Consider the following 144,179-nt stretch of genomic DNA (forward strand, 5'->3'; position numbering starts at 1 on the left):
ATTCCAGAGAACACTCACTGTCCTAAATAATGTTACATCTTGTATATGGTGGCAAAAGGATTATTTCATCAAGTATGTTGCAGGAGGCCAAGAATTGGCAACGTGGGCATGAGTACAGCTTCCAGGGCATCTCAGTGTCTTTTTGGAGGGGAGGATCTTGCTGGCCCCAACCATACTCAGCACAGTCCAGTGGCTCTGAACCAATAAGTGAAGGCTTACTTTTGATGTTTTTCTCCTGCCCTATTGCACTCCAACACTTCAATGGCTAAGAGAATGCTCCATCACTTCAAAGAAGGTATGTGGTGGTCTTTGAGAGCCTCCCAAATGGTTCACAAAGTGCAGACCCCCTGTCTAAACAAAGGTACAGATTAAGACTTTATAAATTCTAATGCAAAACAAATAAAACACCCATGATATCCAGAGGGGTCAATCTTTGCAGTAATGAAGTTTATATTTGGTGTGATGGGCCATCCCTAGTAGGTGTTCTTTCTGGTTAATAATAGTCTTTGTTTAGTAGTCACTCTCCTAGGAGGCAATGCTAATGTAATACTCACTGAGTTTTCTGCTGCTGGCTGGGAATTATCAATAGGTCATAAATAAACTACCACCACATAGAAAAGACAATAAGATTATATATACTCCTACTACCTCCAATTACAGTAAGAGCAACAATTATAAGGTTGTACTCCTACAGCCTCCCTAGGGAGAAAATGAAAGGAAAATGTCCATAGCTTAATGAAGAGAGCATGGCAGAGTCACAGTCAAATTTTCTCACTATTAGCACCTATGGAGTGCCCCAGCACACGAGGGAAGCTTGAGTTGCAGGGTAACAATTAAACTTTGTGACAATTAGCCCCTACAATGTTCGGTCCCTGTACTCAAAGGAGACATTTCAAAGAATCACATTTACATTTTTCTCACCTCTTGCCTATGAAATTTGAGTGAGTCATTTGCTTGTGGAAATGGAGGAAGTAGGGGTGAAAAGTTTATTTTACGGATGACTGCAAAGCATCACCTTGGCAGGCTTGCAGAGAGCACAGGTCACTGAATGCCCTGTAAAAAGAAGGGTGAAGAAAGAGGAAAGATCTGCAGAGAAATGTTCACACAACCTAATTAGGGAAAAGATGGACTTGGATAAATGTCAGTAATTTAGCTTCAGTGTTATCTGTGCTAGGAAGAGACCACTGAAAGAGACAAGAGAGATGTGAGGCTTCATTTTGCAAAGGGCAAGGAGAATCAGGTTTGTCTCGTGGAAGGTGTTGTATTGGAAAGAGAAGAAAGAAGTCTTCTGAGACAGGCTGCCCTGAGCTCAGATTCTAGCTCTACCATTTAATCTCTGCAAGTCCCAATTTTTCTCCTTTGCAAAATGGTGGTGCTAATAAAGCAAACTTTCATGGCTTATTGGGAGGATTAGAGAGAAAATGCATAGGAAGAGTGTTTAACAAATGTTAATTATTATTTTTGTTCATAATCAGTCTAGAACATTGTGCATTTGTATAACATAAGTAAAATTTTATGTGAAATTGATCACTATCAATTTTTCCTTCTGGATACCATGATTCAAACTTTATGTAGGTGGTTGTGAATAAATAGTTTACTTGGTTTCCCCTCAATTGAAAAGGAAGGATATTTATGCAATTTGGAGATGTAATGCATCTGAACTGCTCTACAAATTGTCCATATTTAAATGGACAAATATGGGCAACTAACGGATCGTCCTCTCCACTCACGCACACTCCATTATTGAAAGCACAAGGGACTTCTGTGTGGTCCAACTTTTCCACCCAATCAAGTGGAATCCTGAGGTCACCATGCCTGTGCACTACTGCTGTTGCTTCTGATGCCGCCATGGAGTCGCTGTTGAAAAGTGGATGTTCTCCTGTCCCCCGCTGGCAGGACAAAGCTGTTCTTAGAAGCCCTACCCCTCTTCCTTGGAGATGACTTTGACCAAAGGCGTAGTTCTCATGTATATCCTTTTCTGTATTGTACCCCATCCTAGTTCAGAATCAGGACTGGTTCAAATTTCAGACACTTCACAACCCAGAACTCTCTTCGCCCTTCCCTTACAACACTCTCAAAGGGTTCCTGGATTACATTTCTAACTTCCAGCTTCCAGTTAGAGTTCCTGGAACTAAATTAACTAAGGGCCAGTCGCTCCTCTGTTAGGCAGAAAGAGGTAGACAGATCCAACTCTCCTTGTGGGCTGCTTCTTTTCGAATCTGTATTTCGGCTTTTGGTGGTTGTTTTTTGTTTGTTTTTTCCTGTGAAATGGATTGTCAATTCTTTGGCAGGGTTGGATCTGGGTTTTTACTGAGGTGACGTAAGAGTATCTGGCTTTCGTAGATGTACTAACTGTGGATTGCCTTGTTCCGTGTTGTCGTTTTCTCCTTTGTATCTGAGAAACACTTCTCAGATTTGATTTGATAATGAGTTCAGATGAGTGTGGAGTGTGTGACTAATTTTCTGTATATGTTTGTTCAGTTAGTATATCAGAGCCTTTTTTTTTTTTATGTTAAAAATGGTCTCTCCTGAACGTCTCTGGTCATTTTCGTGTACTTCAGGGGGTTGAAAAACCTATACTAGGCAAAGAAGTTGCATCAAGAGCCAGACTGAAATACATTAATTGGGTAATTTAGCTGGAGAAGTTGATCATCAGATATCATGGAGTCTGTTAAGATGGTTTCCCCAGAGACATCTGAAAGATGCACAGATGATGGCACAAATCCTGAAGGATATGGGATTACGAATATGAGCCAAGAATTATAAATCAGATGTTGTAATTTGCTTCCAATAGAGTGACCACAATTCTAGATTGATGCTAAAATTATTCTAGCCATTCTAAGAAAGCTACTGTTGATGTGTTGACGCAGAAGATGTGCAAATTGGAATCCAGTGTCGAGCTGACCAGTCTTTTACCTTTCCTCTCCAGAGAGATTTCTTTATTAAATATTGCAAGGCAAAGAAATCAAACTCCTTTGCCATTGATCAAGCCATATGCAGGTTAGAATGCCTCCTGATAGATATGCTTAACCAGCTCCAAGCTATATGATCAAGTCTTTAAAAAAACCCATCTACTACTTCTGCAGGAAGAGTAACAGTTCCATGGTTAAGTGTTAGTTCAGTTACTAGCAGACTAAGTAGTCCCACACTAGGCACACCAACTCCCACAAACCATGTTGGTTTCAACTAAAGTAGGGACTCCAAGGTCTCTAACAGGGCAAAGGTTTACAGTAGATGCCTGCTTCACAGTCCCCTGCTGTAAAAGCCTCAATTCCCACAACATCAGCAGTTCAGAATGTTCTAATTAATCCATCATTATTAGGTCCAAAAACATTCTTATTACCACTAATAAGATATCATCACAAAATACGGCCAATGAATCATCAAATGCATTGAAAAGAAAACATGAAGATGATGATGATGACGACGACGATAATGACTGTGATAATTTGTAATCTGGCTTTGATACATGTAACCTGTATACTTGATCTTGAATCCACTATACTGAAATTAAAAAAGCATGCTGGATGTTTTTCAACTTGTGTGTTAGAAAACTTAAATAGTATTTAACGAGTAAATAATAGTTACTATTCTTCTCAATTGAAATGTTGGATTTTCTTTAACAGGACCAGTAATGGTTTTTCATCAGCCTTTATGTATAAAAAATAAAGTTGTTCATTGATTTGAAAAATAATTAATTAATTAATAGAAATCTGAAAATAAATAAAAGCAAGTCAAATCGCATATTTTGTCTTATGGAGAAATAGTATTATCTAGAATATAATATTTCAATAGATATTATCCTTCCTGTCTGTGGATTTTATTGGTATTTCAGAAAGAAGTTTGCAATGACAATTAGAATTTGGGTGGTTTGTGAAAGTACAGTAGTTAAGATCTTTTAATTTGAATCAAGATTTTGGTTTAAGAAATGGAAGTACTTCTTAATTATACCTTTACCTGTCCTATGATGACTGCGGTCCTCCGATGATCAAGCATTGGGTCACCTCTCCTGAAAGATGTGCATGGATACCTTTTACAGCACTCGCTCCTTTCCTGATTACAAATGGTTCATTATGCCTTCTCTCCCCCAATTTCTGTGACCATTATGCATTATGTTGTAAAACTGCACCCCACTTCCATTCCCAGAGCTCTTTGTTCCTCTTCCCTTCGTTAATTCCAAAGAATTTATCACCACCTCACATACTACATATTTTACTTATTCATGTTTTTATTTCCTGCCCTCTCTTAACTATAGTTAAGAGCTCCATGAGAACAGAGGATTTTTGTTTTATTCATTGCCTCATCCCCAGGACTCAGAGCAATGCCTAGCACTTAATAATGTCTCAATAGTTATCTGTTGGTAGAATTTATTTTAAACACAAATGGTGACCCAACTTAATATGTATTAAAGGATAAATTATCAAAATTATAGATGGCAAAGATTTTATAACTCTACAAACTTTCCTAACAATAAGCTCTTTCATCATCACTACCAATACTTTTTTATTGACTCTCCCAAAATTATGTGGCTACAAGTGATAAAATTTGTTATCTACACCCAATAAAAGAGACCTGACCTTTTAAAAAAGAGACTGAAAAAGAGCCGATCTAGTTATTTTGACCTGCTCCCAAGTTTTTTTCAGATGTGGAAAGTGACAGCAGATGATATAGTTGTGATTGTACAGCTCCCTACACTGTCTGAATCTGAAGGGTTTTAAGATAGAAAAAGGCCCTGTGACTTTATAAAAAGATTTAATAACCTATCCTCATCAGTATAGAAGTGCCCCAAAGCTCACAAGTCCTATTTTCCTGTTTGCAATCACAACCAATGATTTTGGCTATGTCACTGTATCAGGGTGGACCATGTGAGTAGGATGGTGACGTACTTACTGTGTTTTGAGAGGTAATATGGAGACCCTATAACCCACAATATAGAATACTCCCAATATAAAAAACCACACACCATTGGCTTTTGTGCTAAGCTTTACTCACTCTGCAATCCTATTTGAAAAGCAAATCCTTTGAATGTTGGAACACAAAAGGTTCCTAATACTTTAGTGGGGACACAGAGACTTTGAAGGGATCCCAGAAATCCAGGAGCACAGCACAGAGCGTCTGGGACTGAGGAAATGGCAAAGGGGATTCTAGGAGTGTTCTTAAGAGGAGCAAAAGTGCTGAGGATCAATTGAACACTTAAGGCCAGCTCTGAGTTTCCTCCACAGTTAAATAAGCTAAAAAAGCCTTTATAGTGTTAATAGTGGGATACGATGCAGAACTAATCATGTATGAAGGCACTGGGAAGCATATGGTTGACATGCAGTTATTCAACAAGTATTAATTTACTAATAGCACTCTTGGATCCCCTGTATTTATGAACATATAAGGTTTCAGAATGGTGCAGCACTTCTCTGAATATTTTGTGTAGTTGGCTGTTCCTGGTACATGTTGAAAACAACATGGTACAAAGCATGTTTTATGGGTAAGATGAAATGAGCATATTCAGTAATGTGTTGATAGAAGGAGAGTCCCCCTTCCTGATGGAGGGGACACACTATAGAACAGTTAGACACAACAACAATACTAACCAAATTTGGATGCTTTTTATTATCACCATGTGCCAACAATTCTAAACAATGCTAGTGATAAAATAATCCTTCCCCTAAACCATGTCTGGTTGATCTAAATTCTAAACAATTGCTCTGATTATTATTGAGCTGAAATAAAATACATGGAAGTTTTAGTTAGCACGATTTAACAATTTGTCCTTTAATAGACATTAAATTTGGAGAATTCCCAATTGTACAGTTAATCCTCCACATATAAAGTCATTGGCACCCACTCTTTTCAGAAAAAACTAACAATTGAGAAACACTGAAACTTGCTTTGAAAGCATTCTTACCTTCAAACTTGTGGTATTACATAATTCGGTTTTAAACAGTATAGTAAAAATTTAGCACAGTGATTTTAAGTTACTTCAATAAGGTCATTCTATGCAGTTTTTGTTACAAAGATGAGACAGCACGCCAAGTCTAAGGAGCTTTGTTTTGTTTGAGAGGTGCAGATTTTATTTCAAACATCAAGTCTTAATATACTTCTTTTTTATTTTTAACCATTTGCTTTAAACTAAAAGATAACTCAAGAAAACAATGGTACATCAGTGGTATAATTTATTTGTCTAAATCATATCTACATTCTGCAAGATTTTGGCTTATTAAAATACACAGCTGGGCATGGTGGTGCACATCTTTAATCCCAGCTACTTGACAGACTGAGACAGGAGGATTCCAAGTTTGAGACAGCTTGGGCAACTTAGTGAGACCCTGTCTCAAAATTAAAATTAAAAAAGAAAAAAACAGGCTAGGGATGCAGTTTAATGGTAGTGCACTTGCCTAGCATGTGCTAGGCCTGGGTTTGAGCCCCAGTACTAGGGGAAAAATAACCTCACTTACTGGTTAATGTAATATTTATTGTGCATTATTACAACAGACCAATATTTAGGTATAAACACCCACTGAAGATACATTTATATAATTTAAAAAATTGTCAGTTTATTCTGTAATACATTCCTTTTAATTTTTATACTAGCACTATTATTATGAATATACACATATATATTCAGTAAAAAGCAATGTTCACTATCTATACATCTTTTTCTGGTCATCACTCTTGTTCTTTACATTACTACTAAAAATAATTTTGTCATGTAGAGCTGACAGGTGTCAAATATTCTAGGTATGGTACCAGTACCCTGATAGTACACTGAGATCTGCTAGGATTTCTGTTAACTACTTGCAGCTTTGCAAATATTTTGCACCTTGACTGGTTGATTTTTCTAGTGATTACTAAGTCAATGAGCTACATAAGACCAATTGAGTGCCATTTTTAACTCCATTAAAAGATAATAATTCTTATTATTATAATTACTTTGTCTTCACTGGTTAAATTAACATTCAGTTATTGGGGTTGCTGTGCAATATACAATATTATTTTACCTACTGTGTGTTCAAAGTAGTCTTGTCACAGAAACAGCATGCTAGCATGAGAAGCATTATAACAAATAGGTAAATACATGTCTTTTGTGAATTAAAAGGGGGGTAATTATGTCAGCTGTACTGCATTTGTGGGTGAATAGCTAAAAATAATTGAAGTAAAAATGTCAGGAAATATTTAACATTAAGTACAAATAATCACAAGATTGTCATAAGAGTGACAATGACCTATAAAATATAATTTTTAGTTTTCTTTGATAGAGTAGTCAAATTAGAATTATAAAACACATGTACAAACACTCTTTTATTCTCTCTTCACTTTAAGCAGTCTGTTCTAGAATATGCACTACAGGTACAATTGCTGTAATTTTCCTGTCAAAATAGATATTTGCTATAAAAGACCCTCAAATTATTATTTTTATTTTTACAATTTATCTTTATGCTTTGTACAAACAGAAACCAAATAAATCCTAATATTGAAAATATTTTGGCTTCCTAGAACCATGTAGGATTTTGGTGTATGGGGTGTGACTATTGTTAAGATTCATTTAAAAATAAACATACCAGAATTTGCAACTGATCCGCAAAGTAGTCTCTTTGGTTAACTACATGGTTTGCCAATGATTCTGACATTGTGCCAAATCTTTTCTGGGTATTCCTTTCTTTGTTAATGGCTTTCAAGCCTTGAGGCATTATTCTTCCAAATATTTTATTTTATTTTAGTTTTTGCAGTGCTGGGGATTGAACCCAGGACCTCACACTGAGCTACATCCTCAGCCTCAAACATTTGATTTCTTTAGCCTCATGAATGTAAGTGATTGATTAAGATAGATAAAATAGTTTTATTTAAAGAGAGGAAATTATAAAGTTCATTTTTCTTCTGCAGCTTCACAATTAGCTTTGCTGGCTTTTGCATAAAGAAGTCCCCTATATACTTTCCTGATAGTTTCACTGGAATCATCTCTAGAGAAGACACATTTGAAAGACAACATGTATTTGAAAACATGAACTGGTAGGGTTGTTAATTATGTCCCTCACCCATTTAATAGTCAAACATTCTAATGGTTTTTGATGTAAAGCAATGTTTGGTGGCAGAACATAGCTGTTTGGGGACAAGAATGAAATGCTTAAAGTTATAATTCACCAGGGAACTGGTCGACATAATCAGTTTTAGGATCATACTATATTTCCTCCAATCTTTTTCTCTTAAATTTTGTTTAGAACATTACTCAGCAATGTGATGACTTTGTTTTGCAAAAATAATTATCTTCGGTCTTATTCAAAAAATATAAGGAGACTAAAAATAAAGGATATAGTATTACAACATCAATAAACTGCATAATAGGACACAATAGGATAAAATAGATTGAGGCAAGAGACAAAATAAGAAGAGTAAAATGAAAGCAATGAGAAATTATTAAACAAACAAGTACATAAAAAAATTCTGCAACACCTTTAATAAAAGAATTTCAGCTTTCGGTTTCTATTAAACCAGAAAGGAAAATGATGTTATAAGGATGTATATGTATGAGAATTCTGCATGCTGACTAACTTACATAGATGAAAATCTATTCCTGACATTGCTATTGATACAAACTTTTAATATCTTTGTGCAGCAGTAAACTTAGGTATTTAACCACTGGTTTTCCCCTAGTTTAAGAGAACATTATCAACATGGGGTGTACAAACCTATGACCTCATAAGGCATTAAGAAAACAGAAACAGCTGATACTGATAGTCAAGGGGAGTCAAACAGAATGAACTAGCACTAACTTTGTACCATTCACTTGATATGCTAGCTTATTTAATTCAGACACCAATCTCATTCCTGTTTTACAAATGAGGACTCCAGGTACAAGGTCTCCTTAAAGAAAAATGGCATTTGGACTGTGGTATGCTTAACCATAGAGTCATAGTATAGCCTCCAGTGATAACACTACTTCCTAACTTCTCCTAGGGTTTCCCAAAAACTATCTTAAGTAGCATACTGAAGAGTTACCTCTTTTAAATTCTCTAAACATCAAACTTTTGATTTTCATGAAGGCCCAAGATTACTTTTGTGCACTCTGAATTTCAAACTTTCTATTAGCCATTTACCACATGAATTATTACTTACTCAATATTTTTCTTTATATGAAATCATCTTAACTTAAAATTTAGATTCCATATTATTATTAAAAATACAAAGTCAGTGTGTCTGCCAGAGAGAAAAAAGAAAATATGAAGAGAAATAATTATCTAAAAATGTGGGTACACAGCTCCTAGGAAGCTCTCACACACCAACTGTGCATTCCAGGGTAGCAGGGGAGAGGACAGGGGGAGCTTTCTATGACAGACCTGAAAGTCAGGAAGCTCCTTGGGTTGAAGGGAATGGTTTTCAATAGCAGTTCCTGAGGGTCACAGTTAGCCACAATCATATCATTCACTTTTCCACATTCAGACAACAGAGAAACTTGGCATTGTGGCAGAGATACAGCTACAAAGAAGATGAAGGAATATGTTCACTGCCTTAAGACATCTGTAGCTGCAGCCAGGAGTACCTTATTCAATAGTGTTAATTTGGGCAAAAGTGCTTATAGAATAAAATAAAATGTCCCTTTACTCTTGACAATGATTTTCCACTCTTTTTGGTACTAGTAAGCTATAAATGCCCTTGTTCTGAAACTTCAGATTTCTAGAAGCTAAATTTGACAATTCAAATAATGTTCCATTCAATTGATAAATCAAGCAATCTGACATTTTGAAAAACTGTCAAATAATTTAAAAATTATTTTTTATAAAGAAGCAAAAAAAAAAAAAAAACAAAAACAAAAAAAAAAACACCCAAAATGTAATAGCTGGTACTTTAAAGCATTTCTATATCTTTCAGATTGTAAATTCTGGGAAAGTAAGCACTTAGCCTATCTAATCTTTACATTTTTTCCCCTACATTTTCTGCATTTATTCATCTCACCTCTTTACCAGATATCCAACTCAGGTTTAATTGGTGATTCATCTTAAGAACAAATGACTTTCATACTACCAACAAACACAGACCTTATCTTGAACAATGTAAAGACCTCCAGAGGATATTTGAGCTCTGATAGTTTGTAAGTTTATTACCAAATTGTATCATTATTCCTGTTGACAAATTTTCACTCAACCCTACTTTTGGTAGAATATGACTATTTTCTTTTATGTGAATTTTGAGTCACTGCCTTCCATGAATAATGAAATGTTGAACTTCAGTAAACTTTATAACATCTATACCCACTCTATTCTACATTTTATTAACTCCAAGGACCCATGGAAGAAACTGAGTAGGTAGGTGTTTCTGTAATATTATAGTTGAATATTTAAAACCAAGGGTAAATGGGCAATTAATGTAATTTTGAAATCTAAAGGCATAGCCATCTAATTATAGTCAGTTCTATGAAAAGGCCATTATAAACCATCAATATAGAAAGGAATGGACACTGAATATCTATAAACTTAGAACTTGGTATCTTTCTTTCTTTTTTTTTTTAGAATGTAGTCATAAATTTTTTTTATTGTAAACAAATGGGATACATGTTGTTTCTCTGTTTGTACATGGCGTAAAGGCATACCATTTGTGTAATCATAAATTTACATAATGTTGTTTGATTCATTCTGTTATTTTTTCCCTTCCCCCCACCCCTCCCACCCCTCTTTACCCTCTATACAGTACTTCCTTCCTCCATACTTGCCCCCCTCCCTAACCCTAACTCTATCCCTAACACTAACCCTTCCCTCCCCCCCATTATGTGTCTTCCTCCACTTATTAGCGATATCATTCGTCCTTTGGCTTTTTGAGATTGGCTTATCTCACTTAGCATGATATTCTCCAATTTCATCCATTTGCCTGCAAATGCCATAATTTTATCATTCTTTATGGCTGAGTAATATTCCATTGTATATATATACCACAGTTTCTTTATCCACTCATCAATTGAAGGGCATCTAGGTTGGTTCCACAGTCTGGCTATTGTGAATTGAGCAGCTATGAACATTGATGTGGCTGTATCTCTGTAGTATGCTGATTTTAAGTCCTTTGGGTATAGGCCAAGGAGTGGGATAGCTGGGTCAAATGGAGGGTCCATTCCAAGTTTTCTAAGGAATCTCCACACTGCTTTCCAGAGTGGCTGCACTAATTTGTAGCCCCACCAGCAATGTATGAGTGTACCTTTCTCCCCACATCCTCGCCAACACCTGTTGTTGCTCGTATTCTTGATAATCGCCATTCTAATTGGGGTGAGATGGAATCTTAGGGTGGTTTTGATTTGCATTTCTCTTATTACTAGAGATGTTGAACATTCTTCCATATGTTTGTTGATTGCTTGTAGATATTTTTCTGTGAAGTGTCTATTCATTTCCTTAGCCCATTTGTGGACTGGGTTATTTGTATTCTTGGTGTAGAGTTTTTTGAGTTCTTTATAGATTCTGGAGATTAGTGCTCTATCTGAAGTATGATTGGCAAAGATATTCTCCCACTCTGTAGGCTCTTTCTTCGCATTGCTGATAGTTTCCTTTGCTGAGAGAAAGCTTTTTAGTTTGAATCTATCCCAGTGGTTGATTCTAGCTTTTATTTCTTGTGCTATGGGAGTCCTGTTAAGGAAGTCTGATCCTAGACCAACAAGGTGAAGATTTGGACCTACTTTTTCTTCTATAATCTGCAGGGTCTCTGGTCTGATTCCGAGGTCCTTAATCCATTTTGAGTTTAGTTTCGTGCATGGTGAGAGATATGGGTTTAGTTTCATTCTGTTGCATATGGATTTCCAATTCTCCCAGCACCATTTGTTGAAGAGGCTATCTTTTCTCCATTGCATATTTTTGGCACCTTTGTCTTAGTATGAGAAAATTGTATTTATTTGGGTTTGTGTCTGTGTCCTCTATTCTGTACCATTGATCTACCTTTCTATTTTGGTACCAATACCATGCCGTTTTTGTTACTATTGCTTTGTAGTAGAGTTGAAGATCTGGTATTGCAATACCCCCTGTTTCACTCTTCCTGCTAAGGATTGCTTTAGCTATTCTGGGTTTCTTATTCTTCCAGATGAATTTCATAATTGCTTGCTCTATTTCTGTAAGGTACGTCATTGGGATTTTAATTGGAATTGCATTGAATTTGTATAGCACTTTAGGTAGTATGGCCATTTTGACAATATTAATTCTTCCTATCCAAGAACATGGAAGATCTTTCCATCTTCTAAGGTAGAACTTGGTATCTTTCAATACTCATAGTAACCCCAAGGAACTAGGAGGAAACCAAAGACCACAGACAGAGCTTAAGTAACTTCTCTAAGACCACCCAGCTTGTAAATAGTGAGCTGGGATTTGAAACCAGGTCTGTGTGAACTTCGAAGACTAATTTTCTCTTTACCACTCTGCTTCTTTGGCTAATGGCAAAGTTCAAAATAAACACTTGGAGGTTGGGAATATAGTTCAATGGCAGAATGCTTGTCTAGCATATCTGAGGCCCTGGGTTCCATCCCCAGTCCTCAGCCCTGTAACAAACAAATGAGCAAATAACCTATCACTTGGACTTCTTAGACTGACAAATGCAATCCATTTCATCAGTACATGGAGATCAAGGAAAGTTGTGCTTTATTAGACGAGGGGAATCATAGTCATACAATACCAACCTCAAACAAGTTTTACTCTTAAATAATGGGAAACCTACAAAGCTATTGTACAGTGAGTCCCACAAGGGAACTCTGGAGTGTCAAATGTTTTAAGGTTCGCTGAAGCATGATTGGAAGCAATGTGTCCTGGGATGGGAGCCCCGGCAGCTACAGTCTAACAGGTTGGGCCAAGGCTGTCTATTATGTCTGAAGAGCAATCACAATGGCAAGAAATTCTCTGAATAGGACCAGAGATGGCAATTGCAGGGCAGATTTCACTGATGTAGAATACAGATTGAACCACTATTTGAGCAATGGAATTTTTATACATACATGCAAAAACCAAAATCATGTAAAAATCATTGATTTGTTTTAAGTGGGAGGACAATCTGCTTTGTTATGTACCTAACATTTTACTACTTCATTAAATCAACACTAAGCTTCCTTTGTGTTTCTGGTGGCACTGGGAATAAAAAATGTGAAGATAAGTGTGACAGCCAAAGTTCAAAATTTTGGGTGGGAAATAGAGGTAAGATTTGCACACTCATATAAATCAATGTGAAGCTGGAACTCTACAACTTGCATTTTTCTTGTTTTCTTACACACACGGGTATGTCTAAGTGTGTCTATCTATAGTCAAAAGAAACAGGCAAAGAATATGTTCTAAGGAAGATGTTCCAGTGGATGTGAACACCCTAAAGAAAAATTTAGCTTGTCAATTAGCATATCAATGAATTATATTAACATTTCCTCTTATGTATTTCCTTATAACCCTAAATATATACCATTATATTTTCTTCACTGATAATGCAGAGGTAAATATACCAACACATGTGAACACTCAAAATTCACTCAGAATTATCAGGGGAGGTAAATAGTGGAGATAGTAGGGGAATGCATATTCAGCATGTAGGAATATTTTGTATTTGTGTCACTAAGTTAAATATATAATTGTTTTCCTTGTAAATATATATTCATCTTATATACCCAAATCCCAAATATTTGGAGGCAAAAGGTTTTGTATAAATATAACCTCTTTTGTTCTTCTGTTACATCAGATGTTCAGCTGAGATTCTATTTGTCAGTGTTAGATCTACAGAGATACGAAGCCCCTGAGATGTCCTTCCTTTGTCTACTTGGTAAGCTTTAATCCTCACCTCTTTGGACAGTTTGTGTATTAATGTAGAGAAGTAGTCATTCATGTTACAATGCCAATACACTACAGAAGTTAAAATGTATGGTTCAAAATCTGGGACCATTTTTTGTCTTTGTGTTTGCTTCTGGAGTGCCATATAATAGTAGCACGACAAAAGTTTAATGTTATGAATTTTTAATGACCAAATTAAGATTTCCATTTCAACTAGATCAGCAGTTTTAATTCTAAGTCATAACTTAAGTTTGTGTTTAGATCTTCAATACATACAAGTGGCATGTGCTCTTTAAATATGTATAAGGGAACAATGTATTAAGGGCATAAGACTAGTGATAAGTTAATCAAAAAATTCTCTGGGCTGGGAGTATAGCTCAGTAGTAGAGCACATACTTACCTAGCATGTGCAAGGCTCTGGGTTTGATTCTCAGCACTCTCCTGCCCCCCAAAAGAACCCAAAACTGATTCACATCAGTTAACAAGGTACAAACATTACTGACTAACTGGTTATTGCCTTCGCAAAAGTAGAGTTAGAGGACTGGCATGTACTTTTAAATTCAAAAGACTTTTCTGAGATGATTATGGACAAAGAAATAATTTTTAATGATTATGGACAACAAAATAATAAATATAAAGTGCCCTGAAACTATATTATAGAAATGGCAAATAATTAAATATCTGACTAGGAAGTTCTCAAGAACTTATAGTATGGGCTAATCTTTGGTAACTATGATAGTTGAAATAAAGGAGAAGACTGACAACTTGTCCTGTTGGTGAATATAAGAAAATAGTTTTTCAAAATTTAGTTCATAAGGGATTGCAGAACACTTAACTTAGGTATTCTATAATAACTAAGAAATCAATTTCTTTTTTTTTTGGTACTGGGGGTTGCTAGTCAACAAAAATAAAGCACTTTAATCCCTTTTAAGTACTATGCTTCTACTATTTCTAAAATATAAAAATGATTTAAATTGATCATTTTAGAAAGATAAAAACTAAAATTCTTTCTAGATTTTTAATTACTAACTTTCCTAAGTTCCCAGTACAAATAACAAAGATCTATTAATCTTTTAAATGTCAGATGGGCATGCTTGTTGGTCAGTAACTACCTTTTCCATTCTCAATTTAATTTTTTGGGGGTAGATCAAAATAATTGTAGCTCTCAAAAGTTATCACCCTAATCAGATATCTTTTCAATGCACATATTATAATACTCAACTGGTCACCTGTCAGTACATTCACACCTGCTTTTAGTTTTAGTGATTTTTAGCATATTAAGAAATAAGATTATTTCTTATGCATTGTAGATCCTGGGAGGAAAGTTACACAAAGGATGTAGAAGTAACTGGAAGGTATATGCAAGTAAAATTCAAGGAAATGAATTTTTTAAAAAAATTGGATAATTTTCTAGAGAAAAAAATCTTTAAAAGAGAAAGGACTATTTAGTTTGAAACAAATTATTTTGGAGATAGTGGAAAAAAACAAGTTTAAGACACTTATTTATCTAAAACGTACAAGTGACTCATTTTTATTATGACTTATGCACTGAAATAGTCTGGAGAGCAGCAGGTTGCTTGAAGATGCAACAAATATTCTTTGAACACTTCAATAAACACAATGTAAACATTCACTTTAATAATGTTTCCTTTGTCAACCAAAACTGAGTGCATTTTTCCCCTGCCCCAGGCTGAGCCATGACTAGCTGAGTAGCAACAGCAGAGTGCTGAAAGAATTTTCAACAGTAATTTGCTTGTTCTAATTTACTTTTCAAGGTTGATGATCAGAATCATTACACTGCTTGCAAAAAGATCTATTTCTATTAATTTGATCCAGTCATTCCTCTTGTTCTCATCATATTTAGTTTCCTTGGCAGCTTCACCAAGTAAGTTAATTGAATCAGAAGTGCCAACAGCACCAGTTCTAGTTTCATATACAAATGAATTTCTATATCCTTTAGAAACAAATCTGATACTCCCATTGAGAAAGCATGGGTTTCAATGACATGAATGACTCACGTATTTCCACACTATGGTGATGGAAATGTTGACTTTTGCTCTTCAAAGAGAAATATTCTTTCTAGTTGGTGGAGATTAATACCAACAATAATACCAAAGTGCTATCTGTTCAATCCTTTTTAAAAAAATACAACATCTTAAGAAACTTGTTTTTTAAAGTTTGAACACAATCATCACTCGTAAACCAGATCAAGAAACAGAAGCCTCACATAATTAAAAATTTTTATCCTATTATGTAATTTGTACATGACACGCATGGACAAAGCAAGGCTTATTTCCATGTATACTATTCCAATGCAACAGGAAATAAACTATTCTCAAAATTAAAATCATTTCAAAGTACCTAAATGTTTTTTCAATCTCCTTTCTGTGAGGGAACATGTTACTATAGCTTCAAAATTTAAAGGGCCCTAGGTAAGTGGTATGGAAAGCTCACCAGTATCACAATTATACTAAACACAATAAAACACGTACAGAAAAGAAGCTCCTACTCCAACCACTGGCAAATTAATAGTTAATAATATAAATTGAATCATGCTTTCTTTGAGATTAGACATAAATGGGCTATGCAATTTTAAAAGGGAAAAATCACAGGCTCAAAAACAGATATAGTCATTAATTATCTCTTTATAACCTGCAGAGGGCACTCAAGTCCCTTGGAGAAAAAGGTAAAAATTTTAAGAGGGATAATAATTTAAAAATTTTCATCATTACGTATTCACTAAACAATTTTTTAGAGAAACTATTATTTAAAAGAGGTATAAAGGAAGCGCAGTTTGACTTTAAATGTTTAATGCATTATTCGACATGCAGATTTTCACTTCCTTCTGGAAAAAACAGCAGTAGATAGTTTCTATTTGTGCACATTCATCAATCTGTAAATTCTTGTGCATATACTCTGTCACCACACTGAAGTCAATTACATAGATTAGCCAGGTCCTTAGAGAAATCAACCTGGACCCCACAGTAACCTGCTTACAAGGCAGGACACCAATGAGATACTTATGCCGCTGTGTTGCTCCAGGCAATATATGGGCAATAATGTTAAATCTATAAAAGTTAGTGAGGAAAATTAGAAGCTAGTTGAAAAGCCTTTAGCTCTTAAGAGTTTTAAACATTTTGTAAGACTAATCTCATGAGATCCTTGACAATTTTCATTTTAATGAATCCCTTCATTAATTAACCAACACTGTGTTTGAAGGGAAAATATTTGGATATTTTACTTTAAAATATTCTTCTTCCTCTGACATGATACTGAAATGTTTCACAGGGAAACCTACCAACTCTGACACACTAGAATTGTATGCATTACATAAATATATATATTCATATATACATGTTGTACATAAATATGTTCTATGATGGCATATTTTAAAATAAGTTGCAACATTTTATTAACTAGATATTTACTGCATGGAATAGTTATTAAAAACACTTGTTTCTCAGAAACAAAGCCATGGAATCCTGTACTCCTAATACAATCTTATTTTTTTTTCTGATCCCCAATTTTGTTGTGATTCAATGACTTGCTACCAAAGGGTATTTAGAAACTGATTATTAAATTGAAGTTAGAGGAGGCTGATTGGGCATAAACTTAGATATACAGTTTTTTTGTATCATTTTAATTTATAAATTAGACCACAACGTGTAAGAAATATTTGAATGTAACTTGTATTGCAAATTACTACTAGGATGATGAGCAATTATAAAGCATTTCCAAAATTGCTTTGTCTATAAATAGTAAAAATGTAATCTTTAAAAATAAATATCATGAAATACATACATACATACATACATACATACATATATTTTAAAGGTCCTGGAATATACTTGAATAAATCTTCTAACTTAACATCTTACAAAATAAATACTAACATTAATAATGAAAATAGTTTTTAAAAGCGAATTTTTTGAGAAACACAGCATGAAACAGCTGCCATCTTTTTCTCAAATTTCAGATATTTCAAAACTTACATTTATGAGAGAAGAGATATCCAGAAAAATGAGAAAAAGGAAGAAAACATTTAAAATAATTAATATGTAGTATTTTGGTAATATTATTTTTCTTTAAAAAAAAAAATCATTCTGAAAATAAATGCAAACTCCCTGAAAGGAAGGAAAAGTTAACAAGGATAGCTTTGAAATCAGCCATCTTAAGATACATCTGTGTATTACAACATGATTTTCCCAATTGGATTTCTTCACCACATACCATGACATTTTCTAGTGGTGGTAGAGGTGGTGGGAGGGGTGAGAAACTATGTAGTTTAAGGGAAAAGAAGCATTTTCTCAACTGCAGTTGTAGCCATTCCTTTGAATTTTAAGTTATCTCAGGGCCAGTAAATACACACTCTAGTACATGAAACAAAACAAGAAGCTATACTTGGAATGTAGTCTTTGTTTCTTCTTTCTTCAAAGCCTACGTTTCCTAATATCATTGTTAGGTAAAGCAAAAAGAAATGTTTGTTCTATTACGTAAGAAATAAACTTCATTTGGTATTCAATTGACTTTCTAACTTAGCAGACAGGACTTTACATCTTCAAATACTGAAAATAAATTGCATTCTTGGCCCTTGCTTTAAAAGGTTATAGAGAATAAACGCACACCCTGGTAGTGTTCTAGTGATCTCCCTAATCTCAGTTGCACTTTGTCAGAACGAGGTAACTGGTAGTTAAGTGAAATACCCTAGATCAAAGGGGGATTAATCACCAACTGAATCCTTGCTGAATAAACCTGTCATTCAAGAAAATTATTTCCACTGAACTTAGCAGAGGATTGAAGGTATTTGCATAACAGGGACCAACGTACTTCAGCCAGGTTAAAAGGTTCAGAATTCATCCCATGTTTAGCTTTTTGCCTCCTTTTCCTTTCAGCAGCCTGGTACAATGGTTTCTAATCTGATAATACAGCTAACTATCTAAATGATGTCAGAACAGGAAAGTATTGCAAAGTTTGGATGAGGGATGGATCAATTTCACTTTCAGTAACTCCTAAATCTGATTTGTTGGAATTTAAGATGTAATCCTAAAAAAGTCCCTTAAACCTGAGGACTGTTTATTAACATCCCTTTTTTGACCTTTGTCTTAGGAACAACTATTCTGCTGTGGCAGCAGTCCCTGAAGGTTTTAGGTGATAATTCCACCTACCTACCTCCCAGGGGTACTGTAGAAATCTATGAATGTATATGAAGGACTTAAAAACACTATAACAAAAATGAGAAGACAAATATTAGCACTTGCTACTATGCACAAAATGTCTGCTGTTGAAAACCTTAAATCACAAAATGTATACAAGCATAATAATTTAAACACAATAAAAGTATTGAATTGGCATGAAAAATTTAAAACATTTTATTAGACAGAATGTTTAATAAAAAAAAGTAATTCTCATAAGAATTCCTGATGACGCTCTTTACCTCAAACTTGATACTAAGTCGATTATTTTAAAGATATAAATTACCACCAAGATATTGCCTAACTACAATATTGCTGACTTTAAAAAGTTTTAAAATACTGTTTAGTAAGAAAGGTTTTACCAAAATCATGAACCACCTTTTCTGGAGTTCATTTTCAGAAATTTAGCTATTTTTCCTTTTGCCTTTGGGATTTAGGGAATAATAATTACTCATATGATAGACATCAGATTTCATAATCATATTTTGGCACCAAAAGGGAATTTAGAAATTTTGCATCTAGAGCAGGTCTGACACCATCCAAATCTTTTACTAGAAGTAGTTGCTCATATTCACTGCAAATGCAAAGCATCTTTCGAGTTAAAAAATGCAAAGAATAGTTATCAAAGAAAATGAATAAAATCCGTAGTGAGATAATTTTTTAGAAAATGATTGAAGTTTTAACCCAAGAAAGGACTCTTAGAGTGTCTTATAGCTTAGAATAAGAACATGTCAATCACGATTAAGCTTCTGGAATCGGAATCCCTTTGAAATGCAGCTGTTTCTTCTTTAATTGTGGCAGCGGACTCTGAAGAAAAGAAAGGTCCAGCCTTAAAGATGAGTAAGGAATACAAAATAGCTCAGGATTAGTTGCGGAGTTCAAAGGTCGCTAATTACACTAAGGAGTTCCCAGACACAGGGAAAACATTAAACAGGTCACCTACCAAACGGGAAACAGACTTTGTCTTCAGAAATTATCCTGAAGTGACAGGTTCCTAGACAAAATCAAAAGCATCATAGTGTGCCCAGCTGATCTTGACGGGATGAAAACATGAGTTGGTTTAGTTCTGCAGTATTGCAGGACTGGAATGGCAACAGATGGCATGAGGTTCTCTATCATTTCTATACTTTTCCAGTACTCCTCAGATTTTACTCAGTTTTCTAGAAATGTCAAATCAAAGTCCACTGGTTTTTCTAATTTGTTTATGAAGAAAATTTTGCTTAAGGAATTATTATACTGAATCTCTGCCTACTAACTAGATAAATGTCTCTTGCCTACCTTAGTGTACTTTGCTAATAAGCATTTGTATAGTTGAAATTTCCAAATGGTTCTATTAACACAAGTACAACATTAAGCTTTGAGTTGAAGAGATATAAATAACTTATGGGGAATGTTCTTTCAAAAGGAAAATTTTTACTACTGATTATCTATGATTAAGCTACAATAATAAGTTAAAGTCCTGGTCAGACAGTTATTCTTCTTTGTTACTTGGGATAATTTAGAACTTTATGCTATGATAATGCTTTGCAGAAAATGAAGGTTTATAATGAGTGGGATTGACTTTAATTAAAAAATCATATTTCCCAAATCCTAAGTTCATACGCACTATTCCTTCAAATTATTATGGCTCTCTTTTGAGGAGTTAGCAGCTTTTTCTAAGCTTTTTCTGGGAAGACTCATTAAAAAACAGAAACCAGAATATAGCTGAATTGAATATTAATCTGTAATGCATATTTTTTATAATGCTTTTAATAAATTCTGCTCTGTAAAAAGAACTTTGACATGAATTAAGTTCTGAGGATCATGAGATTACTTTTTTCTTGGTCACTTGAAGTCCAACTTGACAATGAATTGCTCTGAAAACAGAACATGACATCTAATTGTAGAAACAGGTAGAGAGTAAAAAATATGACTAATGGTTTCTGAAGAAATCAAGAAAATTTAAATAAGAAAATGAGGCAAATTTAAAGAAAATATGCTATCATATAAGACTAAGAGTAAATGATACTCTACCCACAGAAAGGTTTTTCAGTTTTTACATAAATTTATTCATTAATAGATTTTAATTCAGTAAAACAAGGAAAGAACAATATTATATCTACATTTATCTTCAGAAATTGGCTGAAGACATTAAACAACTGCAAAACACTGTGTTCATCTTCTAAAGGTATCCCACCCATCTTTTTTTTTTTTTTTAATATGCCTATAGACTCCTAAGCAAAATGTTTTTGTGGCGATTAACAAACTTACTTAAAAATTAACTCTAGAACAGGGATTAATAGAATTATGCAGATTCTTCATTAGTCAATGGGATAGTTCTGATTAAGAACAGGTTACTATTTAAGCAATTTTCCTGTATCTCCACTGGCTGATTTTTCAGGAGATTTATAGTTGTTTCTAACTTGATCACTGATATTCTGTACCAGCACAATATACTGGGAGATTAGTACTTAGGTTTTTTTTTTTTTTTTTTTTTTTGTACTGGGGATTGAACCCAAGGACATTCTACCACTGAGCTATATCACCATTCCTTTTCATTTTGAAACAGGGTCTCTTCAGATTGCCAAGAGGCCTCAAACTCATGATCTTCCTGCCTTAGTCCTCCAAGTTGTTGGGATTACAGGTGAGCCCCACCAACCCTGGCTTAGTACTTAGGTTTGAAAGAGCAAATAGTTATCTTGCATGCCAGCTACAAACCATTGGAATGGCTGCTTATAAAACTCTGCACTAAGAAGTCTGAGCTCTTACCCAGAAAAGCTCACAGTAGAAATAGGGCTGTATTGATTAGCAATGTCTGCTACAGGGGCAGGAGGGAACATATATGGCATACTAACCCAGGATGAGTCTAAAATAAGTCAGAGTGAATTACGAATTCTCTGTATTCTGAATCACAGTGACAGAAAATGAAAGGGTAACAAATACAGGAGGTCTTAGACTGTATAATATTACATAACAATAATACACACTATACATACAATATATAATTATATATTAATGCTACAATAAAGAACTTATGGAATATATAATAATGTTATATATGACATAACATTATTATGTTATGATATTCTTTCAAACTAATCAGATTAAAAACATTAAATATGAATATTTTATAATTAAAATCATTCAGAGATTTTTTTTTCACTCACAGGTTATATGAATACACAATGAAAATAAAAACCTACGATTTCATTTATGCTATGTTACTATTGTATGAATTCCATTTAAATATGAAAAGAAAATCATGGTAATAATGATCCATATGTTACTGGAGCAGGGGCTTTAGAATTCCAGATGTAATAATCAGAAGATACTAGTTTCCGGTCTAAAAAAGAAAAAAAAAAAAAGGTAAAACTATTTTATCTTAGCAAAAAATCAACAGAACAAAGTCATGATTTTTTGAAATTGTACAGTGCAGTCATTTAATGGCAATCCTTTGAAATATTCATTTTACTTTTACTTTATCAAGGCTTTATTATAAAACTTTTGCCACTTAAAAAAACTGAGCTCTTTAAATCTTTGAACAATTCATTTTTGAGCTTATATGAAATCTCTTTTATTGATGCCAAGTCTGTAAATTTTTTCCTCACATTTCTCCTAAATACAATTTCTTGTGAATCATTACTTTAACTGTAAAAATACTTAATTTTTTTTTTCTTTTGTTGGTTTCCCTTCTGTAATTTCTTTACCATTGTCCTGATTCTGGTCACATTATTCTTTATTTATTCAAAATGTCAAAGATGTAAATCAACATTCAACTTTCTAGCTACATGATAAAGAAGTGGCTTTGCTGAGTTTTCATTATAGTTCTGATCAAATGTAAATGTTTTGTTTTAATAGCTTTGCAACTTTAGTCAAATGACAATCTCTTTGAACTACACTTTTCTGATATGTAGAATTGAGATGGTAATGCTTCTTTGGATTTAGACTCAGGTAAATTATTATTGTGTATATGTATAAATATACAATTCAGCCCTTTCTACCTTTCTTCTTCATGTCCTTCTTCATAACGCAAAGAATATTAAATATATTAACTTGTCCTTTACTTGTTTCATTTACTTTAAATGTTTGAGAACCTAGCAACACTGAGAGGCAACAGAGCATCTGTTAAGTGAATAGGCTCCAGAGACAGAATGACTACCTGAGTTTGATCCTCAGTTCTGCATTATAACTAACTACCTGACCCTCTGTTCTATCAGTGTCCTTATCTGTAAAATGGAGCTAACTCTTATATAGGATGCTATGAGGAGTAATGAGTTAGTACACATAAAATAGAAACTATGCTGAGTACCTAGTAAACAATAAACAGCTATTACTGAAATTAGCATTATTACTACTACACTATTTTCAGAATGAAGCTGTAATTGTGAATATAGATTTTATTGCCAAGATGATGGCTAAATAAAGGCTTCACATGGTAGCACAAACTGGCAGTCATTGTCTGAAATAAACAGAGGATGGAAATAAAGACTAGTTATAATCGATCCATTTAAAATGAGCTCTTTCAATATTTTGCATTAAGAAACAGGTATATTACTGAAATTTATTCTGCATTACGCTCTCTGAAAATTACGTTAATACTAGTAAAAAACTTAAAATATTCTAGTTACTAAAAGACAATATATTTCTCATAAATATTTTAAAACATTGGTCTGTTTGTATTTAGACAAAGTCACTGGTTGTCCAATATTATGCTTTCATAAAAACACAAATGCACTTTGAGTACTCTTTCATGAATTCACTTACAAAGTAAAAACAGCAAAACTGAGGAGAAAAGGAGGGTCAGCTTAGGGAAGTGAGAAATGTCAGCTTTTTCTGGTTTCACTACATAGAATATATTTCTTAAATTCACAAGAAATTGCTTAGAATTCCATAGTTCTAAATTCTCTAATTCTTTTGAAGTATTCAATACAGAGTCTTGCTTTATCCTTTCTATTTTTAGGGACCCTAATCCTTAGTTTAAGAAATATTTAAATATAGAAATAATTTTATGAATTAATATCATTCTTCTTTAAATATATACATATTATAGCTTTATTCTCCTCAATCTATAAGGCAAAAGTTTCTCCTTAACTTTATCTAACTATACGTCATTCTACTTTTCTATGTCAGCTATATGTATTTGATCTGAAAGAAATCTGAATTCATTTATAAATTCCTTTCTGTTTAGCTGTTTTCATATAAAGTATATATATATGTATGTATTTATAAATATATATATATATTTTTTTTTTACAACCCAAAAACTCATTGAAGACAGGAAATCATCTTTACAGCTTGCCTACTGGTAGACTAAAGAAGGTGTGAAATGATGTTTATTGATTATAATATTTAAAAAAATTATTTAAATTTTAAAATAATAATTATATTTACCATGTACTGAATCTATACTATAAGTTAAGTGCTTGATCAATATAATCTTACTTAAACCTCATATACATCCTAAGGTAATAATACCATTATTTCCACTTTAAAGATGAGGAAACTAAAACTTCAGGAAGTTCAATGAAGCAACATAGCCAGTAAAATATCCCATACTTGAATCCTTATTTGTTGAACACCAAAGCCCTTGTGGGCCACCTCTGAATAAGAGTTTATTATAACTAGAACAAAGCAAAACCAATTTTATACTAAAGTCCATCTCATCTTAATCCTTGCTCATCCTGATCCTATTTTAAACAGGCTGAGGGCCACACAAAATTCACAGTGTTATGCTAGGGTGGATAAGGTTAGGATTTTTACAAATTGAGATAATTCTCCAAATTCTAAATCCTGTTATATTTTAATTTTACCTTAGGTAATAACAACATACGATCATTTAAATCCCATTAAGTTTGTTTGAATCTGTACAACTTACGTGCACTTATTTTTGGTTTTCCTGATGCAAAAACTTGAACTGAATGTTGATCCGCATAACATCCAGTAAGTGTGTAATCTAAGATGCTAAAATGAAGCTAGGAAGAGAAATGTACTAAGTTGAGGTGATTAGTTGGTAAAAATGATGGTCACATTTTTTTCTCTTGACATAATTTAGAAAATTCATCTCAAACAGCTTACAAAATAAAAACCATAAATTAAACTTTGATTATGAGCATACATTTGTACGAATATGTACACACATACTCTTTTTCCTTTGCACTAGGGCCATTTCTTCATAAGGCTTCCATTATGGTTTGTGCTTAACACAAACCAGGCACTTCACCAATATGGACTCTAATCCATATGGTATCATTTCAAATAAGGGAACTGAGTTTCAGAGATAGAAGCAATTAATATCCCAGTATGTAAGCAGAGGAACTGGCATCTAACCTCAGACTTGGCTGACCACAAAAGTAGGTGTTCCTTCTGCTATGCTGTCTGGTATACTATATACTCTCTTTTATCCCAAGGGCTATGAGATTGCAAAATATTTTAGATCGTAATTCTTTTATAGGCAAGAATACATATACCTTTTAGAGAAGTAAGAATCTAATTAAAACATAGTTTATCTGGTGTTTGGGGAGAATGGGTTATTCTACTTAATTTTCTAAGAAACTGAAATTTAACTTTCACAGAACTGAGCTTAGAAATTACCCCTTCCCTCACCTAGAAAGCTTTTAAAAATGTAATCAATAGTTACTAATTTCATTGATAATGTGGGATTATCATTGTAAATGACAATTATTATACTATTCTGTAATAGAGTGAGGCAGTAGCTTCTCTGAAGACATGGTGCCTGAGTCACAATCACATTCATAGGAAATGGTCTATATCTGATAGAGTTCCAGTCTTCTTTTGTTGTGGTTCTCTTCATCTCTGCTGATAAATGCTCCTGATTTTGAAATACCATGTTAACTTTTCCATGCTTTTTATTTATTTTTTTTGTCAGTGCTGGGGATCAAACCCAGTATCTCATGTGTGCTAGGCAAGAGCTCTACCACTGAAATTACATCCCCACTCTCACGTTAATTTTTTCCTTCTTCCCTGCAAATCTTTCCCATTTTGCAAATTTTTTCTTTAATTGCTAAACTAACTGATCACATGCATAGATGTTATTTTTAAATCTTAACAAATTATTCCTGTTGCAACTCAAATAATTTTTGATAGTAAGGGGCTTGTGCTTGCTTGCTTGGTGTAATTCGGATGCTGGAAGTTATGTATGATGAGATTGACTTCCACATAATTGAGATAACATAAAACACATTCAGTTCATTGATTTAACACAAATGTCTGATGCTTTTGATGAAAGGAAACTGGTTAAGTGATGGAAATGAATAGAAAAATCATAATACCCAACTCTGAAGAACATGCAACGTGGTAACTCCCCACATTTTTTTTCTGAAAAATTAGAACTTTTAATAATAACTTTGAAACAATGTTAGTTGAAGCCACCATGGGGAAAAAAAACAAATTATTGCCAATGTATTTTTGACTTTATCACCAATTCCCCTATTTGCCTTTATGTATAGGTTTCAATCTCCCTTTGCCAGTGTTCTACTTTCTTGTTACCTTTTTGATCATCCCTTTAATTTTCCTCAATAGTCTTCCTGAATCTTCCCATTTTTCTTACTATTTCCAAACTTACTCATTTCTACTGCTGCAACTATTTCTCCTTATATGCTGCTGATCTCTTCCTTGAGAAATCAAGTTTTATCTTTTGGGCTACTCCAAAAATGCTGCTGATATAACACTAGTTTGGCATAACTTAGTGCCTTTCATTTGGTGTATTAATATAGCTATAAAATATTTTTGATGTCTTTAGTTTTTTGCCACTCATTTCCTTCACATCCATTGCAGATTAATATTCACAAAATATCAAACCTTGTACATTCCCAATCTAAAGAATGCATCCAGTCTTATACAGTATGACACTTCTCAGCACTCAATCCTAAGTGTCTTGTTTATTCTTCACTCCTTTATGTCATTCTTTTAAACTAAAATAAATACAGTCAGTCTTCGAGCCTTCTCATTCATGCTTATCTAGGCCTCAGAGTTTGCTTTAATTCCATCTTCCCTTGTCCTCCTTGGCCAGAAGTGCTCACTCTTTCCTTCAAACACTAAAAGCAGTTAATGTACACTACTGAAAATCCATACAGAGTAAGGACTATATTTTACATTTTTCATAAATAAATTTTCAATTTGACAATTAAATGCTGGGTAGGTTAAGTTGGGGTGTTTAGTTATATTTAATGATCTCAGTTAAGTTGGGGTGTTTAAGAATATTTAATGATCTCTCTTAAAATTTATAGTAACTAAAATAGAAAAATGACTAGTACTTAATCAAAAGAAATCAAACGAGAATCTAAAAAAAGCACTTAGGTAGTCAAAAAGCACAGAATAAAAACAATTTGCTGTGAAATATTATAAATCAACTAGGTAAATGCAATTTACAAAGGAAGAAGTTCTAATGTAGTGAATCATACAAATGCTTACCTTCACATATGCTGTATCTCCAATACAAATCTGGTCAAATGGCTGCTTGTCATGGCTCTTGGCTCCAAAAGTTACAGTTCCAGAAAGACTAATTTCCATTGATTTGGGGAACTTCTGGCCTAAAAACATAAATAAACTATTCTAAAAAAAAGTAGAACCTACAGCAAATAAAAGGAAAAAAAAAAAAAATCAACAAAATCTTGCTCACCAATAATCCAGATCAGTAAGCTTTTCTCTCGAAATACTTCAAGTTGGCCAAAACTAACTTTGTATTCCAATTGTGTAATTGGACCTCTTTAACAAGAGAAAATAGAAAAAAAGGATCACAAATGGAACAGCTTTAAATCAAATCTTATTACTATTACTTAATACAAGGACAGCAAAAAGGTAGCTATGTATTCAAATTAGTAGACCAGAACAGAATAATGACTAGCTCAGAAAATACTAGACTACATAAACATTTATGATATACATTTCATTGCTATTGACTTGTATGTAGAGTACAGTAAAATTGCTAGAAATAAAGTCAGTAGTAAATAATCTTCAAGGAGGTTAATTGGTTTATAATTTACTAGCAACTTTAACCACAAAAGTAAAGAAACATTTAAAGGTAAATAGACTATTTTTATGATTATGTTTTGGTTCAGAATCAGCATTCATTTGAGTAATATAAAATTATTTAGTTCTTGAAAAAATAAGGTAAAAAGCAAACACAGTGGGAATCTACTAGGGAAGGCAGACATCATGACGTCATGTAATTTACTCCTACCTATTGTAAAAAGGTATATGAGCTTCACAGAATTCAAAATTATTTTTCACACTTTCATGGAGTTTTAAATTAACTTTTATTTTTAGTTGTACTTCTTCTTCTTTCATTTGATAAAAACCCAAAATTGGTGGGACAGGTACCTGAAAGCAAACATAAATTTTTATAAAAATCTCAGGTTAATGGGTCTAAAATATTAATGGTGATGGGGGGGCAGTTCTTGTGTATATTATACACATTATGTGAGTGTGCATATATACACACACATATGCAAACATAATCATTATATGCAGATTTGTCTTTAATATCTAGTGAGCTACTCTATGTTGCTTTGACAATAGCAATAATGGGTCTATATTCATTCTAAGGATAGCAATTCTTCTACCTCTTTCTATTCCCAGTAATGAGAAAAGATGCCTTACAACGGTGTACAATATATTCTTCCTCTTCTTGCTCTTCCATATTCTCCTCTTCCAAATTCTTTGACGTGGAGCACAGGACATGTATTAGACATACTGGTAATTGCTTCCCTGACCACAGTTCCTGATGCTACATCTGTATTCTGTGGCTGCATTCCTGCCACTTTCCTCAACTCAGGAGTAACTCAGAAGTAGCTTACTTGATTGGTCACAATAACTGACTAAAGGGGAAATAATTTGTAGCCTGGGGCAAGCCAATCATTTCTATTAGTACTTCTGAAGTAAGATACAGAGACTGCTTATATAGAGTGGATCTTAGAGCTGTAAGATCATGTGCAAGCACAGAAAGCCAGTTGAAAGAGGAGACAGAAGCAGAGATAAGACAATGAGAACCTTTGGTTTAAAGTGATTTTAATTTTTCATATCCTATATGGTCTAGGTCTACCTCTTTTTCTTGAATGACAATGAAGACTGCCTATTGCCTCCTTAAAATAACTTTTCCTACCTAAGGTGGCTTAAGTAGGGTCTACTACTATACTGACTGATAACTAAGGTAACAAATGGCATATTATAGTAGAAAACAGGTTGGACTTGGGTTCAAAGTCAAGTTCTGCCATTTATCAGTTACATAAAATTTATATAAACCTTTTGTAAGTCATTTAACCTCTCCTCGTGTAAAATTCAGCTAATGATATTTACCTTAAGGTTTGTTTAAAAAATTAGAGAAAATATATGCAAAAATGCTGAGGACAATGTCTGACACACAGTTAACAACCAACAAATACTTATTAATAATATACAGTGGGGTAAAGAGGTACAAGCCAACCCCAGCTACTGGGGAGGTTGAGGCATGAGGATCACAAGTTCAGAATCAGCCTGAGAAACATGGCAAGACCCTGTTTCAAAATAAAATAAAAGGGGCTGAGGTTGTAGCTCAGGGTAGAGTGCTCACATGTAAAGGCCTGGGTTCAATTCCCAGTAAACTCCTACTCCCAATTATATATGTGGAACTAAGACTACCTGGGATTAGTGTTATATCTTCTTCGTGGTTAAAAACATGACTAAATCATATCAAGATCTATTCTGTGAGTATGGACTTCCTATTAGGAATAAAAAAAAATTGTCCTTCAACAAATGAATGGATAAAAAAAATGTGGTATAAATACATAACAGAATATTACTCAGCCTTAAAGAAGAATGAAATTATAGCATTTGCAGGTAAACGGATGGAGTTGGAGAATATCATGCTAAGCAAAGTAAGCCAATCCCAAAAAAACAAAAGCCAAAATGTTTCCTCTGATATGTGGATGCTAACTCACAGTAAGTGGGGTGCGGGACACTAGGGAAGAATAAAGGTACTTTGGATTAGTAGAATGAATTGGACATTATTACCCTATGTGCATATATGACTACATGACTAGTGTAATTCCACATCACTTATGACCAGAAGAATGAGAAGTTATAATCCATTTACGTATGAAGTGTCAAAATGTGTTCTAGTGTAATGTATAACTAGTTAGAGCAAATAAAAACAAAATTAAAAAAAATTTCTGACTTCGCAAACTATTTACTGTTACAGACACCAGAGATTAACAGGTAGCCTATTCAAAGAAATGAATCTTCATCTTCATCACTCAGTTATTGTCCAGTAAAAAACTCATGAAAAATTCTTGTTTGGACCAAGTGTACAAAAGATTTGCTTATCAATAATATTTATAAAGATCAGGAAAATTTCAACTTTTCCAAGATTGTTTACCTGGGAAGTATAGTAGCATAAACTGAATGACTCTAAGGGCGGAGTGAATGGAAATTTATAAGGCCCACTAAATGCAGAATCATCCACTCCATCAATGCTGCTAGAAGTCAGAATGGCAGAATCAAGAGAAGTCACACAAGGATGAACTAGAATATCTTGAAGTGGAGATCCATTGGTGGGGAGGCTCAAGCTGATGGTGACGTTTGGCATGATTCCTTCTAAATCACACTATAATACAAGCAGAAATGGACATTATCAAGATATTAGAAATATACACCTTCAGGTTTCAGGTTTTTCTAAATTTATCAAAGTAAATTGAGTGAGTTCCCCCAACTGAACTCATTTTTCTCTCTAGGGATTATTCTACTTGTTTTCTGTTTTCTGATGCTCGTAAGATACTCTAGCCTGGTACCAAGAGAGCCTTCACAGTCCCCTCTGCTTACTACTATACCTCTTAGAAAGATATGTTAAAAGGCTGGGGATAGAGAACACTTGCTTAACATCTCACACAAGGCCCTGGGTACCTTTCCCAGTATGGGGGAAAAAAGATGTTAAATCTATTCACTACTCTATATTCCTTTTGCAATCATATTTGTTCAGGCCTTCAGTGTGTTACATCTCTAAAAGTATATTCACTTGTTTTCCTGTCATCAATCCATCCTCCACGAATGTCAGAGTTATCTTAATGAATCGTAATTTTTATTATATTGCATCCATGCTCAAAATATTTCATTGTTTGGTCCCTGTCTAAACTCTTTAGTCATTTTCTACCCTGTGAATTCTGTTGTAGATAGAGGATTCTTGCATTTCCCTGAATAATTCATATTGTCTTATACCTTCATGTGTACCATTGCATATGCTATTCCCTCCAGTTACAATGTTCTTTTCTCACTGAATCTTTTTTCACATCTAGCTCATTTGATGTTTTGTATGAGGCCTTACATTCGGAGTCATCACCTCTACAGCCTACCTCTGCCATGTAGAGATGCCTAGGACTTTCTTCCACGTGACTTGGGTTAGATTGTCAGTGGGAGGTACTGATGAGACGTATAGAAGAAAGAAGGGAAAGGAAAGCCATTATTCTTAGGAGGTCATGGAAACCAGATATGATAGCTTCATTGACCTCTCCTGAACTCCAGATCTTTTCATGAATTCTGCTTTGAGGTGACAGACATGGTAGCTTCTCAGATGTCTCTGTGAACTCTGGTTTTTCTACCTACTCCAGTCTTCAGAATGAAATTGTTACTGTTTCTGGAAGGCTGCAACCAGAGGAAGACTTGTATTGCCCCAGTTCCTCTTATACTTGAGTAAGCTCTAATATCTTTATTTCCAGATATCTTATAATGGCTTTTTTTGACCCAACCAGTCAAATAAACTTAACTTATGAATGTGTGCATAATTAGGATTTTCCTTGTATCCCAATTCTAATTTACCTCTTAAAGGGCTAGATCTAACTGGCCAATTAAGCCAGATTGAGCCTAGCACAGTGACCCACATCTATCATCCCAGTGGCTCTGGAGGCTGAGGCAGGAGGAATGTGAGTTCAAAGCCAGCCTCAGCAACTTATTGAGGCCCTAAGCAACTTATTGAGACCCTGTCCCAAAATACAAAATAAAAAAGGGTTGGGGATGTAGTTCAGTGGTTAAGTGTACCTGGGTTCAGGAACTCAGCAGGCAAAATGCTTAGCTCCAAATGCACTATCACATACACAGTCTGCATCATGCAATAATTATCTATTGACTATAAGTATTTTTCTATACCTGTTTCCCTTTTAAAGTTTAAGTTCTTTGAAAACATATATATTTCTATCTCTAGTGCCTACCACATTACTATGGCATAGGAGACACACAAAAATGTTGCTGAGTTTAATTTTTTCTAATTATTGACCCTACTTTACAAAATACTAATATAAAATATTCCTTTTTTAATGTTATATGTAACAATGTGTGAATTCATTAATGTATCTGTATAATGTAAGCAGTTAAGAGAGAAAGCAGGTTAATATGAAAGGTACTAGGTATAATGAGTGCCTTATAAAGGTCCTTTGGTGATAATTGTGCGATTATGTCAAATTCATTTGAAAATAGAAATGCCAAAAAATCTTACCAAAATACTTAAAAATATGTTAGTATTTCATTTTTTTTCCTCCTTCAGTGCTGGAGCTTGAACCCAGGACTTTATGCATGCTAGGCAAGCACTCTACCATTAAGTTATACACCCAGTCTTCCCAGTGTTTCCACATCATCTGCTTCTTTACTCTCTATATGTAAACTAATAAGAATAAAAAGTATTGTGTTTTTTTGATGGATATTTATGAAGATAATAAAATAAGCAAATATTCAATAGTAAGTACTTTAAAATTATATTCAGTTTTTGATTATAAAATTATCCCGTAGCAGTCTAACACCCTTAAAGAGGTCAGAGAAGCAGCATCTTTATAAAAACCTCCAACAAATTATCCACTGTTCAGGTACTTAAAATACCAGATTATCACTCACTATATACAGGATGAGGAAGTCCATTCTAGAAGGGATGGGTGTACTACCCTTTAAATCAGTCTGGCTTGTATAAATGTGAACTTTAGAAATAGGTGTTTTAAAAACAGAAGGCACCTAAGTGCTTGTCTCATTTTAAAAATGGCAAATGACACACAAAGTTGCGCAAAATAGTGGTTATATATGTACATATATAGAAAAATAGTGGTAGAGTAAGAACTAGAACGTCAGGGCACCAGGTTTTCTACTAGACTAAGATAAAGTGAGGATAGTTATTTCCATTTATAATGAGCTTCATAATAAAACTCCTTTTAAACACTTCCTTAAACCCCTAAAGTACTTTAAAAAAGTTTGGCTAATAGACCATTTACTTACAACCTTAAACATTTAATGTGTAAATTAAAATATACCACCATTCTTTTTTTAAAAAAACAAAGTTATCTTATCATGATACTCTATCTCAGAACTAAAAATGGGAATTAATCCAAAATTCCCATTAGCAACCAACTGGGGTCAGTCTGTCAATAATTAAGGCACTTAAATATCATATTAATTAGCATTTCATTACAAATTACTTCCTGTTTATTGAAAAAGGATGATAAAACAAGTGGTGAATTATCCTACTTTCATTATACTAAACTTACAAAAAAAAGATTCTTGACTACTTTAAGATTTATGGATAACAAAATCTATGATTTTAGGACCATTTAAAAGAGTTCTTTTTAATAGAATGAATAATGAATGTATTTTGATCTTGATAGAAATATGTTTAACATAGACAAATGTCACCGCCCACGGCAATTTGTTAACACCTGCAGCAACAATTGCGCGGGTATTTATCGGAGGTGGACTGGAAACTGAGCTACTTCTATTATCTTTCTCTTTAGTGCGCTGCTTTCTTGCTTGTTTGCTTAGTCCCTACCTTATAGAGGAAGTTTTAGAAAAAGAGAGAGGAGAGAGAGAGACTTTGCATAAGAGAGAAAGAGACTTTGCTTAAGAGAGAGAGACTACACTTTCAGAGATTTATATCTTCTTAGTTCTGCTGCTGCTTCTTAAAGGTGCATCCTGCATCCTGTGTCCTTCACTCTGCTATCTAGAGGTGTGGCTTTACTTCTCCGTTCTGCAAACTGCAACCTGTGTTCTGCCATCATTCAGAGGTGCTGCTTATTCTTCGCCCAGCGATCTAGAGGTGTGGCTTATCCTTTCTGCTAGCTGCTTATCCAGTTATCCCTGGTGCTTCCTATAGGTGTGTCTTATATACCTAAGGCAGCCAATCAGCTTAGGATTAGCACAACTGAGGCACGCCCCTAGGTGCCAATCAAGAAAGAATGAGGACTATCTGTTGACCACTAGCACAAAGGAGACATTAACTAATCAGGCAAAAGTAGATCATGCCGTGTTAACATTAATTATGCGCCACCTCTTAGCTCAACGCCAGCCGCCATCTTAGGGTTACCCAAACATGTCTTCTGCAGACAAAAGTTTCAGGTCACTTTTTTTTGGTACTGGGGACTTAACCCAGGGGCATTTTTACTATTGAGTTACATCCCCAGTCTTTTTATTTTTCACATTGAAACAGGGTCTTGCTCACTAAGTTGCGTAGGGCCTCACTGAGTTGCTGAGGATGATCTCAAACTTGCAATCCCTGTCTCAGCCTCCTGAGTCACTTTAATTATTATTAAAAAGAAATACACAATCTCCCGGTCAGGACTGTTCTAATTCTCTATTCTTGAAATCTACTTTTATCCATAGGATTTCTACCTTGTCACTTAATATTAAATTTGATATACAAAGTTTATATTCCAAGTGTAGAGAATAAAGGATGATGGAAAAATAAAGACATCTGAGAAAATTATTAATACATACTGATAAGAGTTTACCAGGAGGATTTTTAATTTTGGTCATTATTCAACATGGTATTAGCCACTTGCTAATTGTATTGATATTTCCTTTCTTTCCCCATCTGCTAACTTTAAACCACTGAATCCTACACTGACCTGTTACTTGTTTAAATAAATGAGCACTTCAAAATGATTTTAGTTATCATGTCAGAGGACTAGTCAATTTTATGCCTTGGAGAAAATGGAAAATAGGGTTTATGATTTTAAAATATGTTCACAAATTCTCTCTTTCCAAAATGTGGACCTAATCCTATAGCTCTTATGATTAATGACTTGCTTCTAAACAAATCAAAAGTGCTAGAAAGGATGCCATGTGACCTTCCAGTCTAAGGAACAAAAACAATTATCTTCTGATTCAATCTCTCTTTTTCTTTGAATCATTTGAGGGGAGCCAGTCCCCAAGTTTTGAGGACATTTAAGCAGCCTGTTGAAAGGCTCCCATGTAAAGGAACAGAGGCCTTCTTCCAATAACCAGCACTGATTTGCCAGCCATATGAGTGAGTCATCTTGCAAGTGCACGTTCCAGGCACAGTCAAGCTTTCAGATGACGTTAGCCCCAACCAAAATATGGACTCTTATCGCTTGACTTCTAGAGTAGAATTTCCCAGCTAAGCTGCTCCTGAAGTTCTGACTTCAGGGTCTATGAGGATAATAATGGGACGATTCATTAATACACTAATAGGTGACTAAATAACTGTTAAGAAATGCAAAAAGATGACATTATCAAATTTCATAACTCTATCATCTAATAACACCATAAAGATAAAAATAAAAAATATCACTTAACAATGTAAAATACAGGTAGTAAAATTTTACTTTCTCCATATATGTTAAATGGCATAATAAAACAAATACCTGAGAAAAATCTTACCTTGCAAGTGACTGCTCCAACAACTTGCCATGTATCTGCTATATCCTGTTTATCATATTGCATGGATTTTACCTTTTCAGTGATAGAAATAGACACCTGTGGTTTTCCTTTGTATGTTCCAGCTTTCCAAGCTGGCTGTTTTTGTGGCTGAGATACAGAAGCAAAATTATTATTATCCACTGAATTCTGTAAGTTGGCATCTAATAAAGTACCAAATGGACAAGCCTGTAGAAGCAAGTTAGGCAATTGGCTCAATTTTGTATTCAGTTCAGTGTCATTTTTTTGACTAGAGTAAAGAAAATCCTGTATCCCAAAAAGAAGTTCCAAGCCTTGTGAAATTCCACTGATGCTAATTAATGATGGACGAGGGGAGAGAGTTTGTTCGACGAGTGGGACAGTAGCATAAACCATGCCATTCTTCAGAAAAGCAACTACTGGCCAGAGTTCTTCATTTCCTACTGAAAGTCCATAGATGGATGTTTTATTGATGTGTGTACAACTATCACGACACTCCACGAAGTCCTTATCATCATCCAGTAATCTAAGTTCAAAGAATAGTGCTTTAAGAAAGGGACCATCTTCGGGAATAGGCACATAACTTGCCCCATTGAATACTTTGGCTCTGTTTTCAACAGTTGGATAACGTCTGCATTAGGGAAACAAGAAACATTACAAATGATTCTTTCAAGTAAAATCAAAATGGAGGAATTAAGAAAAAACCCTAAAACACAAGGTGAACAGGAATAAAAATAAAACATAAAATAACAAATACACATAACCATAAAACCCCAAACCCAAAATATACATGTTAAATTCTTATAAGAATAACTGTTTCACACTTGAGGTTATTCCAAATGATAAAGTATCATCTATTATTGAAAATGCTTAGTTACTAATTTTTTTTAGTATTGGGGATTGAAGTCAGGAGCACTCAACCACTGAGCCACATCCCCAGCCTGATTTTGTATTTTATTTAAAGACAGGATCTCACCGAATTGTTTAGCACCTTGCTTTTGCTGAGGCTGGCTTTGAACTCATGATCCTCCTACCTCAGCCTCCCGAGTCGCTGGGATTAGCGTTAATTTTTTAAATAGGTAGAGTACATCAATTCTAATTCAAAAATGTGTCAGGTACTCAGATTCTCCCTTGGTATACACTGACTGTATACTTAGACCATTCTAGGCATCCATAGGATTTTTTTTTTTTTTTTAATTCTTAGAAGAGTAGGACTAAAGAAGTGATTCAATTTAACCCTCTGAAATTTTGGATCCACTAGTTAAGATGATATGATTAAAGAAATGTTCTATTCTACTTAGTCTATAGTGAATAACAGGTACCCTGAGTCTTCTTACAAAACTTCACAAAATATGGAATATTGTTTTACTGATAATGGCCTAACTCTAACGGCCCGGCCCTGGAAGACACTATGAGGTTTAAAAAAAAAAAAAAAGATGTGAATATTCCTCTATGGTTTGCATGCTCTGGGTTAAATAGTAGTTAGTAATTTATTGTTTTTTCCCCCCTTATTTTAGGAAACAAAAATGCTTTTGTCATTTACAGAAATCTCTTGATCATGTTTTCCTAGTTTAAAAATATTATACTTTTCCCTATTCCTTTTTGTTCCACTTCCAAGCCTAGAATGAAGCTGTTTGTTAGTTACTGACTTCTGAGTAAATCACCTAACTTTCCTAAGCTTGTTTTCTTATTTATAAAATAAATGGGAGGGTTGGGGGATATACTCAGGGGAAGAGCATATGATAGTGTGAGGCCCTGAGTTCAATCCAGCAACAAAAATTTTAAAAAAGGATGGCAAAACCCAGCAGTTTTTAATCAAGGGTCAAACACATACTTGGATAAGTTTTTCCATTAATAAAATTCTGATGTTTGCTAATAACTTTTAAAATAAAAATAAGGTTACATTCAAAGTTAACCATTTATGAGCGAACGTCACTCATTTAAAAGATGATGCATTTTCTTGACTGAAAAGGGGAAGATTCAGCCAGCATACCATTGGTGATGCATCTTATTCTATGTTTATCTAGAGGACAAAGTTTTTAAGTGTAACAATTTCATGACTGAATGTAAAGATAAGAGGTTAATATGGGATCTTACACATCTTACTATGTGCTCAATCAATATTTTGTTGAATTACTCGACCTGTCATTTCAAATTTATTCTATTTCTAAAATATGAATCAAACCTTAATTGGCCCTAAAACTATGGGGTACAATATCAACCAAAGCTAGACTTAAGCTGATACAATTACTATGTAGACAGCAAACTTTTAAACCAGAATTGAAACTAAGTTCTGCTGTGGGAAATAAGTGGTAAGAGAGAGGAAAGATCACTCACCTTATTAAATCTTAAATGACAATTACTATCCTTTGTCATACTGATTGATAATATGCCAGTGCATCTCTTTAGTCCTAACACTAATCCCAACAGATAACAAATCTGAATAGAAAAATGTTACCCATTCATTCAGTAACAGAGAACTAAGGTGACAGATGAATTATTTGGTCCCAAATTTGCAGCTTTCATGGAATTGTTGAGAAGCTCAACCAAACATATCCGAATTTTTCTTCTAAAATAGTATTCTGAGCACAGTGGGAAAACAGTCTTTGCATGACTTCTTCAAGGAATGTAGTTTTTTAAGCAGTAAAAACTTTTTCACTTCGGTATTAACATATGCTACAAAGCCACAGACATAAAACCAGTATGGTATTGGTAAAAGACAAAAAAAAAAAAAAAAACAAAAAAAAAAAACCCAAAACTGAGACAGACCAATGTTTTTATGGGTGAACATAATAAATATTATTAATAGCCTCATTAATCAACAAATAAAATATATACTACTTTGATGATGTTAGGAAAATTGGTCCACCATAAGAAAGAAATAAAATGGGAATCCTGCCATCTTTAAAGACATTCTAGAAATGAATTAAACATCTAAATATAAGAGATAAAATTCAGAGGAGATAATGTGGAATGATATCTTTGGGAAATAAGGGTAGAGAAAGACTTCAAAAAATTCCCAAAGAGCTAACTACTTCAATTGCATTAAAATTAGTGATTTTTTTAAAACCAAGAACATTAAATTGACAAAGAGAAATTTTAAAATCTATACTATCTAAAAATGACATGAATTAGCATCAAGAATAAATAACAAACTCCTACAAATTAACAGGAAAAAACAGCAATTTTCAAAGGGAAAAAAGGACAGGGGATACGTATGAGACTATTCACAGAATAGGAAATCCAAAGGACTAACCATTACTGCTACACAGAGAAATGCCAACCAATTAGAATAAGTGTCTGGAAAGAACAGACACAGGAAGCTCACTAACCACTGGAGAGTGTATAGATGGGTGCAATTAGCATTTTGAGAAGCTAATTAATTACTTGGAAATGTTTATTAAAAATCAGCATATGTATACACTATGGACCTGTTTGAGGATGTCTACATTAGAATTGTTCTGATGGCTATGAAATGGAGGCAACTTTGTAGATTATCATAGGGAAAAGAGACCAGTAAAATATGGAGGAAAACCACGGAGTAATACAGAGAAAGCAGAAGCAATGCCCTAGATCTAGGGTCCAATAGAGACACTAAACACATGAAGTTATTTAAACTTTATATTAAAACTAAGCAAAATTAACAAGTGAGTTCTTCAGACCAGCCACAGTTCAAAAGCTCAACACCTACACATGCATGTGGCTATATTAGCCAGCACAGATTTAGAACATTTCCCCTTCCCACCAATTGTAGAAAATTTTATTGAATAGTGCTGCTCTAAATGAACACAAAGTAACATAATATTTCCAAGAAAGAGCACTGAGAAATCTGACAAATGCAACAAAGGGAAATCTAACGCACAATTAATTATATAATTTGACAAATACATATAAATAGAAGGATAATATAGAACATGTAAGAGTTACCTGTGAAGTGGAGGAGAAACAGGTAATCAAAGGGAATATATAAGTAAAACGAGTGTATCTTTGATGAATCAATGAGGCTGATTAACCATGGACCAAAGAATATTACTAATCTCCTGTGCTCGAGGTTCAACAATAAATGTAAGCCAAGTATCCTGAAGGAAAATGGTAAACTCTAACTCCGATGCACTCAATAACAAAAATTGTTTAGGCTGCAAAGGGAATTTCTCATATCAACATTGCTAATTACTTTACATTCAAAATGACACTCATCTTTATCTGGCTCAATGTCATTTCCATTAGGCTACTTCATTATAGAGGAAAGAATGAATAAATGGCAGAAAAGAACTGTAAGTGGCCACTGAGAATAAAAGGTGAAATATATTACTTGTCACTCATATTACTGTACAGTTCTCTTCATAAAACTATCTTGATAAAATAGGGAGAGTTATAAAAGTGTAACCAGATCACTTACACTACCTAAGAAAAAAGTGAATGCAATTTTTCATACGTCTTTTTCTTCCTCAACCGGGAACCAGAAATGTGTCTAGCAAAGACACAAAATGATAAGATGAAAATAAGTCATACTGCTCACCAAGGATTTTTTTATGAGCTAAAATGTCCTTGATTTTATCAATGAGAGTCCAAACACTTAAAACGTGTTTCGTGCTCAGTTTTTTTTTTTTCCCTTCATCATCTCTGTATCTATCCTAAGCAGATAGTTACTTTTAAGATACAATAAAACTTAAAATAGAAAACGCATGTAATAATCTACCAGGTCACAACTCGATTTTCACAACACTAAGAGGTCGGTAGGGTAAATAAAATATTCACTTAATAGGCACAACAGAGAAGTAACTTGACCAAGGCTATTCGTGGCAGACCTGGGACACATGCATCACAAAACAAAGCTGCACCAATGAATCTTCGATCCATCATTTCTGAGGATTCAGATTTGCATTTACCTGGAGAATCTCACGGTGCCACAAAGCGGAGTTCCTGGTTCGTGGCGTATAAGCCACACTGCCCGCTGGGCCATGGTAAGCCACTAAGGCATCAGCTCATCTCAGAATCAAAGTCGCCACCGAGCAACAGCGCAGACCGGCTTTTTCCGCAGGACTCTTAACGGAAGTCCCGAGATTGGCCCTGCGCTACACACGAGCTCACTAGAGAAGCTGCCTCCTTCAACTGAGGAGAATAAAACCTCTGATTCTATCCTGGTCAAATCACACCACAAAGAGTGCTAAGAATCTTGAGATCTGGCATCTAGAATCTTGAGAAACTTATCCCCAGCAAACCCAGTACGGTCTTCCTCTAATTTCCACTTCCGGGATGGTAGCCCGCAAGGATCAAGGTTCCTCACTGGCCGAGCGCCCAGCCTCTCTCCGGTTCGTCAGCCCTTAGCTTCACTCGCCCGCCCCTCCCGATTCCTCTCGGGCGCGCGCAGTTCCACTTCCGGCGTATGAGGCGGTGACAATGGGAGCGGCGCGGGCGGCGCCGGGAGGCAGCTGACAGGCGTCTGCGGCGTTGCTTCATGGCCGTTCTCTCGCCCCGGCTGGGCTCTGTGAGGACTGGGGAAACCCGTGGCGGCTCGGAGCCGGAGCTGGCAAGCCGAGCGGGGACCTGTGCGCGGCGCCGCTGAGGCGCAGCATGTGAAGAGGAGACGGCATCCAGCACGGGGCGAGCCTCTCAGCCGGCCGGGATGGCCACGACGGCCGAGCTGTTCGAGGTGGGTCCCGCGTCTCTTCGGGGAGTGGCAGGCCCGGGGGTGCGGGCCGCGAGGTGGGTGGGCAGAGGAGCGGGCGTTCGCCCGCCGCTCAGGAGAAGCCCGGGGAAGGAAGGTGCGAAAGCCAGGGTGGGGTGGTGGCTCTGGTGGCGGGCGGGCGGGCGGAGCGTGCGGTGGGGGAGGGGAGCTTGGGGCCGCGGGGGGCCGGTCGGTGGCGAGCGCGAGCTGGTTGTCCCAGGGGAGGGTCGGCTTCGACCGCGGGGTCACCAGGGGTGCCTCGGAGGTCCGTGCTGACCGGGGACAGTGTCTGCTCGGGCTGAGTCTTGGGAAGGGCTGACTCAGGACAGCAGCAGAGGAGCCGGCAGCCCCAGCTGGGGCGAGACTTGTCGCGTGGCTCCTCGTGACAGTATTCCAAGGGGACCAGCTGAGACTGGGGGACTCTCGGGGGCTTCTCATTGCGCCATTAGTAATATCAGAAGTGGCACCTATGTGCCAGCGTACTCTAACAATTGAAAAACCTGGGAGTATTTTTTAGGACAATAAAGGCCTGCTTAGCCTAAAACTGAAGGGAAGCAAAACTAAAATGATCAGATACGTTCGAATCTTAAGAAATTTAAGGGTGTTAGGAAAACCACCTAACTGCGAGCTGGAGAATCCTGAACGTGCGCTTGACAGTGCGATTCCAGTGTATTTCCTTGAGTATATGCAGTATCCTAAGCCTGAAAATTTAACTTTTTGAAGTCCAGTGCAAGAAGCTGTGTTGTTTGAAAGAATAGGAAAGCCCCAAATGCAACGTATAAAATATTTCCTTGTGTGAAAGGAAGTGGAGATATGAGGGAAAAGAAAGGAAAGACCCTTATTTAGTGTGCTTGTTCTCTGTTGAGTTAACAGAAGTATAAGTAGAGCACACTGCCATTCACAACTGAGACTTTCTCATCAGTGAAAATTGTATCCTAAAACAATTACTGCCTGAATCACTGCCTGAGATTCAGCAGTTTGTGTGGCTTAAAATTTAAATGACACAGTTTTTGTAACAACTGGAACTTTTCATTGTTACTTTTGTTAGTATTAATCTTGGTCTTCAGTCATCCCTTGCATAGGCAATGTTTTTGTTGAGAGGACTAACATGATATTATAATGAACTGTAATAAAATAGCAATTTGTGAGGGAAGCATTATAATTGTACATAAGATTTAAGAAATATTAGTTGTGCATTCTCACATTTAATTGTTGGAGGGTACATTACATCAGTTTGTCCAATTACAAATTTGTGCCATCTGTTTCTTAACACTGGAGCAAGGAGACATTTTTGTCAAGAATTTACCATGTACTCTGGGCAGAATACTAGGTAGTTCTATAGTTCCTTGTTTTCTTTTTCATATCTTATAAAATTTATGTAAATGTTTGAGATCTTTAATGTATTTTGCAACAAACCAGCTGTTAACAAAAATCTGTTACATTGTCATACAGTTTATAAGACACTTTTGAATTAATGAATCATCCTTGACATTCCCAGTTGTGTCTTGGATCATATTTTAAATCTCTCTCTCTTTTTTTTTTTTTTTTTTTAAACGTTTGACCACATGAGTCCAATAACTTACTTGAAAATATATTTGATTACTGCCTTTTCCCCCAGGGGGAAGAAAGGGGGTAGTGGTGAAATATATATTTTGCTCTCTAGGGTCTTGCCATTTAGTAAAGTGGTTAAACCAAATTAGGGTTTACCTTATCTTAGTGACTCCAGTTACATGGTAACTGGTAAGATTTAGTGGTGGTGGTAGAGTCAGAGTAGTCCTGTGGCTAGAGGGTTCTTAGACCAAACTTAAACAGAGTAGTCCTGTGGCCAGAGGGTTCTTAGACCAAACTTAAACATATTTATAGATCTTAATTCAAGTGACTTTTCCCTAGTTATATGTAGCTGTTGCATCATCAAAATCAAAGGCATAATAATAGTTATAATTATTATTAGTTAAGTGTAATTAAGAAGTATATTTATCTTTTCCTGGATGGCTATGAGTCTAGCTCTACAATGGACTCTGCTGTTGAGTAAGTTTTATTCCCAAGTGAAAAGTTGACCTCTTAAGACTTTAGAGGGAGAAGAAAGAAAAAGCCCTGTCACTGCTGCCATTTCCTGCTGTTACTTCCATAGATCTAGGTTGCAGAACAAATCAGGGAGTGTCTTTTTCTCCAGCTTCCCTTTCTTAGTCACAATTGGAGAACTGTGGAAAACGGGGCAGGATGTAGTCAAGGATATTTTGTTTTTATGCATCCTGGTTTTCTTGAACTATTAAATAGAATTGTGCTTTCATTTTCCACATTGAAGGAGGGATTATAAATGAAACAAAATTAAACTGTTAACTGTGCTTGTAAAAAAATCTTATTATTGGTCCTATGACTTTTCCTTTTTAAACAAAGACAACATCATACAACAAAATCAGACTGCAGGATATTTCTTCAGTTGGCAGAAATGATTTATTAATAGATGATTCATTATCGTTTTAATGTATATAATGTATATCCTAGAAGTTGCCCAGAATACCTTCTTAGTTTCAACCCTTGTTGAAAGATCTTTCTGAACTTTCTGAACAAGATTCCTCTGCTTTGGATTAATTATGTATTCTACACATTAAAAATGTCTGGGGTGATAAATTCTTTTTCTGTTGTCGCATATGTTCTTTTATTGCACTACTGATTATACTTTCTCCCTTCTCATTTGCTAATTTTCTCTCATATCTTTCTTCTAGAGTCTTTCCTTGTCTCTGGGCAGGCTACCTTTATGGGAGGGTTCTTTATTAGTAATTATAGTCAATTATTCATTCATTCAACAAAAAATTTTTTTTAGTACCTATTAAGTTCAATACAAAGTATCAAGATTAATGAGGCTGTGTGTCTCAAAGACACACAGGGTCTAGAAATAATAATTCATGTATTCATTCAGCAAATATTTATTGAGCACTTTACTTTAAACTCATCATCTTCAGGAGCTGGAGGTAAAAGATGATAAGTAATCCCAGCAACTTGGGAGGCTGAGACAGGAGGATTGCAAGTTTGAGAACAGACTCAGCAGTGTAGCAAGGCCCTGAACAACTTAGTGGAATCCTGTCTCAAAATAACAAAAAAAGGGGCTGAGATGTAGCTCAGTGATAAAGTGCCTCTGGGTTTAATCCCTGGTGTGAAAAAAAAAAAAAAAAAGTTGAGTTAAAATTATAGTTGGGATAGAGAAATGTGTTAATATGGTGCAGGGGAGTCCAGAATATCTTCTTGGGACAATTAGGAAAGTTTTCATATAGTAATGACATTTCAGGGCGGACACAGAAGATGACTCCAGTTTGTAAGTTGAGGTGTGTTTGGGGAATACTGAGAAGAGACAGGATGTATGTATTCATGTTTTAGGAATAGGAAGTGTTGTGGATGGTGTTTCATAGTAAGATATTGAGATTGAGACCACGGGGGTTTGAGGAAGATTTGAGAAAGCTTTTTGGAGGCTATGTTTAAGGGGTTGGACCTGACTTTTTCCCCTTCTTTTCTTCAGTGCTAGGGATTGAACCCAGGGCAATTTACCACTGAACTATATCCCCAACCCTTCCAGCACATTTTATTTTTTTATTTTGAAACAGGAATCACCCTAAATTGATGATGCTGGCCTTGAATTTGTAATCTTCCTGTCTCATCCTCCCAAATTGCTGGGATTACAAGTGTGTGCCACTGTGCCTGGCCTGACATGACCTTTTTTTAGGGGATGTCAGGGGAGGCGGGGAATTTTAATGTTAACGTGAAGAATGGTCTTCAACGGATAAAAGATTTTTAGCTAGGAAAACAGAAGTCTTGAGCTATCTGCCATAGTTCTTGTCATTTGGCAATTATTCCACAATTGTCTGATGATAATCGAGACAGGGAAAATTTTAACTTAATTTAATGGGAACACAGAAGACAAGAAATCTGGAAAGATGATTTGGAGGCAGAATTAAAAGAGTTTGATTATTGAGGCGTTAATTCCAAGTTTGTGAACTTTGGAAAATATAGTTGATGATGTACTAGCTGTGATGCAGAAATTGGAAGGACCCTTTCACGAACAAAGAATAATATATTCATTTTTTTTAAAAAGTATGTATTTTGAGGTTTTAGTAAGGTATCCTGGTGAAGAAATCCAGAAGGTAGTTGTAAATATGAATTAGTAACTCAAAAAGAGGACACAGCTAGTTAGGAGTTTAGGAATTATTGTTTTATATGGGTGGTTATTTAGGCCTGGGGATGTATAACATCTCTTAGCTCTATGTTTCAGTAGTTATGTCGTCTTGAGCAAGTTACCTAACATCTTTGTGCCTCAGTTTTCATATGTGTAAAATGGGGAAAAATCATTTCTACCTCAGAGGGTTATTTTGCTTACATGAATCTCAATTAAAATTTACTCAATTTAATTTTTAAAATTAAGTGGTAGTCACTTTCAATTTAAGTAGATTAAGGAAAGGACATCTGTCAGGGAGGAAAAGTTTTTCAGAGCAGACTGAGAAGAAAACTATCCAGAAGATAGGAGAGTATGTTAGGAGAGAATTACAAAAAGAGAACGGATGCCAACAACAAGATCTGCCATCCTACAGTGTGACTGACACTCATAGAGAGGAAGGGTATATGTTTATTTCTCAAATCTGGCCAGTGGAAGTAATACTACATAGTGATTTCCAAGGTAATATCCTGGTCCTCTTAATACTCTCTTGGAATCTAGCAGCAGTGCCAAATAAAAGCCTAAGCAACCCTTTCAAAGAACCAAGGCCCTTGGCCCTCAACTCTGGCTGAACTCCCAGCTAACAGTAAACACCAATTTGCCATCCCAAGTTGAACAGCCTCAGCTGATGTCACATGGAGCAGAGACTATATTTCCTTGCTGATTCCTACACAAACAAAAGATTTGTAAACAAAATAATGATTATTATTTTTTTAAGTTAGAAAGTATGGGGGTGGTTGTTACACAGTAATAGATAATTGGAACAGAGCCTTTATCTATATCATTAGTAGACTTCTGCCATTCTTTAATATTAAGAGTGGTAGAGGCAGAGGTAGATGATTAGGTAGGTTTACATTTAAGTGTTATACACTGAGTTCTCTAGTGAAACCTACTTGGAAGTGAACTTCTGGAAGAGCAGTCCTTAAATTAAGAATGATTTTAGACTGCACTTTTGTGTGATTGGTGTAAAAATACTGTATCCCTGCTATACTCAGGAAATTGGATAGACGTGTGTGTTGTGTCTATGTATTTGTTAGGTTAAAAATTGATTTGTGCTATTCTCTTAAAAGGGGACTGCAGTTTTATACAATATGTACCCTGAAAACAAATAAAAACCCACAAATTAAATGAAAATTCTAGTTAGTTGAGTGGCATATAATTTTTAAAGTTTTTATTGTTAAAAGTTTATGTAAAAAGGGGGGAGGGAAGGGTTAGTGTTAGGGTTAGAGTTAGGGTTAGGGAGGGGGGCAAGTATGGAGGAAGGAAGTATTGTATAGAGGGTAAAGAGGGGTGGGAGGGGTGGGGGGAAGGGAAAAAATAACAATGAATCAAACAACATTACTCTGTGTAAATTTATGATTACACAAATGGTATGCCTTTATGCCATGTACAAACAGAGAAACAACATGTATCCCATTTGTTTACAATAAAAAAAAAATGAAGTTATTCATCTTCAGAATCCAGTGCCTTAATATAATCAGAAGAAAAATGTTGTATTTAAAAGTAAATTGATTTTAAAATGAAATTTCCATGAGGACAATAAAGGCAAAGTGTTATTGAATCTCAAAAAAAAAAAAAAAAGTTTATGTAAAAAGTATGGTAAATACCTGACCTAATTTTTAAGGCACTGTTTTCTTGGAACTGCAATATGAAAATAAGAAAATAGTTTTATTCATATGCATATATATACCTACACATACATACACATATATGCACTACACAACATACAAATACACCCTTGCTTATACTGGATACAGTAAAATGTATCATATATGGGAATATTTAAAGAAATTAATATTCCTTGCATCCAGTTGTTTAATTTCATCCCAGAGGTGTTATTAAGTGCCTATAAATATATTTAATGTCTTAATTTATAAATACATTTGATTTTTGAAATACTAATGGTAGATTTTATTAGACATTTTCAGTGGTTTCTTCTAAGCAGTTTATCAATGTAAGGTAATCTTCAAATTAACCTTCTGAGCTAAAAACTTATTTTCCCCTTTTTACAAATAAGAAAACTGGAACATAGGAATGTTAGGTAATTTGCACACAACTACTGAGAGGTAGAGCTGAGAGATGTCATTCATTCCCAGGTCTAAATAACCATTCATAGTTTTTATTTTAAAATACACCATAATAGAGTAAGAAAAACATTGTATTAGAATACTGGTTTCATACTTTGACAAGACTTAAATTTCATTGGTTCATTTTCCTCAAATGTAAAAATGAGATGAAAGAATTGGGCTAAGATGATAGCTAAAGACAATTTTTTAAACATTTTGAAATTTAATTCTATTTGCTGAATCCTATGCAAGGTAGTATAACATACCATTACCTCTCTTTGGGGCATAGAAATCAGATATTTATTGTCAGAAATTAGATATTTTCCCTGGGAAAACAGATTTTACTTCAGAGAATGAAAGAAGAAAATTCAGAAGTACCTCTATTTAGATCATCTTCAAAACAGTTCTGATAATATGAAGATAATTATCTAATTATCTCAGTTAAAAGTGTTGATATTTTCTTCAGGATCAGATTTTAAAATAGCCTTTAATTTAAAAAAAGAAAAATTATTCATTTTGTAGTGTTGCAGGTAGTTTTCACAAATACTATTCCAAGTTTGTTTTAGTTGTTTTGGTCTCAATATGCTTTATCTTTCTATTTTCATGCTAAATTTAATATTGATTTTGCTAGCCTGAGACAAAACAAGGCATTCAGTAGTGCTTAAAAAAAAATAAAGTCAGTAATTGTAATTTATTTATTGACTTACAGGAAACACAAAGAATCTCATTATCAAATCAAATGGGGTTAAAAGGAGAGGACAGATTTATTTTTGGTGCCAGAATTATTAGGCTCATGTATGGTTTCTGTTAGAATCTCATCTTGATAACATTATGTAATGCCTATTTTTTATTTCTGGCTTGTGGGTGGTAGTCTTACCTGTTTGGGTTTGGGTATATGAATCAGGGCATGATTTTTCAAGAACTTTTTTAGAGGATTCAGCCATGCCCCTAGCCTGTTAGTGTTTTGTTTTACTCAGCATCATACTCTTCATCACAGTTGGAAAGCAAGAATAACCTATGACAGAGCTTGCCCTGATTTTCAATTAAAGTGTGGAGAGAAAAGTGAAATTTACAGAAATTAGTATAAAACAATTAATGAAGATAGGAATATATTACTCTGCATAGGAATATGAACTTTGAAGGTACACAGTAGGGAGAAATCAGTAAAGATCATGAGGAGAGGGAACCCTTCAAGTAAGAAATGGAACTCTTCAAAGAACTGAACCAGGCTTGGAGTAATAGTACAATGGTATCCTAGTCTGTTTTATATTGTGGTACCAGAATACCGCAGACTGGGTTATTTATAAAGAAAAGAAATTTATTTCTCATAGTTTGGAGGGTTGAGAAATCCAATATCAAGGTGCTGAAATCAGGTGAGAGTCTTTCATCTACAACATCCTGTGGTAGAAGGCAAGAGGTGGGAGGGAGAGGAGAGTGAGGATACACTCTTGTGCCAAGGGAACTTGGCCCCAGCCCCTATTAATTGGCATTAATCTAGTTGTGAGATTCTTGTGACCTGAACATCTCTCATTGAGCCATAACCCTCCAACACTTACCTTGCAGGTTAATTTTTTAAAATTCTTCTTAGTTATACATGACAGTAGAATGTATTTCAACCTATCATACATACATTGAGTATAACTTCCCATTCTTGTGGTTGTACATGATGTGGAGTGAAAATGGTCTTGTAGTCATATGTGAACACAGGAAAGTTATGTCCAATTCATTCTACTGTCTTTCGTATTCCCATCCCCCCTCAGTTCCCCCATTGCCCCCTGTCCAATCTGGTGATCCCCCCACCCCATTGTGAATCAGCAGCAGATTAATTTTTAATATAAGCTTTTTGGTGAACCTACTCAAGCCAATAGCAAGTGATGTTTGGATTATTGGAGAATAGTCATTGTATAGGGTGAGTTATGTGATCACAGGCTAGAAGCACCAGTAGTATGAGTTTGAAGAGTAGACTGGAATAGGCTGATGGAAGTATGGTTGTTCATATTACCTTACAGAGAAATTGAGGTAAGTAGAGCAAGATAAGAACCTTAAGACATACATATACACAAGTGTGAACTTGGTAATGTGGGGACGGTCTTACTGAAAGGAAGAGTTTTTGACAATATACATAATAGATTAAAGGAAAATATCTTATAGATAGTACTGTAACCCATGGTTCAGTTGGTTTAACAGGATATAGAAATACATCTCCGAAATTCTCTAAGTCTTACTCTTTTACCTAGGTTAGGGGAAAATATTCTAGTTTCTTTGAGTTTGTGGGTGGTTCTAACATTGGAGGTATTTTGGAGAATAACTATAAGAAAATATAAAAAGTTGAAATTTTTCCAGAGAAACAATGTTAAATTATGAATTTGTGTTCTTGTTCAAGGAGTTGATGTCCAAGAGATTTTCAGTAGGAATGACCACAAACACCATGTTTTATCTTACAGTTGGTAACATTTGTAAAGAAGTAAAAACAGTTTGACACATCATCACTGTAACCTAGTATATAAAGGCCAATTTAATGTGATAGTATCTTAGTCCATAGTTCTTAGACTTTTGTATCAGTTTTGGTAATTTTTGCTTTTCCTTACCATAGTAAGTTGGGTTTCATCTTAGAGGAAATTAGAATGTTAGTGGAATAAATTATAACTCTCAATGCTGTAACTGGTCTCCGAGTTGCAACTGATACTGCCTCCCTCCTGTATCCATTCTAATTGTACCTTACCTTCAGCTAGTATCTCTGCTATTCTTATTGTCTTAACTGATCACCATACCTTCCTTGGCCAGGGTTGCAATACTTATCTGTGTACTTTCAGAATTGATTGGGGCGTTGATCCTCCCAAGAAGATCACTTGTGTGCCAAACAATCTTTTCCTTGCTCCTGCTGTGTATTAGCAACCCTGCCTTGTAATGATCAAAGTCAGTTGTCCTTATCAAAGATGATCATTCTTATCTTTTATTCTCTGGATATAATTAACCACTGTGACCAGGCAGTGTTGATTGTTTTAGTTTAAAGGGATTTTTATATGTTCCCAGACGAAAATGTTCCCCTTTGGTTGACCAACATCTCTTTCACTACTGACTTCACAGTTGCAGGAAGAGTATGCACAAGTTAGGCGTCATGTTAAGTAAGGCCATTTCTGCTTTTACCCCTTGTTTCTGGCTCACATGTTTTTTCTGTTGGGGAAACATCATATAAAGGTTTTTAAGTTGAGAATATACATTGTATCTTGGAAAATAGTGCTTCATACAGTACGGTCTCTGAACTGGTGCATAGATCTAGTTGTTTTACTGTGTTAAGTCTTCTGTCTCTTGTTCTATTCATTCTTGAGAGTGAGGTATTGAAGGTCTCTGTTATTCTAGGACTGTATGTCCATTTAGTTTTGGCAGTTGGCCATATTTTTGGATGGTCTCTTATTGGGTGCATAAATGTTGATACTTTTTTTCTTGCATTACTGTGTTCTTTTGTGCTTAGTTGATTTTTTTTTTTTTTTTTTTTTTTTTGTAGTGAACGTTTAAATTCCTTTTGTGTATATTCTATAGCATTTTCTTTGTGGTTACCACAGGGATTGTGTTGTAACATTCTTAATACTATAAATTAAGTTATAACACTCTAACTTGAATTTATACCAGCTTAACTTTAATAACTTATAAAACTGCTCTTCTTCTCCACTCCAACTCTTGCTTGTTGATACCACTAAGTTTCATCTTTATGCAGTGTATGCCCCATACCATAAACTGATAATTTAAAAAAATATATAATTGGCTTAAATCACATATAAAATCTGGAGTTAGAAAGCTGAAAATTACAGTTATGCTAGCTTTTTAGACCAACAAATTTTAAGAGTTAGTCTACTAAATAATATAGGGAAAAAGTATAGTTGCAAACCATTGTTACAATATTAGCTTTTATAATTGCCTGTTAATTTCCCTTTATTCAGATCTTTATTTCATGATATGGCTTTGAGTCTGTTTTACTCTGTACTACTTCCTTGAACATTTCTTGTAGGGTAGGTCTAACGATAATTAATTCTCTCAGCTTGTTTTTCTATGAATACCTTAATTTCTCCCTTGCTTTTGAAAGACGGTTTTGATGAATATAGGATTCATGGTTGACTTTATTTTTTCTTTCAGCAATTTGAATTTATTAATCCTCTGGCCTTGAAAGTTTCTGAAGATAAACCTGCTGATAATCCTATGGAGGATCTGTATTATTCGACAAGTCACTAATTTTATACTGCTCTCTGAGTAGTGTTCTTCCCTTTTTTTTTTCTTTTTTTTTTTTTTCCTTTGGTATTGGGGATTGAACCCAGGGGCACTTTACCACTGAACTATATCCCAGCCCTTTTAAAAATTTTTTGAATCTTGAAGCAGGGTCTTGCTAAGTTGCTTAGGGCCTCACTCAATTGCTGAGGCTCGCTTCAAACTTAAGATCCTTCTGTTTCAGCCTTCTGGAGTTGCTGGAATTGCAGGCATGTACCAACTATTTTTCTTTTGAAAGTTTGATTGTAATCTTCTTGATGTGAATCTCTATGATTTCATCTTACCTAGTTCATTAAACTTCTTGGGTGTTTGTATCCATGTCTTTTTAAGTTGAGAAATCTTCAGCAATTATTACTTCAAATATTTTCTTGACCCTTTTTTTCATCTTTTCTCCTGGAATTTCCACTCTGTGTATACAGGTCCACTTGATGGGTTTCCTTTGATCTCTTAGGCTCTGTTCACTTCAGTCTTTTTTCCTTTTTGTTTCTCAGACTCAATAATTTCCATTGTACTATCTTCAAGTTCTCTGATTCTTTCTTCTGCTTGCTCAAATTTTCTTTGAGTTTCTCTAGTTAATTATTCATTTTAGGTTACTTTTTAGCTTTAGGAATTTTTTTTGTTTCTCTTTAGTTTGTTTTTTTTTTTTTTAATCTATTGGGAATTATGTTTTGTTTATACACAATTTTCTTGACTTTCTCCATACCTGTCCTCATTTTCTTGAGCAACTTTAAGACAGTTGTTTCAGAGTTTTTGACCAGCAGATTTATCATTGGGTCTTTCTCAAGGGCAGCGTCTGTTTGGTTTCTTTTTTCTTTGGAAAGGCCTTGTTTTCTTATTACTTTTTATGCCTTGTGATTATTTTGTTGAAAACTGGTCATTTGACTTTAATAATCTAGTAACTCTGGAAATAAGATTCCTCACCTTTCCCAAGTTTGCTGGTCTTTGTTACTTAGTTGTTGTTGGTTGTTTTAATTATTGTAGGTTGTGAGGGTTAGCCTGAGATATAAACTTAAGGTCTTCTTAGGTCTTCTCTGCATGTACCTTTCCCTGGGTACATTTTCTAATTTCCCCTGTAAGTGTAGTTGCTTTCGAATGTTGTGGTCCTTAGTATCTGACACCACAAAGAAGTGAAAAAGAAGAAGGGATTTCTTAAAAGGGTGCCAGCCATTTAAATCCTCTGGAAGTTACTTTTACATGAGGGAGAGGGGCTTGCAAAAATGTGGAGAGGTGCAGCACAAATAATGACCACCAAGCTCTTGGTACCTGTGTGATCAGAAGCAACAGTCAGTGATTAGAGGATGGTGTCTTTTGTGCCTGCTCTGGCTTCTGCAACTGAGTGCAGGTTGTTCCAGAAGGAAGTGCACAACTGTCTTCCATGGGCCTCTGGAGGTGGGCTTGGGCAGGTGCTAACTGTGCCATGAAATGAAACTGACAGAAATCACTACATTTCTCTGTCTGAACTTTCTCTTGGGAAGTTATAAGCCTTCAATAGTCTCCTCCAGAGTTATAAAATTGTGTCAGACAGATTCTGACAGTATAATTCTTGACTATATATGGAGACATATTTCTCTTCTTTCCTATCCCAGTATCTTCCCAGGATCCTTTTTCCTTATAAAGTGTTAATGGTTCATAGTCATGCCTGTTTGTTTATGTATTGACTATGGTTGCATTTATACCACTGTGGCAGAGATTAATGATTGTAACAGACAGTGTGGTTCACAACCTTAAAGTATTTGCTATCTGGTTCTTTAAGAAAAATGTGCTGATTTGTGCATTAGATCCTTAAGGGTACCATTAATTTCTGTGGTCCAATTTAATTAACTAGCTTGGCTAAACAGAGTCAAATGTTAGGAACTTTTACTTCCTCACTATAATAACTCTTATCATATAGACCAAGTACCCAATGTTACAGTTGCATCAGCCACCAAGTATATCTATTCTGGAGACTGGAAAAGTGGTCTGTAGGTGGATGTTGGACCAATGGACTGCTCAGACTTGGCCTGGAATCTATTTATTACTTAGTATCCATGTGCTTTGGGTCAAGTAAGCAGCATTATCCACTATGCCCCTGAATCCAACATACCTCAAAATGTTCATTTTCCTTTTCCACAGTGTGCTAGAATAAATGATTGTAACCCTTTTGGGAGAAGGAATAGAAGAATCATTACTGTGTATATTTGCCAGCATATTTCAGGATTCTTTCTCTTGGTAATCTGGACTTTTCTTCAGTTAGCAACAGAGAATGTATCATAGGATATCATATAAGATCTTGGTACAAACTCTGGACCTTGCCTCTTGACCTCATTCACACCTCTTCTTCCCTTCAACCACTCAGTTTTAATCACACTGGTTGCTTGTCATTTCTTGCATATTCTTATATATGGTATGTTCTTCCTTTGATGACTTCTTTCTTAGCTGTATACAGGCCTTTGTTCAAAATTTATTTTCCTATAAAGTCCTTTTCTGATTACTTCTAGCAACAATAATCCCACTCTTAACCATCATTCTGTATCCCTTTTAATTTTCTTCAAGGTTCTTATTGTCTTATCATTTTTCTGCTCATTTGTTGTGACTGTCTTCTACTAGGAACAGAAATTTTCTCTCCTTCTCTACCATTTCCCAGGTATTTAAAATAGTCTAACATATAATGGGCTCTTAATATTATTGAATGAAGAACTACTTTATTTGAGAGAATTCAAAGTATTTCTTATGATCAAAATGTTATTTTTTACTGTAACATTTCTTGATTTATACATTTTGGAGTATATATATTGTTTAATAAAACTGACACATAAAATTGATGAATAGTATGACAATTTGTTTAATTGAACTGTAACTACTCAATAATACACAATTAATAACACATAGGAACTAAGATTAGCTGAGTGCTGTAGCACACGCCTATAACACAGCAACTCTGGAATCTGAGGTAGGAGTATTGTAAGTTTGAAGCCAGCCTCAGCAACTTAGTGAGGCCTGAAGTAATTTAGTAAGATCCTGTCTCACAATAAGACATAAGGGCTGGGTTTGTAGTTTAGTGGTAAAGCCTGGCATGTGTGAGGCACTGTGTTCAATCTTCACCACTGCAAACAATAAGTAAAGGTATTGTGACCATCTACAACTAAAAAAAAAATATTTTAAAAATAAATAAAATAAAAAGGACTGGTAATGTAGCTCAGTGGTAAAGTGCCCCTGGGTAAGATTATTAAGTATTGATTGATACAAAAAATCATAACCAGAAAAAGATAGGGAAAAAGAGCATGATTATTATATGAAGTTATTTAATGGGAGTATTGTGGATTTATAGAAGGACTGACTACTTCCTAAAGTAATTTAGCTTCTTCTAAAGAAAAAGCTCTTCATTACCCATAGTTAAGACTTGGGCCCTTGGAATCTGGTAAGTCTCAGTGATTTTCTATTAAATTACCTTTTTGTATCATGGTTATAAAATAGTCAGTAGGAATTACTACTTATGGTATTGAGTGCTACATATGGTATTGAGTGCTACATAGTGTGTAAAGTGCTAAGCACCTGCCTAGCACATAGTAGACACTTAAAAAATTTAGCTATCATTATCATTTTATCATTTCTTAGATGTGTTTTATGTGCTGTTAAGATTTTCTAAAAAAAAAATTTTTTTCGTACTAGGGATTGACCTTAGAGGTACTCTACCTCTGAGCTATATCCCCAGTTCTTTTATTTTAAAATTTGAGACAGAGTTGCTGTGGCTGGCCTCAAACTTGTAATCTTCCTGCCTCAGCTTCCAGAGTTGCTAATAATTACAGGTGTGTGCCCAGAGAGTTTTTTTTTTTTTTTTTTCCTGAAAATAAACTTTCTAAAGTGCTGAGTAGCTTTTTTTTTTATTAAAAATCATAAATTTACATAGGGCGATGTTGCTTGATTCATTCTGTTCTTTTTTCCCTGCCCCCCACCCCTATTTTCCCTCTATACAGTCTTTCCTTCCTCCATTCTTACCACCCTCCTTATCCCTAACCCTAAACCTAACCCTAACCCTAACGCTAACCCCTCCTACCCCCCATTATATGTCCTTATCCGCTTATCAGTGAGATCATTCGTCCTTTAGTTTTTTAAGATTGGCTTATCTCACTTAGCATGATATTCTCCAGTTTCATCCATTTGCCTGCAAATGCCATAATTTTATCATTCTTCATGGTGGAGTAATATTCCATTATATATATATATATATATATATATATATGTGTGTGTGTATATATATATATGCCACAGTTTCTTTATCCATTCATCAACTGAAGGGCATCTAGGTTGGTTCCACAATCTGGCTATGGTGAATTGAGCAGCTATGAACATTGATGTGGCTGTATCTCTGTAGTATGCTAATTTTAAGTCCTATGGGTATAGGCCAAGGAGTGGGATAGCTGGGTCAAATGGTGGTTCCATCCCAAGCTTTCTGAGGAATCTCCATACTGCTTTCCAGAGTGGCTGCCCTAATTTGCAACCCTACCAGCAATGTACGAGTGTACCTTTTCCCCCACATCCTCGCCAACACCTGTTGTTGCTTGTGTTCTTGATAATCGCCATTCTAATTGGGGTGAGATGAAATCTTAGGGTAGTTTTGATTTGCATTTCTCTTATTACTAGAAATGTTGAACATTTTTTCATATATCTGTTGATTGCTTGTACATCTTCTTCTGAGAAGTGTCTGTTCATTTCCTTAGCCCATTTGTTGATTGGGTTATTTGTATTCTTGGTGTAGTTTTTTGAGTTCTTTATAGATTTTGGAAATTTGTGCTCTATCTGAAGTATGAGTGGCAAAGATTTTCTCCCACTCTGTAGTAGCTTTAAATGTAAATTCTGTTATCCTGAGTCAAAACTTCTCAATTTATATATGCAATTTAAAGATTGTTAAACATGCATCAAATTTTTGACCTCAGGAGAAGTAAGGTAGGTTAGATGTATGATTATCTAAATGATTATGTTTGCTAAGTAGATTATTTTATTTCAGGGCATCAGAATTTTTATTTTGGGTGGATATCGAATTCATTCTTATTTGGACTTGATTCTTAAGCATGTCATCACTTATGAATAAAATGAATTTTTAGTTTTAAAGTACTAGTAATCTTGTTTACAATTCCTGTCTTGATTATATCAGATAGCGTTTTGGTCAGTTTTCTCGCCACTGTGACTACAAGCTCCAACAAGAACACTATTAGAGGAGAAAAAGTTAATATGAGTGCTCACAGTTTCAGAGGTCTTAGTCTGCAGATGGCCAGCCCCAGGGGCTTCCGTGTGAGACTGAACATCATGGCAAAAGAGTGTTGTGAAGGGAAGCAGCTCACATGGTGATCTGGAGGCAGAGAAATTCCACTCTCAGATACAAAATATATACCCTATCGCCCCACCCCCAATGATCCACTTCCTTTAGTCACTCCCCACCTGCCTCCAGTCACCACTCAGTTAATCCATGAAGGATTAATTCACTGATTAGGTTAAGGATGTTACGCCCCCAATCATTTCTCTTCCAAGCCTTGCATTGTCTCACATGTGAGCTTTTGGGAGACACCTCATATCCAGGCCATAACAGATAGTTTTCTTATAATGAAATCTTTTGAGATAACTGGATTAATATGACTGTTCATTTTCAATTATTTGGTCACACTGAGCCCTTTTTTTTTTGGAAAGTGCCTTTTATAGTAAATTTAAAAAAGTCTTTTTAAAAATTTTAGTGTCTGCTTATATTGTTTTGTGCTCTTTCTGGTTGTTGCTTACTTTTCTATTGATTGGTGATATTAATAGTCATGAAGGTTATATGGTTTTCTAATAGAATGTACCAGCTTATCAGTTAAAATTACTGGTTTGCATTATGGATTTCACATATGATTAATATTTATTAATGTAAATGGAAAAATTTAAAGGCAAAATCAGTAATGTATATGTGCCTTCATATGACAGTTTTCACCATTTTGGCTTCACCACTTTTCCTCACTGACCCAGCTCTCTAGGGACAGTTAGCTAATTATAGTTTACCATATTTGCCATTCAGTGTACCTTACAATAGTAGAGCACAGTGATTTTAAATCTCAGGTGTTTTGGGTCAAGTATTTGACTTCTCAAAAGCTCAGTTTCCTCATCATAAATGGGGATAAAATAGGTCCTACTGAAAATAGGAAACCAGATAATGCTGGGTTATACCCCCAGTACCACCATAGTGGTGGCGGGGGAGGGGGGAGATAATTAATGTGAATGGTTATTTTCCCAATGGACTGGAAAACTATTTGTTCCATGTTTGTCTGGCTGATTTTTCTTCTTACTTTAGGTGTCAGCCAAAACCTGGATTCCTCGGAGTTTGCCTGTCGTAACACCTTTCTGGCCAACCTTCTTTGGTCCTTCCCCATAGTCTCATTACCTCTGTTCCTCTTTTATATTCTATTACAGCATCCAGGACTTTTCTAGCATGATTTTTATCATAGTTACTTCTGTGTTAATTCTGTGATTGTTTAGTTGGCACCATATTTAGATCATTTACATAAGGCTTTGCAGGGTATCCTGTCTATTGAATTCACATCTGTATTCTCAGTGTCCAGCATGTTGTAGGTGTTCAGTAAATATTTGCAAAATATAATCTCTCTATTGAGTTAATAATTCACTTAGCAGTATTAATACTAAAGTTTATAAATGTTTTACATTTTACTTACCATACATTATTTCATTCTTTATATTCCTTTCTCCAATAAGGCTTTGAGTTTCTGCAGGGTACATTCTGTGTTTTGTACATCTTTTTATTCTAAAGCCTAACAGAATGCTTGGCACTATAAATTTTTTTGTTTAGTGAATGCTTATCAATGGAGATATGTTTTTTAAAGTACAATTAAAAAATGAAAAATTTAGGGCCTGGGGTTGTGGTTCAGGGGTAGAGTACTTGCCTAACACTTGTGAAGCATTGTGTTCGATCCTCAGCACCACATAACAATAAATAAATAAATAAAAATAAAGGTATTGTGTCCATTGACAACTAAAAAAAAAAGTTTAAAAAATGAAAAATTTTACAGCCAAAATAATTTAAATGGAAATTACCAACTAATGCTACCAGTTTAAGTCATATACTTAGTTACATGCTAAGAGGAAGGCAATATATGATATTTTCCTGAAAAAGGTAGTTGAAAATATATGTTAGTGTGGAATAGTGTAAACATTTTCTCTCTGCTAATAATAAAAATTTGAGTGTTTACTTTTTTGATTGTATCTTCTAATATCCTTTGCTAAAAATACTAAAAATAATACTTTTTTCTTAGAAAATTTAGTTTCCTTTTTCATCAGATAGTGTGTTAGCATTTTTCTTATTTTATCAAATGTTATTTTACATGATTTTAATAGAAGCGTAGTTTTTCTTCCTGGAGGTTTGCAATTTTTTTTTTGTATCAGGGATTGAACTCAGGGGCACTCGACCGACCACTGAACCACATCCCCAGCCCTATTTTTGTATTTTATTTAGAGATGGGGTCTTGCTGAGTTGCTTCTTAGCACCTTACTTTTGCTGAGGCTGGCTTGGAACTCGAAATCCTCCTGCCTCAGCCTTCCAAACTGCTGGGATTATAGGCATGTGCCTCTGCACCCAGCCAACGTTTGCATAATTTGTTCATTATGGCTTTGTTGAATATTTATGTAAAACAATTTTTTTTAATATTACATATAATAATGCATAATGAACAATCTACAAAAGTTTTTTTTTGTTCATATATGCTTTTCCATTAGAATTTTATTTGGGGAGAGGAAGTACTGGTGATTGAACTCAGGGGCATTTGACCACTGAGCCACATCCCTAGCCCTACTTTGTATTTTATTTAGAGATGGGGTCTCACTGAGTTGCTTAGTGCCTTGCTGAGTTGCTGGGGCTGGCTTTGAACTCGTGATCCTCCTGTCTTAGCCTCCCAAGCTGTTGGGATTACAGGTCTGCGCCACTGTGTCCAGCTCCCTTAGAATTTTAAAAGCTGAATTGGTTGCCATTCATAGAACTGATATGTTACTAAATATAAATTGTCCTCCAAAAAGATTATACCTGTTGACATTTCCAATATTAATAATGAAAGTACAGATTTCAGTTCACCTTTTACTCTATTGTATAATGTTAAAAAGTTCTCAGTTTGTGAGGTTTAAAAAAAAGTGTTTGACCTTATTTGAGTACTAGTAAAGCTGCATATTTCACTTAGTGAAATAGTAATTCCATTTTAAGTTCTAACATAGTAGGGCCTTTTTTAATATTTGTAAGTAATATTGTCATTTTCTATGAAACCTTGTTGAAATATATTTATTTTGTAAACTAGGAGCCTTTCGTGGCAGATGAGTATATTGAACGTCTTGTATGGAGAACCCCAGGTGGAGGTTCTAGAGGTGGACCTGAAGCTTTTGATCCTAAGAGGTGAAGTAAAAAAGTGTTTTTCTTTTTTTCATAGCTCCAATCTAATACTACAAATTTCTATTTAGATAGAGATGACTGTTGGAATTCCTTTCAGCACTTAACATAAAAAGATATTAGTTAAAAGTTGCCCCCACTATGTCAGGCTGGTGGTGCATGCCTGTAATCCTAGTTACTTGGGAGACTGAGTCAGGAGGAATGCAAGTTCCAGGCCAGCCTGGGCAACCTAGTGAGATCCTGTTTCAAAATAAAGACTAGAAAGAGCTGGGGGATGTAACTCATTGGTAGAGTGTACATAGGTCCAATCTCTAGTACCACCAAAAAAAAAAAAAAAAAAAAAAGTTGACCTCCAAATATGTCAGAAATTTGAAATTGTGTTTTTCAAACTTTTATATTTCTTTTATTTTCGGGAGTACTTTAACTCGTATAAGGGAAGGGATTTTATTGAGAATAAGAATTTAATATTTAATTAGTAATAATTAGAAAGGATTGGTTTTACTTCTACATAAAAACATGTTGAATATGTTCTTTTAAATAAATTAGAGAAACAAAGTCACTGAACTCTGGAGTGAATAATAGTATTCTTATATTGTGCATTTACCTTCTTAGATGTTATAAATAGTGTATAAAATTTGTTTCTATTCTGAAGGTTTAATGGGTGAGACTTGCATTTACCTCAGAGATAATCCATTGAAAAGTCAATGAAAACTGGTTATATTTTCAAATGTTTAGTTTTTTGGAAAGTTATTTGACTTAGACAAAGCAAAGAATTATGACATTGCAGCAAGATTCCATCTATAAATTGGAGAAATTTCTAACAAGAGACTTTAGAGAAAATTAACATGATCATTGCTGTCAAAGAATCTACATTGTGTACACCCATAGAAACGAAAAGTTGTGCCCCATTTGTGTACAATGAATCAAAATGCAGTCTGTAAAAATAAAATAAAATTCTTAAAATTATAAATGAATCAGTCATTTCTTTTTGCTTAATAACAGTAGATTAATTCATGGTCTAATTTTTGTTATTAGACTATTAGAAGAATTTGTAAATCATATTCAAGAACTCCAGATAATGGATGAAAGGATTCAAAGAAAAGTAGAGAAATTAGAGCAACAGTGTCAGAAGGAAGCCAAGGAGTTTGCCAAGAAGGTGCAAGAGCTCCAGAAAAGCAATCAGGTAAACATTTAGCTACACAATGAATCATTTATATAGCCTACAAAATCTTTATATCCTTTCAGCTTTAAGTTCTTAAACAAGACAAGTCGAATTATAACAATGGTAGAGGTTTCTCTCTACCTGTCTGGTCCCACAGGGTAAAATATTCATGAATTGTTATCATATACTCTTGACATTGGCTTGCTACTGAGTGTTGGTTTGGGATCACAGTACTCCCTTTTCAGAATGGAGTGGTATCCAGTTTAACGTGCCCCTTGCTCTACCTTTGATAATGTAATCAAGAATTACTTCTTAGTAGACCTGTACTTTTAGGAACTCTCTTAGAATGGATTTATTTAGGTAGTCATTTCCATTCTCTTTAATCATAAACCAAAGTAATACCAGACCTGGATCAGGTTTTTACCTGTAGAAACCCGGTATGGGAAATATCACAAAAATAATGAAGTATATGCCTTAGTGAGAATTCACAGGGATAACTATGGGAGAAGTGGGTGGGTGAAAAACTCTTCCTTTGTCCATTTTGGAGTGAAAACAACGCACTAGACTGGCCTTAGGGTTAAGGAGGCCAAACTACTGCTTTTATTTTTTTTTTTGAAGGGGGAGCAGGTGATACGGGGGATTAAACCCAGGGGCACTGAACCACTGTGCCACATCCCCAACCCATTTTATTTTTTATTTTGATACAGGGTCTCCCTAAGTTGCTCAGAGCCTCACTAAGTTGCTGGGGCTTGCTCTGAACTTGTGATCCTCCTGCCTCAGCCTCACAAGCTGCTAAGGCACCACTGTGCCTAATCAAGCATCTTAATCACTCTTAGGCTTTTGAATTAATGTGGAATCTCTGAGTCCCATTTATAAGTTGGGCCTAATCTAGAATTGATTGTCTTTTCTAAGTGCATTTTCAGGAGCACTGTTGAACCTTGCTGCCTCCCAGGGATCATTTATTCTTTAGCATTGGGATTAACTAACTGATTTCTGGTAAAATTTCATTTGTTTAGATTACTCCACTTAAGTATATATGACTATGAGAAAATGTTTAATTAAGAAAGTCAAATCTCAGTGGCTTGGGAAGCTGAGGCAGGAAAATTGTGAGTTCAAAGCCAGCATCATCAGAAGGGATGTGCTAAGCAACTCAGTGAGACCCCGTCTCTAAATAAAATACGGAATAGGACTGGGGATATGACTAAGTGGTCGAAAGTGTCCCTTAGTTCAATCCCTGGTACCCCTCCTCCCCAAAAAAGAAAGTAATTTAAATAAGATAGGAAATGCATTTTTAAGTAGTTATGCTGACAATTTCCAGATATTCCTAATGTAGGTTATTTTTTTGGTAACTGAAATAGTTTTAATAAAGCACACAAATTTGGTAACCAGTCTGTCTGAGTTGCAGCTTTGAATACTTAGCTGTGTAATCCCAAGCAAGCAACTTAAATTTCTGTGTGCCTTCATTTTTCATCTGAAACTGGGTTGTTTTGAGGATTAAATAAATAAGTATATGAAATAGAATAGCATTTAACACAGAGGAAGTTCTCAATAAATGTTTAAAACTTTCCCCCCTTGAATGTTAACTTAGAACGAAAATACCACATTGAATTATCAGCCATTCTACTTTCGGCAGCTTAAAGGCATTCATTGCACATAGTTTTCATTTACCACAGGACAATCAGGGTACCCTGGGAGAAAGGAGTGAACATTCTGAGAATTTACCTTTACCTTAAGGTAATTGCTGTAGTCTTTAATGTTTTCAGAACTGAAAAGAATAATTTTTACCTTACATGATATTAGTATCACTTTTTTAAAATATTTAAAGTTGTGTTAAATATTTTATTTTTAACCAATATCTTTTACCCCTGACATATTTTTTAATCTTTTCAAGAAGGTTTTTTTTCAAATGTCTGGTCCCTTTTGTACTCAGTTCTTTTTTTTTTTTTCCAAAATCTTCACTTAATAACTGTATAGTGCCAGGTGCTCTGTTAAACAGGATGAGTAGTAAGTGGACTTGCTTTTGTTAATTAACCAATATATTCATAATAAAGATGGTTATTTTAATAGGTAAAAGTGTAAAAGTTTGCAACTCGATTTAAAAAAACCCAAGGTTTTCAAATCATGTCATGATAATGAGTATGAATTGGTTTTGTAGATCTCATAATTTCTGTGTTGTCTTTAGTTGCCTAAGTTAGAGAGTAGTGGTGAGATTGATAATTTAGTTTCTCTTGGTTTTATTTTTATAAATAAAAATTTCTTTATTTACAGTTCTGGGGATCAAACCCAGGATCTTGCACTGTCCAGCAAGTACTCTACCATTATGCCATTAGCTGCTAGTTTAGTTTTGATATATATTAACTTATAAACTCAGTTCTCTGATTGTATTTTATGCTTATGCACATTTTTCCTAGGTTGCCTTCCAACATTTCCAGGAACTAGATGAGCATATTAGCTATGTAGCAACCAAAGTCTGTCACCTTGGAGACCAGTTGGAGGGGGTAAACACGCCTAGACAACGGGCAGTGGAGGCTCAGAAATTGATGAAATATTTTAATGAGTTTCTAGATGGAGAATTGAAATCTGATGTTTTTACAAATTCTGAAAAGGTAAGCACTATCAGAGGATAAAAGCACATCATTACATTAGTTACAATGCCCTGATTATGAACTAGAGTTTTTACTTCCCAGAGTTATACTTCATATCAATGAGTAGTTTGTTTTTATAGTTCTAAATTGTAATTTAATGCAGTTACCTATAGATTACTGATTAAGTGTTGATATTTATATTCTTAATTGATTTGTTTGACATTTTGTGAAATTTTATATGTTTTAGAAATGCTGAAGTAATTATGTTCATCAGTATTTCCTTATGTATTTGACTTTACATAGTTATATACATTGGGTGGTGGTAGAGTGATCTGACCTAAATTGTTGATAAACTGAAATGTCTTTTGTAAAAGAATTCAGAACTTCTAATATTTATTGCTTGAATAAAGATATCTTATAAAGAATTAAAGCAGTTTGGACAAAGAAGAATTGAAAAATTTGAATTGTTTATATTAATCCCTTTCATAGCAATAATTATTTAATCCTGGTCTAAGGGTATCTGTTATTGGCTGTTCTTTAGTCTTAAAAAAAGATAATTTAGCTTGCTTTCTTTTCTTGAGGGGAAAAAATTTAAAAATGCATGAAAATGGACATTGTTATGGATCATATATACTCATTCATACTGAATACAATCTTTCTGATTTGTTCCAAATTTACTCCGTGAAGTATCAGATAGCAAAATATTAAAAGCTAAGTATTATTGAAGCTAAGTATTATCACTTTGAGTTAAGCAACACATTTTCTGTGTGTGTGTTAGACTATATGGCTATGGAACTTATAATTTTTAGAGATCTTTGAAAAGTGATTATATGTATGTAGAAAAAATTTCTCAAAGAAAGATAGTATTTTATTTTATTTTTATTTATTTATTTATTTGTTTATTTATTTTTGTGGTGCTGGGGATTGAACACAGGGCCTTGTGCTTACGAGGCAAGCACTCTACCAACTGAGCTATCTCCCCAGCCCCAAAAGATAGTATTTTAAAGAATGAGTTTTAAGAATTGTATTTGTAGTAGAATTTAACACTACTAAAATTAACATCGAGAAAAATGTGATACTTACTAAAATTAACATCAAGAAAAATGTGATACTTAAGAATTTGGAAAATACTGGCAGTAACTTCTATATATATAAGAACATAACAAGACTTGAACACTGGTCTGATAGTTTATGGAATATTTTATTTTTGTTTTCTAAATATAAATATACATTTATCATATTTTATAAAAATTCTTACTTGTATCATATATTATAAAAATTCTGTTTACATATTAAAAATTGGATAAAATTAATTAAAGTCTGGTACTTTGTATAAAATCTGATGGCTTATGTAGTGTATTTATGTTGTTATAAACAAAATGTAGATAATATTACCCAATGAGTTAGTCTGTTTATTTGAAATTAGTTGAAGGTAGTCATTTAGAATCTAGAGAAAACTATATGCTTTTAGATTGATTTTATTTATACTTAACATGATTTATGTATTTGTATGTTTATACTTTCCTTTAAACTTTTTTCTTTAAATTTTGTAATTACCCTCAAGTTATTAGGTAGTTCTTGATATTACTATTGTCACTTAATTTTTGACATTCTAATTGAAAGAAAATTGTCTTTATATTCTTGTTAGTTCATTCAGTTAGTTACACAGGCATCTCTAATTTTGGAGGAGCAAATGGATTCACGTAAAACATTTTAAGTTTCTCTTCTTTATATCACTCTCCTATATCCCTTTTTATTTATTTTTCTTATTTTCTTATACTTTATTACTCCATTTTCAGTTGCTTTCTTTTCCTCACACCTCTTCTGTAAGTTCTGGGCTATTGTTTGCTTATTAAGAATCCTTTTAGGCCTGGTACTGCTGAAATTAACTACACTTAAGAATTCATATGATATTAGATTGCCTATTATCAGATAAGCTTCTAGCTATCTCAATTTATGGATTCTGTGACAGCCACTTTCCCAATGAAAAGAAAAAAAGGAAAATCAGCCATATAGCTAGAGAGATGTAATTCTGGAAGGAAATAAAATGGGTTAAGATGACAACACATATTCATTTTTCTTGCTCCCTAGTTATTTTTTTTAATCCTTGCTTTTCAGAATCTTCTCTTTTTCTTTCCTTAATAAAAACGAAAAAACAATAAAATGTAAAACAACAAAAAAGCACTTTTTAATGTTTACCCTTGTTACATGCAGGTTGCTTATTTATCTTCTTAGAATGGTAGCTTATTGTTCTTCATGTAGATATGACTGAATATCTTTAAAACTGAGTAGTCCCTCAGTTTGCCCTATTATCAGTAACAGATATAAGCATGTTTTTAGATTGTGGTTTTGACACCTTTTGCATATTTTAACTAACTATAGGGCATTACAACTTTAAGGATTACTTGTTGTCTAATTTTTTTTTAATAAAATTATTAGCTGTGGGAATTCATTAAAAACAAGCACTCTTACTGTTATATACTACATTAAGTAAACCTTACAAACAGCATATTTACGTCTCTTAAAACAGAGTCCTGATGGAAACAGAGCTGGCTGTTTGCCAGCTATATTTTTTATGAAGGGGATATTGAAAAGGAGAAAATGATAGACTTTGCTACTGCAACTAAATGGAATGGTGAGGAGTGATGCTTCAGTAATACCTGTACACATGTGCAGCAGGGTAGAGTGAGTGAGTGGTAGTTGAAAATGACAGTGACTTGCTGAATAGGAGAGGAGAGATAATTGAAGCAGAAATGCTTTATTTACTATCATTTGAGTAAGAAGTAGGAACAGGCCCTGCTGTTATCCACAGTTGCTTGCTAGTCTTCACATAAGTACTCAGATAAATCTATACTAATGTTCTTAGTTCTTCCTTCATGTTTGTAACTCTCTCTCTTTAAAAGAAATTATCATAAAGCAGTTATTAAAGTTATACCAAATTAAAAATCAGTGGTATTTTGAAATTTAAAGAACAAATGAACATTATATAACTCCTGTACACTCTTGTATAAATAAACACAGAATCTGAATTTAAAGTGTTTTAGGCCCTTGTCTAAGTGCCTTCATTTTACAACTTGTCAAACTATACATGTTTCTACATTTCATTCAGGAGACTTTATGTTATTAAACTTTTATCTTTGCTGTAGAACAAGTGTTATAAATTCATATACTTACTAAATGACAGGAACTTTTGTTACTGTTTTATTCATTTAGTTTAAATGTGTATATGAAACAGTATGTTCTGAGTCATTTCCTAAACCTTGTTTATCCTTTTTGGGTTCATAAGCTTAGAGGATATTTATTCTTTGCTTTTAGTAAGCAATGGTTCAGAGTAAACTTGGACAACAGGTTTCATTGGAAAAGTATTATGGCATAAAAAAAAAAAAAATCACAAAATTTCAGTATCAGAAAGACAAATGTTTGATTTTGGCTTATTGTGATGATACCCCAAATTTATTCTTGTTGGTCACAAGATTTTATTTGTTGTGGTTTTTTTTTTTTAAAGAAAATTGTTTGAGGGAGGGGCTTTGGACATATACAGGAAGATGATACTATTTCCAAATATATTGATTTTTTATATCATGAGTTAATATATTTACTTATTTTTTTTCCATATTTTTATTGGTGTATTTTAGTTGTACCTAATGGTGAGATTTGTTGTTACATATTTGTACATGCATATAACAATATTGCTTGAGTTTTTAAAATTATTGCTTCTATTTATTTTTAATAGATAAAGGAAGCAGCAGACATCATTCAGAAGTTGCACCTAATTGCCCAGGAGTTACCTTTTGATAGGCAAGTTTATTTCTCAAGAACTAATTTGGAAATGTGTGATTTATAGAAAAAAATTTTATTTTTTTCCCTGGGTGATTTTCTTTGCCCACTAAGTCAACAAGAATACATTGCATATTTCCTTTATATAAGATAACGTGTAAAATAGTTCATTGAAAAAATAGTCTACTTCTAATATCTAAATTTAATGATATACTTTCAGTCCCTTGTCTTTGGCCAAAAAAATTGATGGAGATTTTTGAAGCTGATTGAAGCAAATTTTGAGATTTCCTGTTTTGGACTTTGAGAAACAGGGTGATAAGAGAGACAAGAGTTCCTCCAAAAGGCTGCTCAGTTGCTTTTTCCTAATTCTAGATGAAAGATCTTAAGTTTGGGGGGTCTTGGGCACCTTTGAAAAGCTAATGAAAGCTATAAAGTTTCTTCAAAAAATTAAGATTGTCATATACAGTTGAGGGTGTTTTAAACTCTTTACCCATGAAATTCTTCCCAGAGACTTTGGATTCAGAACCTTGTTTTAAATGCAAAGTTCCAGGGTCATCACTAAGTTAAATTTCATCCTAAAATGAAATGCTCTCTGAGAAGGAAATTTTTTCATGATTTCTTCTAGTTGATGGAATGTTAGACTCTTTAATAAAATTTTGATAATAATAGTTCCTTCGTGTGACTATCTGAAAGAAATACAATTTTGTTTAACACATAATATATGTTACTCTTTTGTTGATACTTGAAGGTGTTCAGGTACAGTTAGAATATGGGTATATTGCTGTGCTTAAAATTTGAACATTATCTTCCAGCCATAGTGAATCCCCCTCACATGTTCATTTTATTCTCAGCTCTGTATCATCATAAAAGATAAGCAGTAATAATTTTTTAAATCATCCACCAAAACCTCTCTTTAACTTTACTCCATTTCAGAGTTGAACCATTTACTTAAATGGGTAACTTGTCTAGCTCTAAATAGGCACATGATAATAGTTAGCTATAACCCTCATTCCTCTCCTTCCATTGTATTCTTCCCCACTAGAACACATTTGCATAGTCATCTTCATCTCTCAAGTTTATACTCCTCTTGCAGTTTGTTTTGTTTTGCTTTGTTTTGTTTCAGTGGTTGGGGAATCTAACCCAGGGCCTTTATATAAGATACTGCAAGCCCTTTATTACTGATCTACACTCCAGCCTTCTCTTACAGTTTTGTTTTAACCTCTCTACTAAGCCTTAGAGACTTAATCAGACTTAATTTTTTCACATATATCAATATAGCCTTATTTGTGTTTTGTGAACTACCATGACGGATTTTATCATTTTTTTTTTTTTACTAACTAAACTTTTATTTCTTTCTCCATCTATCTTTGGCATCTCTTTTGCCAACCATTCTCTTCTTTCTTCAAATAATTGCATAGAATCTCAACATCAGTTTTCTGTCCTAGACATTTCCTCTTAATATTGAGATTTGAAGATTCTAATGTATGATATTTTAGTTTTCAAATTTGTAAAGATGGAATGGTTGTTCTCTTAGACACATTGCTGAATTCTTTATAAGGCTCTTTTTATTTTTTTGGCGTTAAAGTAATTTTTTAATATTTTTACTAGTCATTTTAGTTTGTATTGATTATCATTCATCATTAATATATCATTTTATTTTATCATTGTGTTTCCAAGTGACTTCAAAATGCAAGTGAATGTGAGTAGGAACAATAACTTGTTTTGTGACTGGGTTAGTGCCTCTTGATTATTCAGTGTGAGTTTTCTAAATGAGAATTACCTACCCCATCTGAATTTCCTACATTCAATTTTGTCACCTGCTATGCTTTCTGTCAGTATTTTCTTTCCCCTCTGGCTTTTTTTTTTTTTTTATTTTTTTATAAAAACCTTTAGTTTTATAATTGTTTTAGGTTTACAGAAACTTGTATAAGATTATACAGAGGGTGCACATGTACCCTGCATCCATTATCCCCTTTTGTAACATGTTACCATGGTATGTTTGTCACAACTAATGAATCATCGTTGTTTTTTATCTTTCAGATTTTCAGAAGTAAAATCAAAAATTGCAAGTAAGTGAAGTCTATTTAATTAACATTTTTTGAGTAAGTACCATAACTACTTATGTAAAAGAAAATAGCACAGGGGAGAAGTGAAAACAATATCATTCTTTTACCCTGTCCGTGAGTTTGATTACCTTTTCCTAAGAATAACCATTACCAGTTTCTTGTGTATTCTTAGAGTACTCTGTGGACATACAAGCATCATAAGACCTCCCTCTCCCCAGTTATTTTTTTATATATGTACCCACATACACACACACACACACACACACACATACATACATATATATACACACATTTTCTTTTAAATAGTTGGTAGCTTTTAGGCCTTCTGTTTTTAACTTAACAGTGTATTTTCGATATTGTGTTCATATACATGTCTCTGAACATAGCTCTTTTTTCTTTTTAACACTGATATTATAAGCATTTCAATACCTATTCAGTTCCTTACTTGAATAGGTTGATTCTTGCCAATATTTTAGACTAGATCATTCTAGATTTCTGGAAAAAAATCAGTTTGTTCAGGTTCCATAGTCACCTGGGTACCTGTTTGTTAAGCTAGTTCACTGAAAGTTCAGAGACCTACCTATATTTTTAAATGTCATGTTGTTTTTGTAATTCTTCCAAAAAGAAGGCAGATCCATATACATTATATTTGTAAATAATTTAGATGCTTGATATAATTTGGATACTTTGAGTTCCTCACTATAGCTGGATGTCTTTATTTTTACTTTTAGGTAAATACCATGATTTAGAATGCCAACTAATCCAGGAGTTCACCAGTGCCCAAAGAAGAGGTGAAATATCCAGAATGAGGGAAGTAGCAGCAGTTTTACTTCATTTTAAGGTAAATATTAAAAATTTTAAATATAGATCAGTCTTAAAGTTTGTGAAGATTTTACAAAATCAATGGTATTATCTCTGATTTTCTTCTAACTATATCACATCAAAATATAATAATTTTCATTAATTTAATTTGTACATTTTATATATTTCTCTATAAAATGTTAAACATTAGTATTTAATATTTTCAATAAGGATTTTATATTTAGTAATATTATTATATCATTTTCATATAGTTTGAAAAAGAAGATCTTATAGTCTGCCTTCTCGTTTTTTATAAATCTTTTTCAATCAAACATGTTATGAAATTAATTCAAAAGCAAGAAAATGTGACCATGAATATATGATAGAATGTAGGAATCAGAAAGTAGATGGAACATTATTATTAAAAGAAATCTACCCACAGAGGTTTTAGGTGTTAATATAGAAATGTTCTTTTATGGAATTGTCTTCCTGGAATTTGAATTGGAGAGAGAGCATGGGAATATATTTCTGCAAAGTAGTTGTTTAAACAAATAGTTCTTCTGTCATTCTGTTTTTTCCTTGCATCAGATTTTAAAAATACAACCTATTTGTTGGGCTTTTCATTTTGTTAATATCTAAATGAGTATCAAGAATGTCTTTTTTTGTTGTTGTTTTGTCAGGGCGGATCCTGTGGTTTGAACTCAAGAGCACTTTACCACTGAGCTACATCCTTAGTCCTTTTTATTTTGAGACTAGTTTTTGCTAAATTCTTGAGGCTGGCTTCAAATTTGCAATCTTCCTGCTTCAGCCTCCCAAGTCACTGGGATAACAGGCATGCATCACCATGCCTGTCTTGAGAATGACTTTTAAGACACTCATTTACTTTATATTGATTACCTTAGTTGTTTTTAATGTATAATTTATTAATAGGCAAAAATCTCATTATGTAGAGTTTAATATGACAAATTACTTTGTTTTAAACACGTTTTATTTTAGTAGATTCGGTTTTAAAAATAAATTTCCAGATTGATGGCTTATTACTGCTATCTAGACCCTTGCAAGGAAAAGAAATTAATTGAAAAAAGTTATCTTTTAGTGTTAGGCTCTGTGGACTTAGAGTTATGCAAGAGCAGTATTTTTAGTACTTTAATTTGAGGAACTAGATAGTACGCTTTATTTTAATGTGCTAAGATAGTAAGAAAGATATACATATATATGTATACACACACACACACACATACACACACATATACTTTCAAGTCCTTGAATTATTGTATATGTGTGTGCGTGTGCATGTGCACTTGTGTGCATGCACATGTATTGGAGTTGAAAGAGATGGCTATGTGATCATAAGGCAAAAATTATCAGGCTGGAAATGTGACTCAGTGGTAGAGAGCTCACCTAGCTTGTATGAGACCTTGGGTTCAATCCCTAGTACTGCCAAAATATATATGTGTGTGCGTATTCTTGTAAAGGACTTAGCTATTCCTCAGCTTTCTTCTTTCATCTAAAGTCCAAACAAGTTATAAACCAACTGATCAGTTTCATCATAGAAGGCAGGGAAAGACACCCATGTTAAGTTATTGAGTCTTTACAGTTAATTTCATTGAATTCCAACAACTGTTAGCCATTCACTGGAACATAAAACATAACTTTACTACCATAATACTTCTTTTATTGAACTTATTATAATGGAACCCAAACAGTGATAACAATGTGTTTCTTCTTCCTAGGGCTATTCCCATTGTGTTGATGTTTATATAAAGCAGTGCCAGGAGGTAACATAATAATATACTTTATTGAATTTTATTTTATGCTCATTTGTATTTTAAAACCATTAAAACTTTTGTGTAAAATGATTCTGCTATTTAGGGTGCCTACTTGAGAAATGATATATTTGAAGATGCAGCGATACTTTGTCAAGGAGTGAACAAGCAAGTTGGAGATATTTTTAGTAATCCAGAAACAGTACTGGCTAAACTTATTCAAAATGTATTTGAAATCAAACTACAGGTAATTTTAAATAGTAACAAATAAAATAGTTTTTAAGACATTTTAAATAGTTTTTAATATGTGATGTTTTCCTATATTTTAGAAGTTTCATTTTTAAATTTAGTTTACTTATATAATGACCTTAGGAGTAGTAGTCTATTTACTTAAGGGGAACGGAATGTCAGTATTATGATTTTTAAAAAATGGTTTATTATTCATGAAGGAAAAGGTGTTGATCACTAAGTGTTATCACAGCATGTTCTTCAAATCTGTTATAATAATCATAGTAGTAATATACTGTGTTAAGGTTGCTTAAGATTTGTTTTGATTTGGGTTTTGGTCCTCACCATGACCAATAAAAATTGAACAAGAATTACAAGTGTAGTCTATAGAATTTTTTGTGATGTGATACTATCATGAAAAGGAAAAGCATATTTAATTTACAATCTTTACTCTCATAGCAGTATACTTTCAGACATCTCCTAAACTATGTTTACCACTGCATTAAGCATTGTTCAACAAGTGTTTGTTATTTAAATACACCTTTATAGCCTTTAAAGTTGCTAACACATGTTATGATGCTCTAGAAGTAGAAGTATAAAGTACAACATTTCCCAAAATTACTGACCAAAGAACCCAATTTTAGAGAAATGCCTATTAATGTCTCAAAGGACTCTATTTGTTAGACCAGTTTGAGAAGCTGTTCTAAGGAATTGACTTTAATGGTGTTTCAAAATAAAAGGTATTCTACATTCTTTTTATTCTAAAATATTTATAGTTGTAGATGGACATAATACCTTTATTTTGTTTATTTTTATGTTGTGCTGAGGATCGAACCCAGTGCCTCATATGGGTGCGGCAAACACTTTACCGTATATTCTAAATTCTTAATACTTATTCCCAAGATTTATGTAGATCTTTTGTAGGGAAATACATGTAACAATAAAATTTAGAAACCTGTTTTTAAATTTTTTATGATTTGGTCTATTTCTATGCATTGCCTTTTTTATTAGATTTTAAGTCAGAAATTAAAACTAATTTTAGAGGATAAATATCTTGGGAATTTTATGATTTAATGTTTGCTTACTAGAATGTTAACTTTCATTTTTAGAGTTTTGTGAAAGATCAGCTAGAAGAATGTAGGAAATCGGATGCAGAGCAATATCTCAAAAGTCTTTATGATCTATATACAAGGTATATTTTTAATTATTAGAAAATAATAGTACTCAACTTTTTAATAGAAAAAGGACAAATATTCAGTATTTTTTAATTACTGCTTACCAGATAGCAGTATACCTTTTAGTACTAAATACTTGGCTGTGTGGACTAGACTTGTGGAAGAGCAGCATTCTTATTACTTTGAGGAATTAGATGTTATACTTTATCCTGATGTACTAAGAATCAAAGATCTTCTGATGTACTAAGAACCATAAGAGCTTCTGTTTTTAAACTAATCCTAAAGAATTTTGTTTCTGATTTTCATTGTAAACTATTTCACTTCTTAATTTTTTCTCTAAGAATTAGTACACTTATATTTATATGCAGTTAAACATTACAAAAGGAAGTGACACATTCTTAACAAATGACAATTTCACCCTTAAGTTTGATGTAAAAGGTTGTCTTGTGCTTTTGTAATGGCAGTATTGCTTTTAAAGAAATTTTCTCAGAAGCTTCATGTGGAGTTTTTTTTCCCAACTCTTTGGCTATTCTTCAGTCTCTTCATTTGGGGAGGTTTTTAAAAGTTATCATAATGACATATTTCATCTCAAAAATACTATCTTCAACAATACGAATGAAAGAGTAAAGTCAAATGAACATAGATAAAACAGGGTAGACAGAGATTAGACCTCTTGGTATTTTGTTTTGGGTACCTTGTGATGAATGGCATTAAAGCATACTTGAGTCCATTCTGTCACTATTGCTGTTTCTGGACTGGTGTATTGTCTCACAGTGTCTTCTAGAGTTTATGACAATTCTGAAAACCATAATGTTATTTGCAACATTCTGTTTTTACCCATCTCTGCATCTTAAGTACTCTTCCAAGGTTTAAGAAATGGTGGTTTAATATAAGTTAAAAAAATCACATTGTAAAAAAAGAAAAAAAAAATCACATTGTAAAATATATATTCCTTAGTATTGTTATTATACCTAAAATATACATTAATCTTTTTCTCCCCCTTTTCCATTGAAAAGAACCACCAATCTTTCCAGCAAGTTGATGGAGTTTAACTTAGGTACTGATAAACAGACTTTCTTGTCTAAGCTTATCAAATCCATTTTCATTTCCTATTTGGAGAACTATATTGAAGTGGAGACTGGATATTTGAAAAGCAGAAGTGCTATGATCCTACAGCGCTATTATGATTCAAAAAACCATCAAAAGAGATCTATTGGCACAGGAGGGTGAGTTTTTTAAGTTAAGTATTATATTAAAACTGAAGACTTTTGTTATTTCAGATGCCAGTAAATATTTCTTTTTATTGCTGAATAATATTCCATTGTATGAATATATCATACATGTCGAGTAGACATTTAGGTTATTTAGAGTTTGGGCCTGTTGTGTATAAAACTGTTGCTGATACATAGGTACATTCTTTTTGTACACACAAATTTTACTTCTTTTGGGTTAATATGTAGGAGTACAATTGCTAGGTTATACATTGAGTGCATATTTAACTTTATAATCAATGTTAAACAGTATTCCAATGTGTTTGTATCCTTTATAAACACATGTATGAGACTTCTAGTTGTACTACATCCTTGAATATTTTTATCATTTCTACATTTTTTATTGATGCATTATAGTTGTACATAATGATGATATTTGTTGTCACGTATTCATACTTGCACACAACATAACAATACAATTTAGCCAATATCACTCTCTATCACTTCTCCCCCTCCCTTCCCTTCTCCCATAGCCTGGTTCCTTTTCTTTACTGATCTCCTTTTCATTTTCATGAGATTACTGCTGCCCCCTATCTTTCTTTTTCTTTTTCCTCTCCAGCTTCCATATCTGAGAGCAAACATATGACCCTTGACCTTCTGAGTTTGGCTTATTTCACTTAATATGATGGTTTCTAGTTCCATCCATTTTTCTGCAAATGACCCAATTTCATTTTTCTACATGGCTGATGGGGATTGCATTGAATCTGTATATTGCTTTTGGTAGTATGGCCATATTTAACAATATTAATTCTGCTTCTCCATGAACATGGGAATCTTTCCATCTTCTGAGGTCTTCTTTAATTTCTTTCTTCAATGTTCTATGGTTTTCATTGCAAAGGTTTTCATCTCCTAAAACTGAAGACACTTAAGAGCATTATTACATTTGGACAAACTTAACAAATATTGACTGTCACAAATATTTTCTCCAAAGAACTCTTAACGACCAATCCTGCTCTTGAATCACATTTTGAAAAGACCTAACATGATTAAAATATGTAAAACAGATACTTGACAATTAAAAAAATGTGTATCAAAGATCTAGGAATTAGACCAGAAACCCTGCGTCTACTAGAAGAAAAAGTAGGCCCAACACTTGAACATATTGGCTAAGCTATGGACTTAATCTAGATGCCTATCAGCAGATGAATGGATAAAGAATTTGTGGCATATATACACAATGGAATATTACTCAGCTGTTATGAAGAATGACTTTATGACGTTTGCCAGTAAGTGGATGGATCTGTAGACTATCATGCTAAGTTAATAAGCCAGTCCCAAAAAACCAAAGGTCAAATGGTTATGCTGATCTGTAGAAGCTAAACCACAATAAAAGGGGGAGGGAAGAAGAGAAGTTCCATAGATTTGACAAAGGGGAATGAAAGGTGCCAGGGGTGGGGTGGGGATAGGAATAGGAAAGACAGAATAAATCTAACATAATTTTCCCATGAACACATATGAAAATACCTAAGTGAACCCTGCCGTTGTGCCTACCCACAAGAATGGGGGCATAAGTATAATAAGATATATCCTGTGCTTATATAATTTTATCAAAATGGATTCTACTGCCATGTATAACTGAGAAAAACTAATAAAATAACATTTGGAGTTCTAGTTTCATTTTCTCCCCCAAAAATGAGAATTGGGTGCTTCTACCACTGAGCTACATCCCCAGCTCTTTTCTTTTTGAGACAGTGTCTTACTAAGTTCCCCAAGCTGACTTAAAACTTGAGATCATCTTACCTCAGTCTCCCAGGTTGCTAAGATTATAGGAAGGTGCCTGGCTTGGCTTTTCTTTTCTTTCTTTCTTTTTTTTTTTTTTTTTTTTTTTTTTAAGGTCATTGACTGAGAATCCATCTTTTCTTGTTGTTGTTATTGTTGCAGGTGGGGGAAAAAAAGCAACAAATAGTTTACAATTTAGTTGACCCTGAATTGATGAGTTTTGGGGATCACTTGAGTATAAAACTATTAAATTAATATTTTAAAGCCTGAAACTCTTCACATACTAGAAGAAAATAACTTGCTATGAGAGTAAGTGGCATCTCAGTTGTCCATCCCTTAACTACCTGGAACCTAGTTGTTTCTAGAAGGAGACAGAATGACTTCTCTGTTGCCATACAGTCAGAGTCCAGAGTCCACACTCTATGTACCTATATCATTTTCATGTTTCCCAGTTTGTGTATTAAATAATGATCAGAGAGAGGTTGTAACTAGGAGGAAGAGATAGAATTTGAAAGGCAGTAGAGAAGAGGAAAACTAATGAATTGTCAGTCATAAGATGTTTTTAAGAAATGAGCTCACAGGAGTTCACAGGAGCTATATTGTCTAGGAGGGGAAAAAAAAAAGTCTAACTCTAAATGTACCCTGTATAATAAATGTTCCAGGTGAACCTTGGCCACTGAGAGAAGCTAAATTATGTTTAACAGATCTGTTTAATGTAGTGAAGAAATGTGTCAAATCTTTGGATGATATATTTAAAAATCATTAAAATTTTGGAAGTTTTATTTTTAAACAGGACTCTTTAGTTATCTATTATGTTCACTTATTTGGAATGGCGTACTTTCTGAGAAAAACAAATGAGCTTTTGGTTGATTTAGAATTGTAAAACTGAACAGGACCAGAGATCCTAATTTCAAATCTCATTTTTCAGATGAAAATTTTCACAAAACTATTTTTTAGAATTAGAATTTAGATTTTTTGGTTATTGATTCTTTTTGTTGTTGTTGATGATGTGTACTAATTTTGAGAGTACTTGAAGTTAAAATCCACATGTTCTTTTTTTCATTTGTCTTCCAGTATTCAAGATTTGAAAGAAAGAATTAGACAACGTACCAACTTACCACTGGGGCCAAGTATTGATACTCATGGGGAAACTTTCCTATCCCAAGAAGTGGTGGTTAATCTTTTACAAGAAACCAAACAAGCCTTTGAAAGATGTCACAGGGTAAGAGTGATTGTAAATTTATCTTACTCATGTATAGTTGTGTATTTTAAGTTTACCTTGTTTTTATACAAAGATATAAATGTATTCTCTGGTTAGGAGCAACTGTTTTTTCTTTGCTTTTTAAAATTTTTTATTTTTTTAATTGACACATAAAATCGTACATACTTATGGGATACCATGTGTATTTTGATACATGTGTACATTGAGGAATGTTCAAATCAGGGTAAACATATATATCCCCTCAAATATTTCTCTTTTTTTTTTCTCCTTCTTCTCCTTCTTCTTCTTTTTGGGTAGTGAAAACATTCAAAGGCCATTCTTCTAGTTTTTTTTTTTTTTAAATAGGTGGTATATTCCTATTACCTGTAGTCATCCTAATGGTTTGCAATGGATGCAACAAAACACCAGAAATGGTTTATCTCTTATCTGTTATATAGTACCGTTGACCAGCCTTTTCCCATGCGTCTCTCCTCACCACCCCTCCCAGCTTGTGGTAACCACTATTTTACTCTCAATTTCTTTTGAGTTCTCCTTTTTAGATTCCACATATGAGTTGGATCATATAGTTTTTTTTTTTTTTTTTTTCTGTTCCTGGCTTATTTCACTAAATACAATGACTTTCAGTTCTATCCCATGTTGTTGCAAATGACACTATTTCATCCTTTTATAACTGAATACTATTCCCCTGTTTATAAATACCACCTTTTCTTTATCCATTCATTAGTTGATGTATACTTAGGTTGATTCCATTTCTTGGCCATTACGGATAGTGCTACAAGAAACATGGGAGTGCAGATGTCTCTTCAACGTACTGATTTCATTTCATTTGTATGTATACCTGGTAGTGGGATTGCTGGATCATATGGCATTTCTATTTTAATTTTTTGAGGGGGACCTCCCTCAAAAAATTTCCATAATGACCGTACTAATTTATATTCCCACTAATGGTGTGCATGGTTGGTTCCCTTTTCTCCACATTATTGACAACACATGTGGTTTTTTATCTTTTTGATAATAACTATTCTAATTTGAGAAACATATCTCATTGTGATTTTTATTGGCACTTCTTTTGATGATTGGTGATTAACAATATTTTTTCATATACCTATTGGCCATTTGTATGACTTTTGAGAGAAGTCTATTTGCACTCTTATCCATTTTTAATTTTTTTATTAATTCACTTATTTTTGCTATTTTGGATCCTTATATGTTCTAGACATCAACCTCTTATCAGATATATAATTTGAGAAAATTTTCTCCTGTAGGTTGTCTCTTCACTCTTGATTATTTCTTTTTCTGTGTAGAAACTTTTTAGTTTGATTAATCCTATCTATCCCTTTTTAGTTTTGTTTCCCGTGCTTGCTGGGTCTAATCCAAACAATCCTTGCCCATTCAGATTTCATGAAGTATTTTCCCTGTATTTTCTTTTAGAAGTGTTATAGGTCCCGGGTTACATGTAAGTCTTTAGTCCATTTTAAGTTGATTTGTGTGTATTCTTCTACATGTGAATATTCAATTTTCCTGGCAACATTTATTGAACAGTTTGTCCTTCTCCCCAGCATGTGCTCATAACATCTTTGTCAAAGATCATTTGGCTATGTGTGGGTTTATATCTAGGCTTTTTATTCTGTTTCATTGGTCTTTATGTCTGCTCTTATGCCAACACCATGCTGTTTTGATAAAACTTGTTAATATATTTTGAAATCAGATAGTGTTGTGTGTCCTAATTTGTTTCACTCAAGCTTGCTTTTTTTTTTCCTGTGGAGTTTTGATGGTTCCATATGAATTTTAACATTGTTTTTTTTTCTAGTTCTGTGAAGAATGTCATTGATATTCTGATAGGGATCACTTGAATCTATAGATTGGTTTGGGTAGTATGGGCATTATAACAATATTCATTGTTTTAGTCCATGAACATGGGCTGTCTTTCCATTTTTGTATGCCGTCTTTAGTTTCTTTCATCAGTGTTTTATAGTTTTAATTAAAGATATTCTTCATCTTTTTATTACATTTATTTCTAGATATTTATTATTTTGTATAAGTGGGATTTCTTTGTTGTTTTCTTTGGATAATTTACTCTTGGGCATATAGAAATGCTACTGGTTTTTTGTGTTTTTTTTTTCTTTTTAATCTTGTGACTGCTGAATTTGCTTATCTGTTCTAATATCATTTTGGTAGATTCTTTGGGTTTACTATATGTAAGATCATGTCATTGGCAAACTGAGGATTTGTATTTTTCAATTCAGGTGCCCTTTATTTCTTTCTCTTACATGAGTGCTCTGCCTTAAAGAACTGTGTTAAATAAAAGTAGTGAAAGTGGTATCTGTGCTTTGTTCCAGATCTTAGAAAGTTTTCAACTTTTCCCTATTCGTTATGATATTAACTGTGGACCTCTTATATAAGGCTTTTATGATGTTGAATTATATTCTGTCCTCGCCTAATTTGTTCAGAGTTTTTAATCTTGAAGGGATATTAGATTTTATCAAATGCTTTTTAGCATCTACTGAGATGATCATATAGTTTTTAGCCTCCATTCACTTGATGTGGTATGTCATATTTATTGATTTGTGTGTGTTGAAGCATCCCTGAGATGAATTCCCTTGATTATGATGGATAATCTGTTGGATATACTTTTGGATTCAGTTGGCTAGTATTTTGTTGAGGATTTTGCATCTATGTTCATCAGGGATTTTGGCCTATAGCTTTCTTTTTTTTGTTGTATCCCTTGTCTGGCTTTGGTATCAGAATAAATGCTGGCCTCAAAGAATGTGTTTGGAAGAATTCTGTTTTTTGGAATTATTTGAGCAATATTGGTATTCATTTTTTACATGTTTGATAGAATTCAGTATTGAAACCATCTGGCTCTGGGCTTTGATGGGAGCATTTTATTACTGATTCAGTTTCATTACTCATTATCGATCTGTTTTTTCTCTTTATGATTCAATCTTGGTAAGGTGCATGTGTTCAGGAATTTATTTCTTATAGATTATCAAATCTGTTAGTATACAGTTGTTTGTGATAATCTCTAACTAAGATCCTTTGTAATTCTGTGATATCTCCATTTTCATCTCTGATTTATTTATATAGAGACTTTTTCTTCATCTAGCTAAGGGTTTTATTGTTTCAAAAAAAAAAAAACCCTTCATTTGACTGATTCTTTGTATTGATTTTTTGTGTGTATGTGCTTTATTTACTTCTGCTCATCCTTCTTATTTCCTCTACTTATTTTGGGTGTGGTTTGTTCTGTTTTTCTAGTTCCTTGAGGTGCAAGAATAAATTAAGATCTTCCTACTTTTTTCATGTAGGCATTGACTGCTATAAACTTTCCTGTTAGTATTGCTTTGCTGTATCCCATAAATATTGACATTTCCATTGTCATTTGCCTCAAAACATTTTTTAATTTCCTTCTTAATTTCTTTATGGATCAATTGGTTATTCAGGAGTCAGTTTTTTAATATTCATGTATTTAAGTAGTTACCAAAGTCTTTTTTGTTATTATTTTCTAGTTTTATTACATTGTGGTTGTAAAAAAGATACTCAATGTATTTTTGGTTTTTTAAAGACTTGTTCTTTGGCCTACCACATGATCTGTCATGGAAAATGTTTGATATAGTGTTAAAAAGAAATGTATTCTGTAGCTTTTGCATGGAATTTTCTGTAGATGTTTGTTAGGTTCATTTGTTGTAGAGTACAGTTTACTATTTCTTTGTTAATTTTCTGTCTGAATGATCTGTCCATTGCTGAAAATGGGATATTAAAGTCTCCTCCTATTATTGTATTGGAGTCTAACTCTCCTTTTCTATTGATATTTGCTTTATATATCTGGGTAGTGTGATATTGGGTGCATATATATTTGTAATTATTATTTTCTCTTGCTGAATTGACTCCATCATAATATAATGACTTTTTTTTTAATTGCTTTTGATTTAAAGTCTTCTTTGAGTCTGACCTTACTTTCTTTTGCACTCCATTTATATGGAATATCTTTTTCTATCCCTTCACTTTAGTCTACATGTGTTTTTAGAAGTGAATGTGTTTTTTAGTAAGCAGTATGTAGTAAGTCTTTTTTATTCATTCAGTTACTCTTTTAATTGGAGAATTTAATCCATTTATATTTAAGGTGATCATCAATAGGTAAAGTCTTACTACTGCCATTTCGTTACTTGTTTTCTAGTTTTTTAATAGTATTTTTCTTTCTCCCACTTTTACAGGTTTCCTTTGTTGTGAAGTGTTTTCATTCTTTGCTTATTATTTTTGGTGTATCTGATTACAGGTTTTTACTTTGTGGTTACAGTGAGGCTTATAAAAAACATCTTTTGATTATTAGAAGCTGTTTTGAACTGAGAACTTAATTTTGATTGTAAGGATAGGAAATGAAAGAAAAATACTAGTTTTAAAACTCTGTACTTCCTATATTTTGAATTTTTGCCCTATTTTGCATTTTTATATTGCCCTCCCCCTTTTTTTTCTTTTTTTGGCCCCAGGGATTGATCCCCAGGGACACTAAACCACTAAATTATTTTATTTTATAATTTTTTAAATTTTGAAACAGGGTCTCACTAAATTGCTTAGGGCCTCACTAAGTCCCTGAGGCTGGCGTTGAACTTGGCAGTCCTCCTGCCTCAGCCACTGGAATTATAGGCATGTGCCACTGCACCCAGCTTATCTTTTACATATTAATGTGGCTTTTATTTTTGTTTTTTAGATTTTATACCAATAATATAAATGGTTTATGTACCAATTTTACAATATTAGAACATTCTGACCATATCTATATAGTTGCTCTTACTAATGAGTTTTATACCTTAGGGTATTTTCTTCTTATTTGTTGGCCTTGCTTTCCTTCAATTTGAAGAATTTCCTTTGGCATTTTTTGTAAGACAGATATCATGGTGATAAATTTTCTCAACTCATGTGTCTAGAATTGGTTTTCTTCTCTTCACTGCTAAAGCACAATATTGGTAGGTGCAATATTCCTGGCTGACAGTCTCTCCCTTGAGCCCCACCCCTTTCTTTTTTTTTTTTTTTTCAGTTTTTTTTTTAATTAAAAATCATAAATTTACATAGGGCAATGTTGCTTGATTCATTCTGTTATTTTTCCCTGCCCCCCACCCCTCCCACCCCTCTTTTCCCTCTATACAGTCCTTCCTTCCTCCATTCTTACCACCCTCCTTATCCCTAACCCTAAACCTAACCCTAACCCTAACCCTGACGCTAACTCCTCCTACCCCCCATTATATGTCCTCATCCGCTTATCAGCGAGATCATTCGTCCTTTAGTTTTTTGAGATTGGCTTATCTCACTTAGCATGATATTCTCCAATTTCATCCATTTGCCTGCAAATGCCATAATTTTATCATTCTTCATGGTGGAGTAATATTCAATTGTATATATATGCCACAGTTTCTTTATCCATTCATCAACTGAAGGGCATCTAGGTTGGTTCCACAATCTGGCTATGGTGAATTGAGCAGCTATGAACATTGATGTGGCTGTATCTCTGTAGTATGCTGATTTTAAGTCCTTTTGGTGTAGGCCAAGGAGTGGGATAGCTGGGTCAAATGGTGGTTCCATTCCAAGCTTTCTGAGGAATCTCCATACTGCTTTCCAGAGTGGCTGCACTAATTTGCAACCCCACCAGCAATGTATGAGTGTACCTTTTTCCCCACATCCTCGCCAACACCTATTGTTGCTTGTGTTCTTGATAATCGCCATTCTAATTGGGGTGAGATGAAATCTTAGGGTAGTTTTGATTTGCATATCTCTTATTACTAGAGATGTTGAACATTTTTTCTTATATCTGTTGATTGCTTGTACATCTTCTTCTGTGAAGTATCTGTTCATTTCCTTAGCCCATTTGTTGATTGGATTATTTGTATTCTTGGTGTAGATTTTTTTGAGTTCTTTGTAGATTCTGTAAATTAGCGATCTATCTGAAGTATGAGTGGCAAAGATATTCTCCCACTCTGTAGGCTCTCTCTTCACATTACTGATAGTTTCCTTTGCTGAGAGAAAGCTTTTTAGTTTGAATCTATCCCAGTTGTTGATTCTAGCTTTTATTTCTTGTGCTATGGGAGTCCTGTTAAGGAAGTCTGATCCTAAGCCGACAAGTTGAAGGTTTGGACCTACTTTTTCTTCTATAAGATGCAGGGTCTCTGGTCTGATTCCGAGGTCCTTGATCCATTTTGAGTTGAGTTTTGTGCAGGGTGAGAGGGGTTTAATTTCATTCTGTTGCATATGGTTTTCCAGTTTTCCCAGCACCATTTGTTGAAGAGGCTATCTTTTCTTCATTGCATATTTTTGGCACCTTTGTCTAGTATGAGAAAATTGTATTTATTTGGGTTTGTGTCCATGTCCTCTATTCTGTGCCATTGTTCTACCTGTCTATTTTGGTACCAATACCATGCCGTTTTTGTTAGTATTGCTTTGTAATAGAGTTGAAGATCTGGTATTGCGATACCCCCTGCTTCGCTCTTTCTACTGAGGATTGCTTTAGCTATTCTGGGTTTCTTATTATTCCAGATGAATTTCATAATTGCTTACTCTATTTCTGTAAGGTACATCATTGGGATTTTAATTGGAATTGCATTGAATCTGTATAGCACTTTTGGTAGTATGGCCATTTTGACAATATTAATTCTTCCTAATGAATTAAGAACATGGGAGATCTTTCCATCTTCTAAGGTTTTCTTTAATTTCTTTCTTTAGTGTTCTGTAGTTCTCATTGTAGAGGTCTTTCACCTCTTTTGTGAGATTGATTCCCAAGTATTTTATTTTTTTCGAGGCTATTGTGAATGGGATAGTTTTCCTAATTTCTCTTTCTGAAGATTCATCACTATGTATAAAAAATGCATTGGATTTATGAGCATTGATCTTGTAACCTGCTACTTTACTGAATTCACTTATAAGTTCTAAAAATTTTCTGGTGGAATTTTCGGGTTCCTCTAAATATATAATCATGTCATCAGCGAACAGATAGTTTGAGTTCTTCTTTTCCAATTCGTGATGTCAGGCAAACTAAAAAACCTATATGTATTATTTTTTCTTGCTGCTTTCAGAATCCTCTGTTTTTTAATCTTTGGAAGCTTGGTTGTAATGTTAACTTGGTTAGGTTGAATCTGATTGTTGGCCTTTGACCTTCCTATACCTGAACATTTGTATACGTCTGTAAGTTTGGGGTGTTTTCTGTTGGTTCTCTTTGAATAAGCTTTCTGCTCTTCGCATTCTTGAGTCTCTTGTGAAACCCAATAACTTGAATATTGTTTTCATTTAATGCTGTCCTGTAGTTCCTATAAGCTTTTTTTTTTTTTTCCTTCCTCTTCATTCTTTTTCTCTCTTGATGGGTTATATTTAAATGGCCTGTCTCTTTACTATAATTGATTTGCCATTGATGCCTTCTATCACATTTTTCATTCTATTTATTGTACTTTTCAGCTCCAAGATCTCTTTTATTTTAAAAAAATGTTTCAATATATTACGTTTCTCTGATAAATTATGTAATTGTTTCTCTGTATTTTCTTGAAGTTGGTTGTATCTGTTTTAATTTTGAGAGACCACACATAGTCACTTTTGGGTGGTTTCTGGTACTTTATTTTGTTTATTGGGTGGAGGGTGGTCAAGGTTCCTTCAAAGTTTTTGATGCATACAGCAGTGTATACATATGACACTGCATATGAGGGGTTAGGTATTTAGTCTAGTCTTTGTAATTGGGCTTTGTCTGTATCCCTCCTTCCAGACTATCTAAGCAGACATTTACTGAGATTGTGATTACTACCACTGTTTTAGCACTAGAGGGCACCTTAAGCTCAAGTTTGTCACAGACTCACAATTGGTGTGTGGTTTAAGGGTGAACTGGGGGATTGCTTTAAAAAAGGTAGTTCAACTTGTTGGTCCTGAAAGTCTGCATTTGGGGTCAGGATGGTCTCAGATGCCTTGTCCACAAAGTTATTGGGCGGTGGTTAGGCACTTCAGGATTCTGCCCAACATAGGGCCTCACCATGGAGAGTCTGGCCTTTAGCCTTGAACCACAACTTAACCCACTTCCCGTTTTTTTCCTCCCAAACTGACTGTGTTTGCTGCCTGGGGTTGAGACAGAGGAGGCAATCTTGTAGCTATCATGGCTGCTGTGAGGCTGGATCACATCCAGAGTTCATAGTCCATTAAGACAAGTGCAGCCTGTGCACAGGACAGAGTCCCCCACTTCTGTGGCCTGCTGGGTACTGTGGTCTGTGGCCCAAGACCACCACAGCTTGTTGGAGGTTTTGTTTCTACCTGGAGCCAAAGTAGGTTTAGAAGTTCTATCTGTGGGCCTGACCTGGAGAAAGAGACCATTGGGTTCTTTCTGGTGTTGTTTCACCATGGCAGACCCACTACTGAGTTCCATGAAAAGTCCTGTGCCTATTTCCCTGTCCTGTCCTCTAGCATATGAAGTCTGTCTCGATACTCTATTGCTTGAGGTTGAGGTGTGTGCCTGAACACAAGTCAACATAGGTTGCAGATGTCTGCCTGACTCCAAGGCAGTCCAGAGGCTCCATCCACAGGCTCTGGTATGGGACCAAGGGCAATGGGGCTCTGCTTGCCCCTAGGTTTCAGATGGCGTTCCAGGCATTAGTATGAGGACTTTATGCTTATGTATGTGTGTATATTAATTTAATCATCATCATAACCGTGTGAAATTATTTTTCTTGTTGACAGATGAAGAAACAGATATAACCCTTAAGTAGTAGAATTAAGAATTGAAGCAATTTTAAGTTTTTAATTTGTATTGATGTATCTAATGCATGAATTTATATTGAGGGTCATTAAATCAACAGAAATTATAAAAAAATATGGATATAAATGTAAACCAATAGAAATCAAGTCAAAGACAATGCATAAGCAATTTATAGAAAAAGAAATGTGAAGTACTAATGTGATATTCAGTCTCTTCAATAGGGAAATGAAATTTAGGAAGAATACCATCTCATTTTCATTAAATTGACATAAATTATTAAGTCTGACCTTGCTAAGTATTGGTAGCAAAGTAGGGCAATAGGAATTGTCACATGCTGCTAATGTGAGTGAAAATTGCTACAGTTACTTTGGAGAGTAATTTGGCAATTCCTTAGAAAAGCTCATATGTGCAAGTGATATGTCTAATATAATAACATTGTTTACATGACAAAAAATTAGAAGCAACTCAGTTAAAAAGAGAAATCGGAAAACCAGCATTCTTCATACCCTAGAAAATGACAGCAATTTAAATGAGTCAACTAGAGTTACCTGTATCAACATGATTGATCTCAAAAATATTTGATAGTGATATAACAGAGTCATAGAATATTTCTTTTTAAGAAACTCAAGTAATGATATCTTATGGTTTTAGTTTTCATTTTTCTAATGAAACAATTGATGTAGAACATCTTTTTGCATGTATATTTGCCCTCCATATTTACTCCTAGATGAAGTGTTCATTCATATCTTTTGTGCAGTATTTAAAATAAAGGTTTTTTTTTGGGGGGGGGGAGTTCCATTTTCTGGTTACACTTTCTCAGCTATGTGATTTGCAGATTTTTTTCTTTTCAATCTATAGCTTATACACTTGATTTCTTATTATTTAAAAGGATATTTTTAAATTTTGATGAAATCTAATTTTTATGTTACAGATGGTGGTTTTATATCATATTTTTATCTAACTAAAGGTCACACAGATTACTTCTTAGGTTTTCTTTTAGTACTCTTATAATTTGAGATTCTACATTTAGGTCAATAATCATTTCATAGTTAACTTATGTACATCATACACTATTACAATATAGATTGAAGCCCATATTTTAAAAATTATCCAGTTTTCTCATCATTTTTCATTAAAAAGACTGTTCTTTCTCTACTGAATTGCTTTGAACTTTTGTCAAAAATCAGTTGACCACTTACTTGTGGGTATGTTTCTGGACTACTCTGTTCCATTTATTTTTAATGCCAGTACTATGCTGATTTAATTGTTTCAACTTTGTAGTTAAGTAGGTCTCGAATCATATAAGTCCTCTAACATTTCCACATAAATCACTTCAAATGTATAAGTCTCCTGACAGCTTGTCAGTTTCTAGGGAAAGAACAGTCTAAAATTTTGATTGGTATTACATTTTTCAATCAAATCTATAGTTCTTTTGGGAGAAAATTGATATATTTTGATGTTATAATGTAATACAAATGGTATTCTTAAAATTTATGTTTAATTTAATGGTTTAATTTTATGTTTGTATATAAGAAATACAGTTGATTTTACATATTCATCTTGCACCCTGCAACCTAACTAAACTTACTTTTTAATTCCAATAGACCCCACTAGAGTTTCTATATAGAATATCATGTTGTTTGCCCATAAAGTCAATTTTACTTATACCTTTCTGACATAGATGCTTTTTATTTTGTTCTTTTGCCTTATTCCCTGGTCCAACTTCTAGTATGATGTTGAATAGAGATGGGGGAAGAAAATACCTTCCATTTTTTCCTGACCTTTTTTTTTTTTTTTTTTTCCCCCTGATCTTAAGAGTAAAGCATTTAGTGTTTCACCTTTATGTGTGATGCTAACTAGCTAACTATAGGTTTTTCATTAATACCCTTCAGATTGAGGAAAAAGGATTAGGCATTAGGTTTTGACAAATGTTTTCTCTTTATTCTCTTAATATGATTTATCATATTGACTGATTTTTCAGATGTTAATCTTGTGTTCCTTTGATCAACTCCAGTTGGTTATCAATTGGCAATTGTCCTGTTTATTTATTTGTCTATTTATTTATTTGGGGGTTGTACTGGGGCTTGGACTCAGGGACACTCAACCACTGAGCTACATCCCCTGTCCTCAGGGCCTCACTGAGTTGCTTAGCGCCTCACTTTTGCTGAGGCTGGCTTTGAACTTGTGATCCTCCTGTCTTAGCCTCCTGAACCACTGGGATTACAGGCATGTGTCACTGTTCCCAATTTGTCTTATTTATATTTTGTTAGGTTAGGTTTGCTGAATTTTTGTTAAGAACTCTACCATTTGTTTTCATGAGGGAAATTTACCTGTTTTTCTTTCCTTTTAATGTTTTTGTCTTGTTTCGTAGATTAATGCTGCCCTCATAGGGTGAATGTAAAGTATTTCTACCTCTCTCCTTTCAGTTTTCTGGGAAGAGTTCATGTAAAGTTGGTATTCTTTCTTGAATGTTTTATGTAATTTACCAGTGAAGTTATTTGAATTCAGTTTCCTTTGTGAGCGTTTTAAACTACATATTTAACTTTAATCAATACATAGCTATTCAGGTAGCCTACTTATTTTAAGTGAGCTTTGCTTATTTTTGCCTAAAGGTTTTTATGTTTCATGTAAGTTGTTGAATTTATTGGAATGAAGTTGTTTGCAATGATTTCTTATTTCCTTTTAGTATTTGTGGAAATTACTGTAATGTCACCTCTTTTTTGCCTGATATCAGTAATTTCATTTTTTTTCTCCTGATCAATCTGTCTAGAGGTTTATTAGTTTTAGTGATTTTGCCCAGGAACCAGTTTTTTATTTTATTAATTTTTCTCTATCATTTTTCTCTTTTGACCTTCATTGATTTTTGCTCTTTTAACATTTCTCTTCTTCTGCTTATGTGGGTTTAATTTCCCTACTTTTTCTCTTTTCTTTTAGGTAGTAGCTGAGGTCATTGATATGAGATCTTTTTTTCCAGTATAGGCATTAATCACAAATTTCCCTCCAAGTACTGCTTTAATTATATCCTAAAAATTATGTTGTGTTTTACTTTAATTCATTTCAAAATACTTTTTAATTTCTCTTTGTTTCTTTTGGTCCAGTGATGACTTAGAAGTTGCTAAATATTGGGGACTTACTAGATGTCTTTCTGTTACTGATTTCAAATTTGATGCCTTTGTAGTCAGAGGACATGCTTTGTATGATTTAAATTCTTTTAAAATTTATTAAGATGTTTTCTGGCCCAGAAAATGGTCCATCTTGGTAAATTCTTTATGTATTTACCTAATGTTGATAAAGTACTTGATCCTAATGTTGGATGAAGTATTCTATAAATATCAGGAAATATCAGGGTAGTTGATTGTACTGTTCAAGTCTTCTGAACGTTTACCAGTTTTCTATTATGTACAGGTTTTTGCATATAAACAAGAGAAGGGTAAGAAATTTAGTCTGTGTGGCTTATGAAGGAAGTAAGGGTACCCGTTAGCATTAGTGATCAAAGGAGGCAGGAAGATAAGCATAGAGATAGAAAGACAAATAAGGGATAAAAGTTGGGGTAGTTATTAAGACCAAAAAGGGAGTTGAGTAGTAACAAATATCAGTATTTATAATCAGTAGGGATTTAAAGTGGGATATAGAATTCCTCACAAATGCCCAATTTTATGCATCAGGGTTGCATTATTATATTAGCATTCAGCATTGATAATCTGAAAATTCAAAATCTGAAATACTCCAGAATCTGTGATTTTTGAGTACCAGTATGATACAGTGAAAGTTTTCATACTTGTCTTCATAAGACTGGTCTCAGTCAAAATGCAGGCACACTCATAGAAAACAATGACTTCATGACTTTTGCCAGTAAATGGATGGATCTGGAGACTATCATGCTAAGTGAAACAAGCCAGTCCCCAAAACTAAAGACTGAATGTTCTGATAGGCGAATGCTAACACAGGATGGAGTGGAGGAAGAATAGAAGTTTAGTGGATTAGACAAAGGGGAATGAAGGGAAGGGAGGGAGGATTTGAATAGGAAAGACAGAACAAATCAGATGTAACTTTCCTGTGTTCATAGATGAATACACGACCAGTATAATTTCACATCATGTACAACCATAAGAATGGGATATGAATTACAATAAGTTATACTCCATGTACATATAATATGTCAAAATATATTCCACTATTGTGTATATCTAAAAAGAACAAAAATAAATTTTAAAAATACAGGCACACTAAAAATATTGTATAAAGTTACCTTGTGATGGTGTATATAAGATATATATGAAGCACAAATCAATTTCATGTTTAGACTTTATAGTTTCATCTCCAAGATGTATGTTGTGTCTGTCTCTCTCTCTCTCATTCTGTATGTACACACACACCCACACACACATATTTTTTTCTCCCTAAAATCCAAAAAATTCCAAAATCCCAAATAGTTATAGTCCTAAACATTTCAGATAAGGGCTACTCAGCCTTTAATAAGCATTACCCTGAGAGGTCACATGAGTGGAGACAGCTTGACAAAGGCAGATGAATTTATAAATAATTGAGAAAGCAGTTAAAAGAAGTTAAGAGTAATTTTCTAACTTTTAAAGGTTAGATTTTCTCAGAATAACTTTTTTTACTAGTTTATGAGCAGCATGAAAATGAAAATTTTCAACTTATGTGTTAAATATTGTGTTAAAACACTATACCTTCCATATTTTATTCTAACCTTAAAACTAGAAAGTAAGTACTGTTAATATTATCCCCATTATATAAGTGAAAAAATTGAGGATTGATGAAGTTAAATTTTAAAGGTTCACTAAACTAGGAAATGATGAAATTATTTTATACATATTTTATAGTGCATATATTAACTTATTTTCTATAAAATAAAAGAATTCTTTTTGTTTTGAATGTCACTAGAATAGCCCTTGTTCATTCAGTGGCTCTCAAACCTCTTTGACTATGACCCATAATAAGAAATGCATTTTACATGGTATCCTAGTATATGTATGTCATATATATGTACATATATTTGAATGGTATAGGTTGTATGTGTGTATATTTCTTGAAAGTACAACTGGATTCCACTAATGCATTGCAATCCAAGTTTAAAAAACATTGCTCTAAGGCAGGAGAGTTATAGATAAAGGGTGCATTTTTATTGTGTGTGGACAGGGGGAGGCAGAATATGAGTTATTTTAATACTTAAACTACTGTATCTTCAATGGTAAAAAAATTGCTAAAAAAATACTTGGCTTTTTAGAAATGTAGACTTGAGGAATAATATTGGATTTTTGTTTTGTTTTGTTTAAAAGCTCTCTGACCCTTCTGATTTACCAAGGAATGCCTTTAGAATTTTTACCATTCTGGTGGAATTTTTATGTATCGAGCATATTGATTATGCTTTGGAAACAGGACTTGCTGGTGAGTATATTTGTATTAAACTTTCTGCTAAATTCCTTTAATCCTGCTTAAACTATATGTGTAATGTTGTTATAATCATCTCTGTACATTGCATTTGGTTTAGTGCAGTGAATTTGGAGCTTCTGTGATGCAAGAAATTTGTCAGGCACTGCAAACCATGCAAAGACATGGTTCTCTGACGTTGTTTACATCCAGTCAAGTAAGGTAATAGGCCACATAAGTCACTGCAGTGTATGGCAGAATATACTGCATTGCTATATATGTTGTAAAATATCAAGGAACAGAAACAAAAGTGAGAACCATTCTGGTTGGGAAATTGATGTTAGGTTTAGAAAGGGAAATATTTTAAAAATAAGTCTAGAAAAGGATAGATTAACATTAAATTTTTTCTTTTACAATTAAAGAAACTGTACTTATGAGCTTACTGATTAGTATAAATAGTGTAATAATGACCTCTTCCCTCAGTTTACAGTCTCATTAATCCATTTGCCTTCTTGACCTCACCACCTGTTCAGTGGGCATCTCAAATTTAGCATATCCACAATGAAACTCTTTATCTTCCTCCTAAACTTGTTCCTCTCACATGTCTTTAAAAGTAAAGCCTATCACATGTGACTCAAGTCCCAAACCCAAGAGTTGCCCTAATTCTTCCTTTTTCATTAACCCCTGTAGCCAACCTATCACCAAATCCTGTTACTATCCTTCTAAAAATAGTAAACGTTCATTTGCTTTTTTCCATCTCCACTGTTGCCACTCTAGTTTAAATTGCCATCTTCTCACTGATTCTCTGTGTTCATTCTTGCCAGGTTACTGACTTTGTATAATTATCATTTCCTTGTTTTAATCCTTTAGTGACTTATTAACTCTTTGAGGGAAAAACAATAACAAACTCTTTAAGAAACCTGACTTTTGATCTGTCTCTTATGTATTCATCCTTATCACCTACCCGACCGCGTTTCCCCACACTGTTCCAGGCACTCTGGTCTTCATTCTTTTTCCTAACTTAGGCTCTTTCCCTCAGCTCATCTCATGACTGACCTTTCAACCATTTGATCTCAACTAAGTCACCTTCTCGGTCCTTTACTAATCACCCTAACTGAAGTATACCCATTGTCTCATCTTTTTTTTTTTTTAAACGGGGGATTGAACTCAGGGCCACTGAGCTACACATCCCTAGCCTTTTTGAAACAGTCTCAATAAGTTGCCCAGGCTGACCTCACACACTTGATATCTTCCTGCCTCAGCTTCCCAACTCATGGGATTGCAGGTGGGTGCCACTACAGCCAGCTTGAATTAACTTTTTAAAATAACATTTATCACAATGAAATTTTGTAATTGTTAGTTTACCTCTACTTCAGAATTTATTCAATTAACACCTACTGTATGTCTACTGACAGACCTATGGAGTTTATATTCTTGTGGAAAAGACAGACAAATGATTAGGAAGTGCAATGAAGAAAAATGAAACTGAACAAGAGAGATAGTAATGGAAAGTTAGGGTGGACGGTGCAGAAATAAGATTTTTTCTTTTGAAAGAGTGGTCAGAAAAGGCCTCTCTGAGGTGAGAGCTTAATGAAGTGATAGAGTAAACTGAATAAAGTTAGAGCATTCTAGCTAGAGACAACAGTAGGACTCTGTTTTATCTAGTGTTGTACCCTAACATCCAGAAAGCACATAGATGCTCAGAAAATCTTTATAGGCTGTATAAAATGACATTCTGTAAAGTTTCTAATAATGAACCAAAATTAGCCATAATTCAGTCACTTTGAGTTCACTGGCTTTATCATTACCCATTTTTTTTTCACGTTGTTACTTTTATGATGTAGATAAGCATTTAATTTATTTCAGTTCATGATCTCCTCGTTCTTATCCCTCCCCAATTTTTCTTCCTGTCCTCCCTCCCTTCTCCTATATTCCTTCCTCTACTCTACTAGACTTCCTTTCATTTGTCCATTTATCTATCTTTGATTGGTTCTACCTATGTATAAAGGTAAAGTTCCCTGTGGCATATTTATATATGTACATAACATGATTTTTTAAAGAATTAATTCTGTATTGCCTCCCTTTACTCACCCCTCCACTCTTCCTCTCAATCTGCTCCTTCTACTTTACTGAATTTGCCTTTATCTCTCTTATCCTATCCTTCCCTCCCCCTTTCCTTTATAGATAAGCATTTTTTAACTTAATTATGATAGACTCTTGGCATCAAATATTTAACTTTTGTCACTTGCAAATGACTTAATGTGATAATTTTTGTTGAAATAATAATACCTCAAATATGTGAAGAATAAAGAAAATAATAAAAAACATTAATTTGAATCTGTCTGGTATGCAGGATTTGCTATTCAGCAAGTGTGGAAACTTAATATCTTCATTTTATTGGCAGTATTCATTTGGAATGAAAATTTTCTTGTAGAATGGGAAGTGGGAAGATTCCTCATATGCATAGGTGTTTCTTATACAACTAGTTAATACGCATTTCTGTTATTTCTAATGATTGCATAAAATTCTGTGGAGCACATATAAGGAAGGTTATAATACCCTATTAAAAGATATTTTGCATCATTTCAGTTTTGTAGTATAATAATGCTGCAATTAACCTTATAGAGTTCATTTTCCTAATATTGAACTGTTTTATTGGATAAAATCCCAAATGTGAAATTACTGGATCAAAGCATGTTTTATTTATATTTTTTTTCTAAATTTTGATACAGAATTTTTTACTTTTTAATTTTTTTTTTTCATTTTGATATAAACTGTTTTCCTAAAGAGTTTTTCCCCTACTAGTTTTATACCACTGCTGGCCTATATGCATGTGCCAGTTTTTCCATTCACTATTCAGTATTCCTTAAAAGCTTCAATAATGTAGGGATTGAAGACATACATCAATATTGCCTTAATTTTCTTGTCTTATAATAATAAAAAGGATATTTTCTACTCATATATTGATTTTTATTTATTTATTTTTTGCTTTTCTACGTTTGTGTTGGAGCCTTTAGCTTTCTTACCAATGATTTTGTTTTATGTCAGGGGAAAAAACACTTTTGTTTTCCATTATTAAAACTGAAAAAAAACCTCATCATTCTATAAAGACTTCTATGTATTAAGCTTGCATATTGTCATTAGCTATGGATATTTTTCTTAGTCTCTTTTAAGTTTAATAGAAGGACAAACATCTAGAGCTAATAGGGAACCTTAAAATTTGTCTATTATTCTTTATAGAAAGGAGGAAACTGAAATCCAGGGAAGTCAGCTGACTTTTTGTCAGCTGCTTTATCAGTGGACTGGCTTGATTATCATTCTGAATATCAGGAATTTGCTAAGATAGGAGGTTTTGAGTATTTTTGAGGAAATAATATAGAACATGTGTGAAATGTTGATTTTAGGTATATTACTGACAGCAGTATATAGGATGGATAGACAATAAAAAAGACTTGAACCAGAAAGATCAATAAGAAAAACATTTTAAAAGAGACCTGGTTATTAAAAAAAGAAAAAAAAAAATGGAAGCTGGGTGCAGTAATCCTAGCTACTTAGGAGACTGACACAGGAGGATCTCAAGTTTGAGGCAAACCTGGGTAAATTAGCAAGACCCGCTCTCAAAATAAAATTAAAGGAAAAGGAAAAAAGACTAGGGATGTGATAGAGTACTTTCCCAGCATGTACAAGACTCTGTACCAACAAAGAACAAAAAGAAAGAAAAATGGTGGGAATCTATTCATAGCACATATGAATCATTGGGCACCAGAGAGTTGGGAAAGGTCAGGAGAAGGTAGAACCCAACATGAATTGTTAATTGATTCATTTTTAGGTATATCTAAGCAAATCATGAAGATGGTGATAATTTGGGCATAAAATATAACTATGGGTGAATCTTAAGCTATTAACAAGCTTAGTTTTCCTCTATCTATAAAATTCATTGCCAATTAATTAAAAGAAGTTATTTTATTCATATTGTATATATAAAACTACATCCTTTTTCTGTTGCTGAGATGAATTTTTTTTTTTTTTGCTTTTTTTAATTTTATTGTAAACAAATGGGATACATGTTGTTTCTCTGTTTGTACATGGCGTAAAGGCATACCATTTCTGTAATCATAAATTTACATAGAGCAATGTTGTTTGATTCATTGTTATTTTTTCCCTTCCCCCCACCCCTCTGAGATGAATTTTTTTAAAGATAATTCTCAATTGTGCCTTTCAATTTTAGGAATTCCATCCTCAGATTCTAGGAATGCAAATCTCTATTTTTTGGATGTTGTGCAACAGGCCAATACAATTTTTCATCTTTTTGACAAACAGTTTAATGATCACCTTATGCCACTAATAAGGTTAGTTACATTGTCATATTTTTATTGGTATTTGAAATAATATTTATATTTTTATTATAATATTTAAAAACAGGTTCATGAAAGTATCAAATAGGATGGAATCTTTTCCTTCTTCCTTGCATTCCTGTTTTCTTTCTATTGTGCTGTTAAATTTGTTGCATTTGAAAAAACTTAATCTGTCCTAAACCTAAAACTGAAATCTGATGTGAAAGAGGCCCTACAGCTTAGTGCAACTCAGCAAATTTACTGCTTCCAAGGGTCTTGGAAGTATATTATAACTACTTGTTATAATATAAAGACATACAAAAAATTTATGAGGTTAATAGGGCAAATTTTGATGAGGCATTAATATTCAGTTTATAGTTTATATCTTTTTATCAATTTTATGAACTTTTAAAATATATGAGAAGAAATATGTATATGTGAATGTTTTACCAATTTTTATGTTGTAACATTGTTAACAAGAGAAACCATTCTTATAAAAGAAAACATTGTAGGTATGTTTAATTGTAAACATTGGATATGCCAAGATTACCTCTGAAACAGTCTCAAAAAGTGAAGTTCACTTGTGATCCCTGAATCACACTTTGAAGGGAATTTATTTTTTAAAGAGCTGTTACCACTTATCAAAAAATTCACATGGTGTTTTGAGTTGCTTATTTTTTAATATTTCAAGTGTTTTTAATATTTTGGCAGCATTCAGAAAGCAAATATAATTATCAGGAGTTTTTTGTTGTTGTTGCTTTTTTTTAGTTTAGGGAAGCTAAATACAACTGGTTTGGTTATTACCCTCCAAATTTTTGCTTATATAAGCAAAAATATTTTACTATATTCTTAAGAGTCCAGTGATACCTTATGAATTTTCCTAGTGTTTTACCAATTATTTACTTATTAAGGAAACTGTATAGTTCCATAATTAAACCATATGTTTGTATTCCTAAGGGCTGTCTCCTCAGAGATGAGAATAACAAATTTAACTCTTCTTCCTTTCCTTTTAATGGATATTTGTTTCTAGTGTGACTACTGTAATAAACTGGGCATATGAATGTATATAATTCTTTTGTACTTCTTGGATTTATGATCAAATTAAAATAATGTCTGTTGGTATAATGTACATATGCATGTGAAAAACTTAGAAATTAAGCTATTAATGTCATTTTTCCCCTTTTAAATATACAATAGCTCTTCTCCTAAGTTATCTGAATGCCTTCAGAAGAAAAAAGAAATAATTGAGCAAATGGAGATGAAATTGGATACTGGCATCGATAGGCAAGTTTCCGTTTTTCTCTGGCAATTTTCAGATTGTAGAAACACTGTCATAGCAGCACAAAAATACTTTTTAGAGAAGAAAGTTTATTTTAATTCTACCATCTTGCTGTAACATTTGATCTTATTTTTACATATTACTTTCAACCTTATTAGAATGTTATTTATTGAACCTCCAAGTTGTTTTATTTCTGAAAGTAAGTATAGTTAGATATACTTTTAAACTAGATTCAGTAAAAAACCATTTTTTATAAGTACCCCTACTCTACTCTACATGCTTACAAACTATAAACTGCTTTAAAAATGGTGTGTAACATATAGTAGTATATTTTATTTAGAACTTCCAGGCTTATGTACAAAACATTTTAAATAAATATAATAATTTTCTAAAAGTACTTCTAATGTTTACTGAAGATAATTACCTGTTCATAATACAGAGCCCCAGGGATCTGAGTTTTTTTTTTTTTTTTTTCTTTTTTTTTTTTCTTTTTTTTTGCGGTGCTGGGGATTGAAACCAGGGCCTTGTGCTTGCAAGGCAAGCACTCTACCAATTGAGCTGTATCCCCAGCCCTCTTTTCCCTATATTTTTTATTGGTACATCAGTCTGTCTGTTATTTGGGATTGTGGTGTTCATATATTCATTGATGATGATATCAGCTACTGATTATCAAGCATTTGCTATATACCAAGCACAATACAAGGACCTTTACCTTTATTATTTCATGTATTGGGTAGGAACTACTATTTCCATTTTACAGATGAGGAAATGGAGACTTAAATAATTTGCTCAAGACCACAGAGATAATGATGGTAGAGCTGGAACTCTAACTCTAAAACCCATGGTCCTAAGGTTTGGGTATATATTTTTATTTTCTGTAATTCTTTCTTTTCTGTTCAAGAAACTGTATTTGAATATAGGTTTTTAGAAAATAACCAAGAATCTAACTTACACAAGTATAAATAATTTTTACTTTATTAGTAATAAGAAATCACCTCCCTGTTAACCTTTACACTAAGATTGAGAACTACTATATTGTATGTGATAATAAAGGGGAAGAAAAAATTAGAAGAATAAAACTGGAAAGAGAAAGGATATTATAAAATTATTCAGACTAGTTTACTGAAGAATAGGTTTAAAAGAATCCTGAAGACTTGTCTTACCCTTTGTTTTTCCCAGCTTTACTAAAGTTTAATTGACAGATGAAATTTGTTTATATTTAAGGTGTATAATATGTTGTGACATCTTTGCACTTTATTAAATGATTATTGCAATAAAGCTAATTAAACATTTCCATCAGTAAATAGTTACCATTTTTCTCTTGTGAAAAGGCCTATGATCTATTCTTTCAGCAAATTTAAAATTTAAAGTACAAATATAGTATTATTAGTTATAGTCATCATACTGTACTTTAGATCTCCAGAACTTGTTCATTCTGCCTAACTGAAAGTTTGTACCCTGACTTCTTATTTTCTCTACCACTCCCTCCCTCTAGTTCTTGGCAACCACCATTCTACTCTGTACTTCTACGGGTTTGATTTTTTTTTTTTTTTTCCCACATATAAGATCATGTAGTATTTGTCATTCTGAATTTGACCTATTTCATTTAGTTTAATGGCTTCTAGGTTCATCCATGTTGTCACAAATGGCAGGATTTCTTTCTTCTTTAAGGTTCATTAATGCTCCATGTTTAAATATACCACATTTTCTTTATTGATTTATCTTTCACTGGACATTTAGGTTGTTTTCATCTTGTAGCTATTGGGAATAATGCTACAGTTGTCCTGGGAGAGCACATATCTCAAGATGCTGATTTCATTTCTATTGAATATATATCCAGTAGTGGGTTTGCTGGGTAATATTGAGTTCTCTTTTTAATTTTTTGAGGAATTGCCATACTGTTTTCCATGATGGCTATATCAATTTACATTTCCACTTTAGCATACAGAAGTTTCCTTTACTTCACATCCTAGCCAACACTTACCATCCCTTGTCCAAGCCATCCTGAGAGATATAAAGTGATATCTCATTGTGTTTTTAATTTTCATTTTTCTGATGACTAGTGATGTTGAGCACATTTCATTTATCTATTGCTCATTTGCATGTCTTCTTTTGGGAAATATTTGTTCAGGTCCTTTGCCTTTTTTAAAATTTGTGTTATTTGATTTTTTTTTTTTTTTTTTTTTTGCTGTTGAGTTGTTTGAATTCTTTATATACTCTGAATACCCTTATAAGACATATGCCTTTGAATTTATTTGCCTCTATCTGTAGGTTGTCTCTTTACTATGTTAGTTATTTTCTTTGCTGAACAGAAGTTCTTTATTTTTATTTCTCTTACTTGTATATTTTTGCTTTATTTTTTGTGCTTCTAGGGACATATCAAAAAACCATTGTTAGAACCCACGTCAAGAAGCTTTTTACGTTTTCTTCTTAAGTTTTGCATCTTAAGGTCTCATGTTAAAGTCTCCATTTCGAACTGATTTTGTATATGTGGTGGAGGTAAAGGTACAATTTTATTCTTCCATATGTGGACAACCAGTTTTTATAGCACCATAAAACTGAGGCTATTCATTCTCTATTGTGTATCCTTGGCAGCCTTGTCAAAGATGAGTTGAATTTAGGAAGTATGATTCCTCTAGTTTTGTTCTTCTCGTTCAAGATTGTTTTGGCTATTCAAGATTTTTGTGAATCCATATGAATTTTTTAATTGCTTTTTTCTATCTCTGAAAACTGTGATTGGAATTTTGATAGGGAATATATTGAGTCTGTATTATCACTTTGGACAGTATGAACATTTTAACAGTGTTAATTTTTACAATCCATGAACATGGGATGTATTTTCATTTATATCTCTCTCTTTTTTTTTTTTTTTTCAGAAAAGTTTTATAGTTTTCAGTGTGCAGGCCTTTTACTTACGTAGTTAACTGAATTCCTAAGTATTTTATTCTTTTTAATGCTACTGTAAATGGGATTTTTTTCCCCTTAATTTCCTTTTTGGATAATTCACTGTTAGTGTATACAAACACAATTGATTTTTTGTATATTGATTTTGCATCTTGTAACCTTACCGAATTCATTCTTTAGTTCTAGCAGTTTTTTGATGGAGTTTTTAGGGTTTTCTTATATAGTAACATGTCACTGAAGAGGCAATTTCACTTCTCCCATTCCTGTTTGGATATCTTTTATTTCTTTTTATAGCTTAAATTGTTCAGGTTAGTATTTCTACTACTACAGTGAATACAAATGATGAGAGTGGACATCCTTGTCTCTTTTCTGCTCTTCAAGGAAAAGCTTTCAGCTTTTCACTGTTAACAGTAATGTTGTTTATAGGCTCATCATATATGTCTTATATTATGTTGAAGTATATTCCTTCTGTACCTAAATTTGTTGAGAATTTTTATTTTAAAGAATTTTAAATTTTGCCAAATGCTCTTTTTGTATCTCTTCAAATTATCATGTCTACCCTTCATTCTGTTAATTTGGTATATCATATTTATTGATTTGCTTATGTTGACTCATTCTTGTATCCCAGGAATAAATCCTGCTTGATCATGGCGTATGATCCTTTCAGTGTGCTTTTGAATTCAGTTTTTTTTTTTTTTTTTTTTTAAACAGCTCAGTTCATCTGGGATATTGGCCTATACGTTTCCTATAGTGTCTTTGTCTAGCTTCAGTATCACAGTTTGCTTTCCTTGTTAAATGAACTTGGAAGTGTTTCCCTCTCCCATTTTTTTGGAAGAGTTTGAGAAGGATTGGTGTTAATTCTTTAAACGGTTGGTAACATTAACCAGTGAAGCCATCTGGTCATAGGCTTATCTTTGTTGAGAGGTCTTTGACTGCCAGTTTAATCTCTTTTCTCATTACTGTCTGTTCGTATGTTCTAATTTCTTCATCATTTGTTTTTAGTTGGTTACATGTTTCTAGGAATTTATCCATTTCTTCTCTTTACCTAATTTGTTGATATATAATAATCCTTTGTTTTTAGTCAGGATCATATCATATTATACATAGATAGAACTTCATTTACTCTTATTATAATATGTATACATATGTATTATAGATGTTATAACATTATTTCTAACAAGTATGTATTTTCCTAACCTAAATCCTTTACATTAATTTGTTTCTCCTTACTTTGTCTCAGAATACCTTTAAAAAAAATCACTTTTGGGAAGTGGGGAGGTTAGATGTATGTCAAATTTTCAAAAGTATATGAAATATATATTACCTAGCTGTCTTATCAATACATTGAATGATCTCTTTTTGTCTTTCCATGTCTTATTCTCAGTGTTTTTATTATTTACTACATTAAAGGCACAATGGTCTATGAGGGTCTCTCAAGTGTGACCCTACATGTGGGCTGAGTGTTCCCTTGCATTCCTAATGATATTTTCAGAGCAGGATCCATCATTAGGCCCAAATGAATGTCTTTTGCCTTTGAAGTTCACATCTTTCTTGTTCCTATCATTTTTCAGTCTTTAATTTCATGCTGTACATTTATTGAGAATTTGGGCATCTGTCTTATAATTTTTCTTTTTACCTTAAGTGAGATTCTTTCTACATCTCTGTGTGTGAACCATTTATCTTATCAGTCATCTCCCCTTAAATATCTATTCTATGCCTCATTGGGCCTTGTTATCATTGGTAACAAAAACCTTAAACCAGAATGTCCTACTCCACACCTACTTTTTTTTTAAACTAACTCCAAACCTCCTATTTTACCAACATCTTAATTCTCCACATGCCTGTTTTCTGATCTCAGCAGGACCTCTGTCCTTTACTCTTTTCTTCTTGGGTCAGTCTGTTATTTTTTTCCTAACTTTACTTCATTTGTTATTGTGCCCAAATCACATAGTCCATCTCTTAAATTACTGCCCCATATTTACTCTAAAATCTACTTCCTTCAACTACAACTTTCTTATAGACCCTAAATTCTGGGCCATTGTGATCTCTTTTATTCCTGTAATTGAATGACTGCTTGCAGTTGGAGAATATCACGTAACTAATGTATAATTGGTACTGTTAGAAATCCATGCACTCATTTCTCAGTTGGACCTTTAGTAGCACTTCTCCATTTTCCTGATTATCCCTAAACAATGAGACTCATGTTCCCACCTGCTGCCCCAAACCTTGGCCATTCTTTTTTTTTTTTAATTGTAAATAAATGGGATACATTTTGTTACCTTGGCCATTCTTAAACTGGTCATCCCACCTTCTTAAATACTCTCTCTGCCTCATTTTGCCTTTGAAGATCCCTTGTGAGAAAATAAGTTTAGGGACAGGCTTGTAAGGTCTTAAAGATTTTCTTAAATAAAGCATTGTGGAAAGAATCTTTGCCTATTTTGAGCCAGAAGTCAGTAAAATTATGAACTTTTTGGTGTCAAGACTTTTTCTAAAATCTAAAGTTTACCAATTACAAAATAGTTTTATGTTGATTTGAAATAATTTTAAGTTAGCACAGATAAATAAAAGTCAATATTGAATAAATTAAATAGATCAAATATATTGTATTCTTAATTCTCTAGGACATTAAATTGTATGATTGGACAAATGAAGCATATCTTGGCAGCAGAACAAAAGAAAACAGATTTTAAACCAGAAGATGAAAACAATGTTTTGATACAATATACTAATGTGAGTAGAACTGTTTTATTTGTTAATAAAAAGTATCTGCTTTGGTAATTATTTAATATTTTTTATCAGTGTATCTTACTACACCTTAAGTTTTCTTCTTTTATACTTAGCATTTAAGGAAAAATAATGTACATTTTCTCCTTAACTAAACTGATGTACATAAACTATATAATAAGCGTAGAAAAACTTTTACAGGCCTGTGTAAAAGTCTGTGCATATGTGAGAAAACAAGTGGAGAAGATTAAAAATTCCATGGATGGGAAGAATGTGGATACAGTTTTAATGGAACTCGGCGTACGTTTTCATCGACTTATTTATGAGCATCTTCAACAATATTCCTACAGTTGTATGGGTGGCATGTTAGCAATTTGTGATGTAGCTGAATATAGAAAGTGTGCCAAAGACTTCAAGGTATGTATACACAAATATCAAACTTGTAAATAAGGTTAGGAACATAAGTCAGGTCATTTAAATCTTATTATAATGATTATTTAAAAAATTATAACTTTTGTTGATATTGTAATGAGATGGGATCCATCATATCATAATGTGCTCCAATCATATGTGCAGTATTAAAACACTTTTTCGTTGTGTTTTATTTCAGACAAGTTCATATTTCAGTTGCATAGTAGTTCAAATGGCCTTATTGACAGTCATGGCTAATGCTGTGTATGTCACATATTAGAAAAATAATATTCTTTTTTTTAATATATGTCTCAGATAATTTTTCCCCTAAATTTTTAAAATTTGAATTATTTTTTAAAATTTGCTGTATTATTGATAACTATTTGTAGTCTATCAAATTACATAGTATCGAGAAAATTGGCATAATATAAATCTTTCCATAAGTTTGTAGTGCTTTGGTAACTGGAAATCTTTGAGTTTTAATGCTTTAGGAGGCTTAAAAATTCTAATGTTTTGAATTTCCATAGTAGTAAGTCCTGACTGACAGTATGTGAGAAAAAATTGCAAAACTGATTATGAAGTGGGAAATTATTTTGTTACTGTTATTTTTTTTCCTTCTCTCAATTCAGATTCCAATGGTATTACATCTTTTTGATACTCTGCATGCACTTTGCAATCTTCTGGTAGTTGCCCCAGATAATTTAAAGCAAGTCTGCTCAGGAGAACAACTCGCTAATCTGGATAAGAACATACTTCACTCCTTCGTACAACTTCGTGCTGACTATAGATCTGCTCGCCTTGCTCGACACTTCAGCTGAGTTTGAATTTACAAAGAAAGTGTGTTGTACTTCAGCAGGCCTCAGATGATAGAAAGCACAGGAGATTCCTTATGACACAGCCAACATTTTATGGAAAAATGACTGGAAGAAAACAGCAGCCATACTTATGTTTGAAGTTTCATTTGAAATTTGGACCCCCTAGCTGTATTTTACTTTTTATCTTCTTAAGTTGAATTTTAATTCCATTCTTATTTTATAATTTTCAGATTCTGTAAAACTACATGTCACTGTTTTCATCCTAGAAAATGTTGGTGTCAGAAAGCAAACAAAATTTTACCAGTGTTCTGGTTCTGGTTCTTTAACATATTCCATCTTGAAAATTTACCATCCCATTTTTCATCAGTAATAGGTGAAATATAACAAAACCACATTTATTATTCACCAAATTTTAATGATCTTTTCAGCACTGGCAATTGTTAATCAAATTATTTTAAGTTTTCCTACATAATTTTTTGCCTCTTTCCAAAGATAAACAATAAGCATAATTTCTGTAATTGGTTGATTGGAGTTTTTTCTGACGTACAACAGTACTATTCCAAGAAAAATGTTATAAACTAAACTAAAATGATAAAATGTTTTATGTAGACTAAGTGAATCAGAATATATCTGATTTCTGGATAAAAGTAAAGTTTGCTGTTTTTCTTATTTGGTAAATCTTAAACCAATTCTAGCAAGAAATTAATAAAACTACCTTATTTTATATTTCACTTAAGATAAGGTTGTAGACCTTCCTTAACTAAAGGACCATATTTATTCATTATTTTAATATTATAATGAAAGTAAAAAAGTGAGGTATAGTTGAAATGGTGCATATGAGAAATATTGACAATTTAGCAACAATGCAATCCTTTAAGATTTCTGTCATAATGCTAAACTTGAATAAGATGGGATAGTTAAACCTGTAGGTAGTCTATTTTAAGAGGAATTGGGAATTGATAGATAACATATATTCTAAGTCTGGAGACAAGCTTTGCAAATACTGTTTACTTTTGAGGTCTCTAGGTTTTTTCATTGTCCTTTTTCAAGGCATTTCTAAAGTTATTCCTACTTAATCAAATTGGCTTAATACGATGACATGATAAATCACTTACAAAAATCTGAAGATCAAAAATTCAGACCATTACTTTATAAACCTTATAATCTTGCCCCGTGAGAATGCTTTCTAATTAAATGTAGTGTTTCATCTTCCATTCTGTTGTTTATAGTCTTCTAGGAACCATATAAACTTCAATGTTCAATTCATTCTTGACATTTTTTTCTTTAATATAGGCTTTTTGGCCTAATTTTGGAAAACTGCTTTTCTTCTAAGAACCTGATTCTGAATGGTCAACTTTACCAAACCTCCCTCCCAGGCCCAGAGCTAACTACTGTTTAAGTTACTGTTGACTGAATTTTCTTCATTTTCTGTTTAGCCCAGTGTTATCAAGGTAAGCAAGGGAAATGCAGTATGCCAACTTTCATCAAAGCATTTTAGGACATTGTGGCAACTTTAGAAGGCTTTCCAGATTTCTGTTCCTTAGCCAAGGGAGAGCCAGAAGAGGTTTTGGATACCAGAAAAAGTCATAGGCTTGTACTATTGCCATTTTAGAAAGCTCTGATGTGAATTCCAATTATACCTCTGTTACTTAAAGCCAACTTTTAAGGCAGTAGTTTTACTGGCCATTTGAACTCTTTGTACAGTGTCAATTTGTAAAAAAAAAAAAGAAAAAAAAAAGAAAAAATCTCAAATAAAACATGAGATAACACTTTAAGACTTCCGAATCAGAAGCACTTCAGATTATTTTGTTTGGGGATTAATTTTCAAAATGTAAAGCATATACTTGTTGCTTAGATATTTTGTTAATTATCATTTCCTTGCTTGAGTTCTGTGCAATATTTTCCATTATGTCCATTGACAGGACAATGACAAAGAAAATTTATGAGTGAATACTTGATTTAGAAGTGTTAACATTAATCCTCAATAAACAAATGCCCTGTGATTGTTTATTTCATTTCACTCTATATTTTAAGGACATCCATACTGATAAATGATTTTTTCATTTAAAATGTTAAGATATTCCTTATTTTTCATAGCACAGGTCTTCTCACTTCCTTTTTTTTTTAAGCAGAAAAGTACTTAACTGTATAACCAAGATTAGAAATTTAGACTAAACATAGGTTTTTCTCTAAGAAGAAAAAAAGATGTTGTGTGAAGCAATAAGCATTCTTTGTATTCTGATCTTAAAGTATTTTCATGTATGATGATCAACAAAAGAATCATAATCCAAAATTTATGACTCAAGAAAAAATGATCAATAAATGAAATGTTTTTATATACACAGTAAAGTTTTAGGTAGAGATAATAAAACTTAATAACTTTTACCAACATTTAAATAAGGGCAATCCTTGAGTATTCCAATTTCACATGAGCTGTATGTATTATCTAGGTAACGTATCAAAGTTGAAAATATACTCTAAAACACAGCAAATTGTTTTTTCGAAACTTATAGTTTGTGAAGTACAGAACACTGGTTTAAGAAGGAAGTTTAGCCTCTGTAAAATTATAATATTGAAAATGACAGTCAACCAGAGTAGACGAACAGTCCTTATGAAGAATTATAACAACTAGATGGATCCTTTTTGGGGGTTGGGAGAGTACCAGGGATTGAACTCAGGGGCACTCAACCACTGAGCTATATGCCCAGCCCTTTTTTGTATTTTATTTAGATAAAGGGTCTCACTGAGTTTTGCTGAGGCTGGCTTTGAACTCGAGAGCCTTCTGCTTCAGCCTCCCATGCAGCTGGGTTGCAGGCATGCACCACCGCACCTACAGCTAGGTGGATCTTTAGACAGGTGACCATTTGACCATTCCAAGACATTTATTGGCCTCATTTTGAGAATCATGACTACAAGTCCTTATGATCATCTTTGTTGTAAAAAGAGCTGCTAAAGTAGGTTAATTTAAAGAGTAAATAAAATTTTACTTTAAAGCAGAATTAATGTTATATTTGAAATCACTTTTTTCCTCTTTCACTTCTAAATATTTTACTTTTTGAATACTAGCCTTCTCACTCATAGTGGAACAATTTAATTATCAAACAGTAGATTCCAATTGAATAATTTACTGATTCCTTACGATGCCTTCCTCTCACCTATGATAGTGAATACTTTTATCCAGATAAAGTAATATTGCTTCCTGAAATGTCACAAAATCCTTGAAATGAATAAGGCATATCTGCTGCAACTGTATGTGGAAGATAGCAAGGTTCACTCGATGCATACTCACTTCTGGAGATTAGAAGCTCACATCTGGAGATTAACATGGTTTTAAGACAAAAGTATTGTCATTGCCCACAATATCTTTCCCACTGATATCTGAGAAGTGTGAAATATTTTCCAGAATCATACTGAATTCTGATTTCTAGTGGAGAATTTGACACAAAGAAAGCAGTTGATGCTTTCATCCAATTAGATTAATTATATTCAGTTCCTATACTCTTTCTTTCTGCTTGAGAAGACTTATCTGTAATACATTGTCTACTTTGGAAGAAAAGACAGTCCATATTGTCAGACTAAATAATTCTACATGAAGTGAACATAAAAATTTTAAAAATTAATGCATTACCTTTGTAGATAATTATTGCTACATTTATTGAACTTAAATCCCATGCACAATGCTATGTCTTTTGTATATATTATCATATTTGAATCTAAACCAACCCTAGGATTTGGGTACTGTTTCCATTTGGTAGGTGAAAAACTTAAGGCATAAAATACTGTCAAGATCTGTCATATTTAAATCTTAAGTCTTTCTCAATGTTAGATCTGTATATTATTTTCCTTATGTAATATTAAATAGGTTCTTTAATATGGCGATTGATTAGTTTTGCTTAATTTAATTTTCTCTTCATCTAGTATTTAATTCTCACTATGAAGTAATAGATTATGAAATTGAATCCAAGGTCAGTATCAAAATTACTGTTTTTTTTTTTTAATGTGTTCAACATGTGGTCATACTTTTTCAATTTGCTTTTTAAAATTAAGTAGTCATGAAATTTTAATAAAATCTTAGGTTTTCACCTAATAGAAATCTGTCCATTCCCAAGTTTTCCTTAGTGTTATTTTATATAACCATGACACTGTTTCTACTTAGTAATATCTGCAATATAAAGAGTTCAGGTATTTTTATATCACATTTTGGAACACAAGAAAAAATATCAGCTCTTCTTAAAAAAATAAGAGGAAATCAGTATTTCTGTTTTAAAACAGACTACTTTGAATGTCATAAACTTGCTAATTCTGTTAGCTGTTTAGTGCACTGGTAGCTTTTAAATGGTTAATGTAGGGCAAAAAGTATTTAGTATATTAGCAATCAGAAGTCATTTTTATATAATCAAAATTATATGTTAAGTTTTTAAAAAATTGCTTTAAATCTACCTTTTGTTGCTACTACCATTTCTTTTTCTAAATTCAGGGAGAAGAGAAAATTGACACATTAGAGATCAAGAATTTTAATTGGTGAATTGGAGTAGTTAGGCTGATAACCCTGGGCTTAACAAAATTCATATTTTTAAATTAGGCCCTGTATATTTTTTCACTATTATTTGGTGGGTATCAGGAAACTTAAGTTCATATGATTCAATATCTGTCGGGGGGGAGACAAGTAATTAAACACCACCTTATTTGTTTTCTAAGTGGTTTAGAAGGTTGCTGTCTGCCTCACAATACAAAGCCAATTTAAATAGGAATATATCACATCATACTCCAAACAGCAAACAACCTTAGGAAAGTCATTTATTCAGAAGGCATAGATTTGCGCTAGACAGCAGTGATGCATTACAAATATATAATTATTTGCACTAATATTTGAGCAGGTGGAATGGATTAGAACATGGTCAACATTATGCTGCTGATAACATGTATTTTTCTATATTAATATGTACTGTGCAACATGTATTAAAATTGTCAATAATTCATTTTAGCCAAGATACTAATATTTATATTACTGTGTTTAAGAGACAGTATCCAACTGAGCCACTTTTAATTTAAAAGTCTGAAAATGGAATTAAGTTTACTTTCAAAAACCACTTACATTATTTTATAATCAGTGAAAGGTCAGTGAAACATGGAATTATCATTGCCTGGTGACTTAATAGGAAGAAATACGGAAGGTTAAGGATGGGAATAGGAACCTGGAATAAGAAAGTTAGGTTGCATTTATAACTCAGATAAGTGACTTCATTTTCACCATTGGATATCTAAAATGAAGAAAATGTCCTTTCCAGCATCTTTATATTAATAAATTAAAATTGGATAGAATCAATTCAAAGAAATTAATTAATTTCCAATGGTGGATTTTCAAATTTTTAAGATTGAACTTTGAGAGGTAGGAAACCTTCCTGATATCCCTGTAATCTCATATAAGTAGATGCCTTTGAATAAGGCCATCCCTTTTTGTTGACCTATCATGTTATCTTTATACTGTGGGTAACCTTGATTCCTTTGAACTCTGATCTTTTGTTGTGACAGTTCTAGCAAAGCTTTTTGCTATAAAGAATATTATCCAAATTGAATCTGGACAATGCTGAATTAAAAAAAAAACTGGGAAACTACCTCTAAGCATATTGTTTGCAAATATTATATATTATTTAAAGGATAACATAAGAGATTCACATGAAATATTATGAAAATAATTTTTAAGAAGTAATACCAAGTGCCTTATTAGTGTTTTCCCATAGAATGTATTTTCAATTTTTACCACAAGGGGGAGACATTATTTTTATAGTAATATCTGTATTTTGTTTGATTTCAAAAATAGAATTCATATAACTTTTCTCCATTGAATGGCACCTATGAACATATGACTCATAGTAGGGACGTGTGTGTTTAAGATTCTGAAAATTGTACATGAGAATTCTGGGAGAATTAAGGACACAAAACTAAAACGTATTTGTGCACCATGGACACAGGAATCAAAGTTCATAATTAAAATTGTGTTCTTATAGTTGCATTTCACATTGAATTCCTTTATCAACTCTAAGAATAAGAATATTGATTAGTTTTCTGCATTCTATTTATTAAAAGAAAAGCTTTTGAAACAATCTCAAACTTACAGAAGGATTGTCAATTCTTATTAAAAATTTTTCCCTTTGAAAATAAGTTGCTGCTGTGATGTGGCCTCACCCAGCAATACTTTTATATTTACAAAAAGAAGTAGTTCTCCTGTGTAACCACAATACAACCATCAAATTAGGAAGTTAATGTTAACATATTACTACTGTCTAATCCACCCTCAAGTTTTACAAGTTGTTCCAATAATGTTTTATTAGAATCCAGCTGAGAAGTCATGTATTGCTTCAGGTTGTAGTATCTCTAGCCTCTTTCACTCCAGAATAGTTATTCTGTCTTTCCTAGACTTCCCTAAGCCTTGGCACTTTTGTAGATTTTAGGCAAGTAGTTTATTTGTCCCCACATTTGGTTTTATGTTTGCTCATGATTAGATTCCACTTGTGCTTTGGCAGAAGCATTGCAGGTGCTAGTAGTCTGTGTTCTCATCGCATCCTTTCAGGTAGTGCATGATTTTAATTTGCCCCATTTCTGATGTTATTCAGTTTGATCATTTGTTGAAGTGATCACTCGTTAAACAGCCTTCTCCACTGTAAAACTACTTTTTTTCCCTTTGTAAATATTTTGTGGGGAGGAACTTTGAAGTTATGTATATATTCTTCTCCTATTTGAAATTTCAGTGTATTGATACCAGTATGGATTCATGGTTTTCTATTCAGTGGTTTACAATTTGTTTTCCTGAATCTTGTATTGTTCCAAATTTGGTCAGTGGAAGCCTCTTCAGGTCGCTCCAGTGTTCTTTTGACATGTTCCCATCATTTTTAAAGCACTTTCTTACCTTTTGCACAAGATTTTCCAAGTTTATTTGGTCTTGCCCCAGCTCTAGAATCAGCCATCTGTTGGCCTTTCATGAAAATTGATAATTAGAAGCCAAGATTTTTGTCTTTTTTTTTTTTTTTTTGGTACTGGGGATGGAACTCAGGGCCTTGTGCTTGCAAGTCAAGCACTCTACCAGCTGAGCTATCTCCCCAGCCCAAAGGAATTTTTTTTTTTTTTTTTTTTTTTTTTTTTTTTTCTGGTGCTGAGGATTGAACCCAGGGCTTTATGCTTGGGAGGCAGGTACTCTACCAACTGAGCTATCTCCCCAGCCCAAGATTTTTGAATATGAGATGTGTTTATTTTGATTGGGATGTGACTGCTCCATTTCTTGATGGATGGAGTTAGAGTGCTTTATGTGTATAAGCCACACACCTGCATATTTTAAATATATAAATACACTTCTGTCCCTGTGTGACACCCTTCTCACTCCACTTGAGCTTCGGTACCCCATTCTGGGTTTTCCTCCTCACCTGCTCAGAAAGAAGTCATCCTCATCCTACTCAGCTACTGAAGTTTGGTTTTAGGACCAAATTGGGGGGATGATAATGGCTATTACAGAAATCATATAAAGATCTAAAGTTCTAAATTTTAAAATTAGTCATTTTGTCACTCTGAAACAACTACACACACACACATATATATATATATATATATATATATACTTTTTTAACAGTAGCAAGCAAATTAGAGCTGAATTGAAGAATATGAAGTGTTATGTCAAAGACATGGACGTTAAATTTTGAAGGAATTAAATTGAAATGCAAACCATGTTTTCTATATCTCCTTGCTACTGTTAATTGCTATTTCATGACAGAGTACATAACAGAAACAATGTGAATGAAAATCTGACCATTAAGTATTGAATACCAGTAAGATATTTTTCTAATAAATTTCAAAGGAAAAAATAATATAGAATTGTTGTTTTTGTAGGCCTTGATAAAAAATATAGGTTAGGGCTGGGGATGTAGCTCAGTGGTAGAATGCTTGCCTAGCAAGACGCTGGGTTTGATCCCCAGTTCTGCAAAAAAATAAATATTTTAAAAATATGTTAAGTAAGATAGAATTCCTGTGAGAAAGGAGTGTATCAGGGCTAACATCATACATATTAAGATAAACTTCATATGAAATAGGAGTCAAATTGAGACAGAGAAGTTAAATAACTTGACCAGAATTATAGATCTAAAGGGCAATAGAGTTAGAATTCAAACTCACATCCTCAGGCTTCCAGAGCCAATGTTTTAATCACTTTGTACCTCTGGAATAAGACTTCACAAAAGAGGTTACATTTCATGTCTTTAAAAAGGCAGGTGGGGAACTGGGCATGGTGGCACACATCTGTAATTCCCAGTGGCTCAGGAGGCTGAGACAGGAGGATCTCAAATTCAAAGCCAGCTTCAGCAACAGTGAGGTGCTAAGCAACTCAGTGAGACCCCATCTCTAAATAAAATACAAAATAGGGCCAAGGAGGTGGCTCAGTAGTCGAGTACCCCTGAGTTCACCCTCTGGTACCTTCCAACCTACCAAAAAAGGCAGGCGGAGGTGGGTAGGCTGAAGAATTTGCTTAGTGGTAGAATACTAGCCTAGCATGTATAAGGCCCTGGGTTCAATCCCCAGCATCACCACCTAAAACAGAAAAAAAAAAAGGAAAAGATTGTAGCATTTCACAAAGTGGAGCAGGGGAAAGGGCAGAAGCCACTCTCACTTATGTGAAGATATTAGTCACTGTTATATCCCTTGAATGGAAATACCGCTGTTGGAAGTAGAACTCTCAGGGTGTGTAAAAGCCACTGCAGACTAAGTAGGTGAATGACACAAAAATTCTGTGTTTTAGAAGAAAACAAGTGGTAGGAATATATACAGTGGAGTAGAGAAGATCAGAGAGCAGAAACCAGGCTACTACATTGGTGTAGAGGGTGAAGGCCTAGCCTTGGGGAATAGTGCAAGAAGATCAGGTCCTAGATTCAGGGAACACTTACAGGATTAAACGAGTAGGACTTAACCTATTTTGCTTTATTCACTGTGGAGGATGAGCAAGAGAAGAAATTGAAGATGATTCCAAGATTTCCTAACCTATCTTGAAGAATAACTAACACTTTTGTCTTATATTCATTAGGAAAAATAGGTTTAGGAGCAATGTCAATCAGTGCTGAAAGAACAATTACTTCTTACACCAGAACTTGGTTTAGGTTGTGCAAAAAAAACTAATTTTTTAACAAATGGTAAAAACTTGTGACAGGAGAAAAAAAATCCTTCCATACTTTTGAAACATAGGGAACTTATTCAGAGATTTTAGTAACATATCACTTCATAAATGTGTAATTATTTTAATTATTATTCTTTTTTTATTTAAAAAATGCATTTCAGTGCTGGGTGTAATACTATCAAATGTAGTGATACCAGTTGTCCTTTGAAGTCAGTCTTTTAGAAAGTGTCAACTGGGAATTCTAAACATCACACCTTCTAGATGAACTGTTCATAGCCTACAAATACTTTATATCCCCAATTCTAAGCCAAAATCTTCCACTTTAACATGGAGCTATAACTTCTGGAAAATTGTGGAGCTATAACTTCTGGAAAATTACTGTACATCTATAACCCAATTTCTGCCATTAGATTTTACTGTAATCCCAAAGTTGCATATTTATCTCAGTAAAGTCAGCAGAGTGATTTCTTGGCAAAAGTGGAAAATGTAATTACAAATTATGGATATACCACAAACTAGTTTTCTTTGATTTAATGGATTTCAGACAGTATTTTGAAAGCATCTTTTTTTCTTGATCATTTGGAAGTTTGACATAACGAATATGTTTAAAGTGACCTACTAACTAACCAAAGAATTAGAAAATTTGGCAGTAATTTTATTTCTGAATCTAGTGGGGAAAACACATTGCCATCTCTATATAAGAATTTTATTAACAAGTGATTTTCTTTGAGATTATTAATGATTTTGATCAAAATAGCATGTACAGAATACTGATTGTTTTAATAGCCCGGAAATTATAGATACAAATTTCAATAAAATTCTGAAATTACATTTAATAAAAATTTTAATGCATATTTAAGTTTCATTAATAAAGAGAAATATACCTTCATGATATTTCAGTTCTTCATTTGTTAATGAGATTATATAAAACTTAATGAAAGTCGCATGTAACAAACAGAATAATGTTCATTTCATTTGCACTTGAAAATTTACAAAATTGACATGGACTAGACCATGTTTCAATAATTTTCAAAAATCTGAAGTTAATTCTGTGCTGTGTCTACCGTTGAATTACCGTTGAAAAAAAATATTTAAAATGTTTTGCACATCTGAAAATTAATGAAATTCTTAAGTCAAAAAATTACAATGAAAATTAGAAAATATTTGAACAGAATGGTAAAAACACATTTTCTCAAAATTTGTGGGATGCAGCTAAAGCAATGCATATGAACATTTAAAGCCTTAAATGTGTTTACTAGAAAACAAGGAAAGTTGAAAACAATTATTTAAATATTCATTTCCAAAAGGTAGAAGAAAACTTCAAATTAAATGTCAATGAAGAAAATTATAAAAATTAGATCAGAGAATAATAAAACATGGAACAAAAAACAAAGCTGATAAGCCTGTGGCAAGACTTAGTAAGCAAAAGAAAGAAAATACAATCAACCTGTATCAGGAATGAAAAAGGAAGCTTCTATATATGTTCTGCAGACATTACCAAAAAAATAAATGGTGGTTATGGCCAACTTTTGACAATAAGCTTTAAAAATTAAATGGTTATTTCAAAGGAGTTTTAAAATTTAAAAGCAACCAACATAACCTTAATGCCAAAAACTATCAAAGACATTGCAAGAAAAGAAAATTTCAAAACTTCTGTCATAAACTTGGATGCAAAAATCCTAAACCAAATATTAGCAACCCTAGCCCAATGATACATAAAAAGGCAAATATGTCTGATTTATTTCAAGAAAAGGCTAATTATTTTAAGATCAATGAAATTTACCATATTTACTGAATTAAGGAAAAATTAATATAAAACAATTATTGAAATTCAATACCCATTGATGATTTTCTTAAAGACTTAGCAAATTAGGAATCAAAAGGAATTTCCTTAAGAGTACCTCAAAAAATTATGTAACAAATATTGAAAGCTTTCTTCCTAAAATCTAATAAGGCTAGGAAACTTGCTATCTCTTCTCTTAAACATTATACTTAAGATCTTCACCAATGCAATGAGACATAAAGCAAAAATAAAATTGCATTATTTGTAGATATGTGTACATAGATCATAGAAGACCATAGTAATAAATGAATTTAGTAAGGTTGCTAGATAAAAATCAGTGTACAGAGATTAGCATATGTCCTTACACAGTAATAAGCAACTTGAAAGTAAAATTTTAAAACATAAAGCCAGTTATAAAAGCATCAAATGTCTAAGAAAGGTAGAAAAATACATGCAAGACATCTATGCCTAAGACTAAAACATTACTAAGTGGAATTAAATGAAGTAGAAGATGTTCATGAATCAAAAGACTCAATATTATAAGTCAGTTCTCTACAAGAGATTTCTACCTGAAGAAAAAGTTGAGATAGTGTGACACTGATACAAGGCTAGAGAAATAGAAACAGACCAGAATAAAGGGTCCAGAAATAGACCTACAAATATATGGATACTTTGCTTTTTGATAAAACTGACACTGCAGTGCAATGGGGAAAAGGGCATAAATGGTCAACTGTCTATATCAAATGAATTTCGACCCTCTACTTAATGTCATACATAAAAATAAATTCTGGGTGAATTATGTACCCAATTGTGAAATACAATGAAGTTTCTAGAAGGTAACACAAGCAAATAACTCCATTATGGTATTGGTAAAAATATCTTTGCAGGTCATGAAAAGACCCTTAAATAGGATCACACTGAAATTAGGACCTTGAGCTAAGGTGAATTGTTTGACTCACCTGAGCATTGAGGAATGCATTCTTTTGGACTATGGAATTCAACTCACACTTAGGGTTGGTTAGAAGCTTTCATCTGGAAGGAAGAAAAAGAAAGTTTCTACTCTCATTGATGATCGGGCAGAAAATAAACAGACTTTGGAATTAGGAATGAGAAGGTGAGGGAGAAAGACTGAAATCTCTGGGGCCAAGAGATTGCACAACTGGATTTAGAGGTAGGAAAGTTTTTGAAAAATTTTGTTAATTATAGTTAAGATAGTGAAAAGGTAAAAAATAGTGGAAAAAAAGTTTTGTAATATCAGTAGTTGACAAATGATTTGTTTCCAAAGTGTATGAAGAACCTCTACAAATTAAGAGAAAAACAATTCAATAAAATGGGCAGAAAATAAAAACTAAAACAGGATTCACAATAAGAATGTTTAGTACCCAATAGACATGAAAAGGTGATTAACCTCATTGCTCATCAGAGAGTTAAAATCCACACTGAGTACCATTATACATTCCACAGAATGACTAATATTAAGAAATCCTGGAGCTGGAGGTAGCTCAGTGATAGAGTGCTGAGCTCTGGATTCTATTCCTGGCACCACCATATGACCCAACTATCCCACTCCTTGGTATTTCTCCGAAAGAACTAAAATTAGCATATTTATAGTGATACAGCCGAAAGAACTAAAATTAGCATATTTATAGTGATACAGCCACTTCAGTGTTTACAGTAGCACAATTCACAATAGCCAAATTAGGGAATTATCCCAAATGCCCATCAATAGACAAATGGATCAAGAAAATGTGGTATATATACACAATAGAGTTTTACTCAGTCATTTAAAAAAAATGAAATAATGACATTTACCAGTAAATGGATGGAAATGGAGAACATCATGCTAAGCAAAATAAGCCAGACTCAGGAAATCAAGGATTGAATGCTTTCTCTCATGTGGAAGTATTCTAAAGTAGAATAAGGGAAAGAAAGTGGGAGGGAACAAGAACAGACATCATAAATATATAGGAAATATCAGTGGAGTAGAGGAAAATAAGAGGAAGGGAGGACAGAAGGAAAAGGGGATGAAGCATGGCACAAATTTAACAAAATCATGTTATATGCATATATAAATGTGCCAAAGGGAATTTCACCTTTATGTATATATAGAAGCTACCAATTAAAAATAAATAAATGAAGGAGCAAAAGGAAGATCAGTGGAATAGAGAGGAGGCAGGAGGGATGGGGATTGAAATGAAATTTCTTGTATTTACGATTTTGTCAAAATGAACCCAACTATAATGTATAACTATAATGCTCCATTAATAGATTAAAAAATCAAATTCATACCCATTTAAAAAAAAGGAGAGAAAGAAATCCTGACAGTTCCATCTGTTGGCAATTTTGAAGCAAGTGGAACTCATACTTTTCCAGTGGGAATAGTTAATACCACTCTCTAGATAAAGTTTCTTTTCCCTACTGCATATGTATCCCCAGAAATTCCATTCTTATTTTTGAAGAGGAGAGGTAGTATCTGAGGAGGGTAAGGAAGTAGCTTCTAATATGTTGTTTTATTTCTTAATCTGAGAACAATTACATGAGCGAATTCACTTTAATAATTCATTGAGAGTACATTTACAATTTGTACATTTCTAAATTTAAGTTATATGTTCTAGTAAAAAGGTCATGTTAAAGTAATTGAATAAAACGTAACTACTTCCTTTTTTTTATTCATAGCCATTAATGATGGCATTAAAAAAAAAAAAACAGTAGAATTCAGAAGCATATTTTCTAGACCTTTCTGGATATAATACAACTCCCAGCTTGTGTTTGTTGAATAATTAACATCATTTGACCTCAAAGGATAAAAACTCTTGTAATAATTTCTGTTAGAGGGATGGACTAATCAATCTTTTATAATTTTAATAATTTATAATCTATCTTTTTCTCATTTCTAGAGTAACATACACATGCTATAAATACTCCAAACATAGAAATATACAATGTAGTATAAAAAGAAATATTAGTGTTGTGTACTTCTGCTTTTACCTGCTTGAGTTAAAAATGGTTGATTTTTCAGAAATATAACAATTATAACTCCAATCCAACATGTTGAATTCAACACCAAAACGAAGGTCAGAGCAGTTAATAAAGCCTGCTGGATGCTTGAGCTGTAACCAAAGAGCAGCTCCAAAAATGATTTACTCTGCCATTGGCAGTGATTTTTATCAAGTTCATGAGCCCCAAATTCAGTATCAGGGACCCGGTGGAATTTCTATCAAGCTCCAATTTAACACCCATCAGTAAAACTCTCCAAGAATTTCCACACTCCAAATCCAGTCTGGAAGAGGCTCGCTCTCTGCCCTGCTCCCTCCATCCTCATTCCAAGGCCATTCATTTTTCTGCCTTATAATCATTAAGGGTGAGACTAGAAGGAGAGTAAAATAGAGTTGTTAAATCTCAAGTTATTCCATTTTAATAACACAATGTAAAAGCACTGAGATCCCTATCTAAATCTACACCTACAGAAACAGTTCTTCAATGCTTCCGTGGCCCAGCACAGTCAATCACAACAGTTTGTTATTAAATAGGTCTCCTAATAAAAGTAGCTAATACTCATTGAGCACTTGCTCTGTGCCAGATACTATTTTAATGATTTCACACATTCAATCTACACAAGAACTCCGGGGTAGCTACTACTGTTATAATTATTATTTTAAGGATAAAAGAATTAAAGCATGAGAAATCCTAAATCCATCCTGGGAAGGAAAGGGAAAACCAGGATTGAACACTGGCAGCCAGGCCTTGGCACCTGTACTGTTGAACACCAAGGGTGTATTTCTTGCAAAATCAGTTGCTCGAATTGTAATATTTGAATTTATATTTTTGATGATTTTTACATGTTCCTCCAAGATTAATAAACTCTTGTGTTCATTTTGTGTTACAAAAGTGCCTCTCCTGGATAATTTTCCCCACAGGGAACTTCTCAAAATATACTGGATTTGTTTATTCTCAAAACCTCAAACTATACAGTACCCTCTGCCAAAAGGTAATCAATTCATTAAAAAAATTAATTTAAAAATCCCAATAGTCTACTTCTTGTGGGGGAAGCCTGTTAATAACCATGCCATGGAACTTGGCCTAATTTCTGACACTTGTTCTTAATCTCAAAAAATTTACACTTTTCATGTTTAAATTATGCAATAAGTTCAGTACCAATGTGGCCTTTCATGACATGAGCAAGGGGGTGCAAATACCTGAACCAACATGTAGAACTTGGTGAGGGAGATTTTTCTTTGTTATGCTGAGCCAGTAGGTAAGATTTCATGGGCCAGTTGGAATGCTGTTACTCAAAGGTTGGGCTAGGCCACCCCCAGAGCCTGGTCCAAAGTTTGTTTGCTTCATTGGCTCGCTAGATTTCAAAGTATGATCCAACTTCAAAGATGACCAATAAAGACAACTCAGACCCATTTTAAAGTTACTTTTACCAAACTAACATACTAGCAAATGGCAGCAATATTAGTGAGTACGTAGAGAGCCCCTTGATGCCTCCTTTGGTCTCTACAGAAGAGTGCCCAAAGTTCAGAAGTCAATGCAGCTTGTTTCCAGGGAAGAATCATCCCAAAACTCCTCATAGGATTTCACTAAACTCAGAATTCAATCAGCATTTAAGGGTTTATTCAGCATTTTAAGGTTTCATTCATTTTAAGAAATATTAAGCACCTACTATGTGCTAGGCACTACTCTAGGCACGTGGACAAAGTCACAGACATCATTGAACTTATATGCTATAGCTGAAAGACAATCGACATAATCACTAAATAAATTTATAATACGTTAAGAAATGATAAATGCTTTAGGGTGAACTAAAAATCAGGGTAAAGGGAGCACAGTTTGGAACAGACTAAATGTCTCATCCCAATTGGGCCTCAGACAGTACCCTGAGGTTATAGTATAGGGACAGACTAAAAGCTCAATTCTGAAAGAGACTCAAAAGGTACCCTGAAAAATTTATCACGTTGTCTTTTTTTCTTTTCAGAAAAACACAAGAAAATCTTTGAAGTATGCAAAGTACAAGGTTATGTCTATCCCTGAGAACTCATCCCTTAGGTACATAACAAACGATTGGTATTATTTTAAGACAGGATTTAAAGAAAAAAAAATAGTCAAATAGTCATTTTTTTCTTTTTTTCTGTAACATAGCTTGACCCTAATATAAATTAGAGAGTAAAAAAATGTATCCTAAAATAATACTCTAATTTTTTTAAAAATTTTGATTATTGTACACAAATGGGGTACAACTTTCAATTCTCTGGTTGTACATGAAGTAGAGTCACACCATTTATGTAATCATACATGTACATAGGGTAATGATGTTTGTCTCATTCTATTATCTTTCCTTTCCCCTGCCCCCATCCCACCTTTCATTTTCCTCTATACAATTCATCCTTCCTCCATTCTTGCCTCCTCTGACCCCTGTTATGTATCATCATCCACTTATCAGAGAAATCATTCGGCCTTTGGTTTTTTGGGATTGGCTTATTTCACTTAGCATGATATTCTCCAACTCCATCCATTTACCTGCAAATGCCATAATTTTATTCTTCTTTATGGCTGAATAATATTCCATTGTGTTATATACACCACAGTTTCCTTATCCCTTCATCTATTAAAGAACATCTAGGTTGATTCCACAATCTAGCTATTGTGAATTAAGCTGCTATAAACATTGATAGAGCTGTGTCACTGTAGTATGCTGATTTTAAGACCTTTGGGTATAGACCAAGGAATGGGGTAGCCAGGTGGTGTACTAAATTGCAACACAGTATTTCAGCTTGACTTTTTCAGGAAATGGGAAGAAATGTAGAGTTCCGATGTGTGTGTGTGTGTGTGTGTTTTCCCTTCCTGCTGTCCTTTCAAGAAAACTGATTATTGTAGAGTTATGATCTCAAACAATTATTTAAGGGCTAACTCTCAAACTTACTTGGGAGTAGGGGAGTTTCCCCTATAGCAGTGATGATCGATGAGGGTCTTTCCTATGCATGACAAATGGCCACCCGAAACAGTTGTGTCAGTGTCAACCACGTTGGTAGATTCTTCCCCAGACATGCCCAACCATACAGGCCTCCCAATGACTGTGTCCTTTATTCTATAATCTTTCTTTCATCCCTATTGCTCACTGTGTCCCATGATAGACATCTGTGACAGGCTTTGTTTGGATTTCAGAAACACTATTTTGGATTACAGACTGATTAAACTACTGCAGTGATCTTTGTTATGGTACCTAAAATCCTGTGAACTTTGTTTCTGTTTCTGAAACTCTAAATCTGGTATGTGCTTTGTTTAGTGCCCATCTGTAATTCTCTTGACCCAAACTATGAGGATCCAATGCTTGTTCCATATAAACTATTTAAAAAAGAAGGAAAAAAATTTCTAAAAACTTTGTCTTTCTCTCTTTTCCTTTTCCTCTCCCACTAGATACTTTCTTTTGTTTCTTGGTTACAGGGGATATCTGGCCCATTGGTGACTCTGTAAATAAATCCCTATAAGTCCTAACATTGACTCTTGATCTAGCCAACAAACAGTCCTCTAATTATAGCATTGAGCATAAATTTTAAAAGGTTTGGAAAGTTCAGAGGAATTTTTCCCAGGTTAGGTGGGTATAGAAAGTACTTTTTTTGGGGGGGTGGGTGGGTGCTGGGGATCAAACCCAGGGCCTTGTGCTTACAAGGCAAGCACTCTACCAACTGAGCTAACTCCCCCTAGAAAGTACTTTTTGCCCTACTCACTGAAGGGCTACAGCTGATTAGAAAACAAGGACTTATTAAGTAGAAAATTTTTCAAAATATGACTTTCCTAACCCTTTATAAAAGACATTTCCACTTGTAAGGGGGGCTTCCTCTATTGATTAACTCTTAAAATATGAAAAGATATTAAGTCTGCATAATAAGTCTTACCTTTAAACCTTTTGCTCTCAGTAGGCCTTTGCCTGTATCTTTTCAGTGATGTGTAGACTAAGTTATGTGTTTTTAAGATATAAGTTTTCTACCTTGTTTCAACTACATCATACCTTTCGAATGCAGGTTTAAGATTAAGGATTACAGCTGGGCACAGTGGCACATACCTGTAATCCTAGCAACTAGGGAGACTGAGGCAGGAGGATTGAGAGTTCAAAGCCAGCCTCAGCAAAATGAGGTGTGAAGCAACTCAGTGAGACCCTGTCTCTAAATAAAATACAAAATAGGGTTGGGGATGTGGTTCAGTTGTTGAGTGCCCTTGAGTTCAATCCCTGATACCAAAAAAGGAAAAAATATTAAGGATTGCTTAAGACTATGATAATTATATCAATAGTCTAACTTTTTGGAGAACTGGCAATGATAATCTAAATGAAAACTATAAAATTGTTTTTTCTGTTATGTATGTTTGTGTACATGTGTATATTGTGTCTGCATGGTACCAAATTGACTTATAAATAAATGAGCATTCATAAATTTAAAAAAGACAAGCTCAAATGACCTTTAGTTCACAATGCTTAGGTAAATCTTTGACAAATAAGCTAATTTAAATTTGCCATCAATGTAAGAGTAAAGAAGCCTTTAGAATTATTAGCATACACTTTTTTGTTTTTTGTTTTTTGCCTAGGTTGCAATCCAAATCAGAACTGTATTCATCTCTGTTAAGATGTTTGAAGTATGCATCCGTTGCTTTTAGGGCTTTTCTTTGTTAGGAAAAAAATGACTTAAAATATTGACATTTTGACTCATAGGTAATCTAAAAGAATTTACATTGTTTCAATTAGAAAAATCTGTAAAAAGCATAAAGTATTTTATCTTATTGACAAAAAAGGAATAATTTGTCTAAATCAAGATATTATGTAAGGACTGTTTCAAAATGGAAACTTTAGGGGAAGAAGGAAAGGGCAGAAAAGATTCAGTGAGTAGGAGAAATACGTAGAAGGTCACAAGTATGAGGACATATTTTTGAAGAATGTTTCTGGGTAAAAAAAAGATTTTGCCTGGTAAAGTAAGATTTTTGTCCTAAAGTCCAAGATGGAAAAAAGAGAACAAAACTAAGGATGTAAACAAGTTGTAGTGTTTAAGTAAGTCACAGAAGGTTTGTGGAAAATAAATCTTTGCATGTGTGATTAAATGGTTGTAACTAAAAATTTACGTAAGGATTTTTCTAAGATTAAAGCTTAACGTACTAACATAAAAACAGATTCTAATTCTTGAGGTTTAAAGCAACAAGGTTTTCTTACAACTGATCTTCTGTTAATAACATTTACAAAGAACTGACTTAAAGAACAAAGATTTTGCTTTCTTGAGATAATTTTTGTGTCTATTAAGTTTTCATTACTTAGGGAAACTAAGTCTTAAAAAAAATAGAGTTCGTGTAAGTCCCTGCCTGATTGATTTACTTATCTATCTATCTATCTATCTATCTATCTATCTATCTACTTAATTTTTGCACCAGAGATTGAACCCAAGGGCACTTAATCACTGAGCCACGTCCCTAGCTCTTTTTATTTTTTATTTTGAGACAGGGTCTTGTTCAGTTGCTTAGGGTCTTGCTAAGTTGCTGTGACTGGTCTTGAACTTGCAACTGCTGTAATTATGGCATTAATAATTAATAATTATGGAATTATGGGGTGTACCACCCCACCCAGCTCCCTATTTTAAAGTCTTTCAGGGCTGGGGAGATAGCACAGTTGGTAGAGTGCTTGCCTTGCAAGCACAAGGCCCTGGGTTCAATCCCCAGCACCGCCCAAAAATAAACAAACAAACAAAAAAACAAATGAAGTCTTTCAAATGATGGTTTTATAATTTTAACAGTTATTATTTTAGGTTATTATGATATATTTGATACCCTGTAGATCTGTGACTAGAGATATGTATACAACTGAGGGACAAAATATGTTGTGTATCTGAGATTTTTCTAAATGTTATACAAGAGTTTGTAAAGCTAAAGGTATGTAGGTTTAATACACACAAGGTAAGTGATGAGTGTGTTCCTTTATACAATACGAATGTTCGTTATTTTATATATGAGATGCAATTGTACATCAGGTAATAAGTTTATTTGTGGTTTTTAGTAATATATCCTAAACTCCTAAGAGGTATAAAGCTTCTTTGAGTTTTTTGCTGCTGTTAATCTAGGCAAAGCCACATGAAATTATCCTACTTAGGTATAAATTCTAAATTTACTTCAAAAGGAAAAGCTAAATTAATATCTGTAAGTTCTGTGTAACTTTGATGCTAATTATTACTGACTTTTTAATATTGTGAAATATATTTATGTTCCTCAGGTATACAGGTATTCTAAAATGCAAAGCTTAGAAAAATACTTAATAAAACTGGTGTCCTCCAAACTATCATTTCCTTTAGGAAGAGTCTTTTTCAGGTTTATGTTTGTATGCTCCTAATTTTATTATGACTATCATCTTTGAGGAAAGATAATTAGATGTGCACTAATGCTTGGCATTCCAAACTGTGTCACTCTAATAATTAAGAAGATTGGGCATTGGTCAGTTAGGGAGTACTTCTATAAACAAATACGTTCTGTTTTACTTTTAATGCATTTTATTTTTTCTTTAAAGATAAAATTAAATGGAGATTTATTTATGTCATTTAATATTTTGTGATTAGATAAAAGTAACCTGTTATTGATCTATTATGTATAGAGAATTATGCTATTCCTTACACAAGGATGGGAATTTAAACATATTTTTGGAAAGGATAATGAAAAATAAAGCTGGTTGATTTAAAGATTGGCAATATGGAATATGCCAAACATTTGCCACTTTTTCTACAACAAGAGGAAATTTTGAGTTTTCTTAGTGTTTCTGTTTGACCCGTACTTTAGCTATGATGTTATTACATTAATTGAACTTCAAGACAATTCAGGACCAATAGACAAGAACTTTGTTGTTATTTTTTAATACTCCCAAATACAACGATATTTAGAAAGGGTGCAAAGATTAGTTTCAAGTGTAAAAACCTTAAGATTTTTCAGAAGACTAACTTCATCTGGGATAAGACTTCCTCTTGTTGTGCTTCATATTAGGAGAGCTCCCAAAGTAGACTAAAATTAAGCCCTTTTAAAGTTCTACTCAAAAGGATAAATTTTTTGTTGTTGTTGTAAAGATAACTGTGATCCCAAGATAGAAAGAGATATAAAACTAAGTGAGGATTCAGGTAAGTTATAAAAGTTATCTAGAGATTATAAAAAGATTTTAAAAAGAAATAGAACTTGTAAAAGATTTTAAGTGTGATGGACTTGACAAATTATGGGTTATGGTAGAGGATAAGCAGATATCACAGGCATATTACTTATTATAAAATTTAAGTTTCATGGTACAAAACTACTACACAAACTGGGTGTTTTTGTTCTTACCAATTTTGTCTTGTATTTTCTTTTAAACTTTGTAACTCTTCCTTGTTAGTGTTTTGCAGAAGTACAACTTCTAGCAGAATAACCTGAGCTGTATTTTGAAATAATAAACTACAGGACAGATAGGATATGACACTGATTCCCATTGCTAATACTGACCCCAGTTCAATAGAGCTACAAATGTAAAATTATAAAGTTAAATTTAGAACCCACCAGTCCAACTTCAAAACTGGTGAAACTGGTCTTCTGGGTTTTTAAGCTCTAACACTTGGAGACCAAAGCCAAGAAAGATAAAAGAACTAAGAGGTTAGCCAATATTTTTGTCTTTGCCCTCCAATGCCAGCCAGCACGCAGGCTGCAAGTCCCCTCTAAGAACCTTTGCAACTCCAATGAGTCACCCAACTTCCTGCTTAAGGGAATCACTAGAACCCTGAAGAATAGGAAACCAACCAGTGTGCATTCTGCAAAGAGGAGGATCACTGGAGAAAGAAATGTTCCTAATGTTTCCAAGGGAAGCAAGACCCTATCACATCCCAGCAGGTGGCACAACTGGCAGAGCAAAAAGACTGAAGGAACTAAGTACCTCCTCACAAATTCCAAAAAGTAACCCTGAGGAGTCTCAACTGACTTTAGCAGCAGAATGGAAAGAAGTTAATTTTTGGTTAACACAGGAGTCATCTACTTGGTCTTAAACACCCAACGAGGAAGCATAACCAAGTCAAATTGTACTAATATGAGTGAGAAAGAAGAGTCAATGAAACTCCATGCATGAACATTTAAAGGGGAGACACAATGATCCTTTTAAATATAATTTGAGATGTACACTTGTGTCAGTCCTACCAAAAGTAAGTAAAGCTGAGGGGTTATGGAGAAAGTGTCTTATGCATTATCATTTGTCCTGTGTTAATTTGAGTCTGATCTAACAAAACTGATATTAGAAAAAAATCCAGATTTTAAAATGTGGGATGGGAAACTATTAAAATTTACTTGCCTAACCTCACCTGGATGTTAGCACAATTAGGACCTTTGTTTACATACTTCTTAAATTCTTAGCAAATTTGTATCTTCCAGATTACAACAGTTTGTTAAGATGATGGCAGTACAGAATTCCAACCCATCTCAACTACCTCATCCTAAATTGAAGTCCCCCTCTCCAGCATTCCTCAGACCTCTTCTGGTGACAACATGATGTGTGATCCAGGTCTTATTTATGTAACTCTGAGGTAATTGTTCTCATGCCAGTTCAATAAGGTTTTCAACCTTATTATAAGCTATAAGAGACACAGTCAGCAGAATGGAATGAGCCAATACTTGGAGAAGCTAGATGAAAGGTAAGAGCATCAGCTTCATGGAAAAAAAAAAGACATGGACATTCTAGACTAAAATGAATGGATACAGAGGTATTTGGTATGCTGCCACATCCTACCAGCATTTTGCAGGAAACATGGTGACTTATGGGAAGGGAATCAGACTGTCAAGGTCAAGCACAAACACAGGAGGAGATGTGGCAGAAGTAGTACAAGAATCTGGGACTGTGATTCTATGCACTCTGGACTAGAAGAAAATACCTTGCTTTAGAGAAACTAGACTATAATGAATTAGTTGTATCTCAAACCAACCACTTTAGTGGACCCACCTGTCATTTTTTCAAAGGGAGTTGTGTTAACTTTTCATTGCTGTGACAAATACTCCAGAAAAAAACAACTAAGAGGAGGAAAAGTTTATTTTGACTCATGGTTTCAGAGGTTTCAGTTCATAGTTGGCTGGCTCCAAGGCAGAAACATCATGGTGGAAGGGTATGGCAGAGGAAAGCTGTTCAGCTCATGGAAGCCAGGAATTGAGGGCAGGGAGGGGCCAGGGACAAGATAATAGTCCCAAGGGCACATCCCTCAAGAACCCACCCCCTTCAGCCAGGACCTACCTCTTGGCCTCCATCATCTCCCAGTAGTTCAGTAGTTCTAGTCAGCTACTAGATTAATCACAGATGACGTTAGAACCCTCACGATCCAATTGCTTCCCCAATACCCCACCGCTGAATGTTTCTGCACTGGGGACCAAACCTTTAATACTTGACACTTTGAGGGACATTCCAGATCCAAACCATAACATAGAGGTCATTTCTCACTCATTTTTGTGTTTACAGTGGCCAAGAACATTTTCATTCTTGTGTTAAAATTGAATGGAAATGAGAATCTTCCACACCCAGCTAACTTACAAGCCATTGGTTCCTACCAGGACACTTAATTTTGTATAGACTCTTGCGGTTTTGAGGTTATGAGAAAATGAAGAGGAGGCTGTTGTTTGAATCCAGGAATGACAGAACCATACTTGAGTATTCATTTTTCAGCATTGAGTGAACTACAAGCAGGAAAAGTGTTAAGTATGTCAAACAGCATACTTAAATAAGGAATGGGGAAAAGAAATGTTATCAGAATATTTTTAAACAAAAGACATGAAAATGGTGGCTCTTTTTGGAAAAAAAAAAATTTGCTTTTCATTTGTATTGACAGCCAGAGGGGATTATTATTCAGAATATGGGTAAAGTTACTGCCAGTTTCTGCTGGTACTCATGTTTAAAAAGAAACTATGGAAACCAAGAGTAGGAATATTAATTAAGTTCAAATTTGGAATGTCTTTGCCAGGAGTGGATGAATGAATTCAATGGAGCAACCTGTTGGGTTGTAATTCAGTGTTTTGTTAGCATTTTAATAGAATGCTGAACTTTTCATAAATTAACACTTTGTTTTAATAATCTTATTAAAAGGTTATTTTTGGATAAGATTAGTTCTGGAATGTGATTTTTTTTTAATATAAAGAACCAGTAGTTTCTTCTTCACAATTTAAAATGATCACATTATTGGTTATAGCTGAAAAATGTTTAATATTTATGTGTGAAAACATTCATGTTTACAAAAGCACAAAACAACATAACAAGTAATGTCTTTTTCCCCCTCAGACTTTCAGTCTCTCACTCCAAACTGAAGAAACCTGTTATCAGTTTCTTATGGACACTTTAGCACTATTATTTGCACACACTAACTTCTCTTTCATACAAATTCACCCAATCTATATGTTGTGAGGCCTATTACACCCCTTTAAAAAGTCCCCTGTTACATATAAAATATCTCAAGGCCCTTTGGTGATTATATCTTTTAGGTTTTATTTGCAACAAATGCCTTCTAAAAGAATATTTTGTAATAGTGAAAGAAATGTAGATGCCTCAAGTGGGTAATGCTAATGAGAAAATACAAAATGGGCAAATTATTCACCTGAATAAACTTAGAGAGTCTGCAAGTAAAGCTTCGCTGGTCACTGCAGGGTTTAAAGGAAGTTTCCACTTTACAATGTGAATATGTTGTGGTCGTCTTAGTTCTTAGACTAATTTGCTTCTTTCTGCTGGGGAGGACAGCGATGTTGAGAAAACACTGACTAAACTGAAAATCAGCTCCATTTAAATGGGAAGCTGCGTTCTAAACACAGCACCGGCTGCTGAAGAGCTCTGAACATTAAGCCGCATGCCTTGCTGAGTTTTACTCCAAATAGGCGACAGCAGATGGTAACAATGCACTTCTCATAGATGGTAGGAGGGAGGCAGTCTTGTTTCAAGTAATACTATTTCTGGGCGATAATCCAAAATGCGCAGTAGGCAGAAGTTAAAAGGAAGCGCTTGCTTTTAGGTTTTTAAAATATATCCCTTAATCCTGGGTGATGATTGACAATCATGATTTAGAGTATGAGGGGCCTCTCTTTAATCCGGCAAGTTTGATGTTATTTGCGTATCTAGTAGGGCTTTTATTCAACTAAAACTAAGTAGAAGCCTGTGCAATTGATGCCGCATTTCAGAATTGATTCTTGGCCTGGTACTCTATTTACAGATTAGTAAGTACACAGGATCCATCCTTCTCATCTTTTTGAAATTTAAAGGTTCTGAAAGGCACATTTACAATTAAAATGTTTTTTGCTGTATAAGAGTATGACCAGGAGATGACGTTTTTTCCCTATAATTTAATTTCTTGAGAAAAGAAGCAGTCCGTAAGATTATATTAATGCTAATTTAATTATCAAAATATAATATTAGCGGTTGGTATTTGTCAATGACTAAATTATTGTTATTACTGGCTTCATATAAGTACTTTCGAGAAATTTTAGTGAATTATTTTCAAGCCTTTGATGTTTCTAAGACATAGATCAATGTTCAGACATTGCCTATTATTTTTATCATCTGAGACAATAATTTGACTTAAAAGCATTATTAAAATATAATTAGTTGAATCATGAACTCCAAAACAAGATATAGCCAAGAAAAGAAAAATGGGTGAATTTTACTAATGTGACAAGAGAAGACTTGAACATGGGGTTGCAGTCTCTGCTACAGTTGAACCAAATAGAGGGAAATGGGTTTATGAGAAGTGAGATGGGCATTATGTGAAGCCCAAGTGAAACACAGTTTGCTCTGTGCTCTCATGACATTTTAAATTACGTAGTTTTTTGAAAAATTTTAAGAAGTAAAATTCATTATAGAAAATTTGGACAACACAGGAAAGTATAATAAGAAAATAAATGTCATTCTCAATCTACTATTTTTTTTTTTCCTTACTGTGCTGCAAGGATCCAGATTTAAAGGCTAAAATATGCTTCCCAGGAGACATCCTGGCTGCTGGGAGTGTGCAGAGCGATCACGAAGGTTCCTTGCCGCCACCAGGAGCTCCAGTTCAGGTCTGTAGCCATGTGAGCAGAGCTTTCTGCCTATCGAAACCCCAGCAAGGGGATCCTTTTGTATTTAGAATATATTCTAACCAAATAAGTTAATGTTGATAATACCTCTTTCTGTTAACATTTCCAAAGCCAATTTTTGCTACAGAATCGTGCATTTGATATTAAAAGGCTAATGAAACAAATCCAAGTGATAGAAAGATAGTAGGAAAATCCCATCTGCATATCCATGGCAAAACAGTGATTAAATCCAAATTTCCTTTTTGCCTTTGGGCTTACAGGTTTTGGTCTAGATGATTGACTGATTGCTGCAGTGAAAACACCACTTGCCTCCAGCTCTGTTGAATTGATTCATAAGAACTGCTTGGTAACACATCAAATCTTAACAAGGCTTTTCTGAGACATATAGTAAGTCGATCTAAGTCTACAGGCTCAAGAATTAAATTCCAGCTCCTCAGATTGTCAAATCCAGGGAAAAGTCAAGACACTCCCTCTCCACTCGGCAATGGCCATCATCCTAGAAACTTGTGCTGTCACGTGGTTTGTCATGTGATTTCCCCCTGTCTAGGAGGTTCTTTCTCTCCTTGTCTTCCACTCTCACATCATTAACTGTGGCTCTTAAACACGTAAGACGTGGCTCAATGCTAGAGTGCTGGTCTAGCACATGGCAGGCCCCGGGTTCCAGCCCTAGCACCAAAGGAAAAAACAAAACCGAAAAAGATGTGACTCAAAGGTCTTCTGGGCGGTGGAAACTGCGCGCGCGCGCGCGCGCCACACACACACACACACTCACACACACACACACCCTCTCCACTGCAGCTCTCACAACCTCTAGTTTCCATTATTTGTTTACTGTGTCTCCCTCTTACCTGTGAGCTCCCACAGCCTAGCACAGCATTAAAAAATGGCTTATTGACTGATAGACTTACTAAATAGATGAATAAACAAATGGATGGATAAATTTGCTCATGAGATAAAGGTACCCAGCGCCCAGCATGCACCTAGTACATAGTACATATTGGAGCAATAACACTCTTTGATGCTTGTCCCTTATTCCTGAATAGTTATCAGATGTTGCATCCAGTGCTTCAGTGAATTATTGTTTATGATAATCTTATTATTATCTGTCTTTTATACAGGAGGCAACTCTGAAGTTAAGAAGGACTAAATCATTTATCCAAAAGCATATGATCAATAGCTTGCAGGGCACTCAAACTCATGCCATCTCATTCCAAAACCTGTGTACTTACCAATGTCAAATACCACTCTTTTCTTTTTTTGCAGCAGGTAGTCAATACTTGTTAAAATAATGAATGAATGCTCTGTCTATAATGAGAGAAGCCAAAATAAAAAGTTATAGTAAACATCACCAGATTCTTAGTAAGTGCTCAATAAATGACACTTTATTGACTATTGGCTTAATTTTATTTTAGTCTGCCAGAAACAGCCCACACAAATAGTTATCAGTTAAAATCCAACAACATTTTAGGACAGGATTGAGACAAGTGATCACTGGGGATATTGAAAATAGTTTTATGTATTTTTTTTGACATTTGTTTAATGGGAAGGGGTGCTACTAGCAAAGATATTGTCTTTTTTTTCCTTTTGTTTTCAACTTTCTTTGGAAGGTCATCTACTTTGGTGGAAATGGGAGACCATGTTACATTTTGTCCTTTATGGTAGGGAGCCCGTATTGAGACCTGAATTCACTGGCACCCCATTTCCCCGGTTTTTAACATGTCTAATGTGCTAGTGCCATAGGCATTTGTCTGGTTGGTCCACTCTGAAATCTGACATTTCTAAAGAGCAATATTATTGTGACGAGTGCCAGAAGATGTCACAAGTGCCAGATGGTTTATGTGACTCAGTGGGTCTCAGCCCCTTTGAATCACCTCATTTGAGGAGTTTTAAAAATCTTCATATTCCCAGCACTCAATCTCTGAGTTTTTAATTTAGGACATCTGGTTATAATTGACACATATGAAGAAGCTCAGCCCTGTGAGTTGGGATGGGGCAGCCCAGGTCCAGAACCAAGGAGACAACGTATATAAAGGCCTCTTCAGCATCTGACACGTAAATATAAACTTTCCTTTTCTTGGAACCTCCTACCAATGGAATGGTACACAGAAAAAGAAAAAATAAAAACATTTTAAAAAAGAGGGATTTCTTTTAGACCCTGTGTAGGAAGAGGAGAATCTGACTGTGGATATTCTAATAATTTTCACAAACATACTTCAGTGGTTCAGGAACTTGCCTTTTCATTAGAATCTTCTGGGAAAGTTTAAAAAATAATCTGAGGTCACTGACAGCACATTTCTGTGGTATTTTAGCACCCCTAATATATTGATGCGATGGGCTCCTAATCCTAGGAATTCTGATGTAATTGGTCTGAGCTGTCGGCTAGGTGTTAGGCTTTTTTTTTTTTTTTTGCAGTGGCGGGCTGGGGGGTACTTTCCAGAGATGAAACCCCGGGGTGCTTAACAACTGAGTCATATCCACAGCCCCACAGCCTCATTTTATTTGTTTATTATGAAACAGGGTCTTGCCAAGTTTTTTGGGGCCTCACTAAGTTGCTGAGGTTGACTTTGAACTTTCGATCCTCCTGCCTTAGCCTCCCAAGTCACTGGGATTACAGGCGTGTGCCTTTTGAAAGCCCTCAGGACCACTGTTCTGGTTGAAGAGACTACACAAGACTCTCTTTGGCAATATTCCTTCAACGGAGATGTCCTCTTAATCTGATCTTCTGCCACTCCCAAAGTCTAGATCTCAGAAGCAGGCCTCTGCTTCAAAGGCGAGGGGGAAGGGCTGGGGGGAAGGTGACTAACGTGTGCAAACCTCTGGTTTTCCAGAAGCTGTAGCTGGGATCTCTGAAAGCACTTTGTAGAAGAAGCACTTCTTGGGTATGTACCTTTTCTCTACCTTTATTCTTGCTCAGAAAGCTCCTGATCTTAATTTAATTTCCTAAACTAAGCTATAGGCTGGTTGACAAGAATAGCGCATTTAGCAAAGACCTCCGTAAACCTGAATGCATGGGTTATGACTCTGACATGGTAGAGTAGTCTGAGCCATTTGCATGAGGGCCTATTCACTCTCAGGTACAATGTTAAAACTGTCAGAGCCCACAAAGCTGAGAACCAGACCCTGCTTTCTTGGTGATTCTACCAAGCTGCAACCCTCTGTGCCTTGTCCACAAAGAGTCAGCCAACTGTCATCCATCTCTTCTACAGGATGACCTGAGAATCACTCTAGAGCACTCACCCTATTAAAAAATCGGGGCACATTAATGCCTTAACTGAATGCTGAAAATCATGAATCAGGTTTAAGAAGGAGAATAATCTGTCAGCATGGAGAGAAAATAAAGACCTGAAAGGCCTAAACACTGCCAACATCAACACCAAAGAGTGGTATCTGAGAAGCAAATCATTAGATGGAATGATTTTAAGCCAATTCCAGGTGTCTGAAGGACCCTCTGATTGCTGGACCCACTAAGGTCCAACCTCAGGATAGGCTGGGGTACCCACCTAGGACAGCCTAGGATACCCACCTCCACAGGGAGCAGCCTCAACACAGGGGTTTTCTCTTCTCCCCCAACTCTCCCTCTGTGCTGCTCGATCTTGTGGCCTGCCTGAAAATCCCAGGCTTTCTTATGATATAAAATATAAATGTTTCCAGAAAGGATAACATAAACCTTTCCATTAATGTAGGTACGGTGATTTTCAACCCTGGCTGCACATTAGAATCACTAGAAGAAGTGCTTTGTTTTTAAGTAATTGATGCTGAGCTCCACTAGTAGAAATTCGGATTCCATCGGTCTAGGATGGGGCCCGGGCATTAGTATATTTTTTAAAAACTCAAAGGCAACTTTAATGTGCAGCCAAAGTTGGGATCCATTGGTCTAGAGTGTGAAAAATTTGATCATATCCTTTCTGGAGGGCAAATTTTGATTGGGAGGGACAGAAATCTGAGTCTTTGGCTGAAAGGAGGTGGGAAGAAATACCTGGGGTTGTTACAGGAATGTGGCAGGGAGCGGGGAGTGCAGATTAGGAACGGGGTTGGGGGGGCGTTGAAAATAAACTTCTGTTTGCCTAAGGCTGGCCCTGACCCAGGACACAAGAGAGATAAGAAGCAAGGAGGAGAATGAGCTTATGCGAAAAGTGCATGTTCATGAATACATATTTAAAGTTGTCTCAATAAGCATTCTCAACACCACTGGGCTTCGGAACTTGACCACCTTTCACAAAACTGTTGAGGGTCCAGTGGTCATGGTTCTTCCACAATAACTCTAAAATAAAAACCTTAGCAAAATTGAGTATTAAAATATGTCTGTGGGACAGTGGCGAGGGAGGGGTCTGCTTTAGGATCCTGCAGGATAATTTATGTAAGATCTTTCAAGGGTACTCTCAGGGAAATAAGTTTTAATCTGATATTGTGCAATCACCGTGTAAATGTGTTTTTTTAAATCCCATTTTATCTTGTTTTTGTCTGCTTCTCCACCGTCTGCTGGCCAAACAGCTTGCCCCTTGCCCTGCTCTTTTGCGGCCTTGCTTGGCATGAAGAATCTTAATTAGTCTTCTTGGTGGTTCTGACTCCTGCTCAGAACTGTTTCCCAGGGCTGCTGCCTCTGTGCCTCTACTCTGTGGCCTCCGAGAGGTGCTGTGGCATCGTGCATGGAGCTTGTGTGACCTGGGTTTGATCTCAGTTCTTTGACCTTAGGTAGAACTCAGTGGATTTTCACTTCCTCATCTGTAAAATGGGAGCCATACTAAAGCTAATAGAATGGAATATGAATACATGTAAGAGTTGCTCTGTGAACTCTAACGTGCTTTGCGAGGGATTCTCCCCCTTCATGGATATGTTCCATTACAAAGGTCTGTAAAGCTTTTTAGCGTAGCCTGAGAAAGCGTTGGCCTGTTTGGTTTGTGCGGAAACCAAATGATGTGCAGAATGATGTGCTGAAGTCATCCTCTGGTCTGCCTAAGGTCATAGCTCAAAGGTCATCTTCACCAGCCTCTGGGAACGTTGGATGCTCTGCCTCAGAATTTGGCATTAGACAGGTTTTTTTTCTTTTTTTTTTTTGACTGTTGGGTTGCGGGGAGCAGGCTCTAGAGTAAGTCATTTCAGCCCCTGATAATCAGAGAAAGAGCCGTGTGGCTTTTGAGAATATAGGGCCAGAATTTCCTCTTGAGATCATCATCTTACCAGTATGTCCACCAATTTCTCTGCCCTTGGAGGACACTTTCTTGATCCCAAACTCCCTGGGGATGTGAGAGTCTCCTAAAGCATCAATCCAAGGCAACTCTGAGCCAGAGCTTTATTGGCTTAGTGTTCTATGATGGAATCTCATGTAAAAAAACAGTTTGAGAGGAAATAGAGAGGTTGTTTGTCATCTTTTGCTCTGAGACTTCCCTACTCTGGATCTAGGACAGTCATTCTCAAAGTGTGATCCCCAGATCAAAAGCATCAAAATCTTCAAGGGACCTTGTTAAAAATGCAAATACATCAATAGATTCACGTTGGGAACTCCCGAGATAAAACCTCTGGGAGTGGGGTCCAGCCACCTACATTCCTCACGCCCTCCAGGGGATTCTGATGCTCACTGATCTCCCAGTCATCTACAAGCTGTGACCACCTGTGTTCTCTCCTTGGCTCATGAGAAGTAGAAATGATCTCCAGGTGCTTCTCTTAGGTAACGTCACTGTTGTCACCTCTTGGGGAATTGAGCTTTATTTGGAAGACAGGAATAGGAGAAAAAGTAAGGCATTCCCTGGAATTCTGTAGTTCAGGAATGGAATCTACTCCTGAGAGGATGGTTGGGACGCTGGAGAAGCAGGGAGAAGTTGTGGGTGCTGTTTACCTGGATGCTTGGCTGTGACATAGATGGATTTGATGAGTCATATATTTATAAAATTAGTTAATTTATCTTTATTATAAATTGGCAAGTGTAAGCATATGCATTCATGGGTTACAAAGTGATGCTATGATTTATGAAAGCATTATGGAATTAAATCATATGAACTAACATTTCCATCACCTCAAATACTTATTTTCACGGCTACAAAATTCAGAATTTACCCTCATCAATTTTGAAATGTGCTTTATTATTAATCATATTTATCATGCTGTACAATAGATCTCACACACACACACACTCACAAAACCCCAACTTATTCTTGCTGCCTGAGACTTTGTACCCTTCAACTGTCATCTCTCCTTTCCCTCCAACCCCCAGCCTCTGTCACCACCATTCTGCTTCTATAAGTTCAATTGTTTTTACTTCCAAATATGAGGATTTTTGATATTTCTCTTTCTGTGCCTGGCTAATTAGCATACTTTTCTTCAATTCCATCCATATTTTCACAAATGACAGAAGTTCTCTTTTTTTTAGGCTGGATGTATTCCACTGGGTGTGTATACCACATTTCCTTCATCCATTCATCTGTTGAAGGACTAGATGATTCCATAACTTGGTTATTCTGAAGTGTGCTGCAAGGAACTTGGGAGCGTAGTTATCTTGTGAATGTGCTCATTGAAAATCTTTTGGGTAAATTCCCAGAAGTGGGAAGGCTGAACGATGTGAGATTTTTCTTTTTAATTTTTTGAGAAACTTCCAACTTTTCATTATGGCTATACTAATTTATATTCCCATCAATAGATTCATAATTTGGATTCCATTCAGAGGTTTAGACATGAGGGAACCATATAAAGGGCAGAGATCAGAAATGGTCCACCTAATTAAATTTTATTTCTAATTGGAATATTATTTATGTGAAAAGCCTTGCCCTTATTTCCTTCCTGAACTTGAGACGATGTAGTTTAGTAGAAAGAGGACTGACCTGTGGGCAGAGCCACATGTTTCAATCCTGCCTTACCACTAATTTGCTTTGTGTCTTGGGCAAGTCGACCCTCTGTATCTTTGTTCCCACAATTGTAAAAAATGGTTTGACTACATGTTCCCTCAGGTCTGTCTTCCAGTTTTGAAATTCATGGATTAATTCCTCCATATCCCAACAGCACCCCGTGACGATTTCAGTTGTTTACTTCCTTCTTGATGTCATAAGCCATTCGACCCCACTTTCCCTCCCCACCCTGTTTCTTGCAAGGAATAATGTTTGAAATGTGGGGAGGGGAACCCAAAGGGCCCCTCATCTCTGTAGCCTTTATTGGTCCAGCAGCGGGCTGCCATCTTGGATCCACACACAGGATCCTAATGGCCAGTGAAGTTGCTGTTGTCTCTGGACCTTTGCTCTGTAAGCATCCTGAACGACTGCAGAGGCTCCTCATCTGAGCAGCTGTCTTCTCAGAGCTTTGCTTCATCAACTTCCTAGATTCAGCTGCTTTTACTTTCAGGACTCATAACTTTGGGAAGAAAAGCCTATGATTTCTCTTCCTGGGTAAATGTGCATTTTGTTATCTGACCTCAAGAAATAGCATGAAATTAACTTATTTCCCCTACCCTTGGTTAAAAGAAATGTAATTTTGTTCTGTGGCTCTTCACACGTTTGGTAATATCTGACCATAAATAGTTTTAGGACTAGAGAGGGTCAAGCAAATAAAACAGCCTTGCCCATAGGCTGGAGGGAAAAAAAATTCTGCCCAACAAATTTAAATTGCCTTTCCTTTGATCATAACGCATATTGGTGGCCTGAAGGAGGATAGTACCAGTGTGCTGACGGCTAAAATTTCCATTTCTATCACTTTTTCTTTACCCAGTGGAGTGGCTATCTGAAGGACTGTTGGCCATATTCACTAAGTAGGGTTCTGTGTCACTTTTTGCTTTCAAAATGTGCTGGAGAGCTGTGTTACATGGCACTGTTTAACCAAGAGTTGGTAATGAATACTCTCTTATTTTGCTTGTGATCACCACTCTGATATTAATATCTGAGCAGTCACATTAGAGAGGCATGAGAAAAATATTTTCCTTCTTTTAAGTCCAAAAAGATTGTTTCTGAGGCTCAAATTGATATGGCTAAGAGACATTGAGGGCCTGTAAATTCAGAGGTGGTTTCTGAAGGTAATTCACCTCTAAGATTCTGTAAGTTCAAGACTAACTAAGATTCCCCTCCTCAGTTAATTATGAATTCAAGATTCTGCTGTGTGACAATCAGCCTCTTCCAAAACTTTAATGCTGAAACATATATGTGGGGTTCTTTCATTATGCTTAAAGCAGGGAGACAGTGATCTGTGGCTTTTGCTCTATCTTAAGCCTTTCTTCAGTCACCATTGTCCTCCTACTGTAATAAGTAGGGGCTGAAAAATATTGATTGCAATATGGGTCACAGAGTAGGTTGATCACCCAGCTTCTGTGCACTGGGTGAACATGAACCAGCAAACCCATCCTTTTGCTAACTTTGGTTGGTATTACTTTGGTAACTTTTTCATTCTGTTTCATATATCAAAAGAGAGGAATCTGGCCGGGCTCAGTGGTGCACGCCTGTAATCCCAGTGGCTCAGGAGGTTGAGACAGGAGATCACGAGTTCAAAGCCAGCCTCAGCAAAAGTGAGGTGCTAAGCAACTCAGTGAGACCTTGTTTCTAAATAAAATACAAAATAGAACTGGAGATGTGGCTCAGTGTTCATGTGCCCCTGAATTAAATCCCCAGTACCCCCCACCAAAGGAAAAAAAAAGTGGGGAAAGAGAGATGATTCTGGGTCTGGTGGCTGTCTCGAGTTTACAGGATAGTGAAAATAATTCTGAAATTCACCCAGATAATTGCCTCTCTTTTCTTTGGCCCAATGGAGGAGACTGGATTGAGAGGCAACTAGGATGTACCCCCAATCCCCGTTTCCCAGCTTCCATTGTTCTTCCCTGAGGCCTCAGTCTTCCCACAGAATATAAGAACTTTTTTAACTAGCCCCATCAGAACTTGAGGGCTGGGAAGGGACAGGAGCCAAATGCCAATCTCAGTGTGTCCCAACCAATCAGGATTTTTTCTAGTGAAACTACTGCACAAAGTAAGAAGATGCTCAGTTTATGTCTGGTGAATTAATTGAAAACACAGGTAACACTCACCTGGGAGAAAATGTTAATTTAAATTAAATCTTTAACTTCATCCTCTACCTAATTTATTGCTGCAGCTTTACATTATGAAAGGTGTTGGGTTTCTTTCATGATCTACCTTTTTTCCGCCCCAAGATAAGAAAGTTAAGGCACAGAGTAGGCAAATGGCTGGTCCCAGATCACACAGCAAAACAGTAGTGGAGATAAGACCTGAATAGCTGCTTGATTCCAACCCAAATCCTTCCCCACCTGGACCTTGAAGCAATGAACATTAGACAGCATGTCAGTTCCCCAACAGAGATACACAGACTTCATTCTACTCCCCCACGCCCACGACAAAAGAATAGTCCAACAATGGTCTAGCATCAATAAAACTTAAACTTAAAAAGAGAGTAAAATGAATAAAACGAGAATTGGACTAAAAAGAGGACATATTTGCATGCTAGTCTTTAGGACTGGTTTTATTCATAGTCGTGAGCCAAGCACCTTCTTTATTGACTTCTTCAGCACGGGCACAGTATGGTCTTGGAAGGCTCCCCTTTTTATCCTCCTTAAGTTCACAGGTTAACATATGCTTTATTTTGTTCATTGTGCATGTTTTGAAATTAATTTCTGGATGTAGAAGAAATTTTGGAGAAGCAGAAACCACTAAAATATATACCGGTCTCATTATTAACCTAACAAAAGTTATTTAAACGAGCAATTATTGAAATTAGTTGGAAGCAGTATATTTTTGCTCTAAAGGGAAATAAATTTTTATTATTATTTTTCCCCAACTCCTCTTTCTTCACCCCCAAAGAAATGGAGATATTCAATTCACCCTTGAGTTGTTTTCAGTTCTTTTGCATCATTAAAACTACCCAGGCCTTGCTAGTCTTAGACAATGGCAAAGGAGTGATGACTTGAGTATTTGCTGGAGAGAGTTAACTGGTAAAAGGTCTTGGTATTCAGTTCAAGGTTGAGTAGTCAATGATTTCACTGAAGCATGTGTATATAAAGTCAGTTATTAGGAATAGTCTCTCCTGAATTCTACACATCAGGTGCAGTGTTTCTGTTAGCCTTGGAGTAGATCTATCAAGAAACTTCTTTTGGGGCTAGGGAGGAAGCTCAGTTGGTAAAGTGCTTGCCTTATAAGCACAGGGCCCTGGGTTCAATCCCTAGCACTGAAAAAAAAAAAAAAAAAAAAAAGCTTCTTTTGGCTGGTTAAAATCTGTTGCAAGCTATGGCTCATATTATTTATCTATGGTGGGATTGTCAATTTTTTGTTTCTGTAAAAAGGCAGAGAGTAAATATATTAGTTTTTTAGTGGAGTTAGTGGGGTACCAAGAGCTTTTGGTTACAACCACTCAGCTCAGCTGTTATACTACAAAAGTAGCTGTAAATAGTATGTAAACAAATCCCCATAGCTGTGTGCCAATTAAACTATATTTACAATAAAACTTTATTTACAAAGACAGACAGCAGGCTATATTTTGGCTTATGGGTCATGGATTGTTGAATTCTGATGGAAGAGCTTCTTGGAATAATTTGTTTTCCAAACAAATTTATGAACAAAATTTGTATTTGAAAAAATAACAAAAAGGCTAACTAGCTATAGATAAGAAATGATCACTCCACAATTCCAACTCCTTTGATTCAGTCTCCAAAATTATACCTTTTGATAGGGATTCCTTGCCTAGAATTGGGAATCAGAATGAATGATTAAGAGAACTTTAAGTGCTAGGTTTAAAAATGCAACTTCTAAATGGGGAATGTTCCTAAAAAAAAAAAAATACATTACTTATGTATGCATTTACATATATATCTCCATTTTATATTGTATCTATAAATCTAAAATATCTATACCTGTGTAAAGGTCCCTTAGTATCTGTGGGGGATTGATTCCAAAACCCCATGGTTACCAAAATCCAAACTGGCATAGTATTTGCATATAACCCATGCACATCCTCTTGACTACTTTAAATTATTTTTAGATTACTTGTAATGCCTAATATAATGTAAATAAATGCTGGATAAGTCAGTTGCTATACTGTACTATTAGGAAAATAATGACAAGAAAAAAAAAAGTCTGTATATATTGAGTACGGATGCAATGTTTTTTCCAAATAAATTCTGTACATGACTATTTGAATCCAAACATGCTGAACGCACAGATACGGTGCCATGAAACCAACTTTATTTTTAGTGACTATTTTCACCAATAATGAGACTAAGTCCCTTTCTGTCCTTTGATAGGCTCCAACTAGAACAAACATCCCAGATCTACCACGTGTCTGTTTGTAACTCAGGGTTGGTCTGCTTCAAGTGAGAGCAGGTTTGCAGGAGCAGGGTATGGACATTCAGAATGTCCCCACTGAAGTGGTGGTTTGGTACGTTGTTGGATCCAGGTGAAGAGATATAATCAGAGCCCAGGTCACTAAGGTAAGGACTGGAATTTGATAAGTTCTGTCAAAATGACAGACTGGGTGAGTGGAGAGCGGAGGTTTTGTGAACTAAAAGAGAAATGAAACCTGGTGTAAAACAGACGAGAAGGCAGTTCAGAGGCAAATTCTGTGAACCCTGAATTTCACATCCTCCGGGCCGTTCCTTCTCAAAGGCAGCACGGTTCCATTTCCTGACTGGAGGCAGATTAAATCCTGTGGGTTATGCAGTGACCCAGTTTAGGGAGTTGTAGGGTCCTGAGGGGTCAATTCACCTTGGATCTGAGAGCATAAAGTCAACTGGCCAGTTGGAACTGCCATCAAACCTTTATTAAACACAGAATCTTCTCTAATTGTTTGTTAGTGAGTTAGGGGTTGTGGGGTTCCCTTGGAGGCGATCAAGGTTGAAAGTACAGAGCGCTCTGAGATTCAGCCATCAGGGTTCAATGCCAGCTCCAGTTCCTGCGAGCTGTGTGACAGTGCTGTGTAAAATGTCTGAACCTTTCTACCATTGTCTCCTCCGTACCATAATCTGCTCTTCTTTCTAAAATGCTACATGTGCCTACCAGCTCAACCCACTCCCCCACCCCCCCACCCCACATATTTTTCTCTGGCTGTCACAAATTGCTGGATGGAATCATAAGAATTCTAAATCACTTTCAAAAATTGACATTACTTTGCTTCAAGCCAACTACTTCATAAGCTGTGTCAGCAAAAGGTCTCCCCACCACTTAGTCTGAAGAAGTTTTTGCTGTCATATCTGTCCTGTTAATTTAAGCAGAAACTGTAATTAGATGTAAGTGGTCCTGTTCCCACAGAAATGAATGGCAGCATCTGTAGAGAGACAACCGTTCCAAACCCTTTTGGCTACCGGCGCTCTACAAGTAAGCAGTATGGAGCGAGGCCCAGGTCCAGACTTCTGTCGGCCTAATTTTATATCTGTGAACGCACAACACTAAATCCAATATTCCTAATGCCTTGCTGTGATGGGTGCAAAGCCAAGCACATTCCAGACTTTTAGGCTGGTGGCTCCTCCTGGGAAGGACACACTACTAGGGGGTGTGTGTGTGTGTGTGTGTGTGTGTGTGTGTGTGTGTACGGTTTCTATTTCCTCAATCACTTATCATCAGGAGAAAAACAGAGGGTTGATGATTAGCTAGCTATGTAGAAAACTAGAAAACCAGAAAAAGTAGAAAGTTGTGTTTATAACCAAGCAATGGAATCATAATGATGTTTTTAATAAATTTTTTTGTTTTGATAAAGGAATGTACTTCTTGTATGTTGAAAGTCTGGCCAATGATAGGGCCAAATGCAAGAGCCTCCTGTGTGAGAGGAGCTGACTTGGCTGGACAGGGTTTGTTTCCAGGCAGTTATGGAAATCGATGTTGGGACATCCGGTACTGCACTAAAGCTTCAACAATGCCGTGAAACCAGGAGTCTCTATCTACCCTTCATCCATATCATGCTGGACACTACGGGGTACACTGTGGGGTACTAGAGCCATAGACAACATGATTCCTCTTCTCAGGAACTTTCAATTTGGCTGGTGGCTGAGGCACACAAACTCAAAAATAATACTGAATAAAATTGAGAACAATGAGAAGTAGAATAAAACATTCTCATGATAGGAAAAGCATGACCAAATCAAATCTGATGTCACCATGCGAGATTCATAAAATGACCCCAGTGAATCTGCCCAACTTGCCACCCATCTGGGAGTTCCAGGAGTCTGAGCCATCTAAATTCATCCAGGTCCTGGCTACAGTTTGGTGACAACTGTCCTCTCCAGCTTAAATGTGCAGGGGAGGATTCTGGGACCTGCAGTGGGTGAGAATCCAGAAAAGCTGAGGTGATTCCAGGAATCTCCCAGATGGTCAGCACAAATTTCATTAGCTTGACTCAGGGCAACTGGGATGGAGATGGCCCTTGGCTTCCCTGCTTTTTTTTTTTTCCCCCTGGTGGTGCTGAGGATTGAACTCAGGGCCTTGTGCATCCTAGGCAAGCACTCTACCAACTGAGCTATACCCCCAGCCTGGCTTCCCTGCTTCCTGATGGGACCACTTCACAGGTTCCCCTTTCCCTTCCAAGGACCCCTCCTTCCCCTGCACCCTTGTCTTTGACAATGGAACTTGTAGACCATGGTAGGCAATCATTCATTTTGTCATGTCCAAACTTGACTTTTACTACTTTGTTTTTAAGCTCTACAAAGTTGGAGAGGGTTGTCCAATGTAGGTAGGGTGTAGCAGCAAAGGTTTATTGAAAAATGTTAGGCTT

The 144,179-nt window shown here is 34.4% G+C and overlaps 2 protein-coding genes, 1 long non-coding RNA gene and 1 pseudogene across 10 annotated transcripts; 2 read left to right on the top strand and 2 right to left on the bottom strand.

Annotated features, from left to right (window-relative positions):
* Positions 1-2,495: 2,495 nt before the first annotated feature.
* Positions 2,496-8,234, top strand: LOC306654699 (transcription initiation factor TFIID subunit 9-like; annotated as a pseudogene). Its single transcript has one exon. The product of its transcript is annotated as a transcription initiation factor TFIID subunit 9-like (transcript).
* A 9,614-nt stretch (positions 8,235-17,848) lies between these two features.
* Positions 17,849-40,837, bottom strand: AP5M1 (adaptor related protein complex 5 subunit mu 1). 4 transcript variants are annotated; one of them, XM_079128986.1, is made up of 8 exons: positions 40,471-40,833; positions 35,567-36,212; positions 30,300-30,527; positions 28,128-28,267; positions 27,567-27,652; positions 27,359-27,477; positions 24,804-24,900; positions 17,849-22,271 (listed from the first exon to the last, which is right to left on the bottom strand). In XM_079128986.1, the coding sequence occupies exons 1-8, from the start codon at positions 40,542-40,544 to the stop codon at positions 22,189-22,191; spliced, it is 1,473 nt and encodes a 490-aa protein (XP_078985112.1). In that variant the 5' UTR covers positions 40,545-40,833; the 3' UTR covers positions 17,849-22,188. The 4 variants fall into 4 exon arrangements, with proteins under 4 accessions (XP_078985112.1, XP_078985115.1, XP_078985113.1 ...); XM_079128989.1 differs by lacking the exon at positions 30,300-30,527 and having other exon boundaries at positions 40,471-40,837; XM_079128987.1 differs by having other exon boundaries at positions 17,849-26,263.
* A 140-nt stretch (positions 40,838-40,977) lies between these two features.
* EXOC5 (exocyst complex component 5) lies at positions 40,978-110,141 on the top strand. Of its 4 annotated transcripts, XM_079128984.1 has the most exons (18): positions 40,982-41,234; positions 60,080-60,174; positions 61,204-61,351; positions 63,742-63,936; positions 67,649-67,713; positions 69,733-69,761; positions 70,490-70,599; positions 72,293-72,337; positions 72,432-72,572; positions 73,663-73,745; positions 74,745-74,954; positions 77,793-77,940; positions 91,954-92,062; positions 96,273-96,393; positions 97,576-97,662; positions 103,183-103,291; positions 103,487-103,702; positions 104,326-110,141. In XM_079128984.1, the coding sequence occupies exons 1-18, from the start codon at positions 41,208-41,210 to the stop codon at positions 104,512-104,514; spliced, it is 2,127 nt and encodes a 708-aa protein (XP_078985110.1). In that variant the 5' UTR covers positions 40,982-41,207; the 3' UTR covers positions 104,515-110,141. The 4 variants fall into 4 exon arrangements, 2 of the variants coding, with proteins under 2 accessions (XP_078985111.1, XP_078985110.1); XM_079128985.1 differs by lacking the exon at positions 60,080-60,174 and having other exon boundaries at positions 40,980-41,234; XR_013762135.1 differs by lacking the exons at positions 103,487-103,702; positions 104,326-110,141 and having other exon boundaries at positions 40,978-41,234; positions 97,576-98,509.
* Positions 64,802-67,640, bottom strand: LOC306654941. The gene is made up of 2 exons (XR_013762137.1): positions 64,995-67,640; positions 64,802-64,961 (listed from the first exon to the last, which is right to left on the bottom strand). It is a non-coding gene; the product is annotated as an uncharacterized lncRNA (long non-coding RNA).
* Positions 110,142-144,179: the final 34,038 nt, after the last annotated feature.

Source organism: Sciurus vulgaris (assembly GCF_902686455.1).
Source record: "Sciurus vulgaris genome assembly, chromosome: 2".
In the NCBI taxonomy this organism is placed as follows: domain Eukaryota; kingdom Metazoa; phylum Chordata; class Mammalia; order Rodentia; family Sciuridae; genus Sciurus; species Sciurus vulgaris.

What these genes read in the sequence shown, in the direction of transcription:
- AP5M1 (XM_079128986.1), bottom strand. Translation starts at nt 40,544, where the DNA reads ATGGCCCAGCGGGCAGTGTGGCTTATACGCCACGAACCAGGAACTCCG. An exon ending in GGCACCGTGAGATTCTCCAG is followed by an intron (nt 36,213 to 40,470) that starts GTAAATGCAAAT and finishes TCCCTAATGCAG; the next exon opens with ACGTTATCCAACTGTTGAAA. An exon ending in CATATACCTTTTTACAATAG is followed by an intron (nt 27,653 to 28,127) that starts GTAGGAGTAAAT and finishes CTCTTGTTAAAG; the next exon opens with AGGTCCAATTACACAATTGG.
- EXOC5 (XM_079128984.1), top strand. Translation starts at nt 41,208, where the DNA reads ATGGCCACGACGGCCGAGCTGTTCGAG. An exon ending in ATATAAAGCAGTGCCAGGAG is followed by an intron (nt 72,338 to 72,431) that starts GTAACATAATAA and finishes TCTGCTATTTAG; the next exon opens with GGTGCCTACTTGAGAAATGA. An exon ending in CACCTTATGCCACTAATAAG is followed by an intron (nt 96,394 to 97,575) that starts GTTAGTTACATT and finishes AATATACAATAG; the next exon opens with CTCTTCTCCTAAGTTATCTG.